General features: G+C 39.8%; 1 protein-coding gene and 1 long non-coding RNA gene across 2 annotated transcripts; one reads left to right on the top strand and one right to left on the bottom strand.

Moving 5' to 3' along the window:
• Positions 1 to 32,417: 32,417 nt before the first annotated feature.
• LOC115608302 lies at positions 32,418 to 49,564 on the bottom strand. The gene is made up of 3 exons (XR_003991500.1): positions 49,554 to 49,564; positions 41,592 to 41,599; positions 32,418 to 32,500 (listed from the first exon to the last, which is right to left on the bottom strand). It is a non-coding gene; the product is annotated as an uncharacterized LOC115608302 (long non-coding RNA).
• On the top strand, positions 46,625 to 124,235 carry CPXM2 (carboxypeptidase X, M14 family member 2). The gene is made up of 13 exons (XM_030486963.1): positions 46,625 to 46,952; positions 73,054 to 73,163; positions 79,702 to 79,841; positions 94,266 to 94,350; positions 94,871 to 95,021; positions 102,636 to 102,724; positions 108,483 to 108,606; positions 109,931 to 110,127; positions 110,949 to 111,128; positions 112,131 to 112,428; positions 116,632 to 116,771; positions 117,272 to 117,371; positions 122,637 to 124,235. The coding sequence occupies exons 1-13, from the start codon at positions 46,625 to 46,627 to the stop codon at positions 122,888 to 122,890; spliced, it is 2,196 nt and encodes a 731-aa protein (XP_030342823.1). The 3' UTR covers positions 122,891 to 124,235.
• The last annotated feature ends 19,944 nt before the right edge of the window (positions 124,236 to 144,179 follow it).

Below are 144,179 nucleotides of genomic sequence, written 5' to 3'. Positions count from 1 at the left end.
TATTTTCGACTGGTGTAAGACCAAGAAATGAGGTGTGGTTAGGCCAGCAGCACACCACAAGAGGGCAGGGCACATCTGGAAATTCAGCTGCAGTTGGAAACACTGCTGTGGAATGTTGATGGGCAGACCCAGATGAGCTGCTCTGCAAAGGACACCCACGAGGTAGTAACAGAAACGCGGAGGAAAAAAAGGGACATGTCTGAAAGTGGAAAATCCTGGTGAAAGATCCACTCTAAAAGCTTCTAACAGAGGCTTTCCCAGAATCACACCAAGTGATGGAGGGAAAGCAGTTCTCATGCTGCATAACACAAACGCATACATAACTCAACATAACTCAATATAACCAATACATAACAGCATAACTCAATCTAACTCGTACATAACTCAACATAACTCAATATAACTCACACATAACTCAGCATAACTCAATATAACTCACACATAACATAACTCATACATAACACAAAAAGCACTGTGAGAATTAGGCAAAAGGACTGAAACATGCACAGCAGTACAATTTACATGCAGTGCTGTAAACATTTAGATTGAAAAACACCTTATAGATCATCTAGTCCAACCATATGGCATTGATGCTATTCTTGTAGAGGCACTGGCATCACGATCCTTCTTCTCTTTCTTGCATGAGCCTACCAGGTCTGGGTTAGCCCCACACCTTCAAATCACTGTGATCTGTGCTGCTGAATACAAATCCCTTTTCAAACCCCAGTGCAACTAATGTGGATTTTGATGGTAGCAAATGAAATTACCACTTCCTTATTGTGACTGGCAAACATAAGCCCCAGTTCTAGGAGTTTGTTAATTCAGTGCATTAGTTAATTATCCTGTAGCATGATATATCAGGAAAAGGACATATGAACAGTTTATCCCCACTGAAAAATCCTTCTATGACAGGTGCACACTAAGCAGTCAGGTCAGTATTTATTGAATCATTAAATAGTATTTGTTAAGTGCTCTGTTTCCTCACAGGGATATTACCAAACTGAGTGATGTTGAAGCACCTATTGCTTCAGTAGTACTATCAACACATGAAAACAAGCTTCTTAAACTGACCCTCCCCCCCCCAATCTAAATACCCCCTTTACATCTAAATAACACCTTCCAAAGAGGCACATATGAGTCAGTCTTTGACACTGCTGTGTCATATGGCCCAGGGTGAATCGTGGAACACTTGTTCCTATTCCAAAGCCAAGTGTGCATGATGTCTGGCCTGATTCAACAGTTATGCGCCTTGCTGAAATTGGATTACCAAGTGTATTTCATTTCAGCAGATGGTGCTGCAGAGCAGTCCTCTCCTTCTAATCGTGGCTGAGCTTTTGTAATACTGTATTTGAGAAGTACTGGATTTATACATTTATATTAAGCTGCTTTTCAATAGTTCCTTTCTTCTATATGTGCTACAGAAGTGTGTATTACTTAATGAACACCCCAGTGGGTATGCATTGCTGTGTAATTAGAGGCTGGGGGGGCTGAAGGCAGCACAGCATGAACTAAGACAGGGATTTGAAACAGAACGATTGGGCAAGCAATCAAAATCCTCAGCTTCTGAAGCCAGAGGGTTTAAAGCACTTGGACCAGTGGAAGTGTTCTAACATGAGTGTGATAAAACCTCAGGAGGCAGAAGCTGTAGGTGTCCAGCACCACAGGAAGCAGCATTTGCTGAAGTTAACTGCTTGCAGAGCAGAAGTTCAGGAAGAGAAGTGTTGGAGACTTGGAGAAGTCAGGTCAAAGAGAGATGAAAGGCTCCAAGTGCAGTCCTCCAACTGTAAGGGGAACCAACTAGTAAGACATGTTCACTATTCACTGTTGTCTTGGCAGGTATCTACAGAATTTTAGACTGTATATCTTTAAAATTTGAAGTGCCCTGAACTGTGGGTGCTTAAAAACAAACCTGTTATTGCTCTTAGGACTGCTTTTGTTAGGAGTTGCATATTATCCGTTCATGTTTTCTTTACTTTCAAGAATGCTGCATCAAGGATTTGCCGCAGGCAATATAATACCCAGCTCATGGTTGTAGCCATCAAAGCTAAAGGAAAGGATCTTGCAGCCAATGCACTTCCTTGGGACTCAGCAGATTTTAATGATCTTTTAGTGACCCCCAGGCCCCCATCAGATCTCAAGGAAGCCTCTCCCAAGACAGACCTAGGACCTTCCTGCCCTCTAGGCTGGTGAATATCAAGGAGGCAAATCAGCCATGTTTAAGCATTACACCTAAACTAATACTCCCGCTGAGTATAGGATCATTCAGAGTTCCTTGTCTTATAGGGTAACGTGGCAATGGAATAAAAATAGAAGTCTACTTAGGAAACCCACCCTGTGAATGGGCAGACCACATGTAGCTCCAGGTGGGAAGAGTGAAGGACAGTCAAGAGAACTTGGCAGGGCTTGTGTACAGGCATGGGGAGAAATTCATCTGCTGTGAGGAACCAGCTAGGTATTTGCCTGACTGCTTGCTTCAAAAGGACAAGACAAAAGGGAATATGAGGAACGCAACTGATTAGAATAAGGATATCTCGAACAATATCCTGAGATTTTTTAATACATGGAGCTTTTTACAAAGGTTTGTGAAGGTAGCCAAAGCCTGGTTGTCCCTAAATCCAAGAACCAAGAAAACATTGGGGTTTTTTATCATTTTCTATACTTGGAAACATGCACATTGCTCAGGAAGTGTAATTTTGCATGCTTCTCCTCTGTAGCCATTCCCTCCCCTCTTCTTTCTACAACCTATAAACAGTTAAACTAGATCCTCACTGTATTTAAAAAATAAATGAATCCTATAGCACTAGGTCTATGGCAAAAAAGAGGTGAATGCTCTGTATTAGAGCAGACGAACAGAAATATATAAAGAATGCAAAGCTCTGAAACAATTTCCATTTCCACAGCAAATACTGATTTCCAGGCTTTTAGATAGCATAATTAGTGCTGTGATCAGCCACGTCAGTTCCCAGTGTACCACCTCCAGTCTTCCCTGTGACATCTTTGCAATATTAACATCAATAGTCTGTCATATTAACATAGATACAGGAGCTTTCAGCATTGCATTATGCAGTCTTTTAGGAGGCCTTCCAAATGACATGATGTTATGATATCTACCATGTGCTTGAAAAGAAAAAAACTATTAATTTATGAGAGGATTTTGTAATATGTTATCAGTCTCACCATGCAGAAATACCACATTTTTATTTAGCCTCATTCAGGCCTGGTTTTCCTAACATATTTGTCCTACTTTTTTCACCAGAGCGACTCATTTCTAGACACATGCTGCAGATTTTCTGCTTTGCAGCTCACACAGGTCCCCAGAACAAGCTGAGCTGGTTCCTGATTGTGCTTGAAGCATTTTCACACTAGTCTGGTTTTAATGAGCAGAAGTAACACAAATAACATGGGCTGAGGTTTGCAGGTTAGGCTGATGCAAGTATTGCATCTTGTCTTTCCTCAAGATGCCACTTGACGAAATCTTCAGTATAATGAATATCCCCTAAATAAAGCGCAAATTGTCTTTAAACTCATGGTTATTGAGCCCAAAGGTGAATGGGAACACTTCCCACAGTGCCAGCGTGGCTGCAAGAGGGCCAGGCTGGATGCCTGGACAAGGACATGGAACACATTTTGAAGCCAAAGTCTTTTTCTGCACTCCGTAACACATCAGGAAGAGTAATACAGTATAAATATTGTTTCCCTGAATTACAGTCTTTCAAAGTTATTCCATGTTTAGGATAAGGAAAATGTACACATTGAACCCAGAGAATATTACACAAGAAAAACATGTCTGAGTGAGTCACAATAGGAAACTTAGATGCCTAAAATGTACATGTAGTTATGTTCATTGCACTGCAAAAATCATTTCATGTGCTTAAAGTCAATTTAAATAGGACTGTAAGGGGCAGCAACACTTATTTCCAGCATCTACTACCTTGTTTTTATAATTTATTGAATATATTTGGGAAAAGAATTGTTTTCAGTTTGCTCCAGCATGAAAATCAGATGAAACCCACCCCTGCACAGCAGAGCTGAAGCCCTGCACTCCCCTCTGCATTGCAGCAATCTGGTTTGCATATGGGAAATTTCACCTTCTTAACATGTGCAATGAAATCAAAGGGAAACACAGACCCACCTTGCATCCTTCTGTGTGGTGGGTGTCATGCTCCTCAGTGAGGGATAGAAAGGAGGGAAGAGGCAGTACTTTCAGGCTGCTCCTCTAATCCAAGCAGTTCCTTTGCTGTGAGTTTTATCTCAGTAAAGGGGAAATCCGTTTGGCTGGCATCATTTCCTCAAAGCAAGGGCCATCCCCATGCATTTTCAGGCCTTACAGCACTTGTGTAACAGAGTTGGATTTCAAAGCACTCTTATGAGAGGCAGCAGACACAGAGCATACCGCAGCTGATCCCATCTTTGGTCATAAACACATTAGCTGCAGCCACAGCTGAGACATGCACCTGAGGCTGATAATTTCCTCTCTGTTTGCATATGCTGCTCCAGTTAAATGCTTGCCACCCACCAGCTCCACTGGTGAAGAGAGAAGTGGGGTCTAGCAATAGTAAGGGCTGAATGGAGCTGAGGGGTTTTGTATTGACCATCCCCTTCTCAGCCTAAATGTGAGCTGGTTCTTGCTCTGGTGGTCACAGCCTGGGGCTCTGCTGGGGAGGGGGAGAGTAGCAGGAAGGTTTCCAGCAGCAATGAGCTGTGGAAATGCTTTGGAGCAGGGCTTTGTGCAGACCATCACCAACCTGGCTGGTTGGCAGCCCCTGTAGGGAGGATTTTGTTGCTTGGTCTAACGCCAGTAGTAGGGGTGACTTAATGGAGCAAGGTCCTCTCACTGTTATGCCTCTCTTTGGAGCAAGCAAAACTAAAGCAGAGGTGGTTTGTTGGTTTAGTTAGTTTAGTTAAGGGGAGAGGGGCTTTTGACTAGGGCTTGTAGGGATAGAACAAGGGGAATGGCTTTAAACTGATGCAGAGGAGATATAGTTTAGGTATTAGGAAGTAGTTCTTCCCTGTGAGGGTGCTGAGGCGCTGGCACAGGGTGCCCAGAGAAGCTGTGGCTGCCCCATCCCTGGCAGTGTTCAAGGCCAGGTTGGACACAGGGTCTTGGAGCAACCTGCTCTAGTGGAAGGTGTCCCTGCCCGTGGCAGAGGGTTGGAGCTGGATGAGCTTCAAGGTCCTTTCCAACACAAACCTCTCTGGGATTTTATGACCTATCTGGAGCTGTTGGGGGCCTAGCAGCAAATCTATGATTTCTGCTCCAGTACGTTTGCCTGCTCTCTGTCTCTGATTACTGTGTGTCCAAGCATATTTCTGCTACTTCAAAGGATTTCTTACTGGCTAAGGATTAAACAGAAATTGCATCAAAGTCACAAGATAGTATTTTGACTGCAACCACTTGGAGTTTCACTCTGAAAACAAAGGCTACACAAAATAACATTGCAGACATTGTAATGAAAAATAAAAAGATGCAATACAGTTACAGTAAAATAAAAAAAAGGAAGGTTCCTCTATATACTACCTAATGACACAAGCAGTAGTGAATTGCTGTCATCTCTAGAGCCTTTTTCTGTCCTCTGATGCATTTATGCATGCTGAGACACACTTTGTGGAGACGTATCTTCTTGGGCCCATAATTATTGCTTAGGAAATAATTCAACTGGCACTGAAAGGCATAAAATCCTCCTCTGTCACTTCTGAGCACAGGTCAGGAAAACCCAACAGGCAGAACCAGCAGAAGGGTTTCCAAGAACTAGAAGCAGGAGTAACAGCACTCCTCTTTGGGTGTTATATGTGCACAAATTCCATGTTGGATGAGAAACGATGCCTCTGTGTTGCTTCTTACCAGCATGGCCATCCCCTCTGGAGATAAACCCCAGATGTGCACCATGTGTTATGTGGGGTGGCTGCATAGGGTCAGCAGGGGAAGGTTGGGCAGTGCCAAAGTCATCTCTGAGGGAGAGAACAACAGAAGCTGCTGGGAACCTCTCCAAAAGTCTGACTCTGGTTATTTCTTTTGGTGGAAAGAAACTTCCTTTCTTCTCTATCAATGTGCGAGGGTGGAATGGCACAGAGCCTGCTCCCTCAGCCTGTGAGGTCCTGGTGCTTTGCAGGAGCAGAAGGTCTCAGCTGCAGGACATGTTTGCCCAGTGGTGGTCCCACCACATGCCAAGGGAAGGTCACAGCTCAGCAGGTCCTAATCAAACAGATGTGCATCCAACACATCTGCTGGGAGCCATCTGCGAAGTGGGAAGATGCTTGGCTGCTGCTGGAGGGGCATTTCTCACAGCAGAAACTTGTTCTTACCAGCCAGAAAAACCCATACAGAAAGCGTGGGTTGCTATCTCGGCCATGTGAGTTGATAGGCTGAAGTGGCCTAGTTTTAATAGAAGAGGCACTTTCAGGTGAAATGTTGAATCTTCTCATCCTCGGGAGAACATGTCTCATTAAAATTTTATATGCCCTTTGGATCTTGGTGGTTTATAAACAAAGCATTTCCAATGCATAAATGAGAAAAGACTGGAATATCACAAATTGCTTTTTCCAGGGGGAAAAAAGTAAAGGGAGAAAGAAAAACTCAGGGATTTACTTAAAATATATGGAAATTTATATACACGTTTGGGAGTTTTAGTCAACAGCAATGTTGTTGCTCTTGCAGGGAATTAGAATAACTGGTAATTTCCCTCATCATTCCTTCTTTCTCCCTGGGGTGCTTTATAACATGACCTTTGAATTGAGGTCCTGAATGTGTTGCTGGCATAGGTGGTGCACTCTGTGGGGTGTAGGTCCCTCAGATGAGGTTTTAAGGGAACCTTCTGAACTAATTCTCCATTTATATGGCTACCTTGCACTACATGGGAGGGGACTCGATGGCTCAAGTGGTTCCTTCCAGCTTCCCATTAAAGAAAACCAGTGAAAGGAATGTTTGTTGTTTTTAGGCTCTTTTTAATTGCCGTGAAGAAGCTCGCATATGTTAAAGAAAATATTATTATCAGTCATAATACTGTATATCAGTCATTATATTGTAATGCTAAAAAGAAGGTTTGATGTCTTTGAACTTATCATCTGCCTTCCTAGTGAAAATAACATGTTTTTCTTTTACATCAAAAACAAAGCAAAAAAATTACTGTTTGTGCTGAGCTTTTTCCAGTCCAGCTCCACAAAAATTCATTTTCTAAAACTACAAAATGTGTTTCAAGTCTTTAAGGAAAGAATAAGAGATCTTTGGGCTTGTATTGCTAAAGTACTCTAGGGTCTTTAAAACACTACATTAATTCCTGTGCAATCTTTTCCATCCTTCCCGAATATCCTTGTAATGATCCAGATTGCTTTTTCTATGGTATGGCTATTATTCATTGTGAGGGATGCTAGAAGAGGAATAAGGCCCAGCAGTGCTTGTTGTGCTAACGCAGAGCAGTAAAGGCAGCCTCAGCTTAGGGTGTCTCACAGCCTTCACACACTCACACACACTCACATATACACACGGACACACAGGCTGATGCTGACATTTCCTAACTTAGACTTTTTAATCACAGTGCTATTTCAGTATGGGTTTTGGTATGCTATAGCCATATTATCTTTGGCAGGCAGTTGTATAAAGATCCTGATCAAATGAACATTGCAAGTTCTGGAAGAAAATGTCTTCAGTCCCTGACTCCTTTGGATAACCCAGTCCCAGCACCCACTGACGAGAGGCTGCTCCCCTCTTTGGCTCAGCTCTCTTAGTATTTAACAGGTACAATCACTTTCTGGCAGCAATATTGCAGTTCTGCCAATTTTCAGAGCCTCTGATATGTGGCATCCCACAGAGCTACTTAGTGAACCTGGAAGTTATAGAGAGTAAAGATCAGGGAAATGCTTGGAAGTGTGCTTGCTTGGAAAGGCTGGGTGAGGTTCCCATGTCCTGCTTTCTCCACAGGCCACTTGTTATTTGAAAACGTTCTGATCAGATTGTTAGATCTCTGATGCTAATGTGCTCCAGGTTGTCCTACACCCTGGGAGCTGGCATGTGTTTTATTGTGGAAAGACATGGCGGTAAGTGCTTACAAAGTGGAAACCCTGCAAAGGCTGACAGTTGTCATTTTTTCAACCTGCAGAATGGTCAGGACTGATTGTGATGCACCACCATACCTCCAGTCAATCCCAGAGCCACAAACAGAACCCCTACAATAAATACAAATAAAGCTGAGAAAGGGCTGCTGAGATGTAAATAAATAAAACCATCTGCATAAAAATTGACCTCACCTCCCTAGCAAAAGCCCTCCCTAAAACAGAGGCTGGCTGCCAAATGTATGCTTGCTGCTTAGGGAGCTGTGATGAATGACATTTACAGGCCCAGAGTGGATCCTTCTGGGGTCACTGGTTCTGTGAGTGGATCCTGTTTGGTTCAGCGCTTGAGACTGAATTGCAACACCCCTCTGGGCCACCTGTTAGGAGACTGGAAATCAAAAGCAGGCAGGGGGATACCTTGGCTGACAGCAGGCTGTATGCCATACCCATTCAGTAGAAAGCCTGATGTGTTAATTGTTCCCTGAGGGTGCCTGGTGGCCAGCCTGTCTCTGGTTTCTTTACAGAAGACTGTTTTACACAGCATGAGTGAAGGAAGCATTACTTACGCCTTAGTACCTTGACAGGAGTTCATAGAATCGTAGAATAGTTAGGGCTGGAAAGGACCTTAAGATCATCCAGTTCCAACCCCGCTGCCATGGGCAGGGATGCCATTAACTCGGTACCATTGTAAATCAACAGAATATGTCTTTATGCGAATGAAATTTGTGTACATTGGATACCCATTGCCTTGTGTGTAGATTGGGATTGTTCAGTGCCAGCAATGGTCTACATCCTTCCGTAATCTAAGCCCTTCAGATTTCTAGGGATTTGATAGGGAGTGAGAAGAGATTAAGAAAGTGCAGGGCCAGGCTGGCTCATCAGAAGGAAGCCACAGATATTTGTGATTGAGAAGCCCAAGGTCCATTGTTAAAAAAGACATATTTTTTTACTCTCAGTCTTTGACTAGTATTTTCAAAGGCACGTAGGTGATGGGAAGGACTTCTAAGAGGTCTCAAGCAGAATATAGAACTGTGTTTCCCATGGGTGAAGCGGACCTAAGCTGGAAACAGATACAACAGAGAGTAAGAAGAGCTTTCTGGTGGGAAGTATGGAGCACTTCAACCTCTTTACTGAACACGGCCCCCGGCAAGCAGCCCGGGTAAACTTTGGCTGGAGGATAAGGAGACAGAAAGAGGCAGTAACAGGACAGATGTATTATGATCTTTCCTCGGTCTTTCCCTCTGCAGGGCTGGTAGTTGATCCTGCAGCCAGAGCATGACTGATGCCCTGGAGAGGGTCAGATGCCCCGTGGCATTCTTCCCCTTTCTATAGTCTATCCACACTTCATCCTGGTGTGTGGGATAAATTACACAGCCAGCATGGAGATCAGAGCACTTCCAGTAGCCAAAAAGTATTACACGGCAATGTCACTACCCTAATATAAAATGTCTTAAGGGAGGAAACTATCAGCCATGAGTATGTGTGGCCAAAAGCTTTCTTAAGATCCAAAATATTCTGAATTGGCCAATAGAGATGAGGGAATGAAAAATATCAGTCCTTTTCTCTGGCTTGATGTTACTGGACAATTCTATTATATTTCTTTCTGGAGCTTCTGCACCTCAGCAGCACGCCCATGGAAGCATGGGCTCGGCACCCTGGTCATTTAGGTGGCATATATGATCATGACAAACAAAGTCATCATCCCCTTGTTTCCTGATTCTGCAGTATAGCTCAGTTGACATGGATATACCACAGCTGGAGGTGTCAGCACCTTAGGGTTGAAAGATGAGAATAACTAAAGCCTCGCCTGTCCCCTTTTTAAAAAATAGGTAAAAAATTATTGAATTGAGTTATTTTTGTGTTGGAGCTCTTATTTTGTAAACTTCTGGATAACAGAGCATGGTGTACCAACATATCTAGTAGCTCCTCCATTTAATGGCAACATTAACAGCATAATTTTCATGGCAAGGTCATTATGACTCTTCTTTACTCATATCACAGCCCTAAATTCTGAGTTATGTTTTCGGCCACTAAAATTCCCCCTTCCCCTTCTTAAGGTATCAGAATATCTGAAGAGAATGAGCATCCAAATGTTTTCCAACTGTTTCACTGAATTTGTTGGCTTGCTGGTTAAAAGTGTTTGAAGCCAATATTTGTTTCAGTCGCATTGGAAGTTCGTTTTCCATCAGTTCCTCTCTGCTTATTTCTGGCATTTTGTCTACTAAATTTAAACTCCATTTCTCAGTCTGTTTGTAAGATGTTCTTTTTGCGGCTTCAAACTGTTATACTAACTAGCTACTATAAGTAACTACTATACAAACTATTGTGCTAAAGCTAAAAGTGGACCATTTGTTTATCTTTAGAACTGGGCAAACTTTCAAGCCAAGGGATACATTCCTACTGAAATCTTACCATTTGGAGCAAGTTGTCACAGATTCTGTCTTTATGTACAGCCAGCTTTTTGTTTTCCTTTTATAAGGAAGCATCTTTTCCAAGTCAGTATATCTATAGAGTTGCTCTTGTTTCTATTCAACTCTGAAGTCTCCACAGGTTATCTGAGTCCCACCATGTTTTAGTTTAATTGTGATTGAGTACTCTTTGATACCATTTCCAAATATCATTTTCATTATTATTATGCCTCTCATCCTCAATGTACTAGTCATTGGGGAGTTATGCCTCATTATTGTACCAAACAAGTATTTACTGCAACAGCAATAGGTCTGCAAATCACCTCTATGTGCCAGCTTCTGGGTCTTCTGAGTGGGAGAGAGAACTTCCACCACAACTGTGCGTGTTCTGCATCTTGAGATATTTATCAGTTCAATTTTCTCCTCTAATAATCTTTTTTTTATCTACTGAATGCTGTGATTTTTCAGCTAAGAAACAGCCAAGTTCTACATCTGTTCTTTTTTGGGGTAGTATTGCCATTAAGAAGAGACTTGCACTTTTATTTTCAAGGGCAATCATACTATATCTCCATGCTAAGTGATTGATAGGAAATCCAATTTAATCCATTGCTTGTGGAAGAAAGCACAACTAGAATTTTAACTAGATGGTGCAAATGTGAATTATTTTGCTGCTTCCAAGTGGATTTCACATAGGTCCAAATGAAAAAATGTCTTTGAAAGTTGACTTGAGACTGCTGATACCAGACTGATTCTATTAATCCATCCAAAATACAGGATCTTATTGACATTATCAAGTACAGGGCTAATGCCTTTTACTAATCCTCAGCTCCTAGCAGACTATACTATCTTTACAAACCCAAAGGTTGTGCATGAAAATCCAGGAAAGAATCTTAACTTGTACAAAAGATGTGTTTCAGCCAAAGCATCAGTAGGACATCTGATTCTGTAAAGTTACTGCTTCAGACCTCTGACAGATGTCAGCTTTACTGAGTACTCCTGGATAAAATTGAGGATCTCCACTCTTGGACCATGGTATATCCACAAGAAAACAGCAGATCTTTAAAAAAACAGTTGGTCACATAAGAAATCCTATACTTTCGGTTAATACAGGTTTACTTAAATGAAAAGAAAATATATATTGCATGTGAACTGCTGCTAATCCCATGTATTGAAAAACATGAGTCCAATCCCGTAAAATGTGAGATTAATTAAAGTAAAACATTTGGGCTGTTTCTGAAGCTTGCGTTTCCCTCTTATCCATGGGTTTCCTATTTCGTTTTCATGTTTGCCTTCCCAGACTTGTGGGCTAGAAATTTAAAAGGAAGTTGAGACTCTTACACATTAAATAAGTTCAGCTGATGGACCTCTAAAGAAAATATTAATTACTAGGCTACTTGTAATAAAATCTTTCATCATGCCATGGTGTGTGCAGTGTTATTCTTCATGAGCTGGCTTTTTCCAGTGTTTGGTGTGCATTGCTCTTGGGTGGCTGGCTGGCCTTTAGCCCTCTTCCAGGGTCAAGGCAAATGTTGGAAGCCTACACAGTGATCACAGCTCCATGGACTGGCCTTGTCACTGTGGCAGGTGAGTTGGTCACTTGACAAGTAGTATTACTTAAAGTATTTGCATTCATCTATTTTCACAAGAGATTCAGCTTATACTTTTGACCTTAAAACAATGTCTTACTATGCTTTTACCATAACAAACATGATATAAATAAAAATACATTCTTTGTTCTGAGACCTGAGACTTCGGAAATACCAAATCTATTCTGAGCTAAAGGAGAAACTGCCAACACAAGAAAATAGAGAAGACCTTGAACCAATTAGCATCACATGTTTCCATTTAATATATTTATTACAGTTCCTATTAAAAAGTCAGCACTTGCCAGTTACATAATGCTGTCATTTTGTGGATGGCAGGACTGGAACTGTATTTATAAAGTATGATATTGTTTTGGCTCATAATTCCAAGAACTTTTTCACTTCTGCTAAATTTAAGGAAGCAGAATGAGGCTGATCCTGATAGTTTAGAAGGAAACAGGAACAAATTTTGTAAAATAGTAGTTGAGTACTAGTTGCACAGGTGAAGTGAAATTCCAGTTGCCATCAAGTTGCACTGGACACCACTGATAGAGAAAGTGGAACAAATACACATATCAAATGACTTTACTGCTGCTCAGGGTCTGCCACAACCCAGGACAGGTCCAGAGCCTGCAGCTGATCTCTTCTTTGTATTTTGTCTCACTCCAGATAATACAAGCTTTTCACCTATCTCGTCATGAGCAGGATGTTTGCCAACACCAGCTGATGTCCTTAGGGAAAAAAATCTCTGTGTTGTGATTGAGGCTCTCAAAGGGGTAATTTTCTCCAGACTGCAAAGGTGACTGTAGCATGCCATCCTGGAATGATAGGCTGGATTTTCCTCAGTTAAAGTTAACTTTCCGATGTCCCAGATTATCAAAATGAAGGCTTGCAAAGTACTTTCTCAGCATTGGCCAGGAAGCTTAAATCTATTATACCTCAAACTTTAACTTTTATCACCCCTTGCTGCTGTCACAGACCCATTCCTAGACCCTTGAGGCAGCCTTCCTGATGGATGGCAGAGCTGGTGAGTGATTTACTGAGAGTCTGAGAGACAAATAATTATCTATGTTGACACTGCTGAGCTAATATCAATGTACAACCACAGATTTATGTCATCTAGAGATCAAGGCTAAGGGATGTTCCCATATCTTAAGAAAATAATGCAGCTCACTGTGCTCTTACCCTTCTTTTCTTCTTTCCTCTCACTCTTCTTTATTTATCCCAACCTTTTGTTGTAACTGCCCCTCCCCTTCCGACACTGATTTCCAAAATCAGTTACATTATACTTCTGTTTGTTTTTGTACTGGTGTATACCATCTCACCATATACATTTCCATATATGTTTCTATATAACATATACATTTCTAAACCTTGACTTACACGAATAACAAAAGGAATAAAGTCAAATATCTGGTTAAAAAACTAAAGGAAGAGTACAAATACTAAAAAAAACCCCAAACCTGGAAGAAATGACACTTCAACACATCATTCTGAAATCTCCTGTTTCTTTGCCCTGATTCATGGTTGAATTGTTTGTCAAGACCCTTTTCAGAACAATCTTCTGTAACCTACTTTCTTTGCAGAGCTGGTATTTTACAACTGAAAACAAGCACAGAAAGAGGAGTTGTATTCCTGTTGAATATAGGGCCAATTCCACTGATTTCCATGGTGAATCTTGAGCAATAAGTGACTGAGATATATGTATATGTACATATATATGTGTATGTGTATGTATGTGTATGTGTATGTGTATGTGTATGTGTATATATATATTTAAAAGGAAAATTCAGATCTAAAATCTGATTTTATATCTCTTTCCCAATGAGAGATCAATGTCTGATCTCATTCTGCTTGATGCCTGACAGTTCTAGGGACCAAATCCTTATTACTGGTAAATTGTTTATTTAAATCACCACAAAATTGCAAAAGTCTGCAAATAGAGTACTTGAGATTTTCTACTGTTCAGGACAAGGACTATACCCACAATGGGCTGAGCTTTGAGTATATGATTTTTTTTGCCGTATCATTCTACGTTAGTTAAATAGAACAGTGGGATTTTGAGGATATTGTCTCTGGGAATTCCTGCAGTAGTTACTGTGGATTAGCACATAACATAGTCACAGTCTTATAAGTGCTAATTGTTCTAAAAAGCAGGATAAAGATTATATTCCTGACACACAGCCAACTAGAAAATTGCTTTCTTATTAATGTTCTAACCTGGGAAAAAAAAACCTGTGACTCAGGACTCAGAAGAACATCAGGAAATAGAATAAAATCTTTTCTTCTTTTTGTTCCCTTTTTCTCCAGTGACAACAATAACAATAACAACAACACAGGCTATTCCTTTTATAAAATTGAATAAATTTTCCTGGTTGCAACACAATGACTTTGCTTAGCTTGCCTGGACTCAGCATGGCATTTGTCTCTGTAAATTTTTATTAACATTTAAGGTTAATAATCCTTTTTCTTTTCTGGTAATCAGAAAATTATGTTGATTTTTCTTCTTTTCAAGTGAAAGCCCTATCCACACGAAGTCAATGGGATGTGTCACTGACTGCAGCACTAACAGCATGACCAAATTCAATATGTTACCCATGTCATGTACCACACAGCACAGTTATGGCCAAGGACATGGTAACCTGGGAGGTGGGCCACCAAATTGCCCTAGGTCCCATATCCTTCGTGACCCACGTCCTTGTGAGAGAAGGATGCTGAGTAACACCATGGACTTGTTCCTCCGCAGACGGTGGCATCTTCTGTGGGAACTTCAGGGTGATGAATGCAGGGGTCAAGCAGAGGAAAGCTTTGGGGTAAATCATCACCTTAGCTCCAGAAAACCTGAGTTCCGTGAGTAGTGCATTGACCTCTTCTCAAGAAACTTTCACCAAGGCACAGAGTGCATTTTCTCAGCTGGGCTAGGGGAATCATAACCATCAGGATTCAAAGCCATATAGATTTAGGAATGCCACTGAAATCTCTCTGCTGAGCTGATCTTGTTTTTCTTTGCTTCACTTGAAGAACATATCTGGATGTGCTTTTGTTACTGGAACAACCTCTGGAAAGCATGGAGTGACTGCAAGCAATAAAACCAGTATTTTATTAATATACTGTGGGCTATTACAAAGACATGGTTGCAAATTTGGAAAAATCTGTTCTTATTAAATGTAATAAACAATCTGGGCTTGAGATCTGCAAAAACTGTTTAACAATATTTCTATCTCCGATTGGACATTCGTTTGTGCTGATAGGTATGAAGAATAACTTTATGGAAGTTACAGGGGAGAAAATGAGTGTAGGAGGAAAACTAAGGATAGAAATCTGAAGCAGAAGCCATAGCCTCAAGGTACAGGAAAAAAGAAAGTATCTGTTGAAACTCGTACTGGAAATTTATCTTTTGCACTGACAATTTGAGGCTGTAGTTGTGGGTGCTGTGAAAGTAAATATTATTGTACAAAGAAAAAGAGATTGCAGGGTCCTGACAAAACTAGATGCCAGCAATTTGATTCATTGCCTCAAGTAATACTTCCATGTAAACAGAAGCTCCCAAACCTACTTCTACATACTACTGAAAACGTTCACTGTTTTCTTTTGTCAGCTGGATGAACGTCATGTCACAGTTTGTTTAAAGAAAAAGCTTTTTATTTCAGAAGCCATATTCCCTATGAAGTCATAAGAGAGTTGCCTGTATAGCAAAAAGTGCAGCAAACTGACATCTAGGGTAATCCTTACCCTGAGAATACAAGGGTAAACAAAATACATTTTCTAACCAAAAAAATCTCTGCTTTCCTTGGACATATTTTGTGATGAAGCCACAAGGGTTTTACCTTCTATAATATAGAGAGTTCTTTAAGTGAAGAAAGAAAGGCTTCTATTAATGTTCTCTCTCTTGAGTCTGTCCTGCAAGCGTTATTTATTCTTTGTCTTGCCACATCCACACCAACAGTGTTAGAATTAAGTGATATTTGCACACAAACTCTAGAACTCTACATATCTGTCACAAATGTATTGGCAATATTTTCCTAGGGACTTGTGATATTTTTGACTTTAAATCCTCCCTACTCCTAATATTTAAATTCACATGTTCTTTGGGATCTGCTATACACATTTCAGATGCTTCCTTTATCACTTAGTAGTGATGGTAAAGACAAATGACACTGAAAAGTCCAGCTCCTCCAAGAGAACAGGAAATAGCACAAGTCAACTTCAATTACCCTGTTGTATCTTGGAAATATTTTGAATACTTCTGGTTTGGTATTTTCCCAAAAAGTCAAAATTGTCCAGAGACACTAATAAAAAAAAAATAAAGAACAATCCATTTAATTTCTGGAGTTATTAAATTCTCCATTTAATAACTGGAGCAGAACAGAAAATACTTGCATTTATTTTTCTTGTCCAAGTCCCAAACAACATCTCTCAACTCTCTGTTTTGGTTTTGTGAGACTGAAGTCAGATAAAAAATGAAAGGCAACCAAAGATTGAATAAACATTTCTCAGGAAGGTGACTGTGATAGTCAATCCATTATAACCCTCTGGCTTACTCTCTTTTTAAACTAAAGGTAAAAGCTTTTGTTATGAACATCAGCCTTTTACAAGTCTATCACTCAAAATTCTGTAATTTCTAAAGATGTCTTATATATGCTCTGATTAGCTAAAAATAGAATCACTTGAATAATCTTTTTTCAATTAAAATGTGATTTTTATTAAAAATTGATGTTTCCATTAAAATATTTTCAGTTTTCTCTCTTTTTTTTCAGTTTTACTCTATGCTTGTAAAGGCAACTGTGTGCTTGTGACTGAAGGGCCTATGGCCTGAGACTGAGTACTGCCAGTTTATCATTCCAGTAAAACACTTTTACAAGAATATAAGCTACAGACAGGCAAAAAAAACTTTATTTTGATGTTTCTGGAAAAAAGAGAATTGAGATGACAGGTTGCCCAGGCTAAAGAACAATGACCAGACTGAAGACACTAAAATCAGAGGTTTCTCACCTTCTCACCTGGCAAAAGCTACAAGTGGGCAAGGATTTGCTTGCATGAGATTTTATTCAGAACACACTCGCTGCTTTTCTTGCAAAGAAAGACTGAATACTTTGCAGATAGCAGATTGAAGTTGGCATCTCGCTAAACCTTTGCCACCATGCTCTAAGAAGATGATCTTCATTGCCAGAGAAATTAAATATTGCTGTTCAAACGCAGCCCTCTGAAAAGGCAGCTGCAGCTCCTCACCCACTGATTTCTTCCTTTGTTTCTGAACCTGAGATTTACCCATTTTCCCATTATTTACCCATTGGAAAAGTCTCCTGACTTCCACAGTTAAAGCATTTTAACCAGAGGATGAGAGAGAGAAGAAAATGAAGACAAAGGGGGGAAAAATGCATTGTCTGTTCATTAATTGAGATGGAGGCTGCTAATTGCCATACATATTCATGCCTTCATGCCATGTATTTCGACAAGATTATAGCCTTTTTCCCAAACCACATCAAAGTATTGGTCAGCACAAATGATGTCAGCACAGACAACTTCCCATTCCATCACTGCCATCTCCACAGAACTCCCATGGTGGTGGGACAACCTGCTCAGCTTTATCCCACATCTTTATTACACTTAGGGGGTGAGAAGCAAACATGCCATAAGTCTGAGAACTGCTTTGGCTGGTGAAATCAGCAGATCTCCGTTTAATGCCCTAGTCTCATAGCATGGGAGAGGCAAGGTTCATCGAGGCATGGCATGGAACCATGGCTGACAACCACAGCAGCACAAGGTTGTCGGTAGACATAAAGGAATATTTCCTGCACATTGCAAAACCTGTGCCACTTTGACAGAAATTGCTATTTTCTTTCATGCTGGAGGACGCTAAATAGTCCCTAGAGCTCATTGGGTCTCCAAGCTGGTGAGCTCATGATACTTTTAATAATCAGAAGTTATTCTCATGTGTCTGGGCTGATAGGCAGATTGACAGGATCTACCTTCAGGGTGGAAATTGCTTTGAAGCTGCAACAGCAGCACTGAAGGATTGATGCGGAGAGGTGCTGGGTTTTCACAGCTCCCCCAGAGTCTGCAGGGGTGGGATTGCTCTGTGCCGGTGCAGGATGAGAAGTGGTTACAGAAACGGAGTTAGAAACAAACCCAGAGTTTCTATTTTCTGCTTTGTTTTCCAGGAAGCAAGCTGTCTCAGCTGGGGGCTTTTGCTGGAAATCATTCAAAGCAATGAGATTATTCAATTCCTTTCTTTTAATTTGTGTATTTTGAGGGTTTAAAGTCAATAGGACCAGATTTCTGCCTGTAACAGCCATGGCAGCATAGGCTGGCATGACACAGCTCACCAGTGACAGCCAGTTTTGGGCTCACAGTAGTGTCCTTTGAGGGTCTTCAAAGGGGAACAGGGCAACCACCAGCCATACCCCTTGAACACTGATTTCAGACTCTGCAAGGAGGGGAGCCTGTGATCTGTGCCAGGGAGGCTCATGAACACAGATTATCAATTGTACTGATCAAAATCTGTAATTAGAGATTGTAATTACAGATTACACAGATTACAAGGACATTGTAATGTCCCTTACAAGAGGGACATTGCTCTCTTCTCGATCTCCTCTACCTTTGTGCCCAGCCCTGGCTGCTGGAAGCTGAAACTTTCCTTTCTCCATTTCTTTCTTTGTAATTTTCACCATTTCCAACATGTGGATTTTACTGTTAATTTTATTGCTTCTTCAGCTATGTCATTTTCTTCTTACCTCTTGAATTTCCTTAAGCTTTACATCCTAGCAGGGTGGCTGTACACTTTGTTTATGCTGGCAAATCTAAATTATATTCCTTAACCCCATTTGTATGGAAGATAAGTAGCAAAGCAGACTGAAGAGAGGCGGTAAGTCAATCAATGAATTAACCTCCTGGTTAAATGCCATAGAATGTGACGGGACAAATGCATCATCTCTTTGGTTTAGAAATGTAAATTTCAACAAGGGAGATTAGCACAGTTTATAATGGCCTAGAACGCTTGTCTGAAAAAATGATACCCCAGATGCTGGCCGGCAGACAAGGATTCAGCCTCTAGAGTCTCAACAGTATGCTTGCAACATGAAAAATGTGCTCTTATCAAGGAGTGGAGACTCATGGCTCAGTATTGATTTAAATTTATGAGCATATTTCAAAAGCAGCAGAGGGTTTATTTAGTGCAGATGACTGGCTGAAAACGATATTTAGCTTGCTTCCCAGGCCCGAGCACAGAGGTGTATGTGCAAAATTGAACATGTAAAGCTGTTCCCACGCTGTACTAGAGGAAAAACACAAATCCTTCCATCCAAATGACAGAGAAGACAGATCACGCTTCAGCTTTGTAGGAGAGACTCTGGCACAGGTTTGCTTTGAGTTCACCTGTGGTACTGGGGAATTAGTTGTGGTGGCAGCTGGAGTCTGGGCAACTCTTCAGATTTACATCTGGAAGAAGAGAGGATAGCTGATCCCTGCTGGCACGTAGGTGAGCTTCTTGCTCATCAATGAAAGCTGAAGAGCATCCTATCCCCTTCCTTGGATTCTCGAAGAAGAGACAGCTTATGACAAAGACTAGTGAGGATGAAAGATTTACTGTAAATGTCCCTGTTTCCCCGTGGATCGGCCAGCTGTGGCATGGATCTCTTTCTTCCATGATTTTCCATCATGGATTGTTTCATTCTGTTCTCTTTGGCAGGCTCACACTGTTTACTTTAGCTGCATGTAAACTGTTTCACAGGCCAATGTGACAAGAAATTAGGCTAAGGCAAAACCTTCAGCTTGCAAAAAACCCACCCTTACTTTTTTGCTATTAATTGACTGTCCCAGACTTTTTATTTCTATTTTAAAATGAATGTTATGTATTATTTAGGAAGGATTTTTAAACTTAAATGCTGATTGAAGCTTATACATTCTTACATAAATTTGTAAAGCCTAAGAGAGAGATTTTAGATATTCTTTACTATTTGAAGCTTCCTTTTTACTTTTCAGGATCTTCAGCTATTTCCTTCCCCAAGCTCTTAAAATTTCTAGATGTGTGTTATTTTTCTCCATTAGATGGCATATAGGTTTATGCATGATAAAATACTGGAGTTGAGTTCTCAAGGATTAATCTGATCCTTTTTTCCTCTCCTTTTAATGAATATATATCTATATCATTAGGACACTTTTTAAACATCAGAAACATTATATGCATTATATGCACCTTAAAATGTAAAAAGATGTGCACTTTTTCATTGTTAAATATGGTGACTAAAAGATGTCTTAAACTCCTTTTTTATATTACTTACACTGGACAAAATTTAGAAGGGTGACCTTGATATCTGAGCCTACCCAGGATGAACAGCTCTAGGTGGAGTTTAATAATAGCCTCACAAGTTTTCCTCCTTCACCTGGATAACACAAAGGGAAAGAGAGAAACCAGAGATGGAAGTATAGAACAAAATGAATATAACTCTGAAAGAAAAGAGTGAAACTGTAGAAATAATCACTAATGGAACAGTCTTGCTAAAAATTATATGGTCCTTTAAAATCCTTTAAAACAGTTTTCAGGAATAGAATCTTGTTGGCTTTTAGAATGAGATTATTACATCTAAGTGAGATTGAATTAGTAATGTTATAAAACTTGAGATCTGAAAAAAGAAATAATAAAGAAATTCATTTCCTAATGGAGTTTTCCTGGAGATAAATTTCCACTCTGGCCACAGTGAGAGCCCTGGCATCTACAGGCAAAATTGCCTGCAGGAGTCCAAAGCTAGAGCATAAGCACTACTGTACATCTGCCATTGATGTTCCTCAATATCCAAATAAAGACATCCATCACAAACCACAGGAGACAAACTACATCTAGAACTGAATTAAAATTAGAATTAAAAATCAGTAGATTTAAATTTTTTAAAGAAATTAAAAAACAAACACCCCCTCAAAAAAAAACCCCATAGCTAAATGAAGAGTCCCTTACTCTGTGTCTGTTGTGAGACCCCAAAAAGTGAAGCTATTATTTCTAGTCACTTTGCCTGTATTCACACTGCTGCACATATTATTACAAACTTTATAGATTAAATATTTCTTAACTCTTTCTGATACAACTCAGAAAGTATCAAATAAAATTTGTCTTCTGGTCTGAGTGGAAATCTATTGCTTCTTTACAAGAAAAACCCACTTAAGTTCTATTTATTTTGAGGGCTTGCACTCATTTTATATATGAGAAAAATTTCAACCATCTCTAGGTGTATCAGAGGCAATACATGGCAGAAAATACAGGTGAAAACTCATGGTTTAGATCTACACTTACATGCAACACCTGGAGATTTAATGTAAATGAAAGCTAAACCAAAACATTCTGAGTAGAATGACTTTTCTAAATCTTTCTAGATTATTCTAATAATTTAACACGTATTTATTTCCATCTCCTACAATTAGAGAAAAGAAAAATCTGGCATTTTTTAAAGGCATATTTTCTTGTTGCAAATGCATCTGTAGTTATTACAAATCAAAAATCCCACAAGGTTCTTCATGGCAGTCTAGGGGAGGCTTAGAGGAGCAGAGAAATTGAGATTAAAAACATGGCATAAAAAGTTAAGCTTGTTACTTAACAACTTCATACTAAAGGTCTTTGCTGCTCATATGATGTTCATCAGCATGACAGGAAAATACAAGAACTTTGTGCAGTAGCAAGTACAAAGTGTCTGTCTTTTAAACTGGGACCATTCTCCTATCCCAAGAAGCGTTACAGCACAAAAACACTCCAAAATGAACCAAGCAGAGATATGTATATTATATACTACACTCTATTTTGCAGATAGACCCTGAAGAAAGAATTTCTCACTTAAAGGGAGACTAATTATATGACCTTTGTATTTTGAGGATCCATCTAGAGAATTTTAATCACTCAGACAGCATGACTGGTTCAAGTCAGGTCTACTTACAATCAATTACAACGTGTAAGCAGTTTTATTGTTAGCACTGAGCCAGCAAAAAAAGCACCTTGATAGAAATAATGCTGTTTACACTGCATGCTATAATATGTCTTAAGATTTATCTTTTCCCAGATATTAATGAGATACCAATCCTGACCAATATATGAGACAGGTAAAGGAGATGACATGCATAGGAGAGAGGCACTGAATTGAGAAATGGCAGTTTGGATGGCGATAGAAAAGGAAGATGAAAGCTCAGTGGAAATGTTATGAAATGCTTGTGCTACCTCTACTCTATGGCGATCTTATATGTAGCTGTGCTTGTCTCACAGTCATTAATAACCACCAGACTCAGAAAAACAGCTGTATTTTCATAGGCTTGCCAGCTAAAGTGACAAATAAGATCACTATCCCCTTTCCAATCATAGAATAGATTGGAGAGAACTCGATTATCTCTGTATCTTGCAAAGATGTTTTCAATGTAAACAGGACTCATTCTTCACTTTGTTTAGCAGAACAAAAGTGCAGTTTCTCTTTATAAGGCATCTTTTCTAGGATTTGAATTATGTATTACTTTTAAAAAGTTCTGCTTCTTTTCTTTGTAGAAGTTATATTTTGCTATGGAACAGCTTACTCCCAGTTCCCATTAAAAGTAGGGCATCAAACTACTTTTGAATATCCTCGTTTAAGAGCTTACAGGTTTCACCAGTGACTTTTACACTCCTCCTGATTAATCTTTCTCTTCTGATACCTCACATTTGATAATATCCAGCTACCTCAGCCACATGCTCTGAGATTCATTGAATTATGACTGTTTAGCTTATTTAAAGGTATAACAGATACACTTACGGCTACTGCTTAACGATAGGTTATTATGGGGTTTCTGTTCCATTGCCCTGTTAATACTTTGGTTTCTTATTAAAACACTATAAATTGTGTTGTGTAGAAGGCAAAGAACCTTTTACATCATCAGAAATGTGAAGTAGTTGCTGGAACATTTCGGTAAATTTCCCTAAAAGACGAACTTGGCTTCCCCGTATTCATAAAGATGATTTTACTGTTCATTATCAGAGAAGCAAATACTGACTCAGTAGTGACTCATAGATAAGAAAAGGCCACAAAAGGACAATTCAAATCCTTGGCGTTATTGGGAGCTTCAGACATAGAAACTCTTGCTTTACTGTTGCACTAGGTTTTGAATACAGGTTTTAAGAAACACAAGACAGCAGGTCTGTATCTCCAGCCTGAGTAGATTGGATATCAAAATACTGAAATTGAGCTCAGCTCAGAAATGACAGTTATCTCATTTTCCAGACATGACAGATCCTTAGACCTGGGCTTGTGTGATATGTTTTCTTTCCACATGAAGCTATGACCACAGGGAAAGTATTACACAATTCCACTTGGACCACAGGTCATGAATCAAATGAATAGCTCATGCTTGTAATTTTAGTAAAAGATTTGTTGATATTCATTATATTACCAGCTGATTTTGCAAGAAGTCTTTTTCTTTACTATTATTTCAGCCTCAAGAAAAAAACAAGAAAATATTGAGACTTTATTATCATTGTTTCAAGACTTAATTTTGATCCCAGTATCTGGAACTGAGCAAAAACGTTTCCCTTAGTTATAACTCAATGCAAAGATATTGCACCAGCCTGTAGATAAATTGACACAGATCCAAAGAATCTCTACCTCTGTACATCTCTTCAGTTTTCTGCTTTTCTGATGAGAACATCCTGAGGCAGGACTCTAAAAGATACGAACACCTACAGATGGTCTCTGAAAATTCATGTGGAGGCGATCTAAAAGCTTATTTCCTTCTGCCCATAGTCCCTTTGCTGTTAGAAGTTTCCATAGCATATTACAAGGCTTTTGCCAGCTCTACTACCATGATGGAGATCTGTAATGGCCATGGAGCCAGAATATCTTGGCCCCTGTGGAGTCTGTGGTGTGGAAGTCTCTCAGAATCACCCAGTCCCAGGTATCTGCATAAATATGGAGACAACAGCAGCAAGAATTTGGTGTGAGGATTCCCTAGAATCAAACCTGTTCAAATCCAAAAAGGTGAGCCCTTCCCCTTATTGAATGGGCGACTTCAATTTGATCCACTTCTGCATCCAAACCTAAGACCAGAAGTTCAGGCTTAGGGATATCTGTAATAGTAATAAAAGCAGTAGCACATTGCTAACTTGAAGTACACTATGATTTCATTTCCAGAGACAGACTCTGTTATCTGATGGTGATAGACGTGAGCAAAGCCAGTAGGTGGCTAAAAGCAGCCTTTATGGGCTAAGCATTACGCAGGCCTTATGCCCCTATTGCTGATCATGTTGAAAACATGCTGGTATAGCTGGGGGGCTTATAGAAAGTTGAGTCCTATGTTCATATGGGTAAGATTAAATAAATAATTTTCTCTTTCAACAGCTGTAGGAAATGCTTAGATGTGCCCTTTAATTTCCCTCATCAATCAGTTCAGATTGTTTTTAAATGGGGATCATAGGGGAGCCATATGCTCAGAGATATTCTTAACACATTGTTTAGTTGAACAGAACTGAACTTGCTCCTTAGTGGGCTAATTTGTCACTGTAATGCTGTATTCTGATTGAATTTCCTAGCAGTTGGTGGTCTGTTGCATTGTATGACAAGAGCCATTTCAATGAACTCCAAAATGAACTGGCAGAACAGCTCATCTCGCTTTCTTCTAATTGCTTAAAACATCTCCATATGTGAATGACAGCACAAAGGCTTTGCAGAGAGCAGTGATAAAGATAGCTGATTAGATCAAAGCAGAAGACTGTTGTGAGATACTGTATTCCTTATTTGAAGTCTTTCTTTTGTCACAAGACTCATAAATGTGGCTTGATCTGCCTTTTGCTCTCAAAGGGAGAATGGGTCTGTCTTAGGTGGGTTCTCACTCCTCTGAGTACTCAATGTCTGTGAGCTCCCCCCCATCTTTCCCTTTAATTTTTAAGGTCCTCTGTGGTGGGGTTCAAGCTCTGCAACAATAATAATTTGAAGGAGAACATACATGCAGGTCCTGCTTCAGATCCCTTTGAGTGCTTCTAAAAGGAGCAGTTAGCTCTGAAAAGCTGCTGGCATTGAAATGGCCACAGTTTTGAGAGAGAATACTCACAAATGTAAATTTTTTTCCCAGCCTTTTATTTCTTATGAAGGAGGCTCTTGGAAACAGAAAGGGAAGAATCTTCCAAGTTAATCGCAAAGTCTCCAGCTCAGTTCCCTTCATCCTGGAAAGGTTAAAGATCAGGGAAGATCTTCATCTGCCTCCTGGCTCATCAGTTCCAGACATGAATGTGGCACAAAGGCAGCAGATCTGCAATACCTCAGGAAGGTGCAACGTGTGCTCTCAAGGCATCTATAATGAATCATAGAATCATAGAATCATAGAATAGTAAGGGTTGGAAAGGACCTTAAGATCATCTAGTTCCAACCCCCCTGCCATGGGCAGGGACACCTTGCCCTAAACCATGTGGCTCAAGGCTCTGTCCAACCTGGCCTTGAACACCGCCAGGGATGGAGCATCCACAACCTCCCTGGGCAACCCATTCCAGTGCTTCACCACCCTCACTGTAAAGAACTTCTTCCTTATATCTAATCTAAACTTCCTCTGTTTAAGTTTGAACCCATTACCCCTTGTCCTACCACTACAGTCCCTAAGGAAGAGTCCCTCCCCAGCATCCTTGTAGCCCCTTCAGACACTGGAAGCTGCTCTGAGGTCTCCACGCAGCTTCTCTTCTCCAGGCTGAACAGCCCCAACTTTCTCAGCCTGTCTTCATATGGGAGGTGCTCCAGCCCTCTTATCATCCTCGTGGCCCTCCTCTGGACTCGCTCCAACAGCTCCATGTCCTTTTTATGTTGAGGACACCAGAACTGTACGCAGTACTCCAAGTGGGGTCTCACAAGAGCAGAGTAGAGGGGCAGGATCACCTCCTTCGACCTGCTGGTCACGCTTCTTTTGATGCAGCCCAGGATACGGTTGGCTTTCTGGGCTGCAAGCGCACACTGCCGGCTCATGTTAAGCTTCTCGTCAACCAACACCCCCAAGTCCTTTTCTGCAGGGCTGCTCTGAATCTCTTCTCTGCCCAGCCTGTAGCAGTGCCTGGGGTTGCCCCGACCCAGGTGTAGGACCTTACACTTGGCTTGGTTAAACTTCATAAGGTTGGCATCGGCCCACCTCACAAGCGTGTCAAGGTCCCTCTGGATGGCATCCCTTCCCTCCAGCGTATCAACCGAACCACACAGCTTGGTGTCATCGGCAAACTTGCTGAGGGCGCACTCAATCCCACTGTCCATGTCACCGACAAAGATGTTGAACAGGACCGGTCCCAACACCTATCCCTGAGGGACACCACTCATTACAGGTTTCCAACTGGACATCGAGCCATTTACCACAACTCTTTGCGTGCGGCCATCGAGCCAGTTTTTTATCCACCGAGTGGTCCATCTATCAAATTGATGTCTCTCCAATTTAGAGACAAGGATGTCATGTGGGACAGTGTCGAAATACACCAGAAATGGAAAATGCTCAGGTTTTCTGATATTATTTCTTTGTGTGAAGATCCAGAAAGTGAGCCCAAGAACATATATTGAAAGAAACAGCAAGAAAGGCAAAGCTTGTGTCCCAAGGCCTTCACTTGCTCTTGTAAGCTCTTGAAAGTGAACAGGTTTCTGCATAAGCCTCAGCACAACGACTACCAGCTAAAAGATGATATTACAGCCTTCCAATACTTACAGGGAGCCTACAAGAAATCTGGCGAGGGACTTTTTACAAGGGCAGGTAGGGACAGGACAAGGGGGAATGGCTTTAACCTGCCAGAGGGGAGATTGAGATGAGCTCTTAGGCAGAAGTTGTTCCCTGTGAGGCGCTGGCACAGGTTGCCCAGAGAAGCTGTGGCTGCCCCATCCCTGGCAGTGTTCAAGGCCAGGTTGGACACAGGGGCTTGGAGCAACCTGCTCTAGTGGAAGGTGTCCCTGCCCATGGCAGTGGGTTGGAACTGGCTGAGCTTTAAGGTCCCTTCCAACCCAAACTACTCTAGGATTCTATGATCACCTCAAAGGAAGAGGAGAATGAGCAGTCTTCAAGGCTAATGGAAATGTTGGCACTGGGCATTGCATGCATATAGCCTGCTGCTTCTTTCGGAAGTGTGTAAATCAAAACTGAATTCGTTCTAAGTAAGAGATAAAATATTATAAACTGCTGTACACAGAGGAAAAAAGGCAAGAACACTTTTCATTTTGCTAATGGCATGTGCTCTTTGCAGCCTTTAGTAACAGCTCTCATTATGGGAGATATTTTATATAGCAACATCTGGTTGCATAGTGTAAGCAAAACAACAATTTACACAAGGGCATATGAAAACGTTCGACATATGGTATTTATTTATGAATTTCAAAGAGCTGCTTGTATGTAGTTTACAGTCAAATATTCCCAGTGTCCCACGAAGAAACCCCACACATATGCTGGATACGATTGGAACATTTTGGTGTATTAATGCATGATGCTGAGCTAAGGTATCCTCTAATGGGCAGACTCAGATTAATCAGAGATTAATCACAATTTTCACAGAGAGATACAGCAATGTCTTCTACAATAAATATCAGTAACAAATTCAGAACTGAGAAAAAAATATCCCAATTCATAGAAAAAGATTATTCACCAAATACATGCTATTTACCTTATTGTAAGAAGCTTCTTGACCTGACATTAAACATCAAACATTAGTACCAAGTTTTGATCTAGAAGTGGTGTGGAGCGTCCTCTTAAGTAGGACTACTTTTTATTGCTTAGATGGAACATGTATCAGAGCACTTTCCCAGTGCTTGCCCTGCTGAGAGAAGATGAAATGTGCCTAAAAATACAGAAGTCATATCGACGTCAGTCATTTGGTTGAGGTCATGACAAACTCAGCTAAGACAAGAGTATTAATGTTCTGCATCTATATGCACACCTGCTCAGTTCTGCTCTTATCTTCCAAGATCCTGAGCCTACCAAGTGGCCTCAGGAATAAAAGATGCATGACTAAGTAACTCTGTCGTTACTAAATTAGAGATCTCTAATGTTCACTTCATGCCCCTATGGGAAAAAAGTATCATTTAACAGTGACCAAGAACCCTAAATTAGCTGATTTCAACTACTTTACCCTGATTTGTCTCCAAATCTTACATCAAAGATTCAGATGGTATTTCCAAACACTTAAATGTATCTTGGACTTGAGTAACTATAAACCCCAAATAAATGTGAAAATTCTGTGTACATTTCCATCAAAACATATTTCTAGAATACAAACATATAAAACATAAAAATTAGAATCATGATAATCCTCTATCCTCAGCTTATGGCATTTGCCATAGAGGAATGAAAAGCTCTAAATTTAGAATGGATTTTTATAGTTATCCCTTTTGTTCTATTACACAATACAGGCTAGAAATGGAGTTTTATTAGGTTATTTCTACCCCAAAATTCATAACTTTTGAAGACATTCTTACTTCTCTATCACATCTGTCACCAGCTAAGTTATTCCAATAAAGTTTAGCCTAGCTGTTAAAAATTTGCAGCTCATTTCTGTTCTGCTTTTTATTTGTTTTATCAGTTGGTTTCAGCTACTAGAGCTGGTAATTCCATCATTTGCTGAGCCAAAAGAGCCCTCTGCTGTTGGAAACCTACTTCCACCCAGGGGACTTCTAACCCCCAGCCAACTGTTCACTTGCATAGTGCAGAAAACCAGAGGGGTTTTTAGTGTTTGGAAGGCAGTATTTCTTATGCTGGCATCCTTCTTGTAGCTCTGTTCTGAAATGTTTCTAAGATTGCCAACAGTTGTGTGGGTTGGCATCGCAAACACTGGCTTTTCAATTGTGGTGAAATTCAAAAATACTTTTTCCCCATCTCCCTTTCTCAAACTTTTTAAGTCTCAGACTTCATCTTTAAATAGTTATTCTTCAAAATGACACTGAGAAGAATGGCTCTAGTTAAGATACTCTCTTTAGTGTGAGCCAGTCAGCCACAAGATGTGTATGTGACACTGTTCACTCTTACGGAGAAGGCATTTTCTGTGGTATGGTTGGTATTATTTTGGACTGCCTGTCATAGCATAACCACTTCATCCAGAGTAAAAGATTGACATGAAGTTTAAAAAATGTAAGATGATAGTGCCTGCAAATGCTGTCAAGCGTAGCGACAGGCCAAAGGCTGAAGATTTCTTTTATTTTCATGGTTCTCATAAATAAATGGCTCTTATTAAAGGTGTGGAAATGAAACTTTAACAAAAGCTCTGCTTCTGCAAAGTCAAAGCATTTTGCTGATTGAAACTTCAGGTTTATGTCCTTTGAATGTGAGCAAAGAGAGTTATTTCTATTCTGGCTGCTGTTATGCTCACCCTGATGGTGGACCTGCATCCCCTAGAGCTTTCCCTTGTGTTCTATCCTGCTCTGGGGGCTTCCAGGGGCTGAATCGTGCAGAGCAATCCATGGTGAAGCTCACAAGGAAGAAACAAGGACTCTTTCTGATAGGCACAGGGAGTGTCACAGGCTGTTACCTCCCTCTGCCCACCACAAGCATTAAGGGGCACATCAAGGAAGAGAAAGGAGGAAAGGAGAGGGCAAGCTGGCTGCAGACGCATCATTAGGGGCAGTCTTTCTTCCCTCTGACAGCTTGGAAAGTAAACTTAGGTAGTGAAAGCCAGGACTGTGTCATCTATTCCAGAAAACCTAAGCAGCCAGAATGAAATACTAATTTTCTTTGCACCAGATTTATAGGAGTTTATAGCTACGTGTGCTTCAGTCTTGTGTGATCAGTTCAAACCAGCATGCCTGGTGTAGGTAGCTGTGGCAGCACTGATGGGTCTCAGCATGAGCTATGCTGAAGGCTGGATAAATGAACATGTCCCTGCAGCTGCTTTCATTAGTAATTATAAGGGGCATTTATGTACAATCTCATTTAAATGGATCCATCACATTTGAGATAATTCTAAGGAAATGTTCAAGAAGCTGGAAGTAAACAGGCACCCCTCAAGCCACACAAGCTGACCCTGGTTCAGTTGCTGTCACTGATGGCACGGCAGAAATGTCCATGGATCTTGCTATATAGTGTCTCATGCATTAATTGTTGCCCAACAGTTAATGTGAACAATGACCTGGTCTTCCATCTTCCTCATCTTTTCCTGATGGTCAGAGGAGACTCCAAAGTTATTGGTCCAAATCTTCACAGTATGTTAATTGTGCACATGTGATTAATTTTATTAGTGCTCTGGATGTGGTTACCAAATCCCAGTTTGCTTCTCTAATTAGCCTGTTTTGTTAATTAATTAGGTTTTACATCCATACTATGAGAATGTTTCCCCTAATAACTTTTGCTCGAATTGGCCTGCCTCTTTGGGTTTTGACAGAGAATATGGAGGCTGCAGATATTTAAAGTTACTACCGATTTCCCACATTCTCAATTTTGTGAAATACAAAGCACTGATGCTCTGGGTAAGGAGCAGCACATAGTTTGAACTGACTTGTTAAAAGACAACAGACAATTTAGGTGGAGAGATACATTGTAAGTAGCTCAGCCACAATAAAACATTATTAATCATAATTTTCATTGCAACGGGTTATTATGTAATGTGAACTGTCATAGAATCACAGAGAGGTTTGGCTTGGAAGGGACCTTAAAGCTCATTCAGTTCCAACTCCCTGCTATAGGTAGGGGCACCTTCCACTACAGCAGGTTGCTCCAAGCCCCGTTCAACCTGGCCTGAGTTTCTGTTCTGGTTATGTGACAGATACTTGGCCTGGTCTTGGAAAGCAGCTACTTAGTGGTGCCTGCCTACATGCAGCTGTGCTTGGCATTGCCCATGGGTTCAGGGAAAATTCACAAGGCTAATGCACCTTGGTGCTCCAAACCTCTAATGTCCATGTGATGACACCAGAGAGCAGAGGGCTGCACACAAGAACATGCTAATAGAAGAGAGAAGGAAAAAAAGAGGAAAAAGTATATCACAACTCAGTATTCCAACAACACAAATAAAATTGTGGAAACATGGTATTCAGCAACACAAACCCTGAACTGCCACTATTGGTTGCCCTTGAAACAGTCAAGAGTAGTGAAGCAGTCTGAAATAACTGACAGTGACTCTTCACAGCACATCTACCCCAAAGCATACACTGAGGTCCTGGTGAAAGCTTGGCATCAGATGGACAGACAGCACTCTCAGGGAAGCCATCAAAAGCAGGCAGGGTTTCACACTCCTGCAGCTATTCCTGCATGAAGACAGCTTCTAGGCTGTTCACTGGGCTGATTCACTGCCTGTCTGAGGGATACAGTGGCATTTTCTGAGCATACTCTAAAAATTCCATTTACAGTTTAAATTAATCCATCAGCATCAGCCCTGGGCTTGTCTCAGGATAGGTGCTGCAAGAATCCATGGATGCAAACAGGTCTGGACAGGAGGGATTGTTTTTAGAACAAGTATCAATACAATTAAGAAGCAAGAAACCCCCTGAAACAACATCTACCCATACAGAGAGGGACACTCACACCTTCTTACTAATGACCTAGGATCACTATTTGCATTGAGCTCATTTGCATGTTATACTAAAAGTTTGGCTTGGCTGCTGCTGCTGCTTATTTGGTATTTTTATCTGCGTTTATTTTGAGATGTAATAGCAGCAAGTAAGCTAATATATTCTGACCACTATCATGTGATGGAAGTGTTAATCATTAACTCTCCAGAGCCACACAGAAAGAAGAGTTAATACTACAGGCAGCCACATATATCGTCCTTTTATTAAGAAAAAAGCTGTGTGATGACATCAGCCTTCAAGAATGTCAACAGACATTTTTAAGATTTTCTGCTGCTTTTGTCCAAGAGCATTCCGCTCCTCTGAGCTTCTGTAAAGGGAGATAAATTTCCAATTATAACAATTTTTGCCATCCAGATCATGAGCCTACTCTTCAGAATTAGCTTGAATTAATAAGTATGGAGAAAGGAGAAGTTACACATCATTATCAGCTGCATGTTCTTCTAGATAAAACCAAATCCCTGACCTCATCCTTAAACCCTCATTAGCAGCACTTGTAAAGGAGGGCAACCCACTCTGCATCCCACTGGCAGAGCCTGTCCCACCAGACCAGGGCTGTGCTGTCCAGGGCAAAGCATCTGTCGGATTCAGTAGTGGTTTCTGCTGCCACACATCTGCCAATGCCAGGAAAAGGCTTAGCAATCACGCAATCACAGAATCAGAGAATCAGAGAATCATAGAATGGTTTGTGTTGGAAGGGACCACAAAGCTCATCCAGTTCCAACCCCTGCCATGGGCAGGGACACCTTCCACTAGAGCAGGTTGCTCCAAGCCCCTGTATCCAACCTGGCCTTGAACACTGCCAGGGATGGGGCAGCCACAGCTTCTCTGGGCACCCTGTGCCAGCGCCTCAGCACCCTCACAGGGAAGAGCTTCTGCCTAAGAGCTCATCTCAATCTCCCCTCTGGCAGGTTAAAGCCATTCCCCTTGTCCTGTCCCTACAGGCCCTTGTCCAAGACCCCTCTCCAGAGTTCTTGTTAGCCCCTTTAGGTATTTCAAGACTGTTATAAGGTCTCTCCTGAGACTTCTCTTCTCCAGCCTGAACAAGGCTGATCCTACACCTTTCTATAAAAATATATGCACGTAACACATTTGCTATATGCAGAAAGTTATATTTTGAGTATAACTCAAACATTTGCATGGTAGATTTCTCCATTAGGGAAATACCCTAATTTCAGTGAAAATGATATACATTCGGTTTTGCCTCATTTGCTTTGGAAAGTACCTTTTACATGAATAACTACTAAAATAGCTGGATTTTTTTATTTTTTTTTTTTTTTAATTTTGTGGCAAAGGAAAACCATGATTATGCTTTATCACCATTTTAGCCAGGAAATTTGCACTGAGATGAGACCTCAAAAATCCTGTTAGCAGGAGGGAGACTCTTGAAATTCTTTTTTAAACAGGATGTCTGTGATGATACTGGTTGGTTGTTTACAAGTCATAGGTTCTTCAACAAGCAGTTTGGAGAATAGACTATACCCAGGTGACACTATTTGAGCATCATTATAGTCAGTTTATTAATTCATGTCCTTTACATAAATTTTCAATACCAAAATTATCTATCTGGTAATATTGAGCCTGTGTTCAATAGACAAATGGAAATGAAAGTACGAGTGAATAATGCTAATTTCTCTTATCAGCTGCATAAAAATATACTTTTTACTGGGAGAATAAACAGAAAGTGAGTTACAGAAATTAAAAGCAACATGGTCAGGTTCACATAGTGGGTCAGTGCCAGAGTCAATGCTCGCTCTGTTATCCCTCAGCTTTCTCTACTCAGGGACCACGTGTTGTTGCTAGTAAAAAGAAGCTGGACAAAGTGAAAATATGCGAAGAGCATTTATGTGCCTGGGGGAAAGGGAGAAACTTAGAGAAAGAAAAAGTTTTCTTCTCTCTTGAGTCCTAAATCTGATTTTGAAAGAGTGCTGTATCACTGCTTATCTCTTTAAAGAAGAACACGCATTTCTGATTCTCCAGAATTAACAACTTCTAATATTTTATTTATAGAAACATGGTTACACTCCACTCCGAAGAGACCAGAATCACAACTGTGCCACTTTAAACCTTTCCTTATAGCACAGACATTTACTTTCTGACAAGCAAACAAAAGAGACTGACAGACCAAGCAGAAATGTCTGTCTGCAAAGGCAGCGTTACCTCAATAGATGGCTGTTGGGCTGATAATAAAACCTTCTGGTTTTACCATATTTTCTTAGCAAAAACAGCTATTGGGAGATATTTGAGGTGCTGAGAAGACCAACACTGTAATAAATGGAGTAAGGAGCTACGTGAGATGATGGCACAGGCATTAAGGACCAAGCTGCAAAATAAATGGGTTTCCTAAAAGGGAATTGTGAGAGAAAATCAGGGAATTTTTAATTGATGCGTCCTGAAGTCTATTTCGGCCTGATGGAGCCTGAAGCTGGCTGCATGCCTCGGCACCACAGGGTTGCCCACCAGGCAGGGCTGTACCACTGGCTGCTGGGCTCCCCGGCACCACAAGCAGGGCTCTGTAAACACCATCTCATTAAAGCTATTTGAAAAGAAAACTGTTGTAAATTAGATCTGGGAGTGATGTTTGCACAAATTTTGCAGCCAGTGGAATTTACATTCCCGGCAGGTCACAGTCAGGATGAGCTTGTGGTTTGCATCTGATCCCTCGCATGTGGTTCACCTCTACTGCTGTCACTATGGTAGATGAGCAAAGGCAATGCTATTTATGCAGGAGTAAGTATTTAAACACTCGAAAGTTTAAATCAGTAGCAACCAACACCCAGTTCCAATAATCTTAGAAATTGCAAGGATTTTTTTTTCCCAGGTTAATGATTATCTGGGGAATTTGGCTGTCTGTCTGGAATTTACTGTGTCTTGCTTTGCCTTTCTCTACCCTACTGTTTTGCTTTAAGCTTCTGGTGTTTTCCAGGGCATTTTCAACATTGCCTTTTAAGTATTTTTTCTTTCGTGACAAGTAGGCAGGAGGAATTTACACATGATTGGTCGAAATAACAAGAAACATTTTCCATTGCAATTACAAAGTTGGCCTCCTCATACAAATTATTTATGGAAAAATACACTTAATGCCATTACCCAGATTTTCCAAGATAAAGGAAGAAGAAGCTAAAGTTGTTGCACTGTAATCCATTAGTCTGGTATGTGTGATGCATCCAAGTTAGAAGCGAACCATGTAGAAAGTAGCTGTAAGTGATCCTCCAGCTGACCTGAACTTTTAAAGCTATTTTTCCACTACCAAGGTGAAGATAGATCTGCTACAGCAGAAGAAAACTTTCTAGGCACATCACATCCTTCTTTCCTGCTGTGCTGGCCCTCTGGTTGCTTAGACACATTTCACCAAGCAGCCCTGGAGGCAGTAGATGTTTTTGGATATGGGAAGGCTCATGACATGGAGCATTTCACACAGGAAAATATGACATTGGAAAACCCTTCATTTGTCTGAGTGGATTCTTGAGTGCCTTGAATAACTAACACTACCTTGCAGTGAACTGCTGAGCCACGCAAGGAGGTGTCCGGGCATGTAAGGAAGATGACCACTGGTGAGCCTCATGTCTACCTGAGCATTGTCATCATGGCTCAGAGCCCATTGCCTGTGTTCACAGACTGCCAACAGAGCAGGAGAGGGAAGGACTTTTCCACCCTGCTCGAATAGTGTTCACTAAGGTCTCAAAGCAGAGCGCCTGCTGAAGCAAGAACCAAAATAATTGCAGCTCTGGGATTAAAGAAACAGTGGCTGACAGCTTGTCTTGTCATAAAAGTTCAGGGAAGATGATCTCCTGCCAAAGACTGTATTCATATTAATTTATGAAACCAATCACAACGCATACTCACAGCTGTTAAAAAGCCCAGCAGTTCTTAGCTGCAACCTGAATTCCACATATGGCAACTTCATTGGTAGGACAGGTATTGTGAGTGAAGTTTCCGTTTTCCTCTGCACTTCAGATGAATATGTGATTTAAATAAAATGCGCCTATAAAAATCCTTCCGCTTGGTGATGTGCTGCTACATGTCTGGAAGCTCACTCAGGAAGAACCTTAGGCAGACTGCCTTCCTCTCCTGCCTATTAGGTAGAGTGTAGAAATCAAACAGCAGAAATGTTGGTGCAGGAATGGAAGCTTTGGGCAGTCACTGACTCTTGAATGAAAATAGCAGCAGTACTTCCCCTCTACACTTCAGGGGAATCACAGAATCATAGAACAGTTTGAGTTGTAAGGGACCTTCACATGCCATCTAGTCCAGCCCGCTGCAATGAGCAGGAACAAAAGAGACCTATGACACAATATTTTGGCCAGGGGCAGAGGGTCTGGAAGATCATTGCAGCCTTTGGGAAAAGAGAGGCAGATATAGAAATAAGAAAAGAAACTCCAAGCTTGCAGCAAGTGGCTTTGGGGGACTTGGGGCATAGGTAACATGTGCAGAGAGAAAAAATGCTGAGCATAATTTCTTCTAGATCTCCATTCTGTGTCCCCTACAGGGCTCTCCTCTAATGACTGGACAGGCTACCCAGAGAAGCTGTGGCTGCCCCATCCCTGGCAGTGTTCAAGGCCACTTGGGGACACAGGGGCTTGGAGCAACCTGCTCTACTGGAAGGTGTCCCTGCCTGTGGCAGGGTGTTGGAACTGGATGAGCTTTAAGATCCTTTCCAACCCAAACTGCTCTGGGATTCTATGATTTGATGTCTATGGCTGCTCATCACAGTGACTTCAGTTTTTCTTCATATCTTCTGCTCCCCTGATCTTACTGAGTACCCTTGGCTCTCTTCCACATTCCTAAATTGCTGTCTTGGCAAGAGAATTCATGTGCTTGGGTTGGTCTAAAGCTATCAGTATGTTGAGATATCAGCTAGCTAAACAGAACTGAAAACTGTTAAATCCACAGTGCAGTTTTCCATCTCTAGAGTTACTAATTTGGCCACGCTTTCAGTATTCAGCCAATTTTCATACTATGTGAGAGGAATTTATTTGCCAACTTGATTTTTCCATTCAGTTCAAATAAAATCCATCAAGAATCCCAGCATCACTAGCGATGAGGGCACTGCAAGTTGGACACACATCTGGGAAGACAAGACAGCTTGGTGACAGTGCAACACCATGGGACAGACGTTTCCAAAGACCCGAATAAATACATTATCTTCCACAGGGCTTGAGGGAGCAAGGATGGAAAAATGATGCCTCTGAAACACCCCTGGCAGTTTGAATATGTTGGAGATAATCCAAATATATAGGAAGGGTGTGACATTTTTGATATAATTACAGTTTTCACATGAGTGTTTGCAAGTGATTCCTACAATCTATAAAACATCATGGCCTCATATAACTGTAATCTCCTTTAAAACACATGTAAAGTAGCCTTAAAACCTGAAGCTGTCACTCAGCATTAAATAATCAAAATATGTGAGTGCATGATGGAGTTCTCTGGAGAGAGGGGAGCTAAGTTTTCATTTGCTGGCACAGAGGCCTTTGGTAATGTTCCCTGCAAGTGATCTGGAGCCTCTCGTGAATTTCTGTCAGGGTTTGGTCCAAAGTGAATAAAATACAGATGATGAATGTGTTTAAAAATACATGTTTATTGTAAGAAAAAGCGTCATATTTAATACAGCTTCAAATCACCTGTGAAACTAGGTGGGAAAGATAATTACGGTGCAGTTTTATTCCTACATAAACATCAGGCCAACCTCAAGGCTCAGGTCTGCAGATGTCCCATTCCCTGTGTGTCCAGCCTTGCAGGAGGCCTGTTGATCTTGTTCCAAAACTATACGTCTTCTGAGATTTCCCCTGAAATGGAGGTCTGAGACTGTAGCCACTGAGAAGCAGAAAGGAGCAATGAAGCAGAACAAAATCACAACCATGAAGGAAGGTACCTATAGCAAGATTTGCATTAAAGTCTGTGAAAAGTGGCATTGAAGCATCAGGGAACCTGCTTGACTCTATAATGCCTCACTATCTGGAGAAGAAACTTGGTCTTTGTTTTACCAGCCCTCTGGGTTCAGCCTCTCCCCTAACACACTGTGGCCAATGCCGTACAACATCATAGCCAAAGAGGAGGCCCATTCCAAGGCTAACATGTAGGGATCATGGGCAGGAGAGGAAGAGAAGGTCATAAGCAATAACAGCACATAACAGCATCCTTAAAAACACCAGAAGAGTTCTAAAATCACTTTGTACCAATTTTGATATCAATCCAGCTATAGCGGTAAAAAAGAAATAAGATACTCACTTGTCTGGATACTGTTGCAAAGGAGCCAGTAGTTCTATTAGTCACAAGTGATTTCCTTTAAAAAACATCATTATTATTGTTATTATCATTATTTCTGAGATAAGCCATTTAAGTCCTGATGGATGCTTCTGGAAATTACTCCCTACTCAGCTGACGAGCTTATCTGACCTCAAGTGAAGCCAAGGTATTTTACTTGGACTGTGTTTCCCACAATCAGTATGAAGCAAGTAAAAGCAATCTGAACTGCACTATGGGGTGCCTTGGCTAAGTTTCAATATTTCCAAAACTCAAATTCAACAACCCAAATGTTAGTGATACTCCTTATGATATAACTCTGTTGAAATCAATAATATCTCAAGCAGTGTTGATCCCACTAATGAGTGGGATATACAACCACATTGAGAGAAAAACTGTATTTTAGAGATCTTATAGCTTAAACATAGAAATGGGATTAAAAAGGGAGATGTTGGTCTCCCAGAGTTTCATTTCAACCTAAACTCTTCTATGAGTTTTTGAAACTAAATACTTATGATAGATCTAAAACTACAAGGCAATTTTCATCATCCCATTTCCTTGGCAGAATTAGCATGGAAAAATCGGTGCATTTCAAATAATTGAGCATTTGTGATATGAGATGGCAAAAAATTCTCTGGAACTTTATAATTTATGTTATACCGCATATTAGTAAACATCTGCATAGCCTTAAAGCTTCACTGCATCTTTAGAGTGTATCACTTCACCTTTCAAACGTGCTGGCACAAGCCCTCTTTTAATGGCTATAAGTCAAGTTCAAACAAGTTTATTACACAGCTGTGAAATCATATTGGCATATCCGGTAATGTGTGACATGAATCTTTTATGCCTTCAGTATGACAAAGTAAAAACTCATTTGAGAGCTTTTTTTTTTTTCCCCATAAACCCTGAATTTTCACTGTTTTCATAAGTGAATTCATTATGGAAGGTACTACCAGCATATTCTCAAAAATCTGTGATTAGGAAGATAAACAAAACCAGCTCTTTTCACCTTTAAGCAAATACATTAGCTATAAATAACAAAACATCACTAAATTACATTGAATCTGTTTGGATTCGAACATAAGCTATTCAGAGACATAATTATCATACGGAAGTATCACATTATGTATTTATTCACCCAAATGAATCACAGCCATGAATACGACTTGTATCTGAAAAGAATAATTCCTTGCTGTTCTTTCTTTCAAACGCAATCTTTAAATACAGAAATTTTAAGGACTGCTCTCTGATGGTGTTGCATTTGCCAGCTCTATTATATTTAGCATGAGAAAGACTGCTACGTTTACATGTCATGTACAGTTCCCAACGGACTTTTGTCCATGACTTCTCAAGCTACACTTAAGCTGTGCAAATTGAAGAAATCCCAGGAAAAATGGCTTTTGAGTAGGTTTCAGACAAAATCCACATTGCATTTCCCTGCTGCTGCCTGGGATGTATTAAACATACTGCTCACACTTTGCATGGCACATGTACAGCGAATTTTGGTCCAGGAAATACCAGACTGAAATGTGAGAGTCATTACTTTTTGAAATTCAGCTGTTGGCAGGTAGGTGATGTCCATGGGAATTTGCTGGAAGTGCCTGTTTTCATATCAGCAAACTGAAACGGTTGTTCCAGCAGCATATCAACCACAGCCTGGTTGTGTGCACAGCAGGGGCATCTCATCCCATATTCTCCAACTGTTCCATTAAGCTACTGTCATCCAGTCACCTCTGTTGCCTTAACACTGGCTCAGTCTTACAGTTAAAATAAAATGCTGAACAAATTTGCTCATTTTTGAACATTGCAAAATGCTCTAAACCATAAACTAATACAGACCTACAGTCAAATGCTAACAGATGAACGAAAAGTAAATAGTATTAAAAAATATATTATTAGTTCTCCTTTTTGTACTGCTAACATACAGATTGTTTAATCACATGGCAGTCTCTTCAGTCTCTTTCCTGGTGATAATCCTGCTGGCTTTGATCCAGCAGTGGCTGCCAAATGCCAGGGCAATGTGTTGTCAACATAAAATCTACAGGCATTCTGGGGCATGAAGAAATGTAGCTCCCAGCACAAAAAAAGAGAAAAGAACTATTGCAAAAATGCCAGAAATTCTTTTTGGTTTGTTTATGTCATTGGTGAATGTTGATTTCTTCAAATGTTTTTTCTCATCTGTTCAGCATGGAAGGGAAAAATGAAGAAAACTCTGGAAAAGAGTAAGTATTTTTCATTACTCCAGCAGAAATGGACTGATGCAGACATAACTGATCTAAATATCCCCAAATAATAATAATGAGGAGTGCAATCTCTGCTCCACATTCAAAGCATTTTGGCCATGAACTGAGCCATCACCTAAGATGATGCCTTTGGGATACTCAAAACGTGAAAATCCCACAATTCCATTTCTTGCTAAGAAAAGGATTCACATAATGAAAATGATATCACAGCATAAGGAAGAACAAGAGAACAAGGAACTTTTGTTTCCATGGCAGTCTGAGCTCCTTCTTCAGACACAAGCACAAAGGCAATATGCTGAATGATTATCTGAAGGTCATGTTGTTCTTAGGAGAAAAAGTTAGAGAGAATACACGGAGCTAATTTCACCAGTCAGGATGCACGCTGCATTCCCAGCCAGTTTAAATAAGCAATTGCTAAAAGAAATAATTGCCTCCATTAATGTCATCTGTTTATTTTAGTTCATTTTAAAATCTGTTTACCTAAAGGAAAGAGCAGAGTGCTCATGAGAGAGGGGAGCATAACTGCCTCTTCTTTAGACTCACTCTATTTTGTATCATTATTTGATATGCCCAGAGATAAATGTTAAGATCCTGCATATTTTTGGCATCCCTCATCTGGTGAAATAATGACATTCCCTTTAAAGTCAAATGCCTCTTAAAAATGAGTAAAATGTCTCCATATGACAGCTTTTAGTTTTGTTTCTAGTAATTTTTGCAGTAAGAGCCACTGTTGCAAGGCCTTGTCAACAAGTGCAAATAAATGCCTGGATACCCCAGGGATGCACACAGTGTACACAGCTAAGCAGAAGGACAGCTAGCTAGTATTTGTCTCTGTTACATATGTAAGAAACAGGCATCCAAGAGACACATAAATGTTAAACGAAGCTTACTTTGTATTTCACAATGTCAGTTTTAGGTTTCCATTTCCTCTGAGATGGTTTGACCTTGTTGACAGCAGGAATAAATGCATTATAAGGAAAAGAAAATGAGCGTTTAAAAAGTGTAATTCTATTTTCTTGCTCCACTCTGTGCTCCATGATTTACTACAGATCTGAAATACAAAAGGAACAGAAACTTACTGGTGTTCGGAAGGAAAGTTATTTTTAGTGTTGTTTTGTTGCCAAGGCATATAGAAACCTTATGTGCTATCTCAGAAAGTTACTGTGGAATTACAAAGAAAAAGGGATACCTATTTCTTAATCTTTTCTTTCCAACCAAGTTGGAAGAGTCACCAGGCACTTTGAAGTTGAATTAAGCATAAATATGCAATCACTGATTGTGTAGTATAGATACAAATTAAGATGTTGGGCCAGGACTGTGCTTACAAATACAACTCTACCTCTCTTCAGTAAAAATGTGTTCCTGAATCTGCACTTTGCAGAATTACAGGATCATTTAGGTTGGAAAAGACCTTCAAGATCAAGTCCAACCTTTATGCCAGGACTGCCAAGACCACCACTAAACCATGTCCCGAAGTGCCACATCTACATGTCTTTTATATACGTCCAGGGTAGCCTGTTCCAGTGCTTCACAACCCTTTCAGTGAAAAAATGTCTGCTACTATCCAGTCTAAACCTCCTCTACTGCAACTTGTTACTTGGGAGAAGAGACCAGTCCCCGTCTCTCTCCATCCTCTTTTCATGTAGTCATAGAGCGCTATAAGGTCCCCCTGAGCCTTCTCTTCTCCAGACAAAACCCCCGCAGGTCCCTCAACCGTACCTCATTACACTTGTGCTCCAGGCCCTGCACCAGCTCCATCGCCCTTCTCTGGACCCACTCCAGTAACTCCATGTCTCTCTTGTAGTGAGAGGCCCAGAACTGAACACAGGATTCGAGGTGCAGCCTCACCAGCTCCCAGTGCAGGGGGACAGTCACTGCCCTGGCCCTGCTGCCACACTATTGCTGACATAGGCCAGGATGCTGGTGGCCTTCTTGGCTTCCTGGGCACAAGCTGCTCGTGTTCAGCTCCATCAATCAGCACCCCCAAGTCCTTTATGGCCAAGGAGCTTTTCAGCCACTCTGCCCCAAGCCTGGAGCACTGCATGGGGTTGTTGTGCACCACACTGGGGCACTCCTTTGCTGATCATTCCAACACTGGAGCCATTTGCTTTGGCAACTTCATGAAGTTATGGCTGTTGACAACCAGATAGGGAGAAACACGACTGCGGAGATGTTAGGGGAAAAGCCCAGTTCTTCCATACACAAACCACTAGTTTCACTAAAGCTATATAGTGTCAAAGTGGTACATATGATGTAAGACCTGGGAAACACCATCTCAAGGCAAAAGAAGGGCAGGGAAGGGTGGCTCACATGTGCCCTCCAGCTGCTGACACTGAGCATCTCCAGCTTCATGGTAACACAGGAACTTGCCAGGCTAAACATAGCTTCTTGCCTGTGATTAGGGACAAAGGGGAGCTGAGTGTGCCTCTTTTTCCAGGGGTGCTGTTGAAACTGGCTCAGAATACATAGCTTGAGAAGTGTTAACTCGGTTCAGATGTTAAAACATCATCTTTCAAATAAATACTTCTTGGGAACAGAGGGGAAAAGCCCTGCTCATTTGCAGATAACAGCATGTTGCGTTTCACTTACTTTAGCAGGATAAAGATTTAAAACAAAGTGTAGAATGACCTACACATTATCACTGGCATTAGCCCAGGAGAGGAGGATAATGCTCGTTACAGTTGTTCTATAAAATATTAGTTTGCTTTATCTCTTTCCACACATCAGCTGCAAGTTTTTTGAAAGCTATTGTGATACTTCACAGGCAAAATAAGGAACAGCCCTTAGGCCCAAAACATCTGAGCCTTCGGTGAACTTAATACTCCCGGGCCACTCTAAGAAGAAAAAACACCTTCTTTCCTGTAAGTTGTATGTTACTAGGATGCTGACAGACAGAAAAAAACATCTTACAGTGAGGAAGACCAAAATTTTGCCTAGAGATAGACTTTAGTGTGGTTTTCCAGCTGGCTGGATACATGCACATCCCATAAGCAGAAGTGAGTGTGGAAGGAGCAGCAGTGCATCCATACCCACATAAAGTATTAGAATTGAAGAGAAAGAAATATAGGGGGGCCGATTATTGGCACTGGTTGAGGCACAGGAATAGATATTGATAGGTAAGTTTGGGTGAATAAATCTTTGTTAAGGTAACTTGCTTGAAGCAAAGAGAGTTATTTGTGGTGACTGAAGGAGGTCAAGGAATGGGTATAGCACCACCTGAAGTTCTTACCTGCAGAAGTGGAGGTGTGCTAGCAAACCTGCCACTTCTTGAGTCCCTCTCTGTGTCCTGCTGGGTACATCCTCATGGCTGACCACAAACAGCTCACCAAGCTTCTCTTCTGGCTCAGAGGTCCCCAGAGTCACGCTTAGGAATGGCTTCTCACTCACGTGCTGGCCATTCACTTGGTCAGGGTGTCCCTTGCAGGGACTCACAGCTAACTGCAATGCATGGAAACTTCATTGAGATCTTCACTGCTTTGATGCATCAGGGGCGAGATGAAAGAATGAGATGAAACGCTGCTGGCACATGGCTTGGCCCCTAATTTTACCAGCAACGCCTCACTTACATGGCATGAACATACAGTGATGAGTTACTGGATACATGAGTAATAAGGTATTGTGCTGGGTGAGCTGGGTAACATTTGGGTGCATATTTGTGTCACTTAAATATATTTTTTTACATGTATTATATATATATGGGTCTGTTATTGGCAGAAGAAGATTTTTGCTGCTATACTATATGCAGCCATATCTACATACATACAGCTGCTATGTATACTCACCTTCTGAAGAGGTCCAAATCCGATATGACATACATATGTATATATGTATATACATATATACATAAATTAAAATATATAGAATAAATTAAAATAATAAAGCCTACACAGTTGTCTGTTTATAGATAGAAAAGGAATTATATAGGAGAGAAAATACTTGATGTTTACATACATAAATTATTGAAATCTACACATGTAAAGTTGCCAAAAGCAAATAATTTAAAATTCCCTCTAATTACATTCCTCAGGTTTTTTATGAATGTACTTTTGACTCTATATTTTATGAAAATACTTCTTGTTATGCTTGGAAATGTAAATCCTCTTCTGTTTCTACATATCTTTCAACTAGTGCAATGAGTTAAATAATAATTTGCAGCTAAAGCTCCTTTAGTTACTGAAAAAACAGATCATTAATGATACTGTGGAATAGTCTCTTTTTCTATCACTTCTCTAAGTATGTGAATATCCACAATATTTGCAAAAGTGTGACTGTGCTGCAAATGGTAACAGAATTATGCCTATTTTCTGTAGCTTGTGCTCTGCCCTCAGAAGTTAGGACAAAGGGAGGAGAGGACTGGGCAATTTGGAAAGGGAAAACAAAGTAAGAACATCTGTGAAATTGCTAAGATGGGATATACAGGATATTCAGCATGCCACCGGATACAGGGAACAAGCAGTCTGTTTCACACACCAAACTCAATGGGTCTTAGCTCCCACACTGCACCCTGTCACTGCACACTCTGTGCCAAAGGGGACAAAGCCATCTATTCCAGACAAAGCTATCGGAAAAGTTTGGTGGGAAGCAGTTTTTCAACAAACAAAATTAAAATAAATTACATAATTCAGTAAAGCAGTGAAAAAGCAAAGTATGTTTTATTCTAGTTTTAGAAAATGAAAGTTTCTGTATGTAAAATAGAAAAAGTCATAGTTTTCAGATTTTAATTCCATGCAAAACTGAAGGATGACAATAGAATTGCTGGTGAAAACATATTTTCATTTGTCTTTTTAGAAAACAGACATCATATAATCACAAAATTGCTTTTGGAACAGTGACTAAGAAAGGAAGGATGATCATTAAATAAATGGGACTGGATCACCCACAGTCTGAAACCAAATATACCAAAAGATATAGGAACCGAGGTATGAAATTGTGCTTATTACAGTATTGAAGTTATGAGAAAGACACATGAAATGTGATTGCAAAGGCAGAATAAAGAGTGGGGTAACAGACATAATGCTTTCTCTTAGCCAACTGGACAATGGCAAGAAATACAATATACACGATGAACATATAAGCTGGTGTTTTCGACACAGGAGTAGGGATTCATATTTCATGCGAGCCAAGTGCTGCGTATTTCTTTCAGCACTGAAGGTTGTTTTATAAGTATGAAAAAGATGAAAGATAAGATTTTTATCTTCAAACAGATTGATTCTGTTAATGACACTGGGTTGCATGTGTGCAGCTGCTAGCACAATACATCCTAATCTGTTTAGAAGATGTTTCAGAGTGAATAAACGGCCAGATCATTCAAAAAGAGTAAGAAAAGGGGCCACCGATGGAGCATGTCCTTGTTTTTCAGCTGAGCTGAGTCCAGAGAGCTCCATATACTCTAGGAGAAGCTTCTTATAAATTGGCACATGTTGAGTTATACTAGTTATAGAATCATAGAATCCTAGAACAGTTTGTGTTGGAAGGGACCTTAAAGCTCATCCAGTTCCAAGCCCCTGCCACGGGCAGGGACACCTTCCACTAGAGCAGGGTGCTCCAAGCTCCGTCCAACCTGGCCTTGAACACTGCCAGGGATGGGGCAGCCACAGCTTCTCTGGGCACCCTGTGCCGGCGCCTCACCACCCTCACATATCTAATATCTTCCTAATATCTATGTAGACTTATATATTACTTATATTTTCATAGAGGTAGCTATAAAATAAATATCTAAATATATATACATATAGAACTTTTTATATATATATAGATATAAAATATCTAAATATATAGACATACATAATATTTTTTATTTAGAGAGAATGTAAGTCATATATATATAACATATATATATAAACTAATATAAACAAGGAAGGCTGAGATCAGTGCTAGCAATCAGTGCTTTTATATTTGTAAAAGAAAAAAAAAAAAAAACCCATGAAAGGGAATATAGCAAAAGATACATGGAATGAAGCTCATCTCCCACAGACCCACATCACACTATTCTTTATGTACACCCAGGGTCAAAGCACAGGCAGATAAACCCTGCCAGTCACAGGCAGGGCTCATCTCATGCTCTGTGTGCCCATCTCATCTGCACAGCATCTCCTGGGGTGGGGGAAACATTTTGAACACAGGCTGGGAGGCAAAGGCTGACTGCCAAGTTTACTTTGAGTAAGTGCTCTCTTGGATCAGCTCCGTGCGGGAAGGCTAAAGAAACTGTTAGGGGATTTAGCTGAAACTCTCTTGTAACTCTTACTTTGGAAGAAAGCAGCAACAGCAACACAAAAGACATGAAAGGCAGGAGAGGAAAAGCAGGAAGCTAACCGTACTGCTGATCCCACCTGCTAAACGCCGGCGCAGCTCAGCGCTGGTCCGTCTATCTGGCTAAGGAGCCCGACGATCACATGCATCCCCGTCCTGCCCCCTCCCTCTGCAGCTCCGTCCCGCTGCGCTCCTCACAACTCCTGCTAAACTATCCCAAAGCGGAGGCGCTTTTCACAGGCAGGATCCTATAGCCCTCTGCGTCTCCTTAGGGGGGATTTCCTCTCAAGGCTCTCCGTTTTCCCCTTTTCCATATAAAGTTCTGGGGCTTGCAGAGATTTCTGCACAAGCAAAGGATAATGATTGCCCTTAACAAGAAAGGCTCATGTTCTTCTCAACTTTGCCTCGCTCTCTATGCCTTTGGGGTGGCGTTGCTGAGGGATGTGTCCCAGGCTGTACCCATGGATGATCAGGATTATTACCTGCAGGAGATTAGCAACAGGGATCACTATTATTCCTTTCCATATCCCGGTGAAGAGTTTTTTCCTTTCACGGAGCAGCCTGGAGAGGAAGGACCTATCCGTGCTGCAGAGACAGAGGAGCACCCCCTGTTCAAACCAAGCAGGAAAGAGTTAAAAGTGAAGAAAAACAACAAAAAAGGAAAATCCATTCTTGAAACTCCACCAGGTAACTTTCCACCTCCTCCTCCAGAGCTTGGAGTCTGCTAATCTCATGCTGACTGACTTTCAGCATTAATGAATATCCAGTTAATAGCAGTCTTGGTAATAATAACAATAACTCTGCTCGTGGTGATGATGATGACACACCATCCCACAGAACAGAACTTTTATAGGCTTTTTAACCCTTTCCTCATCAAGTAAAGAGATTTTAGAGTGGTAATTATTAATTATGCCGCACTCTAGCTAGTATATGGATTTTGCCTTCTTAATTACACTTGACAACTAGCTTGCTGTTAAAGCTGCTGTTCTTTAAGTGAAAGAGAAGAGATGGCTTCTGTAAAAGCCGGTTGTATATGGTTCCACCTTCCTTTATTCCTTGTCTTTTTAATTTAAGAGAGGTTCCTGAATTACTTTTACTTGTAAACCTGTGAATTTCTTTAAGATTTCACTTTAAAGATCTCCAGAGGAAGATCTGTAAACAAAGATCTTCCCGTAAAAAACTAAGTCATAACAAGTTCAATTTAATTACAGACCTATAAAATAAAGAAATTAAACAGCAACAAAAATGTCTTATAATAAAAAAGGCCATCCTTAATTCCATTGTCTATTTGTTGTGTTTAATGGGATGAAAATATGCAACTATTAAAGTTTGCAGAAACTTGATCGGCTTTTACCATTCAGTTGTTCCTGGAAAAAGAGTGATTTGTTTCTGTGCTTCTCAAATATATTGTAGTTACTTTAATGGTTTGGGATACCAGTAGGTTTTGGAGTGAGTTTGGCCCATGACCTTTAGATTTGTAAATCCCTACAGCTACACTCCCCTTTACTTAAGAAACTTTTAATGTTAACAGCTGGAGCATAAGGAACAAAGTTTGCAATTTAGAGCTATTAATACATGGAGTACAGGAAAACAGCAGATCCAGGGTTGTAGAGGGGCTTCAACTTTTCCCAGTTACATCCAGGAGATAGTAAACAAAATACTTTCAATTTAATCTTAACACTAACAGAAATTAATTAGCTTTTGGTTAGCAAATATATGAGTTTTCATAATAATAAAAAGTGCTAAAAAAATACCATTTCTGAAATATGGAAATCTGTTTGTAGGGCGGGCAGTTTGGATTGCCACTGAAAAAACTGCCTGGACCATCTCAAGGACTAGTTTATTGGATTTATTATCTAACCATGGGCAACACATGGATTTTAAAGCTACCTAATTAGGTACGAGGCTTTTTCTTCTTCAGTGTGGTAGAGGCAATACAGATTTCCAGCCTGTATTGTGATGTTCTGCAGTTCAACTCTGCTTTCACCTTCCCTGTTGGCTTTTTCCTCATTTCCCCAGCACCATGGCTTCACACATACTCCACCAAATATGACAGTGATAGGACAGAATCCAATCTGTGAGGACAATGTTCATTTATCTTTACAGATAGGCATCTTCCTTGTTCTCCACCTGTGGCAATGAGCACCTTCCATACGCAGAGAAGGCAGCAGCAGTACCAACAACTACCTCCATCATTGTGGAACACACGTCCTTTCCAAACTTGTTTAGTTGATGCACTGCAGGCACAGCGGTACAAAATTCAAACTATATGACACTGCTGACCTACTAGGGAAGCATACTGAGGTCTTACATGTAGTCTGAATTTGGTCATTTCCTAAGAATGTTTGATTTTACAAATGGAATCACATTCATTTTTCTATGTAGGGAAATACGGAAATATAAAAGGAAAAATCTCCTCAGCCTTCTCCAGAAAACACTCCATTTTGTGCCAACCAATTGACATGTGCAGGATTCTTCTAATTTACTGTTTTTTACTTTTCACCCTACTTGACTCTCTGAGTCCAGAAAGTCATTTTATTTCTACATTCTGTCAGGTAAGGTCCTTCGTCAGTCTCCTCCTCTTCCTCTGGCCAAGCAGAAGGTCAAGGGGAACATGGCAGGGACTTGCGAAGCACCATCAAAAGCAGCTGGAAAGAGCTCAGCCCCTCCTGGCTGATGCTCTTTGGACACAACTGAGCTACCAAGTGCCAAGCTTTCAGCAGCCCTGTGCAATAAGTTTTAAAGCCCATGAGCTTATAAAAACAATAGCCAGAGGTGTAACAAACAACTGACCCCCTCCACCAAACTCTCTCTCCTTGCTCCAGCACATGGAGGCTTGACATCAGCTCAATAAACTGCCTGTTAGACATACTTAAATATGGGAAAATGCAATGCGTTTCCTTGGGAGCAGCTGAACTATTTTAACTGAAATAACCGTAATAAGCCCTAAGGCAAACACCCAGCAAAGAGGATGGTTACCATTTGGTAAAGATGTAAGTGAAAACAGGAGGTTTTTAGCAGGAAGTGTCTGGCATTTTTAATTGCAGTGTTAAAAGTTCTAGCTAAAATATTTGAAATGTCTCTTTTTTCTTCTCCCAAAGGCAGGTGAGGGCCTGGTTCTGCCACTGCAGTGACCCCAAGCTTAGTGTCGTGTCACTGTGTCACCAGGAATTGGTTTGAAATGAAAATCTGATAATCTGAGGTGTCTAAATAATGATACATGACTACAGCTTCTCACATCTGACCTGTTAAGAGGATAGCTGGAAGTAATGATAGCAGCTGCCAAACAGATATCCATGACTAGTAACTCTAAATCTGGCTGTGTAAATATGGGTGTTATGTATATATGTATATCTTAATGTGTTTATAAATATATCTAGAACTAGAATTAATTTATTGGACATGCAATAAATACAAGAATCTGGGGTTTGTGAGGTTCCCTGGCAGCCAGGGCATGAGGGATTAATTAGTTGCAACAAACAATAGTCTGGGTGGGAGCTGGGATGAAGAAAGAGGAGGAATAAGAAATGTGTGATCTGCCCTTTAGCTGAGCAGCTGGTACTGATCAGCCCTAGCTTTGAATTAAAGTTGAAATCAAACATAGCAGTCTGAAGGACACAGCATAGAACAGATGACACCGACTCCATTTACTTATGCTAATTACTGAAGCTTGTGAGAATATATATCTTTTCAATCTGTGAAAGACAAATGTTGAGAAAAATCCTGTTGATGATAGTGGGGTTGCAATTTTGGGGGCTTCAAAGTGTTATTAGAATCAATATTTGTAAATACTTGGTCAAGGTAACAATTAAAAGTATCAATCAGACTCTTTGCCCTTTAAACAACTCATAAATGAAGTGGTATCAGGTCATCCTTGAGAGGTAAATGGATTGACAGGTTTCTGTATATACATATTTCCATCTTCTAATTCCATCCCTGTTTGTTTAGGCCTCTATCCAAAGCCTATTCAAATCACTGGAAAGAGTCTTGTTAACATCAATATTTTTCTTTTATGAGGCCTTTAATAGATTTAATGTATGCCTTCTCAGCTATGAGCTGTGGGGCAGATCACTGTAAATGGTCTTGGAGGTCTGCCTGCACACTGGCAAAAACCCATCACTAGGAGGTTTATGGGGTTGAGATCCCTGTGAACACTGATCAGTGCTGGGCATTGCTGTGGGTTCTGACTGAAAGGTTCCCCCTTCAATCCTATTGTACCAAAATCTGCCACAGTTAAATCCGTAATTATTTTTGTTTGATTTACAAAACTTACACTTTTTAGAGTAGTTCTTGTTCTGGTCATACCTCAATTCTTAATGCCTTTAGAAAATAAAGGAGTAATGTTTATTTATATGGCAGAATGGGTTTTAGTGCACATTTATTTTGTATTTCACAGATCTCACAGTATTTTATCTCTGTGTAATCTCTGCCTAATGCATGTTTGTATGTAGTTATCATGATTTCTTAGAATCCTGGAACGGTTTGTGTTGGAAGAGATGTCAAAGCTCATGCAGTTCCAACCCCCTGCCATGGGCAGGGACACCTTCCACTAGAGCAGGTTGCTCCAAGCCCCTGTATCCAACCTGGCCTTGAACACTGCCAGGGATGGGGTAGCCACAGCTTCTCTGGGCACCCTGTGCCAGCGCCTCAGCACCCTCACAGGGAAGAACTTCTGCATAAGAGCTCATCCCAATCTCCCCTCTGGCAGGTTAAAGCCATTCCCCTTGGCCTGTCCCTACAGGCCCTTGCCCAAAGCCCCTCTCCAGGTTTCCTGAAGCCCCTCTCCAGGTTTCCTGAAGCCCCTTTAGGCACTGGAGCTGCTCTAAGGTGTCCCCTTCAGGAGCCTTCTCTTCTCCAGGCTGCCCCAGCCCAGCTCTCTCAGCCTGGCTCCAAAGTAGAGCTGCTCCAGCCCTTGCAGCACCTCCGTGGCCTCCTCTGGACTCACTCAAGGAGGTTCATGTCCTTTGCCTTGTCTTATCTGTTGCTTTCCCCAGGCTTGGTGAAACTCTTCGTATGCATCACTGTTTACTTGCTACATATTTGTTTATTTTTGTGTAATGTTGCCACCTGCTCAACACTAATTCTTAAGGAGTTTGGCTTGTTGGTTTTTTAAATTTATGTAGTGTATAGGAATCTCTTGTCTGGGTCAGGATCTCACTGGACCATGTGTTTAAGGAGGAGTCAGTAAGGGAAGGCAAAAAGAGGATAAAATGGCCAGTGCAAGCAACCATGAAAATTATCTTGCATAAAGGATTTGCATGTATAAAAATAGAACTGATAGTACATTAATTGAGGCATTTATCAAGAGATGAGGTAATGAAGCCTTGGAGAGAGACATCATCAATGAGTGACTGAGGAGGAAAAGCTGAATCATAGAGATGTTATTCAGGAAAAACTGGAAAGATTTTGCTGCAAAATGGTGATGAAGACCTGAAGAGAGTGTGAAGCTAAAAACAAGTTTATGGTGTTACTGGCATTTGAACAGTGAATTTGTTCACTAGGAAGAAGATATGAGAGAGTGATATATAAAGCATTGAACAGATAGCTGAAAGCACTTAAGGAAAGGTCATCAAACTACACCAGGTTTCCAGCTAGAACAGAAAGAAACATAGAAGGAAAAGTAGCCTGTGAATCAGCACTGTGAACCACTGTAGGATTGTGGTTCTGGAAGGGTTTAACTAGAGCAAAAAAGGAAAAGGGGGAGACTGAAAACAGACAGGCAAGCAGAAGGAGTACCTAGAGAGTTAGGAGGAAGTCTAGGAGCAAAGAGAGTCATCAAAGTCAATTTTCCAAAGACATTTGAAGTGCAGCATGTTGAACTTTGCTGTCACATTGAAGCTAGGGTAATGCCTCAGAGCTCTGGCTAGAAAGAAGTCATTAGACACATTGGCAGGGTGCCTTCAAATGGAACACAAGGGCCACAAGCCATATGGGGTGACTAGTATGGGTCTGTCAGGGAGCAGAGCCAGCAGAGGCTGTCAGCAACGTGTCAGGGAGCTTAGAGGAAAGAGGAAATGAGGCAGAAGCTGGAAGTATAAATGAGATTCAGGGGGAAAAGGAAACAGGCTTTTGGATTAGGGAGCTGAATCAGAGGATAAAATGAAGGTTGGGGGATGACTGCTTACATAGGCTGTTATTTAGTGAAAGCTGCTCCTGGCAAATGACTTGTATAGGGACTAAGAAGAAATAAGCACAGAATTACCCATATGCTGGGTAATTATCAGCATTGCTGTTTTCTAGCCCATTTGTATCACTTCTCTTAAACCCTGTAGCTGGCTCCATTCCTGAGAAGCCAAGAGAAAGCGGAGCACTCCTGTGACCTAGAATGTAGATTTCAATTATAAAGCTTTTGTTTATAATTCTTATGCCAGCAACTTTTCAGAATGAACTCATTGGCCCTAGGTGCATATCCCATGAATTTTAATATGACCTGTATCACATCCTAATTGCCAGATGTGACAGCGAAGATGAAAACATGTGGCTTTTAATGAGCTTGCTTTCATCTACCAGCTTCTATTTTTCCCTCAGCACTTCTACAAATATGTAGAATAATAAAATGTAACAAAGCCATTTCATTTAAGAGCCCATACTTTGAAGAATGCTAGAACAAAAGAAGACAAAGGATGACCAAGAATGAATAATGAGCAATGCCCTCAAAATTGGCCAAACCTTTAGGATTAGCATCTTTCCTTACTCATGATTTCAATGAATAATGTAACATGAGAAAAAAAATAGAATAAACACATTTGATTATGCTAGAGAAAACTTCCCTACGATAATTGTCCAAGCAGCCTTCTCTGAATTCAAACTTAAGTGAGAAAAATACCTCTTTAAAAAAAGGATGGTTTCACTGAATAGATTTTAATAACATGAACCTGAGTCTAGACTTGTTCCTGAAATGCCAGCATATTACAAGTCACTCATTATACGAATTCATTCTTGGTTTTTAATGTTATTCTCTGCTCAGTGAGCTGGTTAGACAGGTCAATCCGACAGATCGCTGTCAAATTTCACTTATTTCCTTTGGTTTTGGAATGAACACTTCTGTCAGCTGTGTGATCTTAGAATCTGTCAAAAAGATGAAGTAGTGGAAGTGGAAGGTATGGTGCAGCAGAAGTAATTTCTTGATTTTTCAATGTCTGAGCCTTTTTTTCCTGGGATTTTTGAGCCTTGACCAGTTCATTGTCTTTATAAAAAGCAGACTACCAACAGATTTGTTGTCTGGGTACAGATCTGAGATTTGGTTGTCATATTCACACATAATTGTTGCTTGTGCTTGCACTGTTATGCTACAAAGGCTGCATTAGACCCGGTCTTTTTGTCAGGCCTATGGTGAGTATATGTCTTCTGTTACTGCTTGTTTTATAAAGCAAGACTTTCTGAAATGAACATGTAAATATGTGCCTTTAACACTAGGTTTATGGGTACTCCAGGAAAAGGGGAACAAGCAAAAACTCTGATGTAGTCCAAATTATTTGCCTTTTACAATCCTGTGGTTGCACATGAAAAACATTCAATAGCCTTAATTCAGTTCAAACAAATATTCACCAGAGAAAATAGAGGTGGCAGGAATAGTCACTTATATTAGAAACATGCTATCACCTTTAATCTTTGTGTCTCAGGGAGATACCTTAATGTGCAGTTTGGTCCTATTTAATTCAATAGGCCATTAATCAAAGACAGCATTTGAGTTTCCTTCACTTTTGCATGGGATTTCATTCAGAGATGGTCATGGCCATCGTATCTGTGCAGTTACATCTCTAATGTAGAAGTTATTTCTCAGTAACCTGCCCAAACGCACTGTCCATGCCCAGATAAGTATAAAGTGCTTGGACAATGGAATGAGGGCATTTAGAGGACACTGTGGCCAGCCCTGAAATGGGTCTCTAACACTGTTGCTGTCTGATTATCTTCCTGATGGGGACTTCTTTTCCTGAGCCACAGATGATGCTGACCACTGAGCACGTGTCTTTCAGGGGCTAGCCTCCAGAAGCCTTTCTCTGGCTGTTTCTGTTGACTCCAAAAGGTGTTTGGGTGAGGTTTTTACATATACACATACATATACAAAAAATACACTGCAGTGTTAATTCATGACTTCTGATGCAAACACATTTCTAATTTCCTGGTAGCACAGCTAAAGGAACATTTGTGATTCCATTCCCCTCCGGTTTTATCGCCCCAGTGTGGGGAAGAACAGGATGCTCTGGGTGTCTGCAGTGTGCTGGAAGGGATGGAACACCATCAGAGAGGAGCAAGGCGGTTTATTCTTCATGCATTCACAGGCAGTGCTAAATCAACTTGACAGGTGTAAAAGGAAAACTGCTTCTCTTTTCTACCCATAGCTAAAAATGGCAACCAAAAAAAGGTGAGAAAAACAAGAGGGGGAATTAAGACATGCCAGATGGTAACTCAGAGTCAGAGTGCCTATGAAGCCATCAGCGGAAGTATGTGGGGATCATTTAAAGATTCTTTAGAGTACTTGGGTTTAGCTGTTAATCTTTCTTGCCCTGTTTGAATTAAATTATGAAGGATAGTCTGGTGAGACTGTTGATAGATACCTAAGTCCCCTTTTGGACATAAAATACTTCTGATAGGTAACATACCGGCATTGGTGGGCAAGGATTTGTACCATGTTATTATAGGTTAAATGGAGACAAGGAAAGATAAGGTTTTCTTTCCTTATTTAGAGGCTCTAAAGAGGCTTTAAAGTGACTTTCTGATTCTGGAGGGGTGTTTAAAGGAGCTTTCTTACAAAGGGGAATCAGGCCCAATACACTGTAAAGTATATTTTACATTAAGTTCTTCTAAAATATTCTATGAGATGCTACTATATGTCAGAGCTGAGGAAACACATTTTACCCTTGAATTAGGAAAAGTGAGTGATTTCCTATTCCAACACATGAGTGAGCCCAAACCTGCAGTGCATGGTCTGTGTGGGGCTGTGTTGCTCTGTGTCTGCTGGGATTTGATAGTGTAGAAAACCACAGAAAATCTGACAAGCTTCAGCAAACCATAGTGACTTCCAGTAACTATTGTTCATGGATGATCTTATTTAATAGTGGAAGCTCCCAGAATGAGGATTAATCTTGTGTTTGCTTGTGGTTATTTACAGTTTGGGAATCCTGTAAATGTACAGGTCTGCAAATAACAGTAAAACCAGTTCTGCTCCTGCCTTCACACAAGCATTAGCAGGATACTGTATTTGCAAATGTGCTGCTGCATCCAGCAGTCCAAGCAAGGAATGTAACAGAAGTTGTTGTATACATAAGTTAAACATAACTTGTGTACTGGCAGCTTACATGTCTTTTTACTTCTGCCTGCTACATAGTGTATCTACTCTATAGTTTCTAGCTACATAAAACATATTACTTTCAAAGTGGATAGTGAACCTGTTTGAGTGCCTTTGTGGTTATTGTTTTTTGGTTAATCACAGATTTATTTTGTGGTTTATCTTTTTCCTTTTATTTTAATGAATTGCCTGACAGACTTCTTGTATGACTATACATCAGCCATGGGCTGCTTGTGAATGATATGTGGTATATACCTGGCAATAGTGTTGTTCTATAATCCACATGATTCCCAAGGACCAAGTTCAACTAACAACACAATGTAGATCTTCATGAAGTCAATATTAAAGGATTATGTGTATTTTTACAGTTATAAACTTCTAAAAATATGAGAGTTTTGAAAGAGGTATGGTCTTGTGCTCAACAACAGATTGCAGTCTAAGCTCCTGTCCTATAGAAATACAGCCACAGGTAGTGATCATTTTGGTGATGATGGTGGAAACTGTGATTGATATTTCTCTATTTCATTCATTGAGAGGTAATACAAATACCAAAATAAGCATCAGGGCAGGATTTCTCATCCCCTAGCCCTTAGGTTGGAGAAATCACACTCATCTTTGTCCTCCAGCCTTCGTTCAGCTCCTTCTGATGTTTATGAGAAAAGAAGTATCTCCTGCAGCATGGGCTGACAGCACCCATGTACGTCAGCAGGTTGATGTTCAGCAACTTTCCCTGCGAGATATGTGTTCATGACATCCATGTGGGTGCTTTAGCCATCTGGGGAATTGTTTGAAGCTAGATAAAGAGAAACATCCTGTTCCATTGCTGTGTCTGGTGGCCATGTTTCTCCCAGAGCTTGTTGTGTTGGATATATTTGCAGTGTACTGATCCATTCAGGACAGACACATGCTCAGTTTTGAACCCTAGTACATGGCAGACAGATCTTCACCATCCAGAAAGAGAGACTACTGGATATGCTAGGTACAGCATTCACCTGTTCTGTAATGGGTCTCAGTTGGCGTAAGCACCAGAATCCTGTATTCATGTTATTCTTTCTTGTGGACCTCAATAGCTCATCCAGACAATGGCTAAAAGAGATTCCTAAATCTGATTTACTTGCTTAGATCATAGAGCTTTAGTGCTTCCTGTAGATATCTTCTTCACGTTCCCATGCATCACAAATTTAGTAGTCTTCTTGTAATTTCCCTTCTTTTTGGCTCTAAAGATTGATCCTCCTGGCTGGGACCTAAAAGGAACCTGAGGGGAAACCCCAAATGTTTCTGCTTGACTTCCAGTTTTCTTTGGCCTATGGAGGGGGTCAGGAGTTCTGCAGTCTCCATTGTCCCCAGATTTGCCTTTTACCTGTTTCCCCATATGAACTTTAGAAAGCAAAACAGCCTCCCATTTCAAGGGGAGTTATGTTTGACATGAGAGCACAGAGTGAGGCCAAGTATCTCCTTCCTCTAATACATCCAAGATTTACTGTAAACCTCCTGAGTGTATTAATCATTGTGGTGTGCTGGGAGACAATGTTGTTTGCAATGGGAGCAACTGAAAACCATCTTTCTCATTCTTTCCCAGAAATTAGAGTATTTTTATGTTCTCTTCTTCAGAAATACATTGGTTTATGGTGACAGGTTTATGGCTCCTCTCTACTTTCAGGGTCCTCCTAAAACATCTGTCAAATGCAGGGAAAACTTCAGAGTATCTTAGAAGAGCTGATCTCAAACCTGGATGTAAACACTCATTATTATAACCACCCTTATGCCAGATTTGGCTTCAACACACGTTTTTTTCCCCAAAAATAATTTTTAATAGTGCTGTGAGTTTGCCCCATACACATGACAAAAGATGTCAGAACATGGGAGCAGATTTCAACCCTCACAGAGATTTTTTATTGACTTAGAACAAAAACTTCAAATTCAGCCAAACAGCCTTTCATATGCAATTGCCTAAAAGAAGGACTTAAAACTTCAGCTTTTAACAACATGATTTTTCTTTTTTTCCCCTTGATTGCTTATGTACTGAGAAGTTATACAAAATATTTCAGAAACAGAGTAATATTTACCATCACAAGCTGGATGGCAAGTGCCCTATCTCAAAGGATCGACCCACTTTTATCCCACAGAGCATTTAAACTGTACTTTCTTTACGCACTTCAAATTCCAAGCAAAAATTCCATTGAGAACTCTGCCAAAAGTATGTCTGGGTTGTAGATGGCTTATACACATGGCTGGAGGGAAGGCTGGAATTTCCCATGGTAAATCTGGACTCAGATCTGCTCCAGGATGCAGGTGACCCAAGAGCACGGGGACATGCTCCAGTCTTCAGTGCATGTCACTGGAGCAGGAGGCTTCCACTAAGGTGAGGAGATAGCTCTTATGCTGCTGGTGCATAGAGGGCTGAGGAGAGAAGTAGCCACGGCCAGTTGTAGCCAAGGTCCAGCACACACCCCAGTTAAGGCAAAGAGAAAAATATCTTGCAGCTTTTTTGGCAGATGTCTTCTTCCTCAGGCTCCTCTGGATGCTCTAGGATCCCAGCAGAGGACTTCAGTCCAAAACTCTTGCAGGCTCCTCGATGAGTGTCTCACATCTGGTCCAGTTCCTTTGCATCAGGTATTTCATTAAATACATGTAAACGACAAAAAGGGGCCCCAAGAATTCTTGTTTCCATCTTGTAGTGGAACAGATGATTGGTGGATCATAAATAGAGACAAGAAGCTATGACCGTTCTTCCAAAGACCTTTGGAAATACTGACGAAGTGAGCCCAGGTACTGCAGAGGCCCAGAGGTGGGTGGGATGCATGAGCTCAGAGAAGAAAATGGATAAATTCCTCAGCTGCCAAACTTGCAGCCTGGGAGGAGTGAGGGCTGAGGTATCTGGCCACTGAAATCACAAGGTATAGCATCTGTTCTCTGCCTGAATGACTGCATTCTTTATTTTAAAAGAGAAGAAAATATGAGGGATAATGTACTCTTGACCCAATTTTTCTGCAAAACTACTGCCTGTTGCTTGGGACCTGCAACCACTTCTACAAAAAAGAGAGTGATGTCTGTTTGCAAGCAATAGTTCAAGTCCACAATGTAAAAGGAGCAAAGCTCTCAACCTGCAGCTGAAAGTACTGTGTTTAAACTATTAAGCAAAAAAGGGTGGGGAGGTAAAGTTTTACAGGTCTGCTTTCTAAATAATCCAAGTCATGATGAAAGCCACTAGCATGTGGAATACAAAATATTGCAGACACATCTGAATTGTTTTATATTGCTAATACACAAAACAGCAAATGTATACTTTGGGTTTTTTGATGCTTGAATGCCAGTCAAATGGCAATCGTACATGTGGAGTCTCTATACATAAATGGAATAGAATGGGAAAGTTTTCAGTTTATGATCAAAAAATTCTGGTATGGAGTTATGCAGATAAAATGCCACAGAGCTCTGAAAAAGCAGAGAGAAATTAGGACGGAACTATTCCTCTGCAAAACCGCTCCATAATTCTGTTCATTAACCCTGAATCAGATTTTTTTCCTCCCAATTAGCAAGTTAAAGATGTTCTTTTTCGATGCTCAGGGAAACTTATCTCCAAGCTTTCTCTGTTCCACAGCTTTTCAAGCGTAGTATATCCCTGCTTAGTAAATACTTCCAGCTCCTGCAGGTGGGAAAGAGAATGGACTCTCCAAGGCAGCACGTGAGTTAATGATAAATCCCAAATTGTGACCTGCACTTTTCACATTAGCACATTCATGTTTTGCAGTGGAGGCAAGTGGAGCCCAAGTCATGGGCTATTGCTAACATGACACCTTTTTCCAGGGAAAGGATGTCAAACCTCACTGGGCAAATACTATAAATTAGGGTTTATTTGAGTGCTCTCCTGAGCAGTCCACATTGGGTCAACAGGCTGGTAAATGCATTGCCTTCAGTTTGGATCTCTGGGCTTTCAGCCTTGAGCAAACAGACATGCAATTTTAAACTCACTAATAACTGACATTTCACGTCATTTGAAGCTTCTGATACACTTAGCACTGAATCAGTGAAGCCTTCTGTGTGTTAAAAGTTCAGCCTCTTATTATGAGTCTTTGCTGGACCAGGGCTGAATTTTTAAACAAAGCAGAAAAGATGTTTAGACAGAATGAATTTTGGGAATCTTTTGCGGGCTACATAAAGCTGCAAGATCGTAGGAAGCTGGAACAGGGCAGAAGGACCTCTGAACACTCACTCATTTGAATTGGAGAGGTGCCCACCCTGCGAGATATTTGTCTGAACCTTGCTTGAACTGTTTCAGCTCCTTCGCTCTGTAGCATGAAGCTGGAGCTTCATAACAGCTTCCCTGCTGAACCTCCAGTTCTTCTGATCAGCTCAGAAATAGCAAGAGCCATGTCTTTCTCATGGTATTTTTAGCACTTCTCTTCCTGCTGGCAGGAAGCTCAGAGGCTTGTGACAATGGTGAGTGCTCAAAATTAAAAAGATATTAAGAATAAAGCTTCTAAAATCACAGAATCCTGGTGCTTGCTTGGGCTTGAGGCATTTTTCGTTTAGTCTTATTCTTTCATTCCTAAATTGGCTCTTCCCTGACTAGTTTGAGGGCAGGTAGAGAGGGGGAAGTAAAATGGAGGGACTACGGTGTGTACGAAGTGCCATCTTTATAGCAGACAAGTGAAAGCTAAAAAGCCATTTAGCAGCTGAAATCCTTTAGGAAGATGAGCAAAAGCTCATGGGAAAAGCTCGCATTTGAGCTGGTGAAATGCGAGAAAGGGAGAGCCTGATGGCAGAGTGCGTGTGTTTTATGAGCTCCTTAAAAACCATGCCTTTCTCAGGAATCAGGGATTAATTAATTGCCTTTGCAAGCTGGGCTTTGTCCTTAGATTTTTTCATCAATGGTGCATTTTCCAGTGGGATTCCTGTGCTGCCCTGGAGTTTGTGTCTCCACCATAAGCCCAATTGCCAGTTACAGCCGTGTTCCCAGGCGAAGCATCCTTCCTGCATCCCTCCTTCCACCCCAGCAATTCCACTCCTCTGCTCTTTATGCTTTCTTTATGCTTGTTTGTTTTCAATCCAGGCCTGAATTCAATTTTCTCAAATATTAGAAATTTAATTGTTTCTTGAATTTTTGCTTCCTGATGCTTCAAACTCTTAAATACTCTGCTGTCAGGGTGCTTCTCAAGGGTGCAACAGCTTGGACATAGGGTGCTTTAAAGGAAAGAAGAAAGCTCTGTTATACGAATTCCTAAATCTTTTGCTTTTCAGCACTTCTGGGTATATCTGAAGAAGCTCTGGTTATTTTCTGTGTGCAATGGCCAATTTTTGATCCCTTCGCTGAAACAGTTTTCCACTCTTTTGGACTTTAAATGTATTAGCCACTTCTGACTTTTTAGTAGTGTCTTTGAGCTGGACTTAGATCAACCATACATGTAAGAATAAAAAAGTCCATCAAAAAGAACAATTCAGTGCAAAGCAAACAAGCCAACTAAACTTATTTTTAATGTACTTTAGAAAATGCAAACTGATTCCCTTTTCATGGGTGGGAAGTCTGACTTCAGGTTAATTGTAACCACACAACTTTCTTCCGCAATCATTGAGCAATAGCTCCAGGCACTACAGTGACTTCTCTGCTTTATGGGAAGTGTTTGTTTTTATTCATTCCTCTTATTATTTCATATGAAATAATAACAACAGATGTGATGTTTGAAAAAAGATAAAGGTATACATGTCTGAACTTGCTGCTGGAGCAGACACATCAGGTCTCCATAAAACAGAGACTTACGCTTTATAAAAGGTTTTAAAACCAAGTTGGATTGATTTTAGGTATTTCCTGTCACAGGCTCTCTATATAGGTCGAGTATTTAGCCCAGATGTGCAACCTGGACAAGGACTAGGCAGCAACAAAGACCAGCCTGTGCAGGGTGGCAGCTCACAGATAGATAAACTCTGAGGCTTGAACAATCATTTCCACCCACACTGATGCTTCCTTGCAGTGGGAAGCACAATTACTGCATCTAGAGGAGGAAGGATATTAATTGCAAGGGGTTGAAACACAGTTAGGTGCTGGGTATGATGGTTGGCTTGGAAACCTCTGCTGAAGTGGTCAGGCTGTCTTTGAGGGTCTTCTTGCTTGTGCATAGAGGTGTGTTTGCAGTTATGTGTGTTTCTACATGCAGAGAAGACAAAATTTGATATCACTTCTGATTAGCAGCATATTCTTTGGGAAGACTGAAAATTGACTAGGATTATTTTTTCACAAAACAACAGGGGAGGAATGACTCTCAGAAAGATGATCCCATTAACCCAGGTCTCACTGCAGAATAGACAGTGAATAGAATATACAGTAGAATAGAATACTTCTATTCTACATTCTGTTGGTAAATGGGTATTTTTAGTTTTAATCATGAAAAAGTGAAAGATGACATTCCAACTCACAGCTAAGATGACTAATGACTGTCTGCTGCTCATACTACTTCATCACGCTGGCTCTCAAGTTTGCTGGCTCCCATCAAGAACTCAGTCAGAAAGCTAAACTGGTAGAAAACAGCCTACTATGAAATGCAGAACTGAATAGGAAAGTGATTCTATCTTCATCCCTGATTTATTTGTGTTAGACTTTGGACTGCTTCATCAAAGGAAGCTAATGCATCTGTTTCAGTATCATTTTCAGCACATTTTCTGCCTTATAAAAAAGTAAAAGAAATATAGTTTGGTCTATGCTTAATTTGATTAAAAGTTAAGTAATGTTAAGTACTGCTGACGGGCAAGTGACTAAATTTCTCAAGCGTAAATTTGGTACTTGGGAGTAGAGGTAACTATAGTAGTGGCAGTAAAATTTAATGGCTTGTCACTACTAATGAGACCTCCTTTACAATCTCTCAAGTTTTTCTTGCTCTATGTGTGTGGGCTTCATGTGTGTGCTTAAGAGAGTGAAAACTGGGTCATATCATACTAGTGCCACCTATTTCAGTGAAATTAGGTGTTTTTAGAGAGCTGCTGAAGCTGTTCATGTGTATTTCACCACTGAGTTTGCTTTAGCCTCAGGTGTGCAATTCTGATCCTCGTGATGGAACATATACAGCCCCTTTCCTATGTCCCCCCACTTGGATACTTCCCTTGTGCCACCTGGGATCCCTATTTTGCTCCAAAAGCATGGCTGTACTCCAAAATCCTTAAAGCTGGAAGAATTCTTGGTAGATGTATATTTCCAGGGCCCAGAGTTATGGACTTTTTCCAGGTTATTTATGTACAAGGAATTTCGTGACTATGCTGTCATTCTGTACGACTGCATAGTGAACGTACTATACCTCACTGTGGATACATTTACTTCTGTATAAAGTTACTACTGTAGCTTTCATAGAGGGGAAGGAAAATAATTGCACCATAAGCCAATTTTATACTCATACAACTGTTTTTATGCAATTGTACTATTTTTGGTAAAATACACTTAAATGGAATTGTTAAAGTGGTTAAACTTTAGCACTTTCAAGGTATCTCCTTTTTTGAGACAGGGGTGTACCTTAAGATTTTTCTGTTTTCTGTCTTGATTTTGTACTTGTTAATGGTATTCCAAGCTTCAATGTTAATTTTTAATGGCCACATTTAATTTTCTTATTGTAGAATCTTTGGTCTTGCAGTATATTGCAGTGATTTGATATTTTAAGTTATTTCTGGCATGAAGACATTCGACAGATATGCGTTTTTAATGGTAATTTTAGCCCTATACCCAGCCATTGTGCAAGTGGTCTGTCTCAGGGTTTTTCTCCATTGTTTGGCTGAATCCATTTGTTTGGCTCTGGGAAAAAAAGGATGGTTCTCATTTTTGATGGCTGTACTCAGTTTTGTGGCTTTTAGCTGGAATTACAGAAAGTCTTCATCCTGTGCTTCAGAAAAACATCAGAGGAGACATTTTAAAATGAATAACACAGAATTCAGCCGTAGTCAAAACTCATAATAAAAAGTTAAGTATTGATATGATCTTTTTCAGGCTGGGGTTTTTTTTTTTTGGCCATTAAAGGTAATAATATGTCTCTTTCAGAATGACTATACATATTCCTTTGTAGAGAAAGTGGAGGACTTGTCAGGTTTGGATACAGATCAGAGGGTACCTTGTATCACGAGTATCTGGAAACCTTTCCTGGGGCTATGCCTACAGTGAATTCAGACTGCACTGAATGCAGCTTGTCTTCACATTCTTTCTTCTGTTAACAGCCTGGGAACCATGGCCAGGTTTGCAACATGATTCCCATCCTCGTCCTTTCCCACATCAGGTCAGCAAGGTGGTGTTCCCATGGGCAGCGAGACAGGAAAACAGGGTTGCCTGCATGCACCTCTCTTTCCTCTGCCTTTCTCTTCTCATAAAGAGACATGGGGAAAGAGAGATGAAGGGAGTTTAAGACATGCAAGAGCTATGGACAACGTTTCCATACCTACTGACCTGGGTTCAGCTGTAACATCTCTCTGCCTGGAGAAGGCTGATGCCTGAGGCACGTATGGTTGTGGTTGCTTCTTCCCCCTGAGCAGAAGGACCACAGGCAGCATGAAACAGAGCCAGGAGTTAAAATGGGAGATGCTTCTAGTGCCCAAGCATGCTGGCATTGTGCATGTGGGATCAGGCTCCCTCACTGTCCACGTCATAAATCATGTAATCTCCTAGCCAGGCTGTGCAATGGCAGCAGTGGGCAGCTCAGGGAATGTGTATGGTACCTGGAGTTTGGATGAGCTTCATGAGACTGAAAGCTTGGCCAGCAAACTGTCAGAGAACAGCCTTTCTGGAGCTTCCTCCTTCCAGCTGTGCCAGGAATAATAGAAGCTCTTCCTGCTAAATGTGCTGTTCTGCTGCATCTAGAACCAGCCACAACCTGGATTTGCAAAGGAGCAAAAATGTGAATAATAATGAAATAAAAAATGTACTTTCTGAATCTCAGACGTGTTTGATTTCCTGTCAGACCTGACCTAAAGGATCAAGATAATTTATTCTTTATTTGCCTTTAATTGTTGAATTTTCCCTCAACCTTGGAAGGAGGAGAAGAGACACTTTTAGCCTTGCATGGAGTCTGTACCCTGCAACTTTTCAAGTGATGGTTGTGCCAAGTCCTTCTGTCTGCTGCACAGTGTTTAGGTGGCATATAGAGAACGTGGAAGTGTTTGGTGTCTGCACCATGGGAAAGTGCCTTCCCTGTCCAGGACTGGCTTTTTGCCATCAGGCAGAAGCTGTCTGCAAGCTCTCTGTAACTCCCTCCATTGCTAAAGAGCTGGTTCAGTTTTTGAAGCATGGGTAGTATCCAGTACATGAAAGACCATGACAACAAATCTTCTGGTGAGAGTCCTAGCAGGAAAAGGGGTGTGCTTACCTGGAAAACAAAGCAGTGCCTGGCGAGCAAGCTAGGATTAAAAAGCACCTCCCTGCAGGCTAAGAGACTGTCAAAGTGCAACCCTTTGGCCCAGAGACAGCCCCTGGAGAAGGTGGTTGCAAAGAAGAGGCATATCTGAACATCAAAAGCAGCTCTGAGATATCAGATGGGTAGCATTCACAGGACCCTTACTCAGACTTTGCCCTCACCTAGAGCCCATGAAAATGTTCCTTCTGATTTAATGGGGCTTTGGGTCAGACCTCTGACAGAGCTGGGTTTTGTGGCTTCTAACCAAAAGTGTTTGTGGGTTTTGTTGGTTTTTTTCTTCAACAGCAACCAAAGGGATAAGTATACGTTGCAATAGGGATAAGTGTATGTTGCAGTGCTGAGATAAATACTGCCCTTTCCTTGTGAGAAAAGTCCCCAATGTCTTAAACCCCTTGCAGTATTTGCTGCTTGTCCTAGAAAAATATACAGCTTTGATGCAACATTAGAGAACAATTAATGTTGACTTAGGAGAGAAAATGTTGGCATCTGTTTAGTCCTTTATTTGATCTTTGATCTGAGAATATAATTCACTATTTTGACTTCTATATAGGGGATTTGTTGTAAGTGCACATTGCTTGCTCTGTTCTCTTAGTGCCCTGGGAATGAGTTTATAAGAAAAAGCAAATAAAAGCAAACTGTGTGTGCTTGAAGGACCTTCATCTGCCTGTACTGCTTCAATTAATCTGGAGTGCAGGGGGACTGGCCTGAATTCGGGCCAGAAATGAAACTAGTATGTATTGCTAGCAACGCTTCGGACATGAACAGTCAGAATACTGCTCAAACTGAAATCCATGGACCTGTTTCCAGGGAAAAGCTGGGCCATACCAAGTATAGAGTGTGACTCATGAACATCTGTGGAAATTTCACACTTCCACAATCGCATTGTCAAAACAGCAAGATTTAGCTAGACCATGTTCCCCCCACAAATGTCCTAAGACTGTAAATATCACAAATTATTTAGAAAATGGAGAATCTTCTGTTTAATTCAGCCCCCACAAAGGCTGTCTGTCACAGAAAAGCAATCAAGAGATATTTTCAGCAAGTAGAATGTCAGCAGAAACGTGCTTTTACTGCTACTTCACCTTCCAGGTGCATTACAGTGTTAAAACACTTTGTGTACCTGTGACCTAAGTATTACTTAAGACAAAGGAATTAGACTGATGGAGTTTCTTTTAAAAGTTTTGCTATTGAAAGATGAATTATCAGCCACACTTTTCATAGGAAAAGCTTTAAAATTAGCTTTTAGGGGAGGATTTATTATATTGACCTCATTAAGAATTTTTGCCCAAGACCATAAATATCTAAGAATAGTATGAACAGTATAATAAGCATTAAAATCTTCATCCCCCAAAATATATGCTTGTGTGCTTAACTTGCCTATATCAGTAGCTTCATAGATTTGCATCTTCATTATTAGCTATACGTTTGTGTTACTTAAACAAGACCTAAATTCTGCATCTACCCTGGGATAGCCCAGAAAAAGAAACAGGGAATCAAAACCTAAAACTAAATCTGTCTTATTACATGGCATTTTGCCAGGAGAAATATCTGACCATATCTCATGCTGGCAAGGTATGTGTTGAGTCCCCAGAGAACAAGGTCTTTAAAGAAGGGACGAGTTTATAGCCAAGTCTGATGAGCAAATGGGTTTACAGAAAGAAGAAACTGGTATTAATTACAGTGATAGGTTGTCACTAGAAATAGGAGTAGCATCCTGGATCACATCATGCTGGCACCTGCTTGCCTTCCCAAGTGACAGATCATCTCTGTTGCTGTAGATGTCTGTTAGCTACTGTCATTCTCTGACATGGCCAAACTCCAGCCAGACTAAGACTAGGATGTGCAACATGGTTTTGACCCTCTAAACTGACCAGTGAGGCGTCCCTGCCCATGGCAGGGGGTTGGAACTAGATGATCTTAAGGTCTTTTCCAACCCAAACCATTCTGTGCTTCTATGATTCTATGATTCTATGATCATTTTTAATGATACTTCAGTGTCTGTTGTTGCTGCTGAATGCAGTGACAACTAGGGGTGTGCTGCCTTACTGAAAATCATACTGGCAGTATAAATTTTGATGGAAAATACACGAGTTAAAGAAATCAGTTACACTGGAAGAGTAAAGAGGTCTTCATATTTATCACAGTGATGTTCTTCTGTTGACTTTGGTGGTGCAAGCTCAAGCCCCAAATGCAAAGCTACAGATACCAACAGCAACAACAAAAAATCCTGGATCTAAGACCATTCTTTGCATAGAGAAAATTCTGTGTTACCTCAATGTCAGCACTGCCTTGACCTCCTCTTGTCTTCTCTGAACTCTGTATCTCTGCAGCGTAACATCATTTCTCCCCAGACAAATGTTTTGAAGTGCAAGGTGATTCTTATGTATTTAAAAATGACAAAGCTCTTGGAGCTAAAGCACGTTTAGAATGATACAAAATAAATAGAGTACATTCTGCCTACAAGTATCAAGGAGACTGTCAGACTACAAAGGGCTGATATTTCTCCATTTCTAGATTTGAGTATGACTGTGCATGAGACAAGCACAGACATGCGGGAATTGAAAAGGATTATAGGTATGGCTCTTAAAAATATAACTGAAGAGGAAACATGATGCTTATTTTCTTCTTTCCATTTGAGAAACTAAAATATTCCTAAGTTGATGGGAAATATTCTTTAAATAAAACAGTCATTTGTCTGCTGTACCTCCAAAAGAACAGTACAGACTGATTTCCTAAAATGCATACTTATTAGATACAAGAACTATAAAGACAATCTGTGCTTATCTGACAATCTTTACTTAGACCAGATGAAGATAAAATAAATCAACAATTTTGGCAATAAAGATGAACAGAAGTGTTTTCTTTGCCCTGCTCATACATATATCTTCTACTTGTGGAATTAGTATGTTTCTAAGAATGCCTGATAATACAGTTTTATCATAAAAAACAGCTACAGAGCAGTGTAATTCACTGCAGGTGTAAAAACAACCAAGCTGGCTCTGCAGGAGGTGGGTTTTTTGACCAGAGCTTCAGCGGAAGATGCTGCATCAGTAAGACACAGCCATCGTGAGGCTGAAACTGCTCCCAAACCTGGGCTAATATCCTTGTACAGAGCCATGCTGAGATTGCAAGTTGAGTTGATGCTAGCTTGAGAAGGGATAGCTTTAGATACTGCTCTCAGTATAGGCAAAGCCCCAAATTGTAACTGATAAATTAATATCTCAAGAGATGAGGTTGTGACTGAAGTGATTCTCAAGTGTTTCCTCTCCCTGACTTCAAGGAAGAGGTGATTGCTAACAGTGTTGATGTCTCAGAAATGCCTTGTGGTCCTTAGCTGGGATACAATCACTTGTCTAGCTAATAGATGCATAATCAATATGCTGAGATATAGACATTTAACATAGCTAATAGGAAAGTAATTTTGAAATGGAAACCTCACAAGAACACTCTTCAAGATACAAATGTCATTATGTCTAAATCCGAGACCCGTGTCTTTTTAGGTCTTGGAATTAATTAATTAATTTGAACCATCTTATTGGTGGCGTGTTTCTAAAGTGAATACCTATTAGTGGTTGAAATTACATATGAAATCATGGTTGGATATGGGCAAGGATGAGAGACATGTCCATAGCTCGGGCTCTTCCCTGCACCTGCAAGCTTAATGCTTGCTTTTTAATTGCCCTAAAACATAAACACATTAGCTGCATTATGTTCGTAAGATTTTATGTACATAGAATGTGGTTTTAAATGTCTTTCAAAGCCATAGTTGAGTTTCCTGTATTTTATAATGATTGCTTTTTCAAACAGTTAAACAAATGACCAAATAACTTGGTCATTTCCAGTTGTATCTATGAGGTATGAACTGCTCTGATTATTTATGCTACCAAATTTCTCTAGCTTCTGCAAGGGTTTTTCAAACTAGCAGGGAAAATAAAAAATCATAAAGGAAGTCTTATTGATTGTGAGGCAATTTTCATTGTAATATCAAAGATTTCTTAAATAAAATATATAAAGCAACACTTTAAAAAGATAGTCTTTATGAATACCATGAATCAGTCTCTTTTCCTGTATGCTTTTCAAAAATAGGTTGTCCTGGTTATCTCTAGTAGCTTTAAGAAGCAGGAGACACACACCCAAAAATGGAACAATTTACCTGAAGTTAAGTTCACGGTATAACTCAGGATTATTTTTGTTTTTTCTGTAGTGAAATGAAAATTTTAGGTTGCTTGTGTTGTATTATAATGAGTAACTTGGAGTCAGTCAGATGAGGCTGTACTGAAAAATTTACCCCAATCATCTTTGTGCATTCCAGATTGATGTTTTGGTCTAATATTCTCCTCTTTTCATCCTTTTATGGATGCTGGAATTCATATGCATGTGGAAAAAATTAATATTCCTAATGTGTTAATAGTCAAATATTATGGCTATAAATAGAAGATATAATTTCATTTAAAAGCAAAATCAAAGGTCTTCTCTTGTGGAAAAGAGCATAAATTTCATACATCAAAGCTACTGCAAACAATAGACTTGGTGGCTCCAAGAACATCATCTCTGTCCAAAGCTGTGCAGACGGAAACATCTAAAGGTCAATAGTCTTTTATGGAGAATCCTGCTGCTCTGTTCCTGGTTTGGGATGGTCACTGGAAAAAGAGGGGCCAAGGAATGCTTTTCATTAATTTTTAGCCAAGTATTGGAGCAAAAAAATTGATTTTTCTTACCAAGTTAAAAGAAAGTCTTTATGTGATTTGGTAAGTTAGTGAAGTCCCAGCTTCAAGTCTAATTCACTTCAAAAGAAGGCAAGTTAGGTGTTCTCCTACTAGTTTATATAAATAACAGTAAAACATAAAATCCTGGATACTATTGAACCGATGGTAAATATCCTAATGATTTCACCTGACATATTGTTAGGCTTGACCATGTTGAGAAAGTACAGTATATTGTTAACACCATATTGCACAGTTTCCATCCAAGGTATCTATACTGCACATCACAGATAGATAGCTCTTGCTTGATCTTAAAGCCTAATTCTGCTTTCGTTGAAACCTCCTGTTAAATTGAGCATTACATAATATTGGCTTGTTAATCTGATGCGTTCACAGACAATACAAATAATTCATCCTTGAAAAATAAAGAGCAGTCAAGCATGTTTATCTGAGATCCATAGAACATTTTTGAGTCTATTATTAGGCTTCAGTTTCTCTAGAAACAGAGATAATACACACAAATACATGCAGGCAGATTTTCCAGCCTGTAAATACCCATCTTGCAGTCTAAGAAACCCTCCCTGAAATCCACAGGCAGCCCAAGAATATTCCAGTTTTATAGTCAGTTAGTAACATTTCAGTCTGAATAAAACCAAACCTACCTCTTATACACAGACTGTCAGGTGCGTATCACTGCAGGTCACTTTGGACAGGTCTGACAGGCAGCTGCCAGGCTCACAAATGCTGCATTTCCTAAAGGTTTCATGAAAACAGGTCTCTGTGAAGAAAAGAGCAATGGAGCAGTGATGTGCTTACTGTCCTCAGGGCAGCTCCATAAGCCCTTGCTCCTGTTCTATAGCTGAGAATGGGGTGTGAAAAGCAATGTGGAAGAAACCGAGCTTCGGTGGATCCATTGCAGAAGAATCTGCCTGTTCGCTTTGTTTCTACATTTATTAACTCCTAGCAGTACCTGTAGATTTCCTCTCAGCCTTGTTAGGTGCTCTATAAACATGGCATTAAATGATATTTTATGAACTGAGCATATAAAAGCAGCTTGCTTTTCCTTTCAGCTTAGGCTTGGTACAAGTACTTCTGGATGGCTTTTGAGTGCCTGGGAATGATGACAGTGTTCACAGAGCAAAATACACCAACGTGCAAAAGTGTTTGCAGGATTACACCATGAGATTGATTTCCAAACCTGTCTTGAGGTTCTCGTTAAAGCAAGACAGGAGGCTCCTAGCTATGTAATACATTCCGAGTAGGGGTCTGTCAGAGCCTGAAACTTCTTCCACTTGGAGTATGATGAAAGATGAAACACTCTGTAAGAAAATGCAGTTAAAACAATCAGCCAATGAAACAAAAATCCAACAAACTATTCCTTCCTCTGGCTTCCCTTATACATCCTGTCTCTTCTCTGTTTTGGATAATTAGATTGAAAGCTCTTCAAAATGCGGAACTGTCTACATTTTGTCTCTTGTGTAAGACTAAGATCACTGTTGGTACTTTAGAACATACGTTAATATTTAGCATTTGTCTTTACTGGCTCTGACGAAGACATTTGGCCCTGGATTTATGTGAGAACTTTCCTAAGGATGAACAAAGAAATACCAGAATGAATTGACAGCACGTAACATTTTTCCTGAGTGATTTTGGGTTGTTATGTGTTAAGGAGGAACATATGAAATACCATACATTTTTGCCAGTTTGTACATCTCAATGCAAAACTGCACCTGACAGTTAGGCACAGTCAGGATGAGATTCTCAGGTACATATCCTCATGACATTCTTGTGAGTGATTAAAAATATATATGTAAGTGGGATACAGGCATAGAGAATGGGAGTGAGCTCTTTGAGAAGCAGTCTTCCAGTAGCTAAAGAGGTCTACAAGACAACTGAAGAGGAGCTTATTATAAAAGCAACTAGAGATAGGACAAGGGGGAATGATTTTAAACTGCCAGAGGGGAGATTTAGGTGAGATCTTAGGCGGAAGTTCTTCCCTGTGAGGGTGCTGAGGCGCTGGCACAGGGTGCCCAGAGAAGCTGTAGCTGCCTCATCCCTGGCAGTGTTCAAGGCCAGGTTGGATGGGGCTTGGAGCAACCTGCTCTAGTGGAATGTGTCCCTGCCTGTGGCAGGGGGTTGAAACTGGATGAGCTTTAAGGTCCCTTCCAACCCAAACCAGTCTGGGATTGTATGGTATTATCCTATGAATTCTCCAGCAACTGCAGCACAAGAAAGATTGCAATCCCAGCTGTCAGGCAGGCAGTGAGGAGGGATGGTTTGGGGAGGGGTGGCCTGGGGATTGGAAATGTAGCCTGAGATCCATTGCTGCTGTTCAGCTTCTGTCTCTGTCACAGCCTATTGTGTAAGTTACAGCAATCCTCCCACATTTGACTGCAGAAAAAATCTGTCCTCTATCCAAGCCCAGAAGTGGTATAGCCAGAGCAGTGCAAAACCTAGCCTAACCTAACAAGTACCTGGTCTAAATGGTGTGACACAGATTTATACCTCTGCCCCACACAGACTTTCCTATTCCAGCTGGTGCTGACTTCAGGGTCTCTAAATTGTGCTCTGTTGTCCTATTGAGGTGCTCCCAAAGCATCTGCCTGTGCTTTTGCTCACCTCCTGCTAAACACTGAGATGGGTCCTCCCCACCTCACCATGCTGCTTTGAGGATAAATATGCTAAGCACTTATGAGGCACTTAAATACTGTGGTGGCTGGGGTCATTTTAGAGCAGGATATTTTTCTGATAATCATGAAGTAGACTCTTTCCAATGTCTTGTCTTCCAAAACCAGAGCTCCAGGCTGGAGCTCTAGCTGCTGAAGTAACATCTGCTTTTCTTTCTTCAAGGCTTTGCACAATTTGGAGCTGAGATGGCCCCTCATTTCGTAATTGCCCTCTTTGTCCTTAGTCATTACCTCTGCAAGAGCTTGGCTCTCCCCAGTCCCAGACCTCTGGACCAGATGCTGTTGTGCAACATGTGATTGAAGTTTCCAGAACAGATTTTAATTGGAAACATAACTTCATACAGTAGCTTGGAATGAGTATGGAGGGGAATAATCAAAACAAGAGATGAAAAAGTAAATGCCAAAAGGAAAGAAAAATAAAAGGCCATTTTACTGGCATTTTGTACTGAAAAGCAACCAGCAGGAAATACTGTGCATATCCATGAAAAACTGAAGCATGTAACAAGCAGTAATAACTGAGATCAAAAAGCCAGATCCTCAGCTGGTGTAAATCTATATTCCTTTACTGATTTTATAAGAGTTGCCATTTCTCATTGACTTCAGTGATGCTGTGCTCATTTGTACCAGCTGAGGACCCCAGCCAGTTTGGCACAATGTATGTTTGAAATACAGAAACTTTGACTACTTGTTGTGTTTCTTTTTTAACTAAATTTTAATCAATCTTTTGTTTTGCAGATTGTCCTCCACTTGGACTGGAGACATTAAAAATTACTGACTTCCAGCTCCATGCTTCTACAGCAAAACGATATGGCCTTGGGGCCCACAGAGGAAGGCTTAATATTCAGGTAACATCCATTTTTTTTCTCTAAAGTGGGAGAATGGCTTAAGGTTGTACTGTTGTATAAAGAGAACCGATGGATGGTTATTGGTTCTGACTACTTTGTCAGCTCATGTAATTCAAATGAAGAGGAAACACTGGAATTATAGAAGTGAACAAGGTTGATGGATAACCTGTAGATTCGTTGGGCTTAGTTAGATAAAAATCCAACCTTAGTGTGCTGAGGATGCAAATCCAAACAGACTGCTATGAGCAAGCAAAGGTGAAGGCAGCCCAGAGCTGCTACCTTCCCAGCTCCCTTAGCAATCAGCCTGGAAGGAAGCTCACACAGCAAATAGGTTTTTTTTTGTTGTTTGCCTGTAGTTAATGACAATGGTTAATTAAAAGTGTGGTTTCAAGTGAGCACTTGCCCTAAGGCAATTTTTCAGAGGCAGTGATTATACTACCAAAAATTACTTCAGTTCAGAAGTCACTACCATACAATCTAGTTTAGTTTCTTTTATGTAATATGAAAGATGTGCTTAGCTGCCTTGCAGGGCTAAATTCTACTTTCCCCAGTTTTTTGTGTTTCTGTTTTCCACTCTATTAGTGCTGTTTTCTGAATTACAGTCTTTTCCAGTGTGAAAATGCTATTTTGCATAATAAAGCACCATATTTAAAACTCAAACTCATGAAGAGGATACTAGCACCAAGTCAAGAGTTATAAATCTCTAAAGCTTATTTAATCTATTAGTTACCTGCTACTATTAAACCCTCCTTTAGACTTTTTAGTTCTCCAGCTGAAAGGGTTTGCTAGTTAACGAACTAAGGGACTTAGACTGGGACTAGGAAGGATGGGCTCTAATCAGCAGAACAATTTCACGTGGTGCCCATGGCCATGTAATGGTGGGCAGCTGTTGGAAGGTGGGACCACTATTGGTTAAAATCCTGCTGTGCAAGTGCTTCCCTTTGCTTTGGTATCTTCTAGCGTCTCTACTATGTGTCTATGGGGAGGGGAGAACTGCTGTTTCTCCCCCCCTTTTTTTTTCCTCTTTGCTTTTTGTTTTAATCAATTAATGTTAGTCAGAAAGCTCAGTAAACTATTTTGCTATGCAGTCACATGAAAAATGGATCCAGCTGGAGGACTTCATATGGAATTTTTTTTGAGATCTGTGCAAGGTAGTTTGTGTCTTTCCTTCATATTCTCTGCTAGGAGTTAAACCCTCAGGAACATAAATCAGGCTATGCAGATGGTATTCAGGTGGGTTCTATAGGAATGTTTAATTATTATCATTTTGGTTATACAGTGGCATAAGACCGAGGACTGTGATGTAAATTTCTGGAGTCTCTGGTTGTGGTTCCTTGGTTTTTATTCTGGTGTTAAAGTTCAATTTATTTAAAGACAAGAATAACCATACTGGTTTAGACCAGGAGTCCATCAAGTCCTGTGTCATGTCATCACCGGTAATGCTGCATTAAAATAAGAAGAAGATGAAGAGTCTTACCCATGGATGGTGTTTCCCATAAAGATATTTCAGAGCCTCCAGTGAAGCCCAGGGATGGCCTTTTGCAAACTAGGTTTTTACCCTTCTCCATTCAGAAGCTGGTGGGGTTTTTTCCTGTGGACAAAGGCTTCACCATGTCACACTTCTGCTTCAGATGGACTTTTGTGTTGTCATTTTCCTGAGCTGTATGAATTCTGCATGGATTGATTCTCCTTATTATCCAAAAGCTGCTTTTACTCTTTTCTGGTACAGGGACTTTTCTGGTATAGTCCTGATCCCAGGACTGTGGGAGGTTCATTTACAACTAACCCAACCACATGGATTATAGCAAAATGACTGGCTTATTTCTCTTGTTTAAATGTAGCCCTTTTTCTGTTATGTCTTTACCTTTAATAAAGATTTCTACTAATCCTCGAATCAAAAGCTTTTACCCTTACTGAAAGCTTATCTGTATGCTGTATCAATAGAGTAATTCCCCAGACCCCTTGACCACTTAGCGTTACAATGACCGGCAGTGTTGAAAGTATGGGCTTGCATTTATTTTTCTTTAGCTACTATTTCCTTTGGGATTACATTAAAATTAGTAGCTCCTTAAAATTGTGCAAATCCATTTTGAATTTGCAGAATTCTTCCCTGTCACCTGGGTTTCAGGGTTTAATTTCACTTTGTGTAAAGAGTTCTGAATTTCAGTTTTAAAATTTTTACATTTAAAATTTAAACACTGAATTCTAGTATTTAAAAGGTATATGCTTATAACTGAAAATGGGTGCTACAGAGGACTGACATGTCAGTTGTGCAGCCGGGTCCCTGGTAATTTCTGTTTGCTGTTTAGAAGATTGGATTGTGGCATGCTGGGCAAAGGCAAAAGGCAGTGGTATTTAGGCAGCTGTGTTTTCATGCTATTTAGAACTACACATGAAGAAAAACAATCTGCCCAAGTCAGAGAGACTGATGTGCCTCTGAAGTTTCACCAGAGCACTGAGCTATAGTGATAGCTGCTGCCCTGGTGGCGTGGTCTGGATATCACCACAGTGCCATCATACTATATTTCGGGAAGAAACTGTCCTGTTTCCTCTTGAAATAAGACAAAATCTGCTCTCTGCCCAACCTCATAATCTGGTGCAAAATCAGCTGAGAAGCTTAGGGCTCACCTCAGGTAACTGGCACTACCTCAACTCACAGGGAATTTGCAGAATAATAAAGTTTTTCAAAGGCTTTTGAGGGTTATTTTTAGTGTTTAGATTATTTGAAGCATATCACACTAATCAGTCAGTGTATGCTTTATTCCAAAGAAGGACAGGCTTAGCAGGGCTGGATAAGACTTTCTGGGATCTGCTTCTCTTGTGACCTTGCACCATGTGGGACCTGATTTTGCTCCTGGTCCTGTATGAATGTGGTAATTAAGCGGGGACATCTGGAGGGCAGGAGCAATGCCACTAGAGCCCCGTATATCAGAGATCCAGCCTGCAACTGCAATAGTGCCATGAGTAGTAATTTAACATCATCAGGAAAAATCATAGCATAAAATAATACTCATTGAGGCACTCTGCCTTCAGGGATAAAAGTCATTAGTATTTGTCACTTGTCCAATAATTAGCAGTAGTTAAAACCTGAAATAATTAGTCAAATGATATTTCTTCCCCTTCTTCATTTTCCTGGTTGGAGAAATCCAAACAGCACTGAAGATTAAGCAAGTAAAGCAATTGTGTGTATGCAAATAAACAGAATGTATTGGTTTTTGTCTTCGTTTGACTAGTTCCTTTGGAAAGCTCCATTCTCTAAACACAAGCAAAAGATAAAATTATTGAGGTTCTACTTCCAGCCTCTGTGCTTTACCTCTTCTCTACTGGCAGTGGTTGCTATAAATACCTGTGATGAGTAGTGCTTTTCTATTTCTTATTTTCCTCCCAAACTTCCTATGGTAAAATAATTTTTGTGATCATCCTACTGGGAAAAGGAAGAATTTAAGCAGAAGTGGTTTGATATTATGTATATTTCTACTGCTGCTCTAGCTGACTTGTGGCAGCAGACTGAAATTTCTTTATTCATTTGAATACATTTAGGCAGCAATATCTTTCTCCTTGTTATAGAATAAGGTTTTTGGAACAGTGGTAATGTGAGCAAGTGTTTGTTCTGTCTTGCATATATCTAACTCAGAAGAGAAACATGAATTAAAATCAGAAGCCTTATCACTTGTAAGGGAATTGTAACCTTTTGATTTCCGTTCATCTTAGCTTCTGGATACATAATAAGCTGTTGGTTTGTTTTATTTGAATTGCAATTTTCAACGGTCATATTTATTGAGAACTTATTTAGGAGTGACATAAAAGAGGTCTCTTATTCTATATAATTCTTTTTTTGTAAGATACTGCATATCTTACGTTTTTGTATTTGTGAAATATAATCTGGGTTAACTTTAAGTTATTCTTGAAAATTGAGTGAAGGAAAAAAGGGTTTGCTTAAGACCTAGTCCTTACTTTCATTTTTAATTAGCTACTTCACTCTCCTACTTATAAAGATAATTTAGGTGTTTAAAATGTATAGCTTAGTTACGTGTGTCATAACTTAAATCCATTATCTCCTTTAATTCAATATCCCATTTTTACATTCAAGTCAACATTTTACTGAGACAAGGTATCTGGATCTATATCCTTTCATTTACTATCTGATGACAGCTGTTCTCATCTTTCAGGAATTAACATTTTTTATCAATTTTAACATTTAATAAACCACTAAATATTTGCCTTTTTTTTTTTTTTTTAAGAAACAGTATTTTGAAGTGGCTATAGGGCAAATTCAAAACTTCAAGCACCTTAAGAAAGAAATACAGACTTGAAGCTTGCAAAGGGAAGTTTTAACGTAAATTTATTTGGATTCTTCTTCTTCAGAAATATTTCTGATAAGAACATCTCATTGATTAAACTCTTCTTTTTCATGTAGTGCTTTGTGTTCGTTATACCCAGACATCTGCTTCTTTTTACTTAGTAAAAATATTATTTTAGCTTCAGAGAAGCTGATATCAAGAAATAAGAGCAGGGACAAGTAGCAGCATGGTTTGTTCTTTTTTCTTTAATGCTCTCTTTGCCACTTTTTAAGGCCATATTATTTTAAGCTGTGCATAACTCTAAGCATGTCATTTAAATTCTCCATATTTGATATGCAATTTAAACATATGTTTAACTTTCTTTAAGTCCAGTTGAAACCATGGAGATTTGAGTAATAAATTAGGGTTAGGGGGCTTTTTGCATATAAGCTTTTCTTTCTCTCTTGTTTCCCTCCTCTCACAGTAATGTGGAGGAGAGGTTTACACCCTGATGAGCATCACGCCAATGGGAAATATCCTCAGACTGAATGAGGACCAAGGATCCCAGCTGAAGCAATGAGAGATACAGGTACTTGGTCTAGAGAAATCGGTGGAATTTCACGACTGGGAAAGGGATAAGCATGATACTGGTTCAAGGTGCTCTGCAGATCTTAATGCTTCCTGGCAAGTACTGATTTTAAACCTGCAGGCTACTTCAAATTTCATCTTATTTAAAAATGCATTGAAACTTTTTCTTGAAAAAGGTTATTACTCGGGTCAATGATCATACTTATATTCTCACGTTTTCCCACTGTTCAGTTCTCCTTGAAAAATTTATCTTCCATTGTTAATAGAGTTTTTCCCTTTATCTTCAACCCTTATGCAAAATTCACTTTAAAATATACAGTTAATACATAGAAGTTGGTGGCTTAATGTAATTTTGGAATTTAGGAAAACAAGTCATTTTTAAGCTGCCCTCACTCAGATTTGAGTACCTGAGAAAATAAGCAGTTTTAGGAATTGAATCTGTCTGTTTTGCAGCACTTCCTTCAGATGCCACCAGACTTGCAGTTGTTAATATCTCTTCACAATGCATCTTCTCTTTGAGTTAGACCCACATAATGCCCATTTTGATGGAAATGGCCGTTAAAAATGTCAAATCTCTGCCATTGTAACCTGTAATATCTGCTAATACTGCTCAGAGGGAAGCTGAGGGATAATTCAGGAAATTTAGTTGACAGATGTGCTCTTGGGTACTTCATTTATGTTTTACATATACGTATGCACCAGCTGAAAATTTACCACTGAATAGACAGTAGCTGTATACCAGAGCTTTAAAATATATCTCTAATATAACAAAGTTTTCCAGATTCTTCATTTATATTTGGGAAATATTTAAGGATATCTTTTCTTGGAATCATATGGATGGCAACGATAAATCCACATTCAACAAAATTAATTATTATAAAACTACATGTAGCCTCAGAGAACCATATGGAAAAGCTTCTGTGCTCTCCATGGCAATAATTACTTGGTGCTAAACATTTCCTGGGCTTTAGTAATAAGATAAATATCTAAAGACTTCAGATGCTATGTTTCTTTAAATGATATTCAGATGTATTTGGAATACAGCTTACTCAAAATACCTTGCAGTTATTTCTCTGAAAATATTGAGAGGGCATTTTATGCTGTGTTTGCCACAATAAATTGGGATAAAGATTGGTATGTAAGTTGAGTACAGCTGGGCATTCCTGAAGTTTTGACCTTTGATACCCTTATGATGAACGCTAATAATTCAGGGACTAAAAATTGATGAGAAATAGTATTACTATTTCCATATGCCCTACCCTCTCCTTTGCCAAGGGAAACAACATTGCTCCAGCACTGACCATTATTTACATGGGTTGGAGCTGGCTTTTTAGGACTTTCGTAACTGTGAAGGCCATGTGGATCATTTGTTCTGGGTAAAGGCTCTGGCCACAGACACGTAGAGTGAACCGAAGCCCTGCTTATGCTTTCTAACTCTAACTTAAATTTATATATAATGGTTCTTAGTTTTTAAGGGGACTTTGCAGAGTTTCCCTCCCTGCTTTGAGTAAGGAAATATTTTGTTGAGAATGACTGTCTCAGGGGTCTTAAACTGGTGCCAGAGGAGTAAGTGGAATGAGTGATGACTTCATGTGTTCTTTTCTTTTTCCCATGAAAGACCTTTGGTTTCTTGGTTCTGATTTATAAAGACAGTTTTCCCTTCTTTTCAGGCAGGTGTTAACGAAAATGATTTTTATGATGGTGCTTGGTGTGCAGGAAGAAATGACCCATATCAGTGGATTGAAGTAGATGCTCGAAGGCTAACAAAATTCACTGGAGTCATCACACAAGGGAGAAACTCTCTCTGGTCGTAAGTACATGCTTACTTTTCTCCTGATTCTGAGCTTTCAGACCAAGGAATTCATGCTGTATTGTATTTCATTTCTTCAAGGAAAAAAGAAAGAATGGAAATGCTGTGTGACATCAGATAATTGTACAGGGAAACAGTAAAAGGCAAAGTGATTATATGATTCTATATGGCATAAACTACATGTTTAAGGGTAGCAAACGTCTATAGGCATTGTCTACATCTGGCAAAGGAATCAACATGATTCCCTCAGATTGTGCCGTCATACTCATCTTGTCAAATTTGCTTGTCTTAAAGGTCCTAATTCTTTCCCAGTATTTGAATTGGTTAGTTTAGATACTAGGTTTGTCAGATATTAATTTAGAATAACCAGTTATCTTTGAGATTTCCTAATGCATAGGCACTTGCTAAATAATTGGTAAAACTCCAAAACAATGTGATTTTTAAATGAACTGTTACCAGATTTTATAGCTGAATTGTTTTTGTTCTAAAAAGTTTATAATATAAAACCCTGCAGTATGTGTGGACCAGGACTGCAGTGTTTGGTACCAGTTATGTTGTGCTGTGTTTATGGATGCAAGCAAGACTCCATGCAGTTCAAGCCAGCTTCCTAAAAGGCTTTTAGTAAGAAATGCTTGCCATGAATAAGGCAGCTGCCTTGCTGCATTGGTCCGAGGAGTCAATCCAGGCACACTTAGCCCAGCTTTGTTCTGATAGTGCTGCCCACTTCCAACACTGATAGTATTTGTGACCTTTCTGGTTTTTGTTTGTGTTACAGAATGAGTATATGGCACTAGGAAATAACTGTTGTGCACAGGCTTGTATGCATTCACTCTTTTGGGACCAGCTTCTGAGCATAGGTGCACAGATCACTCTATAATGCAGCCAGTGTGAATGAGGTGAGAATTGTCTATGAGGAACATAGCAATCAGCAGGCATAAACAGGAACTGAAGCTGGTGGTTTATTTTTTCCCCTGATCTTTTGTAGTGTTTGTTCAGTCTCTTAATTTCTTGTGGAGTCTCATTGCATTATGTGAGCAAATAATCCCACTTGTGCTGCTAGACCTTTTGACCAAGTATGCAGGAGATGCCCAGCCTTAGATGCATGCTAGTCAGATCTCTCCCTTAAGAAAATGAATGTGCCATAGAACAAAAGACAAACCAGAAAAATACCAGTATATCTAAGAAAAAAGGTAGTCTCTTTTTCCTTCTATTGTTTAATTTTCTGGGGTTTTTCATTTCTTTAAGCACTGCTGTGGGAGTAGGAGCTTTTTTGGCAATAAAATTTCTATATTTATTCCACATTGTTCTGTCTTAGGTAGATAATTACTGTAGAAAAGTCTTATTCTTCTCTATATTCACACTCTTGACATTGCTGTTCCTCAACACCAGTGCTGCACGGCTTCATCTTGTCATATTGTTAATTTTAGTTCAGCTCTACTGCGAGTTTACAGCAGGACCTGATGCTCTATTTATAGTTGACATTCGCAGTCATCTTTAGTTTGTTTGGTTTTTAAATTACTGAGTCTTGCTTTTGCCCTCTTCCCCCACAAAGAGCTGTTGGGCAGAGCCCTAAAGGTCTGCAGGAAGAGCAGGGTTGGTGCTGGGAGAGGAGGTCCAGGCTCCTCCTGGGTTGTTACTCAGATGTGTGGAGAAACAGGCACATTGCTACCTCATAGGAGCAAAGATGGTTTCAAGTGGACCAGCTTCACTATGGACCAGGCTAATATCTCCAGGAAAACACATCTTGTAAGACCAAGATCTGCCCTACAGAAGGGCCAGAGATGTGGGAAGAAATAGTCCCAGGAAGGGGTGTCCTCCTTCCGTACCTCCAGCTTGCGCACAATGAACTGTTGTGGAAGTGGCTCTTCTTGTCAACATGTGATGACCTCCATCCTACTTGCTGTCTCTTGACACAGCCTCAGCTGTGGGACTGGCATTCCTCGAGTCCACCTCATCTTCTCTCTTACTCATCAAACTGAACAGATAAAACCTGCGTGTTGTTTGTTTGTGTGCTCGGTTTCTGCATGTGTAACTACCTGGATATTTCTAAAAACAAGTTGGTACTCCCCAAAGTAGATGTTCATGCTTTAGAAAGAGTTTAGGCTGATGTATGCGACCCTCATCTGGGCCAAGAGTGATGTCCTGGAGTTTCCAGAGTCTGAGCACCTGGGAACACCATACCCAGGAAGATGGCAGATGTTGCTTTCTGAATTCATCATGTTGTTGCATCTGAAAGATGATCTCAATATGACTTTCTACCCCAATTCCTCAAGCAGTCAAGAAAGCAAAAAACCATGAAATCCTGGTGTGGAGGAGAGCTATGCAAAACAAAACTCAATGAAGACAACAGTAGAGACCCTGAGCTTGGAGCAGAGTCTACCTTAGGGTGGGGTTCAGAGGCATTGCTGGATGTCTTGGTGCTTGTGGGAAACCTGGGAGGCAATGACCTGGCTGTAGTCACAGCGGTTGCGTGCAGTGAATTGGCTTTAAAGCCAGCCCAGCATAAACACCTTGATAGGACTTTTACTGGTGTGGCAGGTTCTTTTGAGACTGTTTTGCTATAATGGGCATTAGAAAAAAAGGAGATACATTATCCTTCTCTTGTACATAGTTACTGAAAGTGATGGTATCAGAAAGAACTGTTTAGGATATGAAAGTTTGTACAAGAAGGTGCCATTCTGTAACCTGAAGTGCTTTCCCAACTTCATGAAATTGTGACAATAATATAGTGCTTTCATAACTGATATAATCATATGTTGGAGAACAAGCTATTTCAGGTAGGAGTGCCAAAAAACCACCCCTCTGATCTGTGTTGTATTAGAAGCAAAAGCCTGCCAAGCTTCAGAGCCAAGGTAAGATTTTTATTTAAGCTTTGGAGACTTTCCCACTATTATATTAAAAATAAAAAGACAGTAAGATGTATGCAAAGTTCACCAATCTATTATGTGATAGTGATAAAGAACCAGAAAAGAAACCTTTTTTCGCCTCTCTTTTTATTGAATAAGAATCTTCAACAAAGTGGAAAAATTTACTTAACTGAAAGTCCTCTCTGAGCTTCTGCTTAGATCAGATTTGAGCCTGTCTTGGTCCATTTAGCTTCCTTCTTTTGACTTAATGAGGACATGTAAAACGAGCATAGGAAGGGCTGAAAAGGAGACCCTGCTGAATCCTGCATCAAATAACTTTGCCCCTCTCTGCAGGGTTACAGCATTTGAGTTATTAGCAGTCTGGCCTTTGATTCTGCTTGTATGTCTGAAGCTACACCCAGAGCTAGTATACTGGTGGTGGAAGCAACCCTTTGTTCCTTTATAGCAGCACTGGCAACTGGTTTTGCTGATGCCCTACTCTGCTGAGACAATCTATTCACATCCAGCCTTGCTTATTGGGGTTTCTTTTTTGAGCTTTATAGGCAATGCTGTGTTGAAGATTACACTTGACACAATGCAAGCAACACACAAATGTGTGGGATTGTAACTTTGGTGGCAGGAACTGCTTCACCTTGGATATTTCTCTCCTAATCCCACTGGGAAAGTTGCTGTTTCTTGTCTGTCTTCACTTGTGGGCTGTGGCTTTGCTTGACAGTGCCAGGCTCTTGGGCTTGAGGCATGAGAGCCTTGAGGAAGAAGAAGCCAAGGTGCAGAAAAAATTATTTGGAAGCACAGATGACCACACTAGGGAAAGAAGGAAACCATACGTGGTTAGTAATGAATACTTGAATTATTTAATCATTTCCTTTTTAAGGAAAAACACTTCTGAGTCAAATTTTGTGCTCAAGCTGCCTGGCTGTGAATTCCATAATAGTCATATGGAATCATATCTTTCTGCTTTTCTTTTTTTTTTTTTTCTTCCTCCTGTAACAAACAAAGTCAGGCTTTGAAAAAAAAACCTGCTGAATTTGAAGAGTCCTTCTTTTTACCAGTCAAAGCAAGCACATGGGCTCAAGACCTGTTGTTGTTCGGGTACTTTAGTTCTTCTTGGGGCACCTGAAATCATGGCAAAGCACTCTTTTCCCATTGTAAATGGCAAACTGCTTATATTATCCAGAAGATCTGCAGGCTTTAAATTTCACATTTAAAGTGAGGCCCAGCTGCAAGAACCAGAACTTCTTCTGATTTTTACGCTGAAGATATCCAGACCTTGGGAGTGCCACAAGTGTTGGTTGACATGAATAAAAGCTAACTCCTTGAGAGTGGGCAGAATATCAGTTCCTTTGTATGAACTGAGAACATCTGGAGGTTGCTGTCTCTGGGCGGTTATTACACTGTTTCACTATGTAGTTGATAGATAGGCTTCAGTGGCATCATTTTGCAGAGCTGTTTTGTTTGCCTTCTCAAACTGGAGAAAGTTGTGTGAATGATGACCTTTTAGAAGGGCATGTGACATTCTTCTCTGAGAGGTGGATCATGCCATAGCTGGACTACAGGAGGGTTTATGGCTGAATATTTCGGGGAGAAATGCAGTATGCAATTCTTTATATTGCTGCTAGTACATCTTGTTTTATGAACCAAGTATCTTCAAACAACTGCTCAAGGGTGTTGAGTGGGACGCTGGAAGCATCACCATGGAATTGTGCCATATATTTAAAGCAATGATGTGATATTTTAAAGTATGCACTCCCTTGACAGAGGGAAAAGATATTAATCGCTCTTAGCAGTTTGGCAAGAATCTAAGACACATAGGAAACATGTTTCCCACAACCCAAACTATCTTTTGATAATTTAACACCACCTTTTGTATCAAGAAAAAACCCACATATCTAAATATATTACAGTACTGACTAATATAAAGCTGTAGACAGCTTCAATGCAGAGGATGTTTTGATTTTTAGAAGACAATACAATATTTTGAATAAAATGTATTTGACTTGATGCATTTTCTTAAAATTAACCTTTCAACCATGTTAAATTATGCACTATCACTGCATGTCACAAAATAACAAAATGACAACAACAAGCAAAAACATGGATGAAATAACTTGTGCAGAATGCTCAAATTTCAAAGGAAAATTCTGAAATCTTTAAGACCTTTCAGCCTCATGAAAATATTGAAGATTTTTTTTTTTTTTTTTATTTCATGCAAGATTATAGAATCATAGACTCATAGAATGGTTACAGTTGGAAAGGAACTTAATATCATCTAGTTCCAATCCCCTGCCATGGGCAGGGACACCTTCCATTAGACCAGTTGTTCCAAGCCCCATCCAACCTGGCCTTGAACACTCCCAGGGATGGATCATTGTCTTTAAGAAGGAAAAAAGGGGGGATCTGGTAATTTTCAAGTCTTGTTTATGTAGAGGTTGGTCTTCATGCAACAGCAGTTTAAAGGTTAGTTGGTTGGAGGAGACAACAAATCAATGGTGTTGCTGGCCGGAAGGAATAATTGCAATGACTTGCACATATTGCTTCTAAGCTGACACATTTTTAAACTTGTGACTTTTGTTCATTGCTGTTGAAGCAAAGTTTTAAGTAGAAGCTGTGTAGACATGATTACATGCTCCCTACTGTGTCATTTTTTTGATTTCCTTGTGCTACTCTGTGGGGATAGCAAATAATGAATAGCCGGCACATTTGGATTTTTTTTTTTTTGTCTGATTCTGCTTTTGTTAAAGATAATTTATTTGTAAATGAATAGGGGAATAAGTTTACGAACTTTTTACTTATAGTACACCTTCATACTCATCCTTCTCTTTGTGCAGTGTAGCCCTTCATGATCTCCCAGAAACCCTTTTGAAAACATGTCCTTAGGGAATTGTAGCTCTGGAGCAAGCTGGGTACCTTCCAGAGATATAGTTGAGGATAGACTTAGGTCAGTGCAGTTTACTTTTAATTTTGGTGGTACAGGACAGAAAGAAGTACAGTTCTTTAGTCACAAAATGAATGTGTTGCCCCAAATTTTAATTTATTGCTGTACTCATTGGCAGTTCTGCATGAGCTAAGATTTGCTTTTATGGACAGTCTGTATGTGAGGATTGCAAGGTGGTGAACTTCCTTGCTTGCAAGAAGGCAAAAATCCTTGCTTCCTTCCCAGTTCATCAACCGTTCATGATATTAAGATCATGATCTCAGCAGTAAGATTGGCCTCATGAAGTGATAATCACATAATCATCTTCAATATTCCAATAATAAGAGTATAAAGAGCAGTGATAATCCTTTCTCATAGGTATTTGTTTCTACAGGTACCTAAGAAAAAGAATTTTGCACTGTATACATGAAGGGGCAAGATACAGCAGTACAAAACTGCTGTGCAAAAAAACAGCAGTGCAATGCTGCTTTGGAAGCATAGTAGAATAAACTGTAGAATAAATCCTGCCCAGCTCACAAGGACAACAGAGGTACTTGGCAGTACAAGTACAGCAGTACATCCCATCCTTGTGCAGAGGCTGTGAAAACACACCCTGATGAAACTTCAGCAAATCCAATGAAAATGTCTCAATGTTTTATCCAAATTACATAATAAAATAAGCGGCTGCTGTGTACAGACTTGAATTGTTATGGTGCATTAAATCAGTGCAAACTGTTATTTGCCCTGACTGGATGACAGGACTGCAGAGGTTATTACAGCTTCCCTCAAGTCAGCCTCTCGTAGAGTGAATTGTTCCAAATCCACTGAAATCATATCAAGTATATTGATGTGAGTTATAAAACAACCTGAATTCTGTGTAGAAAAAGCTCCCCTGATATATTAATGTCACTGGTTACATATTATACTGGTGTTTATGATTGGCTTTCTTAAGTTATATTTTCCATTAAAATGGTGGAGCCATCTCATGGGCTTTCAGTTGTTGAAGCTCTGAGAGATAGCCTTTGGCAGCTTCAGCCTTCGGTGCTCTCCATTTATTTGCTTAATTTCAATCCCTGTGCCATGTTCATCTTCCACCTTGGCTCTTGCACTCTGTGCAGGACTTTGGTACAATATTTCTTACTGCTGATGAACAGTCACCAACGAGGAGCTGGGCTTGTGACCAGCTCAGATGATCCCATGTAGGTGGAGTTCTGACAGCACACTCAGAAATGTATTTATATTTTCGCAAGATTGACAAAAGTGTCAAAACTGATGTTCTGTTGTGGATATGATTCGTCACAGTGCTCTTGCTCCAGTTATGACTCTTACACCAAAGACTCAGTGACTCATGGTGAAGCACTGGAAGGCAGCAGGTTTGAATCATAGAATCATAGAATGGTTTGGGTTGGAAAGTACCTTAAGCTCATCCAGTTCCAACCCCCTGCCATGGGCAGGGATGCCTCACCCTAGACCATGTCACCCAAGGCTCTGTCCAACCTGGCCTTGAGCACTGCCAGGGATGGAGCATTTACCACTTCTCTAGGCAACCTGTGCCAGTGCCTCACCAGCCTCAGGGTAAAGAACTTCTTCCTTGTACCTAACCTGAACTTCCCCCGTTTAAGTTTGGACCCATCACCCCTTGTCCTATTGGTACAATCATAGAATCTTTGAGTATGAGGTTGGAAGGGACCTCAAGAATCATCTGGTCCAACCTTTCTAAGGGGGGTGTTGTGTGCAGAGAACCTGCTTTGTCAAGTGAGGCTCACGGGGGATGCTCAGAAGAGGAAGGAAAGCTTTTTAATGTCCTTGGAAGGGCCTACAATGGGCAGTTTGAAATCAAATGAGACAAAGCCTTTAGGAAAAGGATACATCAAATGAATACAGGCATCTACTTGCACTTATTAATCTCACTCTTGGTCTGTATATTTTTGCATGTGCATTACGACTTGTTGAAATGAGAATGATTGTGTGTGGGGGTTACCTTGGGGGACATCAGGCAGCTGTTCCTTTCCCCTCCATCCGTGTCCTTCATCCCTTCTGCATGCACCAAGCGATACTTGGCCACATCTTTTTGTACTTCTGGTAGATGTGAGCCCCTTCAGTATTACTTTAAATATGCTCACAGCTGTGCACACAAATGGCAGTATTTGCTGCTTACTGTCAGAGCTTTTCATTTTCCACTACTTTAATATTCATGGGAAGAAGACAAAAAGACATGGTGAGGCAATACCTGTATAGCTGAGATTTTTCTCCTCGGACACATGACTGATTTACAAAGGTGTAATAGGCACAAAAAAGACTAGGAAATTAAAAATGTCACAGAATGAAGCTTATAAGAAAAGGAATCACAGCTTGGTTGTGTTTAGCAGATACAGAAGATATGAAAGGGGAATATCTGGTGTAGGAATAACTTCAGACACATGCAGGTCTCTTTGCAAAGAGAGACAGGTACTAAGACCATGAAATCTTTGGGGCAGAGGATGTCTTTGACCCCACGCAGGAGGTCTGACATCTTCAGGTGTTACTATCTGAATGTAGAACAGCAAAAGGAAATACCCATGGCTGGCACTGGCTTTTCTAGGAAGATCAGAAAGAGATTAAATCTTGTAAAAACCTAGCTGTAAGTGACAGCTATCAGGTGGGAAACACTTTTGCAACCCCACCTCCTCCTCTCTGAGAAGAGTGCTATGAAAATCATTGCTGAATTCATTCTGAGCAAGTGAGATTCTAGCCCTGAGCTTTATTTCGTAAGCCTCTGCAGGGCCTGATTTCACAGCAGTATATTCATTTAAGTCAGCTAGAAGCTATTTTAAAAATTAAACTTTCAAAATTTTAACTATTTAAAAGAATTACCCTTGCTTGCTCATCAAGCTCCAGCTCTTAAATCGTAGTTATTTCATTAGTTTGTAAAGCATGCTGGGCAACCTGTGGCGAGTCTGAGCACTTTTTGATTTGGCTTCCTTTTGAAACTGTTTGTCAAAAAGTGATTTAAAATTTTATCAGCATAAATATTATTATAGAATATTAATATTAATGGCTTTACATTTAATTGCATGAGACTACAAATTACTTTTCAAGCAGAAAGCCATTTAATTGCCAGCAAGCTGGTTCTGTTGCATGAATACAGTTTAATTTAAGGTTTGCCTAGCATTATTTTTTTAGTATAGAGATTCTGCTATTTCAAGTATTTTGGCTTGTTGATTTATTTATTATTGGTGGATACACATCTATGTGCCTATCTGGTTCTGTTTTCTGTTAATTTTAGGGTTTTGTAATGCAGAGAAATGAGACTGTCATAACAGCAGAGTAACATGGTCAGCTGGAGCCAGGTCCATTGTAGATGAAGCTAACATGAACTCTGCTAGCGTTTGCTAGTCTCATCCCCAGCGTCTCATCCCCAGCATCTCTTACACTCTGGCCTTGAGCTTCTGCTGACTAACACCTGCCAACCTTCTGTATTTATCTCAAATCATGTGGGGTTTTAGTGATGTGGAAAAGCATCCTTAGAGACTAGGATAAGAGTATCAGATTTACTTCACTTGTTGCTTATTCAGCTTTCCATAATTGAGAAGCTTGGCCTTAAAGTATTACATGCAGCAAGCACAGTTCAAACAATATAAAACCAAACCCAAATAGTCATAAGTCTCAGCTAATGTACTCACCTACTGGAAGGTGGGCAGCCAAAAGCCTGGCATCCCTCCACTGCTTCTCATTTAACACTCGCTGGGTGCTGTGCTGAGCTGGGATTCTTCTAGGTGTCTAATACACATAAAGAAAAGTAAGCAAGTTATACTGGGGAAGGCAAGGCAGAAAAATATTTTGTTGTTCTGGTGCACTCATGATGTCTTTCCCTATGCACAGCCTGATGCTGTGGTTGGATAAGGAAAAGCTGATTCTCTAGAAAAGAAGCTGCTAAGGCAGTGGAAGATCTGCTTTTAATTCTCTGCTTTGATTCAGGTTTCCTCTCTGTCCCTGGACAAGTCACTTAATCCCTCAGTTTGTCTTTTTCTGGGTGGGAGTGGACAGGCTGGATGTTTCCATGTGTCTCTAGAAACTGAATTTAAAATTGAAGATGTTTAAATAAGCCTTGTCTAAAGCTAATGCATTACAGATAAAACTAACAGATTAACAACTAGTTAATAAAAAAATCCACCACAGTAAGTGGTTTTGAATCCCATTTTGATTTTTGCATCTACTTTCTGTGAAATGACTTGATTGATGTTGGCAATAGATACAGAGATTTTTAAGATGGGTTTCTCCTGAGGAGATAAGGCTGGCATATGTTTTAAAAAGGATTATTAATGGGAAGCACCTGAACCCAAATGATTCCTGCCAAATCTCTATCTCATGATCCTTTTCTAGCAGTAGTGAAATAAATGAGGCAGTCACGTAAGTAGCACTTTGTGCTACAGCATGATGAGCTAGAGGTAACCTGAAACACTTCTGAAGGTATTGTCATGCAATAACTTTTGTACTGCCCAACTTCCTGCCGAGAATGAGCTCGATAATTAACATGCTCTTCTCTAAATGTTGGCATAGGACTTCCCCTGAATGATGCCTCCTTGACTCTATAAGACCAACAAACACCTGTATTTTGTCCGAGAAATATAATAGTAGGTCCAGGGAGATTTTTATAGAGTGAATTTAAAAGTGCTCCTCAAAAACAATTGTAGGGACATCCGAAGTACTGAAAGCTTTATAGCTTTCTTTCAGCTTTCCTTAGATAGCTTCATTGTTCAGTGCTGACGGGGCCCAAAAAAGGTTTGATGTAAAACATGCTGCAGAAATTAATGTCTGCAAATTCCAAATGCAGTGAGATGGATCTCCTTTTTGCCAGATAACAACATAGATGGCATTCCCCAATACTACTTCTAGCACAAGATTTTGCCTTAGCTATGATGTTTCTGTGATGGATTTCCCCAAAACCTTTAGATTTCTGTGTCTACATGAATAAACAGAGCACCATGTAGATATTAAGCTCTTCAATCCCAGGAAGCGCTGTGCTTACTGTAAACAGACTGGCTGTTGATTTGAACAAGTGCAACACATTCGTTTGCTTCCTAGAGGCATCAGACCTCCTGTGCTGCACGTGTACAAAATCTGCAGCTTTTGAGAAGATTTAATATGTTGAATGCTATTCTGCTGGTCTGTACCTAGAAATACGTGGCACTTAAAGATACACAGTTGCCTGGTCAGAAGCTCTGTACCTTAGCTTCTGCTAGTTTTCCAGATACTCTGAAGGCGTGAATACATGCAGAATGCCCTTTCCCCACCATGGGGAGCATGACTTTAAAGCAGAAGATGCCCTTTCTGAGGTAAATCTGAATTTACAGCAGCCTTCTTAATATTGACAGAAACTGTTTTTCTTATGATGTTGGAAAAAAGGGGGAAGAATTTAAGCCCCTAGAGGCAGTTTTGCGTTTGGTGCCAGTGAGAGAAGGATCTGATCACCCACGATGGTTTTCTTCTGCATCTGACCAAATACAAAGTGGATGCTTAATCCTTATAGGCAAGCACAGTTAACAGGATGTGGTGTGTGATCTAATACATTACACTGATTTATCTTGTCCCATGGCCCTCTGTAGTCCTTCTATACTGAAAATGTAAAAGAATGGATGTAGTCCAATTTATATCTTAATTGGCAGACATCCTCTGAAAAGCACGTTGCCACTCAAGATGGAAAATGCATGCAACTGACAAGTATGCGTTCTCTTTTGTGAGAAGTTTGAACCTTTGTAACTGTAAGAAATGAGAAAATTAAAATGCTGTAAATAAAAGTCCTATCTTGAAAATATCAGTGCAACAGCAACAATTTCTATGTTACTAAAATGAGCTGGTTCTTTTCAAAACTTTTATTCCCATTTTTCTTCAATCAAAAGCCATGATTTTCTTACAAAATTCTCAATTATGAAAAATATCCACTGTTGTCTTGGTTTTGTGAGTGTGATATTCTGTTTGAATTCATTTTCTAGGCTTAATGAATGTATTGTTTGATCTCCTGATCTTATTTGTGCAACTGAAGTGATAAGGGTTTTGAAACGCTTCAGAAGCAATGATGTTATTTGGTTTGTGACATTGCCATTTAATCTGATTTTGAAAAATGGTCAAGAATATTATAATAATAATTAAAAAAACCCAAAAGAACTAAAACAAAAAAAACCCCAACACCATTTTATGTGCATTGAATATGTACACTACCACCACCATTCAAACCCATGAGTTTTGCTTTCGAACTTGAATGTTTTGTTTTAAATTTGGGGGGTTTTCTGGTTTTGTTGTTGGTTTGGTTTTTGTTGTTTGATTTTTTTGTGGGGTTTTTTTTGGGGGGGGTGTCTTTTTTTTTTTTTTTTTTTTTTTTTGGTTGGTTTGTTGCCAATCAGAAAAATATTTTTTTTTTTTCCTCTGCCTGGAGGTTTTGATGCTGGCCATTTCCAAAATTCCTAATTTTCCTGTTCGCTAGAAGTACATCTGCCTTCCTTCAACTTACAATCATAAAGAAGTTGAAGGAAAAAGGTTAAATTCTTCACAAGAATTAGTAGAAACTTATATAACACACTGATTTCACTGTCTATTTTGTTGCACATCACTTTACAGACTTGAGATGCCAGCATGCCACAGCACAGATCCCTGGTAAATCCCCTACCCCAGGAGATCTTCTAGTACCAGACAGGCAGGCAGTATTTTCGGAGTGCTGCTAACTTGTTACAGTTGTTTAACAAACACTGAAGTAGTGTGTCCATCACAAGTCATAGGTGTATTCATCTTTTCATACGATAATAAGTTCAGTCTGCTTGGCAATAGTCAAGATTTTTCCATTTAAACTTAGCATGAATGGCAAAATCTCTTCCTTAAAGAAGGCTGGTGAAAGATTTGCAAAGGGTTGGTTTAGTGTGTGAAACAGGGCTGGGTTTGTTCAGTCATTTTTCTGAAAATCCCATGATATCTCCTCTTTGACTTTGAGGGGTATTAGTATACTACATACAGAAGTGCTTTTCTAAATCCTACTAAACAGTTACCCAGTCTTTGGGTTTAGGTGTTATTATAAGCCTGGACATCAGTTTGAATCTTTTGTGTAAGTGGCACCGCTTTAGATTTCATTCTATTTCATCTTCTGAGTAAAGTTACAAATTTTTTGCTGCCATGCATTGACTTTGACATCATCTGAAGGTCACTATTTTGTACAAGATGAAGCTGAATGAACTTGTGCTGATCTTGTGACTGATGAATTTGCTCTTGTTCCACCCCTGCTCTTTTCTTGGTCTTCACCAGAAGCCCGAATCTCTTAGTGAACGCGTAAAGATTAATTTCTCCCTTTAAATATAAGCACAGTGGAATCAATGTTGTGTGTTCATAGGTAGTTTGCAGGTGCTATTTGTTGATTTTTAAAGATCAAAAAGCAAAGAAAGTTGTGTTTGTATGGGTGCATTACAAGGGGAAGTTATGCTTAAGTGTCTGTCCTTCCTGGTACTCCTTGATCTCTGATGTTTCTCCCACATCTGCCCAAACTGCCCTTATTCCCCTTTCTAGTCCTAAGAGTCCCTTATCCTGGTTTCACTCCCAGCAATCTGACTTTGTAGCTTAGCTGAGAACCTGGGTTCAGGAATGACTGCTCTAGAGGACCGCTGGTTACGCAAAATCAGTTTATGTATATGAATATAGAGTTTAATCATCCTGGACTGACTTTACAGTACAAACACACCTCCAAGCCACAGTTCTCCTCCAACTGCCTGTTGAAACCAGGAAGGTGTTAGGGAAAAAAGAATATATTACTATTGTCTTTTCAGACCAACAAATACGAGACGAAAGTCGGGGCATTACCTTCCTTATAGGTGTATACACCTTACCACAGGGACCACCCTAAAAGTATAAAAGCTACACAGCTTTAACTCCACTCAGAATATAGGAAGCAGCATTTTATTTCTCCTCCTGCTCTTCTTTAGCTGAAGAAACAAAAACAAGGCGCAATTTAAGTACAAATGAAGATCTTGCTTTTTTAAGTTAAAGGGTATTTTTCTGTAAATCGGATAACAGGCCACTGGAAAGATCAGCCAACTGAAGATTGATGTAGGTATTGTAGCAGTGCATTAGTGCTGTGATCAATTGGACTCTGCTGTGCAAAGACAGAATTGTCTCTCTGTTCCTACCTATTGCTAATAAATACAGGAATGACTGCAGTCGTCAGTCATTCTTGTATTGAAAGAAATGGAAATTTTTCTGGTTGAAATTCACAGGCTTTTCTTCCTAGAGGATTTATTACATTTTTCCATTCTCTCCAATAATACCAGCAGAAATAATAAATGTTCTGTAGCTGAAAAGGTAAGATTTCTGAATACTGGGTGCATCTGTTCTCGATAAGCCATTTATCCCAAATTCTGCATATAAAAAGAAAGGAGAACAGTAATCCCTCACATCCTGGAATCCCAGAATATTATCTTGCTGTTTATTTGCTTCTATGTGCTAGGCTGCTTTAATGAGCTGTTGAATCAAGATTTGCATGTCACTTTTAGAGCTGAGTGTTGACATGACTTTACCACATGGGATTTACATTGCTAGCAGTCTTACAAGCTTTATTACATTAAACACAACTTGCAGTCATTCTAAGTTATGAAAAAAATAACTTAGTTACTCTTTGTCTTTTTCAAGGAGTAACTGGGTGACCTCTTACAGAGTATTGGTGAGCAATGACAGTCATGCATGGACTGCTGTCAGAAATGAATCTGGAGATGTGGTGAGTATCACAAAACAGAAGTTTTATGAAGAGCAGAGGTGGGAAAGTGGGGCTGTCCACATGGAGTTTTGATTTGCCAGATTAGTCAGTGTAGGACTACAAGGCAACATATCTCAGTCATCCCCCTAGTTTTAAGAGCAAATCACATAGAGGAACCTGGAATACCCTGTATGGCAAACCTGCATGTGTCTGCCTACGGATGTGAATGCCACCCTGGCAGTGGTCTGGCCTATGATGTGATACCTTTCTTGTTGCATGGCCCATGCAAGGGTTTGCATCCAGTTTGATGATCCCTGAGCATATCTCACACCCATGAGGTGCCTATTGCCAGAGAGAGGGTGTGGAATCCCCCTCTCTAAGGGCCATGGAGGGGGATTGTGCTCTTTGGAGAGCAGTTCTGGCCTGACCTACCATGATCATGGGGCTATACCAGGTGACTTTATTTGTTTCTATTACCCAAAGTGCTAAAAGAATTTTTGAAGAGCTGATCTTGTCATTTTCATATGTTTGGTCTGAATAGATATTTGAAGGAAACAGTGAAAAAGAGATCCCAGTTCTCAATATGTTGCCGGTGCCACTGGTTGCACGCTATATCCGTATAAACCCACGGTCCTGGTTCCAAGAAGGTAGCATCTGTATGAGACTGGAAATCTTAGGGTGTCCTTTGCCAGGTAAGAGTCTTTCTCAACTGATGTTGATGTGGCTGCCTGTAACAAGACTCAGAAATTTTATTTCCTTTGGATATCTTTTCTTTTGTTACAATACATGTAAGTACAGGTATGTTAAAAGAAACAAAAATATCTGTCCAGATGCATGGACAGGATCATGATAAATCTTTAAATGCAATCACATAGTATCTATAAGCGGCTTTATTAATAAAACAATGTGGCATGGATGATCTAACAAGATTTTGTGTGTTGTTTGGGCTGATGTGCAGTGCAATTAATCTTACTGAGTGTGCGTGTACTGGGGATGCAATAGGATTATGTATCAGGACAGTCACTTGCAGATGTCTCGAGCTTCTCAGGCAAGAATAAAACATTATATTATGGAGTAAGATTATTATTATTATTATTTCATTGTACAGGCCATACGACTTACCTAAATTTCAAGGCAAATATTGTAACTGAACTAGTGTTTATCTTATTAGGGGGAAGGAGGGGAATTGGGGATGTAAAGAATTTCTAGCAAATTTCAAGTGTTATCAAATCCAGAATGATCCCTGGTAAATCACATGTGAAGGTAAATATTCCTATCCTCTGTAAAGACTGGAAAAAATGTGACCTGTTGTTTAGTGCTTGCTCAAATCTCTTCTAAGTTGCCCACTACTCATTCCACATCTCTCATCTGCTTTGGTTTTTTTCTGTCTTTGATATTAAATTTCTGCACTTTGGGGATAGCTCTCTGTTTGTTTGGGTTCTTTTTTGCAGTGGGCTGTGAATAGGATTTTCAGAAATACTAGAGCTAGAAAGAGAACTGCCTTTCCAGAGCCTATTGTTACTGCTTTGTCTATTCCTGCTGCTGTGCAGAGACTTCCTGCCTCCAATTCCACTTTCAGTGGAGGGTCTTCACATGCCAAGCAGAGGTAGCCTGATTTTTGTCCTTTAGATGTTTAGATACTCATGAAACAAAACCAATCTGGGGCACAGAAGGGATAATTCTCTGACAAGGAGAACTATGAGGCAAGTATTGTCATGAAACTTAGTCTGTAGGTGTATTACTATGAAGCAGTGAAAGTTAGCAGCACTTAGACAACTGGTTTTCTGTATGTACCAAATACATCCTGGGGTTGAATGGCAGTGACGAGGGTGTCCTGTGTATGTGAATATTCATGTTTTCAATAGGATTCTGATTTCTACCAACCATGGACTTAGAAAACTTCAACTTTGTGGCTTTCTTGTTTTCCATTGTAGCTTTCACCTTGAAGGGGCAGATCCAGAGCCAGTATTTCCCCTTCTCTCTTGAAAAGACCAGTGGGCTCAGAGAGTAGTGATCTATCCCAAATTCTTGTGCTGGTTTGCAGAGGATCCACCCTATGACACAGGGTATGAGGCTGAAGTAAGAACACAGGTACTTAAAGAGGAAAGAGAAAAAATACTGATATTTGGAAAGGTGACTTTTATTAATGCAGCAGTTATTTACACAGATTCTTATTTGGGCATACACCCATAGATGGCCAAATTCTGCTTTGCAGTGTTAGCATTTGTCACCCTTCAGCTTCACAGGGCTGTATCAGTGGGTGAAGCTGCTACCGAGGTAAGAACATAACTACACTGCCAGCACCATTGCAATGAGTGCTATTCCAGCTTATTGCAGGTCTTGGATTAACATGGAAACAGCATCAGTGGTTTTTCTTGGTATTCATTTATTGAGTTAATTCCCTGTAGTGGTTGATTCTGTTTAACCCTGAAAGAAAATACCAGAGTCATTCATTGAGAAATGCGTGGGGAATGGGGTGTGTTTACTCAAAATGTGATTGGACTGAAAGAAGTAACAGGTTTTGATAAGCTGCTGACCCATTGTTTTAGCTCAGAAAGAACTGACTTTTCTTCTAGCTCATTTTATCCATCGCACATAAGGCTCTCGGAGCAAAGCTGTTCCTCAGGTTGCAGAGGCCTTTCCGTGCATGTTTTCTTCTTGTAGGACATATGTTTTGTAGTTCTCTGTAACTGGATTCCTCACCCTTTATTGATGTCATCTTATTTGTTCCAAGTTAGATAACTGACTGGTGTGATAGTGCTGCTCTAATAGATTGTATTGCCAGCGTGGCTAGAAAAGAAGGGTTCTTTTCTGAAAGAGGTTTTCCTCTATAAAACTGAGCAAGTCTCCTAAATTCATCGAAATCAGGAGGTGGAGCTCTGCCAATTCAAACACCTCTGTCCATTCCAAAGACCTATGAAAGAAGTTATGTGATGCTCATTTGCCTTGAATACCTGCTGTGGATTTGATTACATTTGCACTCTGAGTGTGAACATACAAGAAATCAAGTTGTCAGGAGCAGCAGTTTGGATGCCTATTAGAGCCTCCCACGCACCGTGTCCTGAGGCAATGACAATGCACAAGCAGATATGGTGCATAAGGAAATACCCCAAGAAAAAAGGGGTGGAAGGAAAGTAAGTAATTTTTCACGACTGAACTTTTTGTGTTTTAAACTTGTAATGTTTATATCTTTATTAATCCCCGAATAAATGAAGTAACTTGCATTCAGACTGTACTCTAGATCAGCTTTCCATCACACAGGCTCACAAGGGAGTATAAGAAAGGAATACCAAATAAAGAAGAAACCTCAAAGGTATTAATATTCTAGGAAAGCTTGTTAGCTTTGACATAATGTGACGGAAATGGTTAAAACAGCTAAGACCCATTCCTGTGGTCTGTGAATAAAACCTGCTGCCTATACGAGGTGTACTAAGAGTTGGACAAATCATGAGAAAATACTATTTAGATAACTGGAGCAGAGAATTTACTGGTTATCTAATCTGTATTATATAAGATGATTATAATTTTAATCAACAAAATGCTTATATGTTACTTACAACATAAATTTTTAGGCTATTGTAGGCTAGTCTTGACTAACAACCTTTTTCTAGACTGTTACAGGAGGTCTACAAAAAAAGCTGTGTTATCCAACTGTGTCAGTGCCGTCTTTCAGGTGAAAGAAGTGATTTGCTGTTTCACCAAGGGAAAAACATTTAGCTGTGGAGGAAAGATGCCAGAAAACACTACCTATAGCAGAGGATCAGAGCTGCCATTCCTCACTGGTGAAAAAGAAGACAAAAGCACCAGCATTTAATTTCCTCTCCAGTTTCCCAAAATGTGGTGTTTACATAGACGTAGATCGATATGCACAATCTTTTGCAGTTGCCTCAGAGGGATGGATGTACTTTTCGTGCCTCTTCTTTCTCAAACCTAAGGAATATCAAAAAGAAACTGCATATGATCAAAAGTACCCAGAGATAGGAGAGAGAAAATTAGCTGAGATCTTCATGAATTTATTTATACTGTAGAGTATTCAAGGCAATGGGCAATTATTTTAATGGAATAAATTTTTTATTAGATTTAATTTTTAATAATTCTTATATAGAAAGCTATCATTGGTATCATGATTATGCCATCACTTTCAACCCATGATAAAAAATGAACTCTGTAATGGAGTACAGTGTTTCGCAGTGGATGCACCATTTGGTTGTATTTTTCTTGCTGTCTCTTACTGCCAGGCTACCTGGTTAAGTCTAGAACTGTGCTCACCTTGTATAAAACTGCTACTTTCTGCAAGTATCTTTCATTATAAGTGATTTTGCATAAATTCATCCAACTACTTGTAAGGGTAAATTTGTGCTTAGAGTGACAGTCTGAACTTGTGTTCTGCTTTCATCATTGCCAAACTAGAACTTAATCTTTGGCAATTTAGTATTGTTGGGGGAGTTTGCCTGGGAAAAGACCAGGTAAAAATGAGACCATATTCAATAATTCTTCTGGGAAAGGCCAATGTACTATGTTTCTCTATACTTATTAAGACAGATGTGTAACATTCCCCAGCAATGAAGTGGGCTTCATTAAAAGGTTTTCTTTCACATATTATTTGTAAAATGAGGTGTGTACCATTCTGAAGAATCAGAATGGTTTGGGTTGGAAGGATCTTTCACAGATCACCTAATTGCAAAATGAATTATAGCTATTATAAGAATCAAACTTTAGGAAATCATTAGATCAAATGTTGGCAGAAAAATTGAAGAAGCAACTACTGCAGGCTAAGAGTTTGGGTTTCCTCTTACCCATTATCATCATTCTTTGTGCGTAACTGGAATTAGTTGTTTGGTATTTGACTATACATGAACATATATAGAAATATTCCATGTATGGTTGAAGAACATCATTTCACTGCTGATTTAATGTGTGATGTTAATGCTCATGACTGCCATGAAATAGATCATGTAGAAAAAACCTTACAATCATCTGAGATGTCTGACAGCAGATTTTTTCAGGATTTTTTCATGTGTGCTGTCTGTGACATGTTCAATTTTGTGATGACAAGTCAAATTTACTTGTATTAAATGCAAATGAAAAAATCAGTCATTCGCAAAATGACACGGTGAGATTTTTAGGGCAATCTGAAGGATTTAGACTAGTATATTCTTTTTATTAAAAGCTTATATAAGTCACTTGGATTGACTTCATTTTCTTGTCCACTTGGAGAACCATATGAGTGCCACCTCTGAGCTTGCAAGCTCCATCGGTATGACACCATTCAACTTACTGTAGGACTTCTGTAAGAACAAAGCATATGAACAAATCGTGGGGAATGGATGCAAGTTTTACCTAGTAAATGAGAGAATTTTGACAATATTTTTTTGTGTTGATTTCATCTTCAAGTCATTGTAAAGCTCATGTCATAACTTTCCAGTACAGTTTAGAGAATACTGAAAACTAAAGGAGGTAAGAAAACAACCAACACCCATTGTTGTTGTTTGAATAATTAACTGGAAACCCACTGGAAGCATCAGGGCTCCACCTCCTGAGGTGCTGTGTAGAGCTGTAATATAACAGAAAATCCCTTCTATATGTCAAACTGATGAGCAGTCATTCCTCTCTGGTACTTCTGTGGGCAGTCCCCAGAGCTCTCATGCTGGAAGTGATTGGGCATTTTAGAGCTAGGCAATTCCCCATATTTACAAAGAATAGAAGTATGAAGGTAACAAGGTACCTTTACCTGCAAACTTAATTATCCCTAGTGGTAATGTAAAGACAAATTGGTGATAGAACAAAACTAATATATTCATCTGTATAAATGGGAGTGCCACAGTTTGCAGGATCTCTTCTCCCGGGAAGAAAGAGAGACTGTTTGAGTTAGTGCTGCGAATAAATGAATGTATTTCACTTCTAATTCTTCTGTGGTTTGAGTTTCTTAATCTCTTATTCTCTGTTTTACTAAAGAAAATAATTTTTGCCAAAGTGGACCTAACAATCTGTGCACAAGACTCTACATTTTAGCTTTTAATTTTTCTGCTGCAGCAGGAATACAGTGATCCAAACAGACTGACAGTAGAGCCTGGCAAAATAGGAGTGTTAATTCTCCAGGGAGCTGTCAAATTGTACACTGTTTTTGAGGAAGGACCAAAGTTACAATCATTCTCACTGTATAATTTTTTTTCTTTTTCTTTTCCACCAACTCTATAACATTCACAGTCATTCCCATGATATTAACGTTTGACGTATGGAAAAAGTGCCAGACTTTGAAAGGAATGAGATTAAAGTATTAGGAAAAAATATCGGTTGCTGTATATTTTGGCTCATGGCAATAGAGAAAAGCCTTCAACATCCTGGCAGTTTCATGATGTTTATTTTCACATTTTTACAAGAGAGATGTTTTTACAGTGGTGAAGATATTCTCTGCGGCATTAAACATATTGTCTCTAGAAGTGGAGGGTTTTTGTGATTTACATTTCTTAATTACCAATATATTAATGAATAATCTCTGTGAATTAATATGAGTTGACCTTTAAGCATTTGGCATTCCAGAGTCATCTGCAGGGTTAGTGCAACATCGTGGCTGTCAGTGTGCTTGCAATTTAGCCTGCAGTTAGTCTGGAAAGAGCACCTGAAAATGAAGTTGAATTATGTGAAACTTAACCCTTGATTCTTCAAAACGTTCTTTTTTCTTTTAATAAGCAAAGAAATCTTATTTCCTCACCTGATTAGGCTCTAATTCAAATCCATTTCCAGGTGGTCTTGTTATAGAGTAAGTTCTCACTGGAAAGGAGAGTCTGCATTGAACAACCAGATTTTGTTGAGACAAAATGGTTTTTTTGACATTTTTCAGTCATATTTTAGAGCAAAATTTGACCTTCCAGTATTTCTGTTGTAGGATGGAACTGGAGACAAGCATGTGAATGAAGAGTAAATAAGTGGTCGAGAACATGAGTGATGTTACAGTGAAGCTTGATGGAACTTGCATGTTTCATTTCATAAATAAGTTAAACAGTTCAAATTTTGCTTTCCTTCCACATAAGAAAAAAACCTAAAACCAAATACTTTTATAATTATTTGGGAAGAAAAAATTTGAGAATTTAGAGGTTTAGTGTCAGAAATATGAAGCTTAAAAACATTAAAAGGTACTTTTGTTATGAGTTTTCCATAATTTCATTGTGATATTACAGGACAATATCTATGTATTCCTCCTACTAATCATTATGCTTATTTTCCCCCCAAAAAAGCACAGCTGATAGGTGATACGGTTGAAAAAAACAAACAAACAAAGCCCCCAGGAAAACCAAAAACATTTTTCTTCTCTAGAGACAATATCTTTCGGTTGTGTTGCAATAAGACAGAATGATATTTAGGCTTTCATATTTGGCTTTTTTCCAACAATTTTAAACAAAGATGATTTTCTTCAGAAAAAAATTTTTTCCTAACAGCCTGACAACCACTGGTTTGACAAACGATTACTCAAAATTCCAGACATCCCAGATAGAGCAAATTAAGGAATATGTCCGATGTTTTCCAAACAGACTTGTTTAAAATCAAATCATAATAGATTAGACTAGGAGCACATATATAAAAATGAACCCTGAGCAGGTTTGGCCTGTTTTATTTTATTTTCCAAGTGAAAGGCTTGGAAAGTCAAGAAAACAAATGTTTTTATTCTATCCACATATTATCCTTTGATACTTCAAGCACGCAAATTATATCCATATATTAATGAATATGCTAATTTTAAAGTAACAAAGAGATCCAACATCTGCAGAGAAATGTTTAGGAAAATAATCAAGAATGTTTAATATGCACAGTAGAGCCTTTCTGTATTTTGGAAGCAGTGCATAGACTCTGAAAATACTCCTCAAGAAAGCTAGAAGATAACTCCTTGTAATAGCAAATTAATCAAGTAGACAAAAAACATTTAAGGGTTTTTCTTCTGATGTGATTTTTTTTTCCCCCCTAGTCCTATCTTGTGTCTGACTTATTGTTTTCCAGTGTCTTGCTCTCCTTTGTAGCTGAAGGATGCCCTTCTGCTTTTCTGTTGAAGTTTAGGTATTTGTCCAGACTAGCTCTCTAGCAAGCTGATTCCTGCTGCCTCCTTCCCTCTGTTTGAATCTACATGAGATAATTTGTGCAGTAATTAGAAATATTTCAAATTTGTTGGGCTTTTGAGTTTTGCCTTTGAAATGTGTTTTAAATACGAATAGGCATGTGGAATTCAGATTTCCACATTCCTTGCATGCATTATTATGGCTAAGCATCTTTAAATTTGACATAATAAATACATAAAAATCTATTTCATTTCTCAGACCCAAATAATTATTACCACAGAAGAAATGAAATGACAACCACAGATAACCTGGACTTTAAGCATCACAACTACAAGGAAATGAGGCAGGTAGGCAAAGAGGCTGGAGGGTGACCTCTTGGATGGAGCGTGGATGGGTGCAGGTTTTTGAGCTTTCACAGAATCTGAATTCTACACTGTTAAAAATATTATTAAACAGTATCTGAAATCTGATTAATTTTCCCCCCCTAATTTAATCTGTTAAAAGAAGTAATCTATCAAAATCCCAAAGTCTTAATTTGTACATCATTTAACCAAAAACAGGTGACTGCATGACAGAGGGAGTATTTAGACATAATGTGCCATCATTTTTCTTCCATGTATATCGGAGTGGTGAATGTTAGTGGTTTCTCCTTTCACATTTGACCTTGACTTAGTCATCAGAATTCTCCTACACTTCAGTTGGCTTAGAAAATCTGACTAAACTATATAGAGTTCAATTCTGTTTTCACAGTTGTGAAAATCAATCAAAATACACCAAAAAAACACTAGAAAAAAAATCTTGTTAGTATAATTTTAAATGTACCAGCCTTCTTATTCTTGTTCCTTTAGCTTCAAATAGGCAATCTTCTTGTTGTTTCTGTTATTGTTTTTAATCTTGCTACATATCACCACAGGCAGAAGTGTGGGTTGTCCTAAAGAAATACTTCTGCCCACTTTGTCTTCAACTGTAAAGTTAATATGTTTGGACTTGAAGTGTGTGAATCATTTGCTGTGTACTGAATTTTCAGTGTATTTATACTGCATGAATCACCATTCATTTTTATTGAGCAATTGTGTACTGAGTCACACATTTATTTCAGTAGAGATTTCGTAGCCTATATTTCTTAGCAGAAAGATTAGACAAGTAGAAACTCAATTGGCATAATTACTGTCAAGAACAATAAAATAAAGTGTATTTTACATTCCCGTTGCGGAGAGACAGGTTGGTCAGGTTAGAAATACCTTCAGGAAAAAACTGCAGCTTTAAAACAGAATGTTTTTCCACTTTTCATATAAGTAGAAAATTTGTCACTGTGGCTGAGAGCTTATCAGTTGTGAACTGGCTTTGACTGTCATCTCCCAATTTTTGGTTCTCTCTTTGTCAAAATAATGGATTTATTTAGATCTTATTGGATTCTACTTTGGTTCTGCAGCTGGCAGGCAGAAGATTGTGGGTTGGGTTGCAACAAGTCTTATATCCCAAAAACTACTCTTAGAACTTTTTAATTTCTTTCATGAGTGGAAAATGGAAAAATAACTGTCAATATCTAGAGTTAATTTAATTAAAAAAGAAATATATTGTGCATTATTGTCAGTTTTGTTAGCTACTTCACTGCCAACCATCATAGAAAAACCCTGTTCTTTGAAGATATTTATCATGAACATTGATGAAGAAGAAAGAGAGGATGTTCCCTGGGCCATGTTTTGGAAGCATTACATTACACTGTAATATGACAAGTATTTGTGAGAGGGAGACATTTTATCAGTGCCAGATTATTCTAATAGAACTCTCTGTTTAGGAAGATGGTATTTGTAGTACTAATAAGAGTACATCTAGTATATATAAGAGCAAGTAGTGATAGGACAAGGCGGAATGGCTTTAACCTGCCAGAGGGGAGATTGAGATGAGTTCTTAGGCAGAAATTCTTCCCTATTAGGGTGCTGGCACAGGGTGCCCAGAGAAGCTGTGGCTGCCCCATCCCTGGCAGTGTTCAAGGCCAGGTTGGACACAGGGGTTTGGAGCAACCTGCTCTAGTGGAAAGTGTCCCTGCCCATGACAGGGGATTGGAACTGGATGAGCTATATAGGAAGCTGTGAAACTGGTTGATAAATATCCCCAGAAATAGTTTGAGATGGATATTTGAGTACAACCTTGTCTTTGAAACAACACACCCAGACCATATCTTTTTAGGAAATGGCAGTATTAATTTTTAAATCCATACAACTGGATGTGACTCGTATCTTTGGACAAGCCAGACTCCAAACACCCCTGAAGTCTGGTGTTGCTTTTCATGGTCAGCTGTGATTACAGACTTAATGTAATCGTAATACAGAACGTCAAAAAACAGTGTGTGTGTTACCAATTGAACAGGTGTAAGGGTGAAACAAACAAATGTAGGAGACTATACCCAGCAAATATCCCAGGCTGCGTGTAATGCCAGGTTGACAGTTTCTATCTGGTAGTCTCCAGCCTCAAGACGGAGATATTTTCTGTTTCGTCTGACGGCAGAACAAGAAATACAGAGATCTTGGCAGTGTTAGATTAACAGTCGGACTTGATGATCATAAGGGTCTTTTCCAACTTAAATGATTCTATCATCTCTAGAGGGCATAAAGAATAGCCCTAACCTGAAAGGCATTGACTGAGGGTCCTTTCGCCTCCCCTAAGTGTAGATGGCACTTAGACCTACATTTAATACACCTCTTCTGCAAAATGAAGGAATTAGACCTTCAGAAACCAGTTTTACATGGCTTCTTAAAGGCTGCATGCAGTCTTTTTCTAGGGTGCTAATAAGGTAAATAATTGGTAGTGACAAACAAATAGGAACTGTCAAATAAGAACTGTTAGTGAATGTAATTGTGAAAGTGTTTTACAGTCCTGCTGGTTGTTAATAAAGCCCTGAGTGACTGTTATCATCAATTGTCTTTGACAGTTTGTACAAAGTGCAAAGAAAACACTGTGACATTTCAGGTGACCTGTTGTGCCAGTTGTAGGAAATGGGTATGAGAAAAGCAGAGATGAAGTATGTTCATTTTCAGTAATGTATTTACATATAAACATTCAACTACATTACTATATCCATACTGTTATCAAAAGAGCCATAGTCAAGTCTACTACAGAGGCTCTAATTCAGGAAAGGTTCATTGTTTGACTCAAAGTAATCACATGGTTGCAATTAAAAAGGTGATGGGGAGTTTACTGAGGGCAATAGAAATATTTCCACTAACTAATATGATTTGAACTTGGTTCTAGGCATTTTTCTTGCTTATAATGAACTTTTAACATAGTTTTAACTGCTTTCCTAAATAGAAGTTCTTGGTATCCTGTGTACATTGAAGTGACCAGCATGTTAGGAAAGCTTCTGTTCTGCAGCTTGATTTCGGAGACAGCTCTGAGAGTACAGGCTCAAGCTCATCTTCCCTATTTCGTATCCTGGGGAGCTGCCTGGATGCAGGGATACATCAGCCAGGAGGGAGTTTCCTGCAGTTCGAAGAGGTTGTATGGAGACGAATTAATAAACGCATGGCTGAAACAATAACATTATTTATATGTTACAGAAAGCCATTTTTAGCCTCCTACAATAGACCTTCTTTTAATGCAAAATCTGTACTCATTGGCAGAGTGAAAAAATAATATTTATCTCTATTGGGGAAAAACATGGTATCTGATCCAATAATAATCCTTTTCATCTGGTTGCCAGAAGGACATAAGCTAATAATCCCCATGCAGTAGACCTTGGCTAAGTTTTGGTCTGTGAGGCTTTAGAAAGAGGTCCATAGCTCTGTATCCATCGATAGTATTTTTGGTTCATTAGAAGCAGGTTGACCACGAAGATTTAAGGCAGTGTGTCTCAAAAAGTTAGTAAGTAATTCATTCATCTCAAACACTAGAAAATGTGAGTGTCCTCTAGCTTCAGCTATGTGTTTCAGCTGGAACAAATGATGACATATCCACTTCTGCATGCCCAGAATGTTAAGAAGAGTTCCATGGAAACAGCTGGGTATCCCATAATACCAGCACGCTGATGATTATGACAGTGGTGAAGAAAACCCTAGATATAGAATCATAGACTCATAGAATAGTTAGGGTTGGAAAGGACCTTAAGATCATCTAGTTCCAATCCCCCTGCCATGGACAGGGACACCTCGCACTAAACCATGTCGCCCAAGGCTCTGTCCAACGTGTCTTTGAACACCACCAGGGATGGAGCATTCACAGCTTCCTTGGGCAACCCATTCCAGTGCTTCACCACCCTCACTGTAAAGAACTTCTTCCTTATATCTAATCTAAACTTCCCCTGTTTAAGTTTGAAGCCATTACCCCTTGTCCTACCACTACAGTCCCTAAGGAAGAGTCCTTCCCCAGCATCCTTATAGGCTCCCTTCAGATACTGGAAGGCTGCTATGAGGTCTAAATATATGAAACTAAACAATACACTGAAAGAGTAGAACTGACTGCATTTTTCAAACAAGTGCTGAGTTTAGATTTCCAAAAAGAAATTGTTTCTCACATGTATAAAACCAACATCTGACATGAACAAACATACAAAAATAGCATCTTTTTGGTCTCTTTGCGACATGATTATAAATAGAAGTGAAACCTTTTATGAGAGGAATTTTAAGGATCTTCTTCCCAATGTGAATTTTGCTTCGACTTAGATTTGCTAAATGGTGGCATGGGAATCAGACACATCTAATTATTGTATTTTTTTAAATCATCAGCCTTGTGATCATCCCATATTGTTTCTAAATGAACGCTATGTGAGCAAAGAGTTCTGCTGTGCTACAGCATTTCTTCAATAATGTATGCTCCCTTGTTTATGAAAAGATTGTCTAATTAATAGTCCCTAGGGTTCCAATTTACAGTAAAGTCCTTATTTGATTAATGCCTTCCAATGAATAAAAATGGAGACAGATAAATTCTCATAATTTAAAGCTATTCACAACAACTTCTTATTCTTAACACAGAGATTTCTAGTCTTTTTTGTAAATTTTAACATTCACCTGAAACACCACAGTAAAGTGTTTGTGTCCTTACCTGGATGACATCTGTGTTACTCCATTGGTTTAAACAGAACTATACCCTTAACCACAACCTCCCCCATGCACTTCAGTAAGCACTAAGGCTATTTGATTATGTTTTGACCATGTCATGCAGTATCTGCAGAAAAAAGTGAATAGATTTTAGTGGGAGGAATTCTGTTCAGACAGGCTGTTGGCATTTCCATTGTTAATTCTATTTTTTTGACTGAAACTTAGTGAGCAAATTCTGAGGAATCTGTTATTTACTGAAGGAGTACATCCTGTTGTGTTTGTGGAGTCATCCAGATTTTATCTATTTCACTATTTTATCCTCATCAACACTGCCTTAACTAACAATTTTCCCATATGAGGTTTCCCATTGTAATAGGAGAAGGGTGGGCTTGGTTTCTACCTCAGTGGAGGTAGGTGTAATCAGAATTCACTGGGGAAATTGTGTTTAAAGGGATGACATCCTTCCCTCTTTCTTTGTTTTGAGTTAAGTTGTTGCTGCTGCCTAGGGGAAAAGCAGGGAGACATCTCCTTCACTGGGCAGTGTTTGTGGCAACCTGCAATGCTCGTGCATCACCGTGCCACTGACACCATGGGCTATCTCAAATCCCTTAGCTTTAGTATGCACACAGAGTATGAAGAAAGGAGTGTTAAGATAGCTAATGATTCTCCATTGCATAATGTTTTTGAGATGTGATTTACTACTTCTTGATGGTAAAGTAGTATGGTTTTGCTGGTTTTATTCCTCCTGGACTTCCCCCTCATGTCCTGAATTACCCCTCTTATGTCATTGTGAGAATATTACAAATACATCTCATAAGAAAGACCTTGAACCTCACCTGCGCTGGGGTGCTTCAGCAGACAGGATTCAGCTTGCTCCAGGTGAAAAAGCGTTATGTTGTGTCATAGCAGAGCCATAAATTCATTAAATAAATATAAAGTTTTACAACTAAGAAAAAATTAGAAAAGAAAATCAAGAGATTTTTTCCACAACCAATTTGGAATGAAATAATTAATAGTGGATCTGTTTTGATGCTGTGTTGTTTAACTATATGTCTTTTTTTTTGGTTGGCAGCTGATGAAAACTGTGAATAAAATGTGCCCAAATATCACAAGGATTTACAACATCGGAAAAAGCAACCAAGGACTAAAGCTGTATGCTGTCGAGATTTCTGACAACCCAGGAGAACACGAAGTTGGTTAGGATTTAGTCTAAGTAAATCTGTTGAAGGGTGTTAAGATTTGGCTTTTTTTTTTTCCTCCTCATTCTCTGTATCTGCAGTAATTATCACTGATGGAATTATATTCATGGCAGCAAAGATTTCAAATGTGTGTGGGAGGTACTTCAGCGCTGTATTTCTAAATTTGGAAGAGGAGGGTGAGCACAAATAGAAGGCATTTTGAGTGTGGGATCAAATTCTTTAATGATAATGAGTCTTATTCTTTACAATAACAAAATAAAAGTGAGCTTTAGTACTGGAGAATGGATTTTATTTGTGGGGGTTTATGTATCTTTGGATAGAAATTTACCTTTTATATATGGGATGAATGCATTGCAAGCAAGGACAAATCAAGTCTCCCAAATCATCTTTCATTGGTCCTACATTGCTATAATTCTTCAGAATAGAAGTTCATTTGATCTTTTGTCCTTTTGCAGAGAAAAATAAAGATCTCACTAGGATAGAGCCTGAGCTAGATGCTGGAATAAAGATGTCTTGTGCTTTGCCATGTCCATAAATACCCTGATATCTGACCCACACAAGGAAGTCAGTAGACTTGGGACTGATGTTAGACTGCAGCCTCTGAATCTCAGATGTTAACACCAGAATAGTTCATCTAATTTGCCCTGTCCACTTACCTGTTTTTGAGAGTCCTACAGAAAATATGCAAGGAGCGTATCATGGGCCGGACAAACTGGGAATGTGGATTCAGCCACAAGCCATAGCTTTGGCAGATAGGGTCTCTCCTGTTGATGTTTGCACGTGTTATTCACACAAAGGACAACTAAAATATGGAGCTTTTTTTAACAGCTGGCACTATTCCTGATCATGTCTGAAGTATTTTGTAGTCAAATGCAAGTATTGTGACATTATTCGTGAAGGAAAAAGGATGTGTGAATTCAGAGATCAATTATGTACAGTTACTTGCTATTATCTTTAAGAGCCTTGACATCTGTTCGAAAGAACTACTGGCAATGTGATTTTCATGCTATTTTTAGACTATCAGAACATTTAAAATCTACCTGTAACATAGTGAAAATGTGAATATGATTAAAAATCTGTTTAATGGAAAGTTGGGTTTGGAGGTTTTACACAGTAGCTTTAGATATCACTGGTACCTAACCTGTTCTTATAACAAGAGAAAGTAATTACTCGTTTCTTTATGGTCATCTATAATTTTTTCAGTTAATACATTTCTCCAGCTCTCTGTAAGTGAAATGATGCTGATTGACATCAATGAAATTTGGTTAGATGTTTCATTTCCTGTTCTGACTATACTTTCTCATCCATATGTTCTCACCAGGTGAACCAGAATTTCGGTACATTGCAGGAGCTCATGGGAATGAAGTGCTTGGACGTGAGCTAATCCTTTTGTTAATGCAGTTTATGTGCCAGGAATACCTGGCTGGGAACCCACGCATTGTACATCTCATTGAGGATACCAGAATCCACCTCCTGCCCTCAGTCAATCCAGATGGATATGACAAGGCATATAAAGCGGTAATATGATTATTTGATGAATGAAACATGCTCCTGTTGTCATTGCTTTCTTTTTCAAGGGTCATATTTTACAAACAATCAAATTTTAAAAATAATTAATCACATCAAATAAAACATAAACCACTGAAACATTCAGAAAGAAAGCTGAAAGAAACAGGATTCTATGTGACATTGGCTAACAGGAAGATGTGTACAGAAAGGAGGGTCACAATGAACGCCAGAACAAACCATACTGAGGTATATAGATCAATGGGAACACCATTATGGAAAATGGAAAATTCATGCAGCCTGTTTCTCGTGAGAAACTGAGCTAAGCACATGAAAATTCGCATTCCTCCGCAGCTGAAACTTAATAGTGTGCCTTTAAGGAGAGCACAGTGTGTTGGGCATCGTAATAATTCAGTCTGGAAGAAGACAGACACCATGAGGAAAAGTTGGAGGGGCTGGTCAAATGTACTGGTAAATCTTCCAAGGCAGTCTGTAGAAGACTGGAATACAGAAGTTACACTCACAGCCATGGAAAGGAATATATGCTATCTCCATTGCCACCTGGGGGTAAACCAGTCTGAAATAGAAACCACAACATTTAGGCTAACCCCAAGTAATTTTTCATGGGTTTTGCTTCACTTCATTTAAAGGTTCATACAAAATCAAAATAAGCCAGTTATTCATTTCAGTTAAATAATTCACTCTTCCATTTCTCTGTATACAATTAGCCCTGACACATCCCCAAACACTTTGCTGAGGGCTCACATGTTTTTGTATTCTCAAATGAACATTTATCTTTTTTTTTTCCTTTTTCTTTCTTTAATTTATCTAAGGGTTCAGAATTAGGGGGCTGGTCTTTAGGACGATGGACTCAGGACGGCATTGACATCAACAATAATTTCCCCGATTTAAACTCTTTGCTCTGGGAGTCAGAAGATCAGAAGAAGAGTAAAAGAAAAGTTCCAAACCATCACATCCCAATCCCTGATTGGTACCTGTCTGAAAATGCCACTGTGAGTAATGCCAGAGAGAAGGAACACAAAGGCTGGGGCATGTTGAAAGACTGAGCTTTACATTTCTCAATAAATCAGTAACTTGCGGATGAAGTTACGTACATGGTCTAAACTACTTGGCTAGGCTTCCTTATCAGTCAGTGGAAATAAAAATGCACCACAAAAGTACTATTCACTCCCATATTTTAGAGGCAACTAAAATGGGAAGGAAACTGCTTCCTGGAGAATTTTCTTTTCCCTCAGTGGTTGTGAGAACCTGGACGACTGGATACCCATCTTTTAGGCATCAACATGTAGATAAAGAGAAACTACTGCCAGGCTCAGCCCTGTGAATCGGGCTTCTCCCTAGTTTTGCAGCATAGATGAGCTCTTTGCAAACTCAGTAGCCATAAAGAAGTCTCCTGGGGTTTTCTTATTTGTTTGTATTTGAAATGTACTCTTCTCTGAAATAACACAGCAACTGCTGAGGCATACGCAAAACCAATGCAGTGGCTTATGATAAAGTCATTTATTGGATTGTAGTGCCAAAAATTTAACTTATTTTTGCATGGCCTTTTAAATATAATGGCAACTATTTATAGTGGCTGAGATTGCCCCAGTTTGAGGGGAACTGTTGCAATTCTGTGGGCTTTAGAAATACTTCCATGTTTAAAATCCCCTACTTTGAATACTCATTTCAACTGATGGCAGAGAGAAGCAGTGTCAGGATCTGACATCTCTGTTGGTTGCTGCTCTTGACCTCACTCTACATAGGTGTTCCTGCTGCATAAATTACTAGTATTAAGGTTTTGATAGTTTTTATGTGTTGTCAGACACCTCCAAGGCATGGCTGTTCAAGCACCGTAATTTGAAGAAGCCTTTTTCCTTGGCCACATCTCTTGTGCTGACTGCTCACTCCATGCTAAGAAACTCACAGCTGGTCTCCTGTATCTGGTCTATCTTTGATAGAAGATTATCCAATGTCATAGCTTAAATCAAAGCTGCTGTTTCTTTTCCTCCCAGGTGGCAGTGGAGACACGGGCAATAATAGCATGGATGGAAAAAATTCCGTTTGTGCTGGGTGGCAATTTGCAGGGAGGGGAGCTGGTGGTGGCATACCCATACGATATGGTGCGATCCATGTGGAAAACCCAGGATTACACACCTACCCCAGATGACCATGTCTTTCGTTGGCTTGCATATTCCTATGCATCCACGCACCGGCTGATGACAGACGCGAGGAGGAGAGCGTGTCACACTGAGGATTTCCAAAAGGAGGATGGCACTGTTAATGGAGCATCCTGGCATACCGTGGCTGGAAGTAAGTGTCTGTAGAAACAGCAGTTAGCATTACCTTACTAAATAGGATAATGCCATCACTGCCTGGTGTACGTTGCAGAGGCAATGGTGGTAAAACGTGTCCTATGAGGAATATTTCCCCATCTGAAAGTCTGTTTATTTCATCAAGTATCAGGATTGAAGGAGACCGTGTCACTAGTACCTGGAGACCATTTCGTTTACTGCTGAGGTTTCCGAAAGAGCACATGCAATACATTAGTTTTACAGATTCTGTACATTCAAGACGGTTTGTCAGGAGAAAACCAACCCAGTCCAAAACCACCAGTGGGGGGAACCTGTCAGCCTTTGCCATGTCACAAGGTGCCAGCAGAAAACTGCTGCTGAAGATCAAAGGTGTAACCAGTGTCAGAGCGATAGCATGGACTCCACTCAGAGATTCCAGTGGTCCTCAGATAAGAAAATAATGATTTCAGCCTCCTGCTTGCTGAACTCAGTCACAGATTCAATTTGAATTGTAAAAACATGCCACAAAAAGCTGCTGTCCAATTTTTAAATGATTTGGACATCGTTATGCTTAAATGTTGCATGGGCTCCACAGGCATTTCTGCTGCCAGAGTAAATTACAGACTGCGTTATTCACCATATGCCCAAGCCTGTCACCCTGTTAAGGAACACGAAAGGGAAGCTGTGTCCCATAGTGCAGACAAAGCATCAATTTCCAGGAAAGCCCAATTAGAAGCACATTTTTAACAGCAATAGGTATAGTTACCTCTGTGAGCGAACACTTCGAGCAGACTCATAATCAGGCATTTTGCTGATCATCACAATCCTTCTAAACCTCTTTGTTTAATATGAGCCCATCAGTTAGACAATGTATTCTATGTTATTAAGAAACGAGACGTGCGTCTCCCATCACTTGAATGACAATAGGAGCAACTGCAGCAGTAATGGCAAACAGATGCAAGTGAGCATCTGTGCAGGTTTTATTGGAGCTGGCTTGTGTTTGTAACTTGCAGGTAATTTCATTGCATAAACATTTCTAAATTTTGGATATGGCTTTTATGGCTCTTATGTTGGCCCCTGTAAAGTTAATCCTGGCCAGTCTTTAAAGACTAGAGCCGGGAATGAACTTCTCAAATATTTCTTCAGGAGGTTAAAATGTGCTGGGTGAATTCGGGGGGGAAGATTGAACTCTTAGATCACAAGGCCAATGCCTGACAATGCATTTCTATAGCTTTCTGCTAATTCCCAAAAAAACCCCTCTGAATGCTACCTTAACTTCTCAGTTATCTCATTTATTAGTTTAATTTTCTTAAGTGTTATAAGAAACATGATTATGAATTGATCCAGAAAAGATAACTTTGTCCATGTCACTAACAGCTGTCACACTGTTACACTAAGTAATGATGTACAATATAGATGCTGAGAAGTATCTTGATTTCTTACTAACAATTACATATTGGCTTTTGTTCATCTGACTTGTTTTATTGATTTATGATATTTCTTAATATCATTATATTTCTTAATACTTTACATCCTGCTCTCTCACGTTAAGACTTCCAAGATTGTCTTTGAGAAAAATGTTGGAATGTTGCTTTTACTTTCAGTTCTTTACATCTTGGACTCCAGACTTAAACCTCAAAAGATGTGGTTTCCATTTGAGCTCAGCCTCCAACCTGCAGGATAGTGTTAGACTTCTTTCTACTTAGACAAATGCAAGAGAATGATTTGTATTGCAGATATATATATGCATACTTATATATATATGTCAACTGATAGTTAACCAATGGCACTTGCACTGTAAAACCAAATAGGATTCCAGATTTGAAGACAGATATAACCTATATATTTTCACTCTGTAATTCCATGACTATACAGATGTATTTTTATAGCTCAATCCACTTTTTCTATTTCTTTACCTTTCAGATCAACATGTAACACTTCCTTCTCCTAAAACCCTGCTTGCTTAAGCAAGCTTAACCTGAAGGTGACACCCCAATACACTGTTTGTAGAATGCCCTTTGATGTTGGTGGCATCTCCTTGCTGTGCCATAACTTGAAGCCACCCACCCATCCTCCCCTCATCCACCTGCTACCTGGCCTTGCAGTGATCATGCACATAAACCTTTTACTGCTCATGCCATGGGAAAACTTATATGGGATTTTTCTAATTCCTTTTCAGCACCAGAGAGTCCCTAGAGAAGTGTTTGCACCACAGATATCTTGCACAAACACCTCTGTATTGCTTTGAAACTCAGCCGTGCTATTTCCTGCACGTATTTTGGACTGCAATCAACGCAAGTTCTTCAGCAATTTAACATATAACATTTCTGTGCTAGGTTAACTGCACAAAGGCAAAGAACAGATGAAGTTCATTATATTTCCAGTGTTTTCAAGGCTGTATTTGCACGTTCAGACACTTCACAGAGAGTTACTCTTGGCAATGTTAAGCTATTTTCTTAAATATATGTATTAAAACTGAGCAATTACTGTGTATTGCAAAACATTTCACAACAGATTAATCAGGATGTGATACATTATGTGAAGGGAAAATAATTATGCCTGTTTCTCAAACAGAGGGGAAGCATGTTTATGCAGAGTAGCATATGCCACTGTCTGATATTTAGGCTTTCCCCATCCACAAAACCGAACAACTTAACATCTGCATTATACAATCCTCCTGCTCCTCATCCAGAAGGCACTGAGGGCTCATTAAACAGCTGACTACTGCTCCATGGTAACTGGATAGGGCTAAGGAGTTTTTTAACTCTTCTTAATCAGAAGCACTTCGTGAATTCATTTTCTGCTAATTTTTGCCATTTAAAATACAGATAATGATCATAAGTAAACATGTTTTAAAATTTTTTTTTTTTGTTAGAAATGCAGGTGGAATAGGAAATGAATCTCCCATTATTTCTTCCTCTGGTGTTCATGTACTTATATTATCTGTGTGATTGTGGAGAACTAATAAATGCAATTTCCTAAGGGACAAATAATTGTGAGAAATGGGAGAGAAATCTGGAGAATGGAAATGTTTGAGATTGTATCTAAATACAGACTACCTTTATGCTCAGGACCTTTGCAAAGGTCACAGTGCTTTCTGTAAGGTAGACTTAAACTGCAGCTCCTCAGAGGTCAGAGGCACTGAAGTTCCTGGGTTTTGATTGGGACATATTTCTAGTGGAAATCCCTGTTGCAGCATAATAGCGCAATTCCAGTTCTCTACAAAGCCATAATATGATGTGCTGGGTTTGGCTAGGGTAGAATTAATTTTCTTCACAGTAGCTGGTATGGTGCTGTGCTTTGGATTTGTGCTGTAAACGGTGTTTATCACACAGGGATGTTTTTGTTATTGCTGAGCAGTGCTTACACGGAGTCAAGGACTTTTCTGTTCCTCACCCCACCAGTGAGGAGGCTGAGGGTGCGCAAGGAGTTGGGGGACACAGCCAGGACAGCTGACCCTAGCTGACCCCAGGGATATCCCACACCGTATAGCAGCATGCTCAGCATATAAAGCAGGGAAGAAGGAGGGTGGGGAGGGAGACGTTCAGAGTGATGGCATTTGTCTTCACAAGTTCACCAATAGAATCCCAGACTGGTTTGTGTTGGAAGGGAGCTTTAAAGCTCATCCAGTTCCAACTCCCTGCCATGGGCAGGGACACCTTCCACTAGAGCAGGTTGCTCCAAGCCCCTGTGTCCAACCTGGCCTTGAACACTGCCAGGGATGGGGCAGCCACAGCTTCTCTGGGCACCCTGTGCCAGCACCTCACCACCCTCATAACGAAGAATATCATAGAAACTTTATCTGGAATGACTTTGTTTGTTCATTTGTTTTCTGCTAAATCTCTGTTTTCTTCAAGTTTTGTGGTAGCAGAAGGACGCTATTCTTTGTGGCAAAGGAATTGGGGATGTGGTACTGGGCTGACACAGTGCTCCATGCTGTCATGGTGTAATATTATATCCTCTGTTCTGAATGTGTTGATGGGATGCTGTCTTTAGAAAGTCTTGTTTTATTAAATGTATAGCTCTGATGTTATTCTGATGCTTTGCTACAGAAGATGTAGCATTTCTAAAAATCTTTTGCCCTGCCATGTCTGCAGACTAAGCCAGCTCTATAAATAGTTTGTGTTTAAGTAAGTTGTATTACTTTGCATAAAAAAACCAGGTCTGATCAATAGATTAAAAGAAGTTATAAAATAATTTCTTTTTTACCCCCTATTGACAGGCATAAATGACTTCAGTTATCTGCACACAAACTGCTTTGAGCTGTCCATCTACGTTGGCTGTGACAAGTATCCCCATGAAAGTGAGCTGCCTGAAGAATGGGAAAACAACCGTGAATCCCTGATTGTGTTTATGGAACAGGTATTCGACATAAGAGTAACTTCTGAGTAGTTTGATGACTCCTTTCAGACTGAAAGGGATTTTGAGGCTACCGATATTTTTCTTGCATAACTAATTGCATGATTATTGGTATTTGTGATGGAAACCTTACCTACAAGCAATATTAGCATATCACTTCAGCTAGGCTGTTTTGACCTGGGAGAGTAAGATAATGAAGCTTGTTAAAACTTGATGTGAGTGCAGAGCTTGTTACAAAGGACTGCCAGAAAAACCCTAATGTCTGCTGCTTTATCTGATTGCTTTATCTACCTCTTGAATTTGATATCTCAGGAATCCTACTCGAATTTGTAAGTTAATTCACAAGTAGCTAATGCCTGGAAGGCTGATACTGGGTTAGTAATGATATTTCAAAATTGTGTGTAAACCATAATATATATAATTGACATATGGAATTAATGATTTATATCTTCTTAATAGTACTTTGTTGCTGTGCAATATTTGCTTGTTTATTCTTTCAATAGGTTCATCGGGGCATCAAAGGCATAGTAAAAGATGCGCATGGAAAGGGAATACCAAATGCTGTTATTTCAGTAGAAGGTGTTAACCATGACATTCGCACAGGTAAAAAAAACCCCAAAACATCAGTGCAAATGAACATATTTACGATTTAAAAACAAAATACAGAACCTTATTGCAACTTTGAACTCTTCTGAGAAAAGCCAGCAGATAATATTCAGTCCAAGGAGAATGTTGCAGGAGTGGTAACAGGACAGGATTTGCGTAAGGGGAGAGTCACTTCTTCCCATGCTGTAGCTGTGTAGACAAGAACCAAACTACGGCTTTCTTCTCTACCCCTCTTCTTCTTTCCACCTCTTTTAAAGTATTGAGGAAATAGCCTTTTATCTGTCAAAAATCAACAGCCTGAGAAAGGCTGAGTCTATAGCATTCTTATTGCTCCTTCTCTCATGTAAAGATAGTGCAAATCAGAGTAATTATAGCCCTGAAAACCAAGGGTGTAGATAAGGCCTTGTTGGGTGAAGAGCATTCTTCTGGCTGTTAACAGTTTTAGGTCTCTGAACGTGTTGGAGGTGTGGTTTAGAGCTATGTCCAGAGGAGAAAGAACTATTGCAGGGAAAGAGGAGTTTCACAACCTGAAAAGCATCACAGCTGCTGTAAAACATCATAGCTTTATAAAAGACAGTAGAAACACTGCTTTGGACAGGTGAATTTCAGCCCAGAGTATGTATAGTCTAAAAAAATAAATGCTATTTGCTATGTTAGCACAATTTTTATCTATGCCCAGACACAGGTATGTATGCTCAGAGTCAACTCTAAGCCTATTTAATGGCCCTGAAAGTAGTTGTGGCACTAAATAAAGAACTGCTTTAAATAGACACCAGTCAATTACAAGATTAATAGTAATACCTGAAAATTGTTGTTGGCAGGCAGCAGCTGGGATAGAGCCCAGTACTCACTGTGTTTGTGTACCGTGATTTAAGACACACAGTCATCTTAAAGGGAGAAACAACAGAGGGGATACAGCAAGGAAGGAAGCACGAAGAAAAATAGCAACAGAAAATGTCAGCAGGAGTCTTTAGTGTACTCAAAGTGCTGGTTGCAAGAGGTTAACAAACTTTCTGTTGGATGTTTACGGGAAAGTAGCATCATGGTGACTAATCAGACAAATCTTGTTACATACTCCAGATTTGGTTCAATATTAGAAAGAGGAACACTAATTTTATATCATTTTTATATCCTGACTGGCATTCTGGGTCTTTCATTTGCTGCCACTTCCATGTGCTTTGCCACTGAGGTACAGTACAGCATGCTTTGACAGGTAAACTGATTTCAGGCTATGGAATATCATAGAGCTTTAGATAAGAGACTTCCAAACCTTCAATGTTTGCTACAGTAGATTATCTGAGCCAATAATGTGTCTTGGAATATCTAACTTAGTTTACGATTAACTTTATTTCAGCGCTACTCTGTCTCTGCTGTAAAAGAAAACATTGAACGACAGATAGTTAATTAGGCAATTATGATTCTGCCTTAAATATTTCAAAATGGGACCACTGGGAAATAATAGCAGGAATTAGAGTAATCAGTTGTTTTTCCTCATTGTGGAAGTCTTGGCAGTCTTGAAAGACTGCCATAAATTGTAGTTTGTATTACCCTGTTAACAAAATTAATATATGTCTCTAGTTGAGGCTGAGTAAATGCAATAGGTGATTAACCTCCAGCTTTCAGTATGTTGGATTGCCACATGGAAGAAAAATCAAGTTTCAAGACAGCAAACATGCACACGGAAAGGAGACGCAGTGGCACGTGTAATAAATGTGCAAGATCCCCAAACCCACATTGTAATGCTGGGGAAATCTTGCAGCTATTTACATCTAGACTTAGAGCTGAGCTCCTATGTTCCAAAGCCATCTGTGTTTGTTAGTAAAAATAAAAGTACTTCTTCTTTTTAATTCTTCTTTTTAATGAGACATTTAAGCTGACACTCTGTTTGCAAGTCACTTTGTAGATGGGAACATAAAAGGTCTATTTTGTTTTATATTACACAGATAACAATGTATGTCTCATTAGTCTTTGAAACTTCTATGTCTCATTAGTCTTTGGAACTAGAGAATTTATGTTGGAGCCAAAAAGCTAAAATGACATGTATTACTCCAGTGAAAGAAGGCAAATTGTCAGTGGTCTACTTCCATTTATACTTTTTAAATTGAAAAATGTATCCATTTAAACCTCTGAGTTGCCTTGATATAAAAATAGGCCAAGCAGGAGAAGAATTATAGCCGCTATTTCTATTCATATAAGGTTTTTTTAAAGCGAGCTAAGCTGCTAAGCTGCTATCTACTGTTTCTTTGATACATTAACGTGGTCGACTACCCTGTAGAGCCAGACAAGAGTTATCTGTAAAGGTCCTCTAAAAACATTTACTTGCTTGAGAAAATTTGTCTGCTTCTTCCCATGGACAAAACAAAAAGTGAATGGAAAGCACTTTTTTTTTTACTTTCTCTTGGATGTACGAGATATTTTATGGGAAGGGAAGGTTGCTGACACTAAGCTAACAGTATTAATAGGGTAAATGAAGTCATTGATTCTGAGAGTAAGAGCTTTGTGGAAAATTACTCTATTTTCTCTTGATGCAGATGTAACTATTGATTAAGTTTGGGTGATTACATGTTGTTACGATTAGATGTGAACTGTGCTCTATAAGATAACCTTTGGAAAAAGGTTCATCATCCAGATGAACAAATGCATCTGGACACCTCTTTCCCCATGGTGCAAAGGCAGTTTTGTGTGTTGTTTCCTGTAATTGCATTTTGGGAATCTCACAGCAAATCCTGATGAAGAAATGTACAATTTCTTTCTAGTGAAACAGAGTTCAAAGACAGATGCACATTTCTATGTGATTATTTTTGCATAATTATATAATATTTATATTTTTATATATTTTATTAAAATATATTTTTCAGAATTTATAATAAAGCATAATTAATTTAATTTCACACAGTGCTCAGATAAATTTTTATAATATTTTGTTAAGTTTCATATTAATTCAGTATACATTATTCAATGAAACCCAAAGATTTTTAAGTAGCATTTAGTAATATTTAATAACACTAGTCTAAGATAAGCAGAATTCTGATATTATAACTCTCTATCCTCATTCCTGGCTGCCTGTTCAGTAGAGAAAAGTTAAGGTTTAGTTATTACATGCATTGGGTGCGCAGCACTATGGCTAGCTTTCCTGGAGAGTCTTTCATAGGTAACAGAGCATTAGGATAGATTTTTTATAAGGTATTTAAATTAGCAAAATTGGGTACATCTAAGTCGAAATATGACAACTGTAACAAAGGTCTCTCCTTCCAGACTCAGAGTATTCCTCTTAATTGAAGTGTTTATGGAGTCATCTGACACATTTAAATTATAATAATATTATATTCATTTTTTTATGCGTTTTTATTTTATCTAAGCAGACATGGCAATTCTTTTCCAGACCCAATAGATGGAGATAGATGTAGTCTGCCTCCAGCCTGCACCCACTGGAGCCTATTCTTTTAGCAAACCTATTATTTACTACATTTATCTGTATTTTTAATTGTGTTTCTCTTGCCATCTGCTCTGAAATTTTTTACTTACCACATTTAATCTGATTTAGAAAAAAAAAAGACCTTTAAGCCTGGTATTAAATTCTGGGCAATGACAGCTGTCAGAAATGCTAATGGCTGCTTACTTGTAAATGGAAAGGAGGTAAAGCACATCCTGCTAACAGCTTAATATCCAGCTTTGTAGTATTTATCAGTGGTGTATGCATGTGTTGGTTTGTTTTCTGGCCTTGTGTGGGGTTGTGATGAACTGCCTGTTAAATGTGTCAGAAAATGTGGGTCAGTTTTGAACTCCAGGGCTAAAGCCAGCCTCTGAGCAGGGATGCATTCACAGCCGCACACTGGGTGATCTGTAGCCTTTTGCCAGCCCTGTAGTATCGCTAGAGCATTTACAGCTACAAATGAGCCCTTTGGGATAAATTCAACAAACCTGGACAGCTTTATGTTTTGTCCTTTGGTTAAGGTGCGAGCAGACCCAATAGTTAAGGGAGAACTGAATGGAAAGCATTTCAGAGAGCTCTTCCTAAAAACGTCTGAGCCCTGAGAAATAGAAAATCTGGATTTTCATCATCACCCCAAGTGGGGTCAAACAGGGCTGAAAGAAAAACCAGAGCAAGCTGCTATGCTTCCTATACTATGCAGATAAAAAGACTTGCACTGCAATATCAGGGTATAGCTATTACTGCTCTTTTGCTAACACTTGCAGTTCACTAACATGGTTTTTATTTTACCAAGCCCTCAATTAAAATCCAATTTCTTTAAACAGAGGATAGCCTGATCTTTTCCTAAGTATAATATCTTTGTGCAAATCATATTTAGGTTTTTGCAACACACTGCATTGCAAGCGACCCAAGGCTGCCAGTTTTCATCAGTGCTAAAAAACTCTTAATACAAGAGATGGTGCATTTCCATTTATATACAGAATTGCATATTTGAATATGCATTTTCTTTCATAGCCAGTTTTCCCAGGACAGAGTGCAAAACTAACATTAGATTTTAGTGTTTCACCTTTTTCAGTCCATAGCTAAGCATATTTGCTAGTTATAATAATATTTTAAAAGAGGTCTAAAGCCATCCTTACATATGTGTGAGTAATCTGAGATCATTTATGGAGAAGAAAGAAGGAAGCAAAGTCCTGATTCAATGAGGCGTTAAGATACATCTTGCTTTGTCCATGAGTAGTTGATTACAGGAGCCCTCTTCGTGCATTTACAGGTAAGCACGCCGTTAAGTACCCTGATGAATTATACTCTGTAGGAAAATCAGTGTAGTAAAATTCAATGCAAGATTCTACAGAGAAGGATACTCCGATCTCTAAGGTGATACTGTGCATTCACATGCTTTGCATACTAAATAGTATCAAAATGTGTGTCAAGGCGGTCTGGCCAGGATCATGAGAGTGATGTGGGTGCCTCACTGATTCTTTTGATTCCTTAGTCAGAATTAGTTTGGGGAAGGTCTTTTATACCCCCTTAGGAATCACCAACAAAGTGTCCCTTTGCCTCAAGATCTTCCTGACAAGCCTTAAGCCAGATCAAAGCCCGTTGTCATTTTTCATCATTTAGAAAATGTTTGAGGTACGTTTTCCTGTAGGGTTGGGAAGATGAAGAGGGGTATGTGTGATGGGGGCCAGAATCACTGACACCCTCCTGGTGTGAGGATGCAGGGTTGTTGCCTGTTGTGTCATCTTATATATATGCAGGCATTTCTGTATTCTCATAAACAACACCTTCCTCAACACTGTCCTGAAAACCATCTCTTTTCTTACCAGGAGCCGATGGGGACTACTGGCGCCTTCTTAACCCAGGGGAATACGTGGTGGATGTGAAGGCAGAGGGCTACACCACCGCCACCAAGACCTGCGAAGTTGGCTACGACATGGGAGCTACCCAGTGCGACTTCACCATCTCCAAAACCAACCTAGCGAGAATCAAGGAGATCATGAAGAAGTTTGGGAAGCAGCCGATCAGCCTGTCCATCCGGCGGCTCAGGCAGAGGGCTCGGCAGTGGCGGCAGCAGCGATAGACCTCAGCCTGGGCAGAACCACAGCATCCACGAGCTCTGCTTCTATCAGCCTGCCTCTAGTTGTAGTGAGAGTTACATAGCCCCTCTTTCATACATATTTCTCTGCACGAGGCCTTTCTGTTAGTGGAGCTGGATGAATAGTGGGGGGTTTCAGTTGGAAAAAAATAAGAAACAAAATACAAGTTGAACCAAAATAAGCCCTGGGTTGGGGAGAGAGGCAGGAAGAATGTAGAAAGATGTTTGGAGTTAACCTGGAATGATTTTTTTTGCATATTGGGTTATTTAATCCTTTGTAAATCTGTTTTCTTTAAAAATAGAAAAGAGAGAGAGATACTTATAAAGAAGTGTTGTTTTGAATGAAAAACTGTAAAATGTTGTTTCTAAAGTATAAAATTGGTATATTTTTGCAATTCAAAAAAGATCTTACACTCTTTATATTTTGTTCTCATATGGGAGAAAAGGAGACAACTTCTGGCAAATATCATTAAAATTTGTGTCAAAATTTCAGTTCCCTTTTCCCTGAAGTTCCACCTTTTGGCAAGCACCATAATACCTGGGAGAAAAAACCTAAACCAAATAACCCACTTTAGCTTTCCTGCTTGGGTTGATTATGTTTAAGGATGTCTTGTGATTCCAGAGTTTAATGCCAGGAATGTTTTTTCTTCTCTGGATTTTAAGGCTGAGTTTTTACTCTATTAACTAAACATAGTAAAAAGGGCACGGGATAAGGACCACTTCAGCACTGTGGCATGGCACCCCTCCTCTAACCTGGGAAAAAGACTTGAAACAAAGCTTTTCTTGTGGATACAGCTGGTCATATCATGTGTGTGAGAGGAGAGGCCTGGTCATGGCTATGTGCATAGTTCAAAAATCCACTAATATATGTTTTCTTGATTTTTGGCTTGCCTATAATCGCCTTCTGTGCTCATGCACACTGTGTGCCACTGTCTTCTCTGACATGCAAAGGATTTTGTATTCCTCTGCATGGTCTGCTCATCTTGCCACTGCAGCTACTGCTGCTTTCCTGGCCTTACGTCTCTATGGGAGCAGGATTTGGGCTTTATTATTGGATTTTAAGGAACAAAATTATACAGCAGCATAGAATTGGGGTTCAGGAAATATGTAGATCAGATCTGGGAAAGAATGAACTAAACAAACACAAAGTATCAGCTGGTGAAAATCAATTTTGCTTCATTAACTTCAAAGTTATGACCTTTATTATGCCAGATGAAAGGCCAGTTGCATGATTTTAACCAGTCAAAATTCTGGGGCTAAATAAACATCTCTTCATATGCTTGTTAGAAAGACTGTGGCATACATTTCCAAATAAAATTCTTTAAAACATTTTAATTGCTATTATAGTTGCCTATTTGATCTGATTCTTGGAGAAGACATTCACCAAAGTATCATTAAAAATGGAGGAAAAATACAATGTAAGTAAAAAGCTTACTGTAAAATTCCATGTGCCACTTCTATTAAATTTTTTTCATCTTGTCAATAGATCTTGTAAACACATAAAAGGAAAAAGATTGCAGAATGAATAATCATGAACCCTTGCATAATAGATAGTCATGTTCTTAAATTTCTTAGACAATTCCAGCCCATGCTTGTTCTGCAGATACTGTTAAATAACAACAATGTATTTGGCAGCAAGGGCTCAAAGAAAATAAAGAGTGCAGATGTAATTTTCTATAACCAAAATGATGGGAGTCCAGCTCCCAGTCAGCATCATTTAAATTAACTAATACAGGTAAACAAATAATCCAATCAGTACATTAACATCTGGAATTATATTTTACTTATTTCAGTCTATTTCATCTAGTTCTAACCCCCCTGCCATGGGCAGGGACACCTTGCACTAAACCATGTGGCCTAAGGCTCTGTCCAGCCTTGCCTTGAACACTGCCAGGGATGGAGCATTCACAACCTCCTTGGGCAACCCATTCCAGTGCTTCACCACCCTCACCGTAAAGAACTTCCTCCTTATATCTAATCTAAACTTCCCCTGTTTAAGTTTGAAGCCATTACCCCTTGTCCTACCACTACAGTCTCTAAGGAAGAGTCTCTCCCCTGCATCCTTGTAGACCCCCTTCAGATACTGGAAGGCTACTATGAGGTCTCCACGTAACTTCTCTTCTCCAGGCTGAACAGCCCCAACTCTCTCAGCCTGTCTTCATATGCGAGGTGCTCCAGCCCCTGATCATCCTCGTGGCCCTCCTCTGGACTTGCTCCAACAGCTCCATGTCCTTTTTATGTTGAGGACACCAGAACTGTACACAGTACTCCAAGTGAGGTCTCACGAGAGCAGAGTAGAGGGGCAGGATCACCTCCTTCGACCTGCTGCTCACGCTTCTTTTGATGCAGTCCAGGATATGGTTGGCCTTCTGGGCTGCAAGCGCACACTGTTGGCTCATGTTAAGCTTCTCATCAACCAACACCCCCAAGTCCTTCTCTGCAGATAATCTTAAGGTCCTTTCCAACCATAACTATTCTATGATTCTATTTACCACCCTTACAGCATTCTATATACCGTATATTTTTGTATAGGAAATATAGCAGCAACTTGTTGAGAAGGGGTTTTCTGGCAGCTGGGAAGGGATTAATGATGTCTTTGTGCAGGTAGCATGTGAAATGATTTTGGAATATAGAGTAATGATGGTAGACTATTTGTTAGCATTTGGCTTCTTCACTGGCATATGTAGATTTTATTACCACCACAACAGATCAGGGTCATGCATGATTTTTTGTGTTATAGGTTGATGGAGTTTCTTATGTGAAGTACTCTTCTGGGAGTACCATGAAGGCTACTCAATCATGGGGGTGGTTGGCATGTGCAAACGAGGCAAACGAGGAACTAACCAGACAAATTTAAATCACTCTGATAATAAGACTGAAGGTACGAACCACTATCTTAGTCTTGGCAGGTCAGTTCTTTCTACCTTGAACTAATGTTTCAGGCTGGTTTGAGATTTACTTTACAAACCTAGACGTCCCTGTGCTTTCTTCTGAGGTATGAGGTTATCTCCATGAGTTGTTTTTTTATTTGACAGCAATAAGTGGATTTGATAGGAAATTCTTTGATGTCTACTAGCTAAAATTAGATGGACCCTGATTGCTGAAGAGCTCAGGAACATCAGATGTTGAAGACTTGGTGCTCTTTACTGGCCATGGCTAGTGCTTACACGTACTTGGACACAGCAGAACTATGACTAATGCAGGTGACCTTGTTCCATTTTAGCCCAGGTATTACTAAATAAATGGCCTAATAGCTGTCAAGTGTATTTGTCTGTGCAATTATTTTTTGATAGTCCAATACCTTTACACTAGAAACATTCAAGTTCAAAGGAATTTTACTGTGAACTTCAGCTTTAATGTTTTTTCCACCCAAACCATTCTAGGATTCTATGATTAATCTGTAAAAATTGGTATGTGATATGTTTTCTATGGGTCTGAAAATGCCTGAGTTTGGAGGCAAAGTGTCCCTTTACTGTTTATTTTTTAATCAGTCTCTGTGTAAATTTAGTCAGGTTGTAGTCATAAGCCAGAGGGAGGAAGTGTAAAAGCACATACAATTACAAATTGTGGTAGCATCACCTCCTGCTGCAGTACACTGCTGTGGCAGCACAGAAACACTGCAGGAGAAACAGCTCTGTACCCACCTACCAATTATCCAGCAGCAGCCCAAAGAAGCTCTATTTCATACTCATTAAGAGTATACAACTTTTCAAATGTCTTTTTCCTTTCTTACTGGAGCAGTTGCATACATGGAGAAAGGGGCAGTGATTTTTACGGTTGATTTTATGGATAATTTTAGTACCACTTTTGCCTGTGCTTCTTTATGCTATCACAGTGGCAAGCAATTTTCTCAGTCCTTCCCAGTCCTTAATAAGCAGCTATTAATGCTTTTTGGCTTCAGATGTTTAATATAGAGTTTTAGGTCTTTATTCTGGTATTTCCTTAATTTTCCAAATTTAACTCACATCTATACCCTTAGTCTAATGTGCTTACTTGTTTTAATTTCTTTTTGAAGGTCATTTAGCTCGAGATTACTTTTGTACTCCACTGTAACACTCTAATATGATTTTTTAGCAGCAAAATTTATGTTCAATGAATCCATCATGGTGAAGGCAATATTATGTCTGGAACAGTAAGTCACCAAATAACCATTCTCTGCCATCTTCAAGTGATATAATCACCATTTTACAGCATGTGTAGCCAGTTTATACCTAGCTGAGACTTACACACCCACCAAGTCCACATTTAGATTTGCAGGACAATTTGTTGCTCAGTTGTTGTGGTGGCTTCTCTGCCCTCTTAACCCAACAAGTTACTCATTTATATTTTGATGGAGATTTGGATTACTGCTTCACATGAAAATTTTAAACAGTGCTCTCATATGCTCATTATCTGTTCCTCGCTCATTAGGCAGAAAAAGGACATTTTTAAGCCTTTCATAAATTTCAGAGGGGCTGTGTTGACTGGACATATTTTGGTATAACATTTCTGCTCATAACTACATGAAATGAATACATTTATTAGTAAAAAATGCCAAGAATAGGATTTTGGAAAGCCTGTGAAAAACTTTTAGGCAGTGAACACAAAGGCACTTTATAGCTGTATGTTTACATACTTAATCTGCCTTTTCAGTTATATGAGTGCCTTTATTCATCTGCTGGAGTGCCAGGCTCAGAGGTTAAATCCATCTTCCCCTCCCCTGTGTCTGGTAGTTTGCACAGGCTGGATTAAACAATTTCCCAGTTTTCTGCTCAGGCTGCTTTGCTGGACTCTACTAAACTGATCTTCAGAGACCTTTCAAACAAGGGCTCCCAGATGAAGATCCAGCCTTCATCTGTGAAGGTCATCAGAGCACAGCTGGAGTGCCAGCATCACATCTGGAGGTAATACTGGGGCTCTTGAAGGTACGTCAGCACTTCTGAAAGTAGGGTTTTTTCAGCAAAATACTACAAAGGAGCATTGCACTGCTCTGTAAATGCCTACTTCTTTAGCTTAATGCTATGCTAAGAGAAGATGTGGGCAATTGTTGTCCTGATCAGGATATAGGTGAAGAAAAAGTTGATGGACTGATAAACAGAGAATGTTTAAAAAAATAAGATTAAGTTATATCTCCATGAGGAATCCTTTGCATTAAAATTTTATCATTTTTGCAAGACTTTATGAAGTTATAGATGTGTTTAAAGTTGTCTTGCAACATCTATGAATTCCGTATGAAAACAAATACTTTTCCCCAGTAGCTTAAATAAATCATCCTGCCCTTCACTCCACACTGAGGAATTGCAATGCCCAGTGTAGACTAAGGCTTAAAGCACTTGAAAGATACTGTCTCAGAGGGTAAAGCATCAGTGTGCACAGCAGGTTTCAAGGCCAGAAAAATGTATAGGGAATAGGAAAAAATACAGACCTAAGGAAATATATAGAAACCCAATATGTAGCTTCAAGCATGGCAGCTTGGTAAATGACTATAAGGAGGCAGCTCAATCAGGCTTGTAGTTGAAAATACATATACAGAATGGGCTGTGCTATGAGAATTAAATGAAAAACCCCACATGTTCCCCTCACACCCCCTGCCCCCCCAGAAAGAAAACAAACACAAAAAATCCAACCCAAAACAACACTTTGCTTTTTGCAAACAAAGTAAGCAAGCAAAAACCTCTCCTCTGTATGTTTGAAATAGTTCTTATGAATAGTAATATCAAATCACAATTAGGAACAGAAAGCTTTCTCTTTTGAATCATTTTCCATTCCAAATCAGTACTGTATATTCTGAAATACTGATCTTGTTTAGAGAAAGCAGTTACTAAAGATTCCCACCTATTATTATATGAAGTTATGTCAACCACCTGATATTTTAATTATTCTAGCCATTAGCTCTCACTTAATTTGCAGCAGCTGCTTTCTGGAATTCAATACACCACTTATGTCAACAGCAGGATGATTCTTATTAACTCCTTACAATCCCAAGAGCAACAAAAAGAACATTCAGAATAAACCACTATTTAAAGATCTAAGAAAATTCAGCCAGCTGTATTGTCAGCAAGTAAAAATATGAAAAATGGAATTACTCTTTGTGGTTTGATATGACAGAAATTCAATACCTGGGTTAATAAGGATCATTGGCAGCATAATCTCACTTGAGTAGACCAGGGGGATTTAAAGTTGAGATCTATTTCTTATCACAAGGATCTGGATCTGATTACATAGCTTCAATGTAAAAGGCGTTAAAATCACATTCCTATTTATTATAGTTTTGTGAACCCTCTAACTCACAAGTGGATGGAATCATTAATTTGGTTGTTTCTTACTGGCATGCCACAGCTCTGACCCAGCTCACTAGTCAGCTCCTGGTGACTCTGAAGTGGGATCAAGCTTGCAGAAGCAAAACTAGAAGCTTTACAGTATAATCTGGAAAGGAGTGGAAAGTGAATGGAAACCCAGACTTCTCTTCTATGATCTACCCTGTATCTGCTTAAGTGTTAAAGTTTATTTTTCTGTGTTTGCATAATGAATGACTTGTAGAGCCACTGCAATGAACATAATGGTTTCTGGCAACATTTGAGCCTGCTATGGTTGCACTGAAGAACCAAGACCATTAGCTCAACAGCTCCACCAGAAACAAAGTGTAAGCTGTTAAATCTACGTATTCAGTTTAGTTCTAAATGGTTTTGTTGCTATATTATAATTTTTAAATGCTTAAATAAGTTCCTTGAGTGTTAGGACTTTGAGAGTTGCTCTTCAGAGACATGTGATATCTAGTTTTACTGAAATTTCATAGCAGTGTTTCCTTACATACTTTATATCACTTTTGCCCTAAGAAGGTCAAGGATCAGCTTAATGACTGAGTCACTGTAAATTTGAGTACTGATGGTACTATATTGTCAATAACCATGTATTATGCATAAAGTGGTGTGCAGAACATACATGATTTGGAGAAAATCCAGCATTATAGAATCCATTTCTCACTAACTAAAGTGTTCATAAAAATTAATTGATTAATTTCCCTCTTGGCTTTGGAAACAATCTATCATTCTTAAACCAGTATGAGTCTCTCGAGAGTACTTTTCAGATTATCACATTTCTTAGTTTTATTATTAATGCCTTGACTGCTGGATGATTTGTTGTTAGCAGACTGAGAATCAAATGTAGTAAGTGCTTGAGAATGATGGGGTTTCACCCGGTCACTTGCTTGGTGGCTTGCTAGTGCTAACTCTGGGGACAAGAACTTTTCCTGCTTTTGAAAATGCACCATTAATATGGGTTAAGAAGAAATATTATGTACCAGATCTGCACAAAATATAGAGCTTCCCTTACTCATCCTTGTAATCTGCAGGGAAATTCTTAACTTCTTAGGTATAGTGTTTGGGAAATGAGATCAGAAAAAGCATGAGATTGGGGTGGGAGAGAAAGAACCACTTCTTCAGAGAAAAATTGAGGGATTTTTTTGTCCTGAATAATCTTCCCTGACTTGCCTTTTCCTGAATTTTCAAATAGTCCTTAGTTTTGAAGCAGTCAGTGAGATGACTAACAAAGAACAGCCTAAGTGTTGGCATTTCAAGATTTCCAGTCCAAGCCAGAGAGTTCAGAAGTAGATGTTGGCATATTTTCTTTCCTCAAATGCTGATAACTGTAGTTTTTCAAATAACAGAAAATTACTCTGAAATTTGGGATCTGGAAGGAAGAAGACTGGGTAATTTTCACACCAACGGAAATGGAAGAAAGCTGGTAAAAGCTCGGAGTATGGAATGGTCAAAGAAACATTCCTTCAATGAGTTTGTGATGTGACACAAATTTCATGTTTGTTGTGAACGACAAAATGGTGTTTTTCATGGTAGGAGGATGAACAATCAGTGGAGCACCTGTGAAATAAGCCAAGCCAGGGCTCTGTTTACCACCTTTTGTCCAGAGTATTTGTCCCATAGCAGGCACAAGCACAGCTTTAAATCATCACTGTCCCAAAACACAGAATCTGAAAAGAGGTGTTGAATTTCTAAAAAGATACTATAAAAGTATCATGAACTGCTGAGGATGTTAAAATTGTCCTTTCCCAATTTAAAATGAAATAAATGTCAGTTATTAGAAGGAAGAAAATAAACTCTGGACAGGGCAAATAAGGATATTAAAAAAGACAGAGTAGAAATGAATCTCTGTGACCCACCACAGTACCAGTGTGCATGTTTATGTGCCTTGTGTGGGCATGTTGTATACACTTCGTATGTTTACTTTCAGCAGACAGAAGCAATTAAGAGGACAGGCAGCCCTCAGGGGGCATCAACACTGCAGAGCTGCCAATTGTTTGACATTAGAAAACCAAACAGTACGAATATGGCCTTATTATAGTAAAAATCAGAGCAGAGTGTAGGAGTCTGTAGCATTTATCAGCTTTTCTGATTATACCTCACTTAATTAGTTTCAGTGATGAAGCCTCAGCCTTAGAACTGAAATCTGAAAATGCTACCTTGAAATATTTAGGAACTTGGCCATGTTTTCATATGTCAGGTTGTAAAGAGGCTTTAGAGAGGAAACAAGAACTCTCATCTGTTGAAGCCATACAAAACCTACTGACATGAAGATAAAATTGCCCAGCCACTTTGACACTGCATTTGAAGGAATTTCTTATCAGTAATTCAAAGACAGGTTATAGCTTGCCAAGAGTTAATTTTTATTTGATTCCTACTGTGAAAGTATGATGATTTTCTACATCAAACTTTGTGACTCATCCATACTTGAATGTTTATGAAAGGTCCAGCACATTGTGGGTGCTGCTGTAAACACAGTACCAATAAACAGATGTCGTTTGAGCTCTGGTAAAATTCTGCCAACACTGGGATTTATACAGATCTCCCTGGAGAAGCTCAGCTTTTGTTTGTTTTAATTTCAATGCCTTCAGGGTTGTAGAAGAAAGCCGAAGATCAGAAGTTTGCAAGCACCTGGAGAAAACATGGTTAAATATCAATGCCCTCAATCATGTCTTCTGTTAGTTTCATTTTTTTAAGCTAAATTCATGACTTTGCGTGAGCCAGACTAGAAAAGCCTGAGACATTGAATGGGTGCTATGACGAGGATATTTTAGTTTTCTGTTGCTTCTGAAGACTGCAGTTTTTATAGGAATTTTGTGATACACATTAGAACTGATCTTATAACAACATTTTCTGTACTTACCAGATCACTTTAATCATGGTATGCATGGTACCCTACTGCCTTTGCCCCTTCTTCTATCTCTAAGTTTTATGCATAGTATTTTAATCAATAAGCATTAGCCTCCCAGAGAAGAACCCGAGCCTGTCACTGTAATGAAAATCACCCTGTTTTGGTGAAAATAAGCTTTGTAATGCTGTTCTGCTGGCAAAAAGGAGAAACAGAAAACAGCAACCATCCCAATAGAGATAGGCATTACAGCAAGGAGATGTGGCGACTGATGTGGAAAACTGGCACAGCCAGCATTGTACATTAGGGATTGTACAGAAAACTCCCAGAAATTCATCTGTAGCTGCCTCCCTTCCTCAGCTAGCTATTTCTCAGAAGCTGTTTGTGATGGTGTAGATGACTGAGAAAAACTGTGTAAGCGGCAAGAAAACAAGAGAAATCCTGAAACACACTGGTAGTATGTTCATGCAGAACATCCCAGAGGGAGAAGTAGGTGAGATAGAAGAGACTTAGGAGGAAGGAAATGTTTTGCTTGTTTTCCATTCCTCATGTGTTCAGGCAAACAGTACTTCATGTACAAATAAACCGAGTAGCATCACCAGTGCTTGTCTCTATAATAACACAAAGAGGGAGAGAAGGCGAGGGGATGGTGGCAGCAGTAGTCACAGCAGTGTTTGGTACTTTTCAGTTCACTGATATGTTGTTCCAAAAGCAAAGGCACAATTTTCAAACTTCTGCAAGTTCAGTTAGCTCTAACAATGTACATATTCACGTGTTATAAGCAAATGCATGTTGGAGAAGCAGAGAGACTAATTCTGGAACAGTACAGTATTTCTTGAGTAGGAGTTCACAGGAAGCTTTCCCAAATAGGAGACATCTTCTTAAATTTATACAGCCTTTCAAATCATAGAATCATAATTGTTTAGGTTGGAAAAGACCTTTAAGATCATTGAGTCCAACTGTTAAACCAGCATTGCCATATACACCACTAAACCATGTCCATAATTGCCACATTTACAGGTCTTTTAAATACCTCCAGGGATGGTGACTCGACCACTGCCCTGGGCAGCCTGTTCCACTGCTCGACAACACTTCCAGTGAAGAAATGTTTCCTAATATCCAACCTAAACCCACCCTGGTGCAACTTGAGGCTATTTCCCCTTGTCCTGTCACAGACACCAACCCCCTCCTCACTACAATCTCCTGTCAGGCAGTTGTAGAGAGCGATAAGGTCCCTCCTGAGCCTTCTCTTCTCCAGACTAAACCCCGCCAGGTCCCTCAGCAGTTCCTCATCACACTTGTGCTCCAGGCCCTTCACCAGCTCCATTGCCCTTCTCTGCTTCCGCTCCAGCACCTCAATGTCTCTCTTGTAGTGAGGGGCCCAGAAGTGAACACAGGATTCAAGGTGCGGCCTCACCAGTTCCAGGTACAGGGGGACAATCACTGCCCTGGTCCTGCTGCCACACTATTGCTGATACAAGTCAGCTATCATATTCTTGGCCACCTGGGCATGCACTGCTGGCTCAGAACGTTTCTTCTGCAAGGCAAAACCCCCCAGATTTGTTGAAACCCTGATATAAAAACATGTTAATTTGAAAAGGAGAGGTCTTCACAGTCAGTGTGGTAGCCAACAGCTTTTTCTTATCACTGATTCTTAAAAAGTACCAGAAGATATCTGAGGTTGTCATCTTCATCCCTTTGCTCCACGGCAGGAGCAATGCACATGTATATCCACTCTGCCCAGGCAAGAAAGATATTTAAAACAAGCAGTTACACCACATCAAGTGACACTAAACGGCTGCCCGGAAGATCTCTTGTTTTATGTATGTCAACCAGTTGGACCAGAAGACTGAAGAATGTAGTATGGAAAGACAAAAATGTATGGGCTTTACATAAACAGGACATATATCTATTTTGATGGCTTAATGCTTCAGTGCTCTATCCATAGAGGCTGCTGCTGCCAACTTAGCAATGAGGCTATTTCTGTTAGGCTGCTGCTGTAGGAAGACTTTGTGCAACATGCATTAATGATGAGAAAAACTCTGATAGCCTACTGAAGACCAGGCATGTCACCAGGTTAGCTACTAGCCTGCAAGGTGCCCCATGGCACTTTAGAAATATTAAGCTCAGATCGGCTCAGTATAAACAGTGCTCATGCCCCCCCCCCCCCCAGCCCAAAATATCTGAAATGTCTTGAACAGCTTCAAATTGACATGGAAGGAAACAGCAGCCTTATAGAAATTAACACATCATGACTTTGTATGTATTAAAAACTTGAAATTATTTTCTTCTATTCTCATAGGGAATGGCTCGGCAGCTCCCTAAAACTGAACAGGCAATGCACAACTGGTAAACAAACAGAGCTCAACTCAATCAGCTGTTCACAACACATAATTTGAACAACTTTATGTGTGCAGATACTTTTAATGTGAAAATTATGGCAAATACACAGTCACTTCAACAGGATGATTAAGAACTGTGGGCTCCTGGGGAAAGCATTTCAGCAGTGTGTGCACCTGCATGTATTAAAAGAAGCAAAATAGACAGAATAACAAACAGCAACTTGTCACCCCATCTGCAGGTCATGGCATGAGATGGTAGGAACTGAGACGTAAAGAGAAAATATATTGTAAGGCAGCCTGGGACAGTGTAATGAAGGTCTTGAGCACAATGCAAAATACAAAAGGGTGTTGCTGGTTCAGGCCATGGTATGGAAGCTCATGGGTGGTGCAGATGAGCCAAGCAAAGTGCACAACACTGGGGAGCTGTGGGGACACATTGGGTACTTGCCTCCCTTCAGGACACTCTAAAATTGATGGACATTTTGGAAGACACATGGAATTTGGGTTATGGAGGAAGAAAAATTAAAATTAGAAAAGCACATGTGGCATCTTTGCCACCCAATCAACCCAATCTAATCTGCTTGGTTTTACCATATGAAAGAACCTGGACTTGTGCAGAGGGTTCGACACTGTCCCACACAACATCCTTGTCTCTAAATTGGAGACACATCAATTTGATAGACGGACCACTCGGTGGATAAAGAGCTGGCTTGATGGCTGCATGCAAAGAGTTGTGGTAAACGGCTCGATGTCCAGTTGGAAACCTGTAACTAGTGGTGCCCCTCATGGATCGGTGTTGGGACCAGTCTTGTTCAACATCTTCGTCAGCAACATGGACAGTGGGGTTTAGTGCACCCTCAGCAAGTTTGCTGATGACACCAAGCTGTGTGGTTCGGTTGATACTCTGGAAGGAAGGGATGTCATCCAGAGGGACCTTGACACACTTGTGAGGTGGGCTGATGCTAACCTTATGAAGTTTAACCAAGCCAAATGTAAGGTCCTACACCTGGGTCGGGGCAATCCCAGGCACTGCTACAGGTTGGGCAGAGAAGAGATTCAGAGCAGCCCTGCAGAAAAGGACTTGGGGGTGTTGGTTGATGAGAAGCTTAGCATGAGCCAGCAGTGTGCACTTGCAGCCCAGAAAGCCAACCGTATCCTGGGCTGCATCAAAAGAAGCGTGACCAGCAGGTCGAAGGAGGTGATCCTGCCCCTCTACTATGCTCTCGTGAGGCCTCACTTGGAGCACTGTGTACAGTTCTGGTGTCCTCAACATAAAAAGGACATGGAGCTGTTGGAGCAAGTCCAGAGGAGGGCCACGAGGATGATAAGAGGGCTGAAGCACCTCCCGTATGAAGACAGGCTGAGAAAGTTGGGGCTGTTCAGCCTGGAGAAGAGAAGGCTGCGTGGTGACCTCATAGCAGCCTTCCAATATCTGAAGGGGGCCTATAAGTATGCTGGGGAGGGACTCTTCCTTAGGGACTGTAGTGGTAGGACAAGGGGTAATGGCTTCAAACTTAAACAGGGGAAGTTTAGATTAGATATAAGGAAGAAGTTCTTTACAGTGAGGGTGGTGAAGCGCTGGAATGGGTTGCCCAGGGAGGTTGTGAGTGCTCCATTCCTGGCAGTGTTCAAGGCGAGGCTGGAGAGAGCCTTGGGTGACATGGTTTAGTGCCAGGTGTCCCTACCCATGGCAGGGGGGTAGGAACTAGATGATCTTAAGGTCCTTTCCAACCCTTACTATTCTATGATTCTATGATTCTATATGTCCCTGGAAGAAGTCTGAGCAAGTCGTCCAAAAAATAGAGGAAACAATCTAAAGTAACAACACAGTCTTCTGAGATGATGAGCTCACTGTCTATGTGTGTTTAACATTTGCTGGCAGGCAAAAATATTCTTTGGGTCCTCTTGACATAGAAGAATTGAAAATAATTATCATTGCATAACAGTGATATTTTTAATTTAAAAATTGATAATTTTTATCAGATAATAGATTTTATTGCTTTTGTACTATTCCTTTGGAGGAACACATTTGTAAAACACATACATATTTATATGTAATATAAATACAGAAGTATATAAGTATGAAAAAAGCATAGATATATATTCCATTCCTCTTCTCTCTTTTGCATTGCAAAGGAGGACCAAAGTATGAGTAAAAATATCTTTAGACAAATACCGCCTGGCTCTACAGAGTGGTCATACACTGCTGGTTCCAGAATTATAACAACATGAGCAAAACAAGGCCAGGGAAACTTATTAACTGTATTTATACTCACCCAATTATTCACTAAAGCTGACACATAACTTTTCACTGATGAGACATTTGGACTGCACACATGCCCTGCTGTCTAACATCCTTTAAAAAACCTCTTTTGTAAGTCAGCACTTGGCCAGCCAGACCTCCTGCCCAGGTCCTTCTGGCCTTTCATGTTCTATTGCGGGCACAGTTATAGGAAACTGGGGAGGTTTGATTTTTCCATTGCACTTATTCACACGACACTGTTATTAGGCTCCTCAGCTGCCTTCCTGGGAGCGCATCCTAAAATGTTGATGGCACTTTTTGTTGACTTTTAGAGTTATGCTGATTTTTTGCTGCTGAATCAGAGGCCAGCTACTACCGGCTCAGGATACATTGCACATAACCATGTTAAAGCTACAAAGGTCATAGAGAAAGGTGATGTTTTGCTTGACTACCAGTGATAAATATCAAATCTAATGTAAGTTATTGATAAGCAAAATTGTAGACATGGCTGGGAAAGTGAGGTAAAGGCCCTGCAGTACATAGAAATTGATAAAGTGATTTCTCATCCAAATAAAGGCAGCTGGTACATCCCTTCTATATTGGATGTGCGCCCTTGAATTATCAGGCACCACTTTTTTAGGTGGAACATGTACCTGCAGCTAAATACACCATCTAAATAAGAGACCAAACTAATACACTTCTAAATAAGAGAATGGTCTGAGTTCAGCATCATTTACATTTTCCGTTAGATTTAGATACCATCTGCTGCTCTGTTTTCTTTTGCCTACTGTCACAGTCGTAAGCATGTAATTACCATACTCCTACTCACTTTTTTTTCTTGTTCTTTTTCATTACAAGCTTAATTTCAGTCAGGTTTTGTCTTTAGCTTCCTTTAAACATGCAATTATTAGAACACACTTAATGAGATCAACAGCAGTGTTTCATGCTGCACAGATATTTTTGAAATGGATTACAGGACAGATAATAAAGCCCTGAAAGCAATCTTTATATCAGAAAATTGAAGGAAACAGCAGTCTTGTAAAAATTAACATATCATGACTTTGTGTGTATTAAAAACTTCAAATTATTTTCTTCTATTCTCATAGTGGTAAAACTAGAATTTGCAATCCCGAGGAAGCGTAGATCTCTATAAATAATCAGTGCAACAAAGTGCCATCCTGACTCTTGCCTTTCTGCCCAAGTTCAGAAAAGACTCAGCTTGGATCAGACCTCAGGGTACTGCAGGTTTGCTGTCAGCTTCTGATTTATTCTGCTGCTAGCATTTGTATAAGGTTGACTGTCGACTTTTGTGGCATCCTCTCTCTCAGAATCCACAGTGTGCAGGTGGATCTTTTCCCAGCAAAAACACCTTGTGATAGTGACGGAAAAAACCATTAGCATTTTAGAATTTTAAAAAAGCACCTGCTTCTCATAATAACTATTTTTGATCTCCAGAATAGCCTGGAATTTTTAGCATCTCAAACTGCTAAGAGGCCGACCTGACAAGCAAAGCCAGCATGAGAGCTGTGCTTAGCTAAGAGCTGGAATTGACTGAATTTGGATTGAGCATAAAGAAATGGCTGCTTAGAGGGTGATTCTGCAGTGGGTCTGTCTTGGGGACTGTGGCATGCAGGGCCAGCCTGGGGGAGCAGGAGCCTTTTCCCCATTCTCCCTAGAGGGTTGTGGGGGTAAAGCCTGGCAGGCATGTGGCTCCTGTAGGACTTTGGATGGGAATATTGGAGATGCTTTCTGTTTGAAAGCTTGTGTTACTCACACATCTTATAAAACAAGGAGGATGGAGATGTTCTAAAAACATACGGGGAAAGGGGGAAGATATTCATTTAGGATATGTTAATTCCATTTAGACAAGAGTATTCACCTTGGAGCATCATGGGAGCTCTCACAATGGCATTCAGAGAAATCGAAAGGATTTTGATTATAAAATTGAAATGGATATTGATGATATATTGATTGATATACAGAGTTTCAGGACCAGCCTGTTGGCCCTGGTAGCTGACACTGTTTAAAGAATCTGGTCCTAATGCTGGGAATTGCAGAGGAGCTCCCACCTCATGTCAGATGAGATATTTAGGTCCTCTGTTCCCTGTCTGCCTCACTTTGGCAGTAGGTGTGGTGGAGTGTGTGTGGTGGAGTGTGCTGGGGGCATTCCAACAGGGAGGGAGGCAAGGAGGAGCATGCCAGTGCGGGCAGCACTGTATGTGCAGGGGCACTGTATGTGTCTCATCAGGGTTTACATATAACACAGAATCATAGAATAGTTAGGGGTGGAAAGGACCTTAAGATCATCTAGTTCCAACCCCCTGCCATGTGTGTTGTAGGTTATGTGCATTTTATATATAAAATACCACCAAAACCTTTCATCTTCAGGGCATTGACTCGGAAAAAGCTAAAATTTTGACTGGTTTTAGTAATCAAAATTTTGAAAATGTGGGGTTTGGGTTGTTGGGGTTTTTTTTCCAATTTCTTCATGTTCTGAAGTCTTCAAAAATATCGTGTGACACTGTCACTGTTGACTCATTAGCAGCTTGGAAATAATGCAACCTAACTGTGCCAGCATCCCATCCATCTGCCTGGAGAGTCTTATTGTGCAAGTGTTTATCCACTTCAAAAGGATTTTGTGGGAGAAAAGAAGCTGGGAAAATTTATGGGGTTTTTTTTCTGATATTTTCCTTTATACTTTTAGTTTCTCATAAATAGATACTTAACTGTTCAGATTCTCACTTACTAAAAAGATTCCTCCTGTAACTGCACCTGAATAAAATAGATTAAGGCCTATACATTTTGCATCAAGGTTTGCAACAGTAAGTTAAATATTACAGAGAATAAGCTAACTACAGGAACAGTAAAACTCTAAAATAATCTGGAGAGGATAGAGGATTTATGGGATAACCAACATTGGGTGCTTTAAAAAAGAGATGAGGCTATCCTTTGCTGGAGCTGAATTAGTTATAACTAAGCCTACCTGGGGGCAGGGAGCCCCAGATGTCTGATTCACTATAACGTTTTCTTTAACAATTATTTTATTATGCTCCAGTCCAAAGCATTGCAGCTGGAAGTGATTCTGTTAGTGTACACATGAGAGATGAGCCGTGATTGCAAATTTAGTGTTTATGCTTTCTTGTTTGCAAATAGAGTTTGATAGTCAATTTCTTTCAGATTTAGGACTTTACTCCAAGGCCTTCTAGTCTTTACAATATCCTGTCAATCAGGTCTCTTAAGGCTATCTCTTAAGAACTTTCTCTTATCATTTGTGGTAACATTTTATTTTAACTATTTCCTTAAGGACGTATAAGAATTTTAGCTGTTTGACATTAGTAATGGTCATAATAGAAATGTTTTGTTAAAAGTGTGCAGGGCTCATATAGTAGGATTTTGGTGATTATAAATAAATTTCAAATTAGAAGTTTTCAGCAAATTTATTGGAAAAAAAAACTACACATTTCAACTTCAGGACATCTCACTTTACTGAGGTATCTTCCTGTGTCCACCAAGGAGTTTCTGAGTTACCCTCTCAAAATGACTGTCTCAGTTGATTGGAATAGTGGTCCTAGGCACTAGGCAAGACAGATCACCATATCAGCTGGCATGAAAGTCTCCCTGGCACAGAGGCAAGGCCAGAGAGGCGAAGCTTGCTGCCAAAAACTAGCTTAGAGCATAGCTCTCATGCACATGCACGCTTAGTAGACCAGATTACATTAATTTATTGAGAAGTATTAAATTTCCTAAAGGTAAAAGGAAATTTGACTTCCTAAGTTATCAAGGCACTGGACTTTCTAAAGGTGTCTGATATGTTTATGGTAATTGGCAGCTTTTACACTGAATAAGAAGATGAAAAAGCAGTTAATATTAATATATTTAATCCTTTCTCCTGTCCATTTGAACAATGATGACTTTGGAGTGGTGGCTTGAGGACTTGATGATGTAGATGATAATCTGGAAAAATGTTCTCTGCAAAACAGACATGCCAAGGGAAGCCTGACCTGGAGCCCAGATACTCGTGGACACCCTGAATTAGATGGTCCTTGCTTAGATGCTGTGCCCTACACAGACCCTGGGACACAACAGGAGCAGTCACGGGGCAAGTGTGGGAACATAGAGGATGACTGACAGCCCTTGAGGGAGAAAATGCAGGTTTACTTTCTGAAATGCAAGACTTCAAGTACAGTTTGTCTAAAAGGTGATGACTAATGAGACTACAGTGAGTCCGGATGCTATCGCTTTGCAGGTCTGGCTGCTCATATCACATTTATTTTTAAGATGAAGTTGTATGGATTCCAGAGAAACCTGCTTTTAAATGAAACAGTTTGATTTTGACAGTTTGCCTTTGGGAGTAAAAGGTTTACAATAGAAAGAAGTAGGAACTATAATTTAATAAAAATATTTTTGGCTGGATCCTTCCCCAGTGGGTCTATTCGTCAAACACCAGCAGAATGAGAGGTTTATCCCAAGAAGTTAGTGAAATCTGTGATAGTAAATTTAGACAAATGGTAAATTTAAGATTTGGGGAGTATTAGGTTCAGAATAAATCAAGCCAACATTATTTCTTCCCATATGTCATGAAAATCAGGATATTTAATACATAGCAACAGGAATTACTGCTCTGTAGAAAAGGTATATAACAATTTATTTTACAGTTTAAGAAGCTTTCTGAACTAAAGAGAGCAAAAGTGACATCATGTATAGGGAGATACAGGAAAATGCTATGTAGCTGCAGTTGTTAAAATGTGATACCTTGATAGCAAAGGTGAAGTATTAATTTTTAAATCATTATATTGGATGTAATGATAAAACCATTAGGAAAGATGTCAGAACATCACTTGTCATCTGGGAAATATGCTCTTTAAGGCACTTTCAGGAAATGCTGAAAAGAAAAAGAAATCTGAAAAGAAACATTTGCAATTTAAAGCGTTGATACCAAAACCCAAAGGCAAATAGCATTAGCTATGTCCAGCCCCAACTGGAAAGCTGAATCATTTATGTTGCTTAAATGCAGAATGATATGCAGTGTTTCCTCCTAATGCTTCTTTCAGCTGAAGCCTCTGTGCATGTTCAAAATTGCCATCAAACTTAATTGATCCTGTTTAGCACATATAACGGTTCAGTACATGCATACTCAAATATGGGGCTTGAAGATTAATAAAGTAATTAATTGGAAAATACTGTGCTGCAATGATCTGTATTTGCGGAATTTAATCAAAGTGAGGGCCTCCAGTTCTACACACATGCCAGGCAGAGTACAGGCAAGGCAGGAATGGCCGGAGGTCTTTTCGCTTGCTGAACTGCAAAAGCATCTCCAGAGCTCTGTCTCCCTCCAGAAGTACTTTTCCTACATTGAAGAACAGTCGTTTAATCTTCTTTTCTTCTGGAACACTTTCTGTTTCTGTTGACACAACAGTAAACATGAATAGCCACTTATTTACTGCCAGATAATTGTGTTGGTTTACTTTCTTCAGTTTTATCTTTCATTAGAGTCTTTCTGTCAATGAACACATTGGGAATACTCTGGGAGAGACACTAACACAAATAATTTGAGTAAATGGCACCGATATGGGTATCTCTGCATTGTTTGCAGGGCATATCTGCACACATCCATTGGAAAATGGTCTGTACAGCCACATATGGGGATATAATATCAGTTTGGGTCAGCCTATTGCTATCTAATGGCCCATAAACCACTAAATGGCTCACAACCTTTCCCCTTCAGAGGCCTCTTGGCCGCTTGGTGATGTGGTGAGATTTACTTTCTCATGTACTGCTCCAGTATGCAGGGCCAGACTGACCCAAGGGGTGGACTACACCTCTAGGGCCAACATCCATCTCTATATTTTGTGTTGGGACTCCTATGGGTTTGGCTGGGCTCCTTTTCTACATTGTACATGCTACTAAATACAAATAAATAAATAAATAGTTTTATTCCAGCCATGCTGGATACATGTCCACTGTTTCCTTAAAAGTCTGGGTAGGAGAAGTTGAAATGAAGCTCCTAACTGGGTTCTAGCACGATGTTGGCAAAAGAACCAAGTTTTACAACCATGTGGATGGCAAGTCCTTTGAAATTGTATTTCCTTGCATTTTCCAGGATAATTATTCTCTCTGATAAATCTCCAGGCAAAACTTTCCAGGAATTACTATTCCTTTGCATCAGCCTTTGTAATGTGAAAGGCAATATTTAGGTCCTTCCAAAGGGATGAAAAGAAGCAGTTGTAATGGAGACCACAGCAAAATAAAACCTCCCACAGATTCAGAGGGAACAGGCTCCCAGAATCTCTCACATTGTGTTAGCAGGTTTCTTTTGAGTATTCATCTGAGCCTGGAGCCCAGGACAGATCCGTGATGCTGGGAAATGTCTTCTTCCCCTTGTGGCATTGAGGGTTTGCAGAGCTGACATGTCTCCAGCTTCTCCTTCCGAAAACAACAGTAAAAGCTGTGCTTGGAGCCTGATCGGTGCATTGCCCTCACTACAAATTGAAAGTGGCTATGAGCTGAACATGAATAAATCATTTACTTCATGCAGCCCTGCCAGCCTTTTTAGAGCATAGTGTTAATCTGTAGAGACCATCTATGTGTGTGTGTGACAAGAAGGGAGGGCATGCACAGGGAAAGATGGAAAACAGAAATTTATTTGCTGAAATGTTTAAAATAAAGGGTGGAAAGATAAAGATGTATCACAAAGTAGTTGTGTTGGTTAAATCAGATATTATTCTATATCTGAGAATTGTGAGCTCTTCGGGGGTCTCTTCTGCTTTTCTACAGCAGAGATTTAACACCTGTAAGGGAAGCAAAAGAGCCTTTAATAGGCCTAATGTGTGCACTGGAGTGGAATTTCAACTTCAACCAAAATCTCTGTCTAGAGATCACAGAAAGAAGACTGGAGATGTTCTTGTTGTTTTCACCAATCAAATACCCACCTCTATTGAACCTATGATGTTTGCCAATGACACCAAGCTGTGTGGTGAAGTCGAAGGGATGCCATCCAGAGGGACCTTGACAGGCTGGAGAGGTGGGACTGTGTGAACCTCATGTAGTTCAACAGGGCCAAGCGCAAGGTCCTGCACCTGGGTCAGGGCAATCCCAAGCACAAACACAGCCTGAGGAGAAGGACTTGGGGGTGTTGGGTGAGGAGAATCTCCCCATGACCCAGCTTCAGTGTGCGCTTGAGCCCAGAACCTCCCTGTGTGCTGGGCTGCATCCCCAGAGCATGAGGAGCAGGTTGAGGGAGAGGATTCTCCCCGTCTGCTGTGCTCTGGGGAGATCCCTCCTGAAGTCCTGATCCAGCTCTGGGGCAATAGGACAAGAAGGACGTGGAGCTGTTGGAGCAAGTCCAGAGGAGGCCACGGAGCTGCTGCGAGGGCTGGAGCAGCTCTGCTCTGGAGCCAGGCTGAGAGAGCTGGGCTGGATCAGCCTGGAGAAGAGAAGGCTCCTGAAGGGGACACCTTAGAGCAGCTCCAGTGCCTAAAGGGGCTCCAGGAAACCTGGAGAGGGGCTTTGGGCAAGGGCCTGTAGGGACAGGCCAAGGGGGAATGGC

This window comes from Strigops habroptila, chromosome 5, assembly GCF_004027225.2.
Source record: "Strigops habroptila isolate Jane chromosome 5, bStrHab1.2.pri, whole genome shotgun sequence".
Lineage (NCBI taxonomy): Eukaryota > Metazoa > Chordata > Aves > Psittaciformes > Psittacidae > Strigops > Strigops habroptila.
This window is presented reverse-complemented; position numbering and strand designations above follow the sequence as displayed.

Coding starts and splice junctions, on each gene's coding strand:
- CPXM2 (XM_030486963.1), top strand. CDS start 46,625: ATGATTGCCCTTAACAAGAAAGGCTCATGTTCTTCTCAACTTTGCCTC. Junction 46,953..73,053: donor CATTCTTGAAACTCCACCAG/GTAACTTTCCAC, acceptor TTTGTTTTGCAG/ATTGTCCTCCACTTGGACTG. Junction 108,607..109,930: donor CCCAGGAGAACACGAAGTTG/GTTAGGATTTAG, acceptor TGTTCTCACCAG/GTGAACCAGAATTTCGGTAC.